This window comes from Colletes latitarsis, chromosome 13, assembly GCF_051014445.1.
Source record: "Colletes latitarsis isolate SP2378_abdomen chromosome 13, iyColLati1, whole genome shotgun sequence".
Lineage (NCBI taxonomy): Eukaryota > Metazoa > Arthropoda > Insecta > Hymenoptera > Colletidae > Colletes > Colletes latitarsis.
In genome coordinates, this window is record NC_135146.1 from 10,068,981 (window position 1) to 10,171,857 (window position 102,877).

The 102,877-nt window shown below is 32.5% G+C and overlaps 11 protein-coding genes and 1 long non-coding RNA gene across 20 annotated transcripts; 5 read left to right on the forward strand and 7 right to left on the reverse strand.

Annotated features, from left to right (window-relative positions):
* Positions 1 to 490: 490 nt before the first annotated feature.
* Positions 491 to 8,240, reverse strand: LOC143349508 (breast cancer type 2 susceptibility protein). Of its 2 annotated transcripts, XM_076780827.1 has the most exons (13): positions 7,920 to 8,240; positions 6,294 to 7,793; positions 6,055 to 6,201; positions 5,891 to 5,979; positions 5,583 to 5,816; positions 4,742 to 4,892; positions 4,467 to 4,670; positions 4,190 to 4,400; positions 2,957 to 3,150; positions 1,927 to 2,186; positions 1,636 to 1,819; positions 1,290 to 1,565; positions 491 to 980 (listed from the first exon to the last, which is right to left on the reverse strand). In XM_076780827.1, exons 2-13 carry the CDS (start codon positions 7,764 to 7,766, stop codon positions 597 to 599), a joined length of 3,807 nt encoding a protein of 1,268 aa, XP_076636942.1. In that variant the 5' UTR covers positions 7,767 to 7,793; positions 7,920 to 8,240; the 3' UTR covers positions 491 to 596. The 2 variants fall into 2 exon arrangements, with proteins under 2 accessions (XP_076636942.1, XP_076636941.1); XM_076780826.1 differs by having other exon boundaries at positions 6,294 to 8,240.
* A 439-nt stretch (positions 8,241 to 8,679) lies between these two features.
* LOC143349506 (general transcription factor 3C polypeptide 1) lies at positions 8,680 to 18,259 on the forward strand. Its single transcript, XM_076780823.1, has 11 exons — positions 8,680 to 8,871; positions 9,178 to 9,371; positions 10,124 to 10,753; positions 10,850 to 11,018; positions 11,575 to 12,461; positions 12,606 to 12,977; positions 13,049 to 13,289; positions 13,363 to 17,176; positions 17,254 to 17,446; positions 17,819 to 17,906; positions 18,001 to 18,259. Exons 1-11 carry the CDS (start codon positions 8,787 to 8,789, stop codon positions 18,120 to 18,122), a joined length of 6,795 nt encoding a protein of 2,264 aa, XP_076636938.1. The 5' UTR covers positions 8,680 to 8,786; the 3' UTR covers positions 18,123 to 18,259.
* On the reverse strand, positions 14,155 to 55,450 carry Fatp1 (Fatty acid transport protein 1). 2 transcript variants are annotated; one of them, XR_013080931.1, is made up of 14 exons: positions 54,933 to 55,450; positions 38,340 to 38,508; positions 37,974 to 38,268; positions 26,322 to 26,472; positions 24,679 to 24,916; positions 23,245 to 23,479; positions 22,790 to 22,991; positions 22,354 to 22,546; positions 22,116 to 22,256; positions 21,830 to 21,967; positions 21,523 to 21,680; positions 21,290 to 21,443; positions 20,738 to 20,963; positions 14,155 to 14,171 (listed from the first exon to the last, which is right to left on the reverse strand). XR_013080931.1 is itself a non-coding variant. In XM_076780829.1 (13 exons), the coding sequence occupies exons 1-13, from the start codon at positions 54,999 to 55,001 to the stop codon at positions 20,809 to 20,811; spliced, it is 2,298 nt and encodes a 765-aa protein (XP_076636944.1). In that variant the 5' UTR covers positions 55,002 to 55,450; the 3' UTR covers positions 20,356 to 20,808. The 2 variants fall into 2 exon arrangements, 1 of the variants encoding a protein (XP_076636944.1); XM_076780829.1 differs by lacking the exon at positions 14,155 to 14,171 and having other exon boundaries at positions 20,356 to 20,963.
* A 3,915-nt stretch (positions 55,451 to 59,365) lies between these two features.
* On the reverse strand, positions 59,366 to 61,213 carry Emc4 (ER membrane protein complex subunit 4). Its single transcript, XM_076780412.1, has 3 exons — positions 61,028 to 61,213; positions 60,359 to 60,627; positions 59,366 to 59,785 (listed from the first exon to the last, which is right to left on the reverse strand). Exons 1-3 carry the CDS (start codon positions 61,090 to 61,092, stop codon positions 59,589 to 59,591), a joined length of 531 nt encoding a protein of 176 aa, XP_076636527.1. The 5' UTR covers positions 61,093 to 61,213; the 3' UTR covers positions 59,366 to 59,588.
* Positions 61,214 to 62,091: 878 nt separating this feature from the next.
* On the forward strand, positions 62,092 to 65,682 carry LOC143349484 (EF-hand domain-containing family member B). The gene is made up of 10 exons (XM_076780780.1): positions 62,092 to 62,259; positions 62,539 to 62,703; positions 62,799 to 62,979; positions 63,528 to 63,651; positions 63,720 to 63,893; positions 64,063 to 64,291; positions 64,620 to 64,812; positions 64,901 to 64,978; positions 65,168 to 65,283; positions 65,390 to 65,682. The coding sequence occupies exons 1-10, from the start codon at positions 62,170 to 62,172 to the stop codon at positions 65,567 to 65,569; spliced, it is 1,530 nt and encodes a 509-aa protein (XP_076636895.1). The 5' UTR covers positions 62,092 to 62,169; the 3' UTR covers positions 65,570 to 65,682.
* Positions 65,569 to 67,338, reverse strand: Mpp6 (M-phase phosphoprotein 6). Its single transcript, XM_076780779.1, has 3 exons — positions 67,126 to 67,338; positions 66,931 to 67,031; positions 65,569 to 66,744 (listed from the first exon to the last, which is right to left on the reverse strand). The coding sequence occupies exons 1-3, from the start codon at positions 67,171 to 67,173 to the stop codon at positions 66,450 to 66,452; spliced, it is 444 nt and encodes a 147-aa protein (XP_076636894.1). The 5' UTR covers positions 67,174 to 67,338; the 3' UTR covers positions 65,569 to 66,449.
* Positions 67,339 to 67,980: 642 nt separating this feature from the next.
* Positions 67,981 to 76,661, reverse strand: Garnet (adaptor-related protein complex 3, delta 1 subunit-like garnet). 2 transcript variants are annotated; one of them, XM_076780578.1, is made up of 14 exons: positions 76,368 to 76,661; positions 76,142 to 76,237; positions 75,936 to 76,064; positions 75,449 to 75,859; positions 75,232 to 75,305; positions 74,278 to 74,721; positions 73,973 to 74,200; positions 73,734 to 73,896; positions 72,608 to 72,790; positions 71,990 to 72,374; positions 71,641 to 71,909; positions 70,989 to 71,558; positions 70,429 to 70,854; positions 67,981 to 70,368 (listed from the first exon to the last, which is right to left on the reverse strand). In XM_076780578.1, exons 1-14 carry the CDS (start codon positions 76,461 to 76,463, stop codon positions 70,267 to 70,269), a joined length of 3,576 nt encoding a protein of 1,191 aa, XP_076636693.1. In that variant the 5' UTR covers positions 76,464 to 76,661; the 3' UTR covers positions 67,981 to 70,266. The 2 variants fall into 2 exon arrangements, with proteins under 2 accessions (XP_076636693.1, XP_076636692.1); XM_076780577.1 differs by lacking the exon at positions 75,232 to 75,305 and adding an exon at positions 74,959 to 75,032 and having other exon boundaries at positions 67,982 to 70,368.
* Positions 76,662 to 78,294: 1,633 nt separating this feature from the next.
* LOC143349511 (uncharacterized) lies at positions 78,295 to 82,638 on the forward strand. 2 transcript variants are annotated; one of them, XM_076780831.1, is made up of 3 exons: positions 78,295 to 78,681; positions 79,330 to 79,638; positions 79,713 to 82,638. In XM_076780831.1, exons 2-3 carry the CDS (start codon positions 79,336 to 79,338, stop codon positions 81,663 to 81,665), a joined length of 2,256 nt encoding a protein of 751 aa, XP_076636946.1. In that variant the 5' UTR covers positions 78,295 to 78,681; positions 79,330 to 79,335; the 3' UTR covers positions 81,666 to 82,638. The 2 variants fall into 2 exon arrangements, with proteins under 2 accessions (XP_076636946.1, XP_076636945.1); XM_076780830.1 differs by having other exon boundaries at positions 78,295 to 78,829; positions 79,713 to 82,637.
* Positions 82,564 to 87,072, reverse strand: LOC143349527 (uncharacterized). Of its 2 annotated transcripts, XR_013080936.1 has the most exons (6): positions 86,949 to 87,072; positions 86,525 to 86,631; positions 86,225 to 86,416; positions 85,946 to 86,133; positions 85,500 to 85,729; positions 82,564 to 84,719 (listed from the first exon to the last, which is right to left on the reverse strand). XR_013080936.1 is itself a non-coding variant. In XM_076780864.1 (5 exons), the coding sequence occupies exons 2-5, from the start codon at positions 86,597 to 86,599 to the stop codon at positions 85,561 to 85,563; spliced, it is 624 nt and encodes a 207-aa protein (XP_076636979.1). In that variant the 5' UTR covers positions 86,600 to 86,631; positions 86,949 to 87,072; the 3' UTR covers positions 85,459 to 85,560. The 2 variants fall into 2 exon arrangements, 1 of the variants encoding a protein (XP_076636979.1); XM_076780864.1 differs by lacking the exon at positions 82,564 to 84,719 and having other exon boundaries at positions 85,459 to 85,729.
* A 196-nt stretch (positions 87,073 to 87,268) lies between these two features.
* Positions 87,269 to 89,113, forward strand: Bys (Bystin). The gene is made up of 3 exons (XM_076780670.1): positions 87,269 to 87,529; positions 87,620 to 88,542; positions 88,605 to 89,113. Exons 1-3 carry the CDS (start codon positions 87,386 to 87,388, stop codon positions 88,831 to 88,833), a joined length of 1,296 nt encoding a protein of 431 aa, XP_076636785.1. The 5' UTR covers positions 87,269 to 87,385; the 3' UTR covers positions 88,834 to 89,113.
* Positions 89,114 to 89,327: 214 nt separating this feature from the next.
* Positions 89,328 to 91,793, reverse strand: LOC143349424 (ribonuclease H2 subunit B). Of its 2 annotated transcripts, none has more exons than XM_076780672.1 (5): positions 91,431 to 91,793; positions 90,988 to 91,226; positions 90,596 to 90,881; positions 89,795 to 90,015; positions 89,328 to 89,720 (listed from the first exon to the last, which is right to left on the reverse strand). In XM_076780672.1, exons 1-5 carry the CDS (start codon positions 91,486 to 91,488, stop codon positions 89,628 to 89,630), a joined length of 897 nt encoding a protein of 298 aa, XP_076636787.1. In that variant the 5' UTR covers positions 91,489 to 91,793; the 3' UTR covers positions 89,328 to 89,627. The 2 variants fall into 2 exon arrangements, with proteins under 2 accessions (XP_076636787.1, XP_076636786.1); XM_076780671.1 differs by having other exon boundaries at positions 91,401 to 91,791.
* Positions 91,794 to 92,714: 921 nt separating this feature from the next.
* Positions 92,715 to 94,244, forward strand: LOC143349425 (uncharacterized). Of its 3 annotated transcripts, XR_013080912.1 has the most exons (3): positions 92,715 to 92,848; positions 93,009 to 93,174; positions 93,393 to 94,244. It is a non-coding gene; the product is annotated as an uncharacterized LOC143349425 (long non-coding RNA). The 3 variants fall into 3 exon arrangements; XR_013080911.1 differs by having other exon boundaries at positions 93,009 to 94,244; XR_013080910.1 differs by lacking the exon at positions 93,009 to 93,174 and having other exon boundaries at positions 92,727 to 92,848.
* The last annotated feature ends 8,633 nt before the right edge of the window (positions 94,245 to 102,877 follow it).

Below are 102,877 nucleotides of genomic sequence, written 5' to 3' on the forward strand. Positions count from 1 at the left end.
GGGATAAAGCAAACTTTTTGCGCGAAAAGTTTAGTCTGTTTTATCACCGCCAGAGGGCGCGATCAGAGAAATTCTGGAAAACTGTAATTCTATAATTCGACATCGAAATTTTAAATTCTTTGAGGGGGGCGAAAGAAAATACCGACTACTCGAATAAGTTATTAATTACAATGGAACGAAAATCTGATAAAAACGATCAAATACCGATGTTTCCTTTCGCCATCGTAAACGTGTTGAAGCTACTACTGGCTAATGGCTATTATACATTAAAAATATTTTATCGGGAATATTATTACCTTGTCGCTTGGAAGTTGTGTTAATCTGTATATTTTGTAAGCAAAGATTATCGATAGAGATTAATAAAGATATTATTACGACAGAAATCATTACTTCAATTATAACAAACCCAACTATAAATTTAAAATACGTATTCAAGAAACATTTTGTCTGCTTGAAACCATGATCGTGAAGCTCGATTAATGCATTCGACCAGAAAAAATGTTAACAAATAATTTATTATACAAAAATATATTATAAACAATTTTATACATTTAATCGGATATCAAGTTTGTAACAATTTCGAGACGTATCAAGTATCATCTGAGATTCTGGGAAAATTGTTTGTTCAACGATACCTGAGCTTTCCTTTCTTTTACATTCGACGATCGAACAGGCGACTGAAAATCTAACGATACTCGTTTCGAGCTATTATTCAGTACAATTGGAGACAAGCTTGATGGTTCTCCGTAATACTGGAGCCTTTCCAGACGTTTCTTAATAGCAACCGACTTAACAGTTTCATTGTTCGTTAAACTCATTCCTGAAAGTTCTCGTAACGTATTATTACCACTCTCGTTGGACGAGATCTTATCGAAACTATTTCTATTCGGCGTATACTGATCCGACGTTCTAGTTACCGATTTCTTTTCCACTTCCTCCGAAATTTCCGCTGCACACGCGGCAACGTACGCACCATTGTCCTTAAAAGCATTTACGGATTATTATACCACCAGTGAATGATTAATCAGCATTTGGATACAGAAAAATAGTAATGTTTTCTAAATATTAACACATTAACGACGGGGCATTTTTCTTAAAACTTTCCTATGATTTTAATGAAATTGAATTCCTTCAACGCGTGTATACTAAAAATGTGATGAGTATTTTTGTAATTAATATAGTTCATTAAAATTTTCAGAAGCTATATGTGGATAATAGAATTCTTTTCTTGCGTTGTCGGAGAAATTACTAAAAAAAGTCGGTAATGTGTTAACATTCTGTACGCGTACCATGATCGAACGCTTTAGATCTTCGAACGGCTGCTGGAAATGACTTTGGCGAGGATTTCGCGTAAAGGTGGTTCGTTCTGTGCAATACGCCATTGGTATACTCCACGATGTGGCTCGTCGCCATTCTAAATTGCTACAAGCAATGAAAGAACCGACCCTCAGAATTTCTGCGTATCCGTGAGAGGCTATTCCGTGCCAAAACAGCACTGAGAGATACCAAGACCGAGAATTCATCGACGGATATGCGAAATACACGGCTTCGAAGTTCTTCATACCCTGTGAAATATTACAGAAACATGGATTTGATTTTATCATGACTACGCAGATGGTTAAACTGTTAACGTACGTATGGCTCGTTTCCAACAGAAACAACGATTCCTACTGTGTCAAATTCTCCGTAGGCTGGAGCGAAACTTGCTTCCTTCACCTCACATAACGCTGTGTAAGCTCTCCGTGGATATACAATGTTCGAAACATTTATTTGGTCGAACATTGTACTTCGATTCGTAGTCAGTTGCACTTCGCCACATCTGTCAACGTTCAATAGAATATGAGTTAAAATTCTATGCTTTTTCTACACTAGCAATCACTTTTCTATCGTGATATATATCAAGGTAATCTTTAACAAAATAAATACCTTTTCGCCAAGGGCATAACATTGGAAATTGATACGTAATTTCCCTCTTTCAAAATGTCCGTTGTTTCTTCGTTGGAGGACCAAACAGAGAGGATTGCACTCCTCTCATCCTCGATTATACGAATTTTTAAAACGGGCGTGACTTGTCGCGGCGCTGGTAAACTTTCCTGCAACCGAGACTCCAACGTTTTTCTGAACTTTTCCGCTTTCAAACGACGTTCGTTCATTAGCTGTTCTTGCTCTTGCTTTGTTACGAATTCCTGCAACCAATGTGACGTGCCTTGTGATTTGTAAATAAAAGAAAACACTTAAATCTCACGCGACTGTCTACCATTCTTCCACGAGAAGAAGGCACAGCGAGTTTACAGCGTGTTTACATCCCCACTCCTGTTACTGTCTGCTGATTCACTATTGGTCGATAGCGGTGACGAATATCGGTGACAGCCAATCAGCGGACAGTAGCAAGAGTGGGGATGTAAACACGCTGTGCCTTCTTCCCGTGGAAGGACGGTACTTACGCCCTAACCTAATAGTGCAAGAGTTATAATACCTTAAAATTTACTAAATTATTTCACTTTAGACTGTTATAATTCTTGAACTATTAGTCCAAAACATTTTGTAGTATATAATGATACGTACTTATGCCCTAACCTAATAGTTCAAGAGTTATAATACCTTAAAATTTACTAAATTATTTCACTTTAGACTGTTATAATTCTTGAACTATTAGTCCAAAACATTTCGTAGTATCATCAGCGATTTTAAAGATATTCTCGAGGGAGTCAATTTAAATGATAAACGAGCAGTGCAAACAATTTTTTTAATAATTATAAACATTCGTGTATCGTCCTTCCACGAGAAGAAGGCACAGCATGTTTACATCCCCACTCCTGTTGCAGTCTGCTGACTCACTATTGGTCGATAGCGGTGACGAGGATCGGTGACAGCCAATCAGCGGACAGCAGCAAGAGTGGGGATGTAAACACTTGTAGTTAGCTGTGCCTTCTTCTCGTGGAAGGACGACACATACCTCTCTGGACAATTTTTCATAATCTTCGTCCCACTCGATCGATGCTAAATCGATGCCCTCCGGATTCTGATTACTTTTTCTTCCCCCGGTAGAATAATATTTCTCTGCTTTCGCGTAAAATGATTCTATCATCGATCGACATTCTTTCTCGTAAGCAATGTTGGCTTTCTCCTCGCACCTCGTATTACGGAATACTAAAATTGTTCAATATAAACACTTAACTATAATGTTCTTGGAAGAAATATACAGTTGCGGACAGAATTAAGTAAACAAGTAACGGAAATAAGTATAAATTAAATGTAATCAAAGTAGTATAACTATTATGCATTTTTATACAGGGTGCTCGATCATTCCTGGAAAAAATTGTAATAGGGGATTCTAGAGACCAAAATAAGACGAAAATCAAGAATACTAATTTGTTGATGGAGGCTTCGTTAAAAAGTTATTAACGTTTAAAGTTGCGCCTGTAGATAGGCAACCTGCGCACAGCTGTGTGCGCGTGATACTGATTCTCACTCACAAGACTCGCAACTTTAAACGTTAATAACTTTTTAACGAAGCCTCGATCAACAAATTAGTATTCTTCATTTTCGTCTTATTTTGATCCCCACAATCTCCCATTAAAATTTTTCCCACGGGTAACTGAACACCCTGTATGTACACCCATGGGAAAAGTTTTAATGGGGGATTCTAGAGGCCAAAATAAGACGAAAATCAAGAATACTAATTTGTTGATGGAGGCTTCGTTAAAAAGTTATTAACGTTGAAAGTTCCACCTGTACTGAATTTTTTTCTCGAAAATGCGCAAGATTTCGGGGGTATATTCATTCACCAAAAATGATTGTAATTGATCCCCGCAATCGAAAATAATTTTTCCAAAACGATTTGAATATTTATGGACGAAATAATATACCAAAATCTGAAATGTTACTAAAAATTAATCGCTGTACAAAGCCGACTACACGAACAAAAATTTTACGAATCGAAATAATAACGATATCACAAACATTAAATTTGTTTTGTAAAGCCAAAAGATTGTAGATAATACTATTTCGTTTCTTTTTTATTCTACATGAAAATATTGAATTATTTTTGTTAAAATGTCGTATATGTGTTCAGTTTTGCTCCTTACTGTATACTATTTTGATTAAATTTAATTCATACTTATTTTCCCTACCTGTCCACTCAATTTTGTCCGTAACTGTATATGTATATATATACATATTATCTCACTAGATTCGCCAACACCAGTTTTTTCGTAGTACAAAATTGGATACACTCTTGCGATTAAAACTTTAATTCTCCCAATTAAACCGCCATTTGGACAAATGCTTCTTAATTTAACACACATCGGCCCTGTGGGAACTGTGTAACCCAATCTTGCGTCCCATCTAGCTCTTCTCGTCGAATTTGTATGTATTTTTAAAGAAACGTTCTCCGGTACCTACCAATCAATTTCCAAATTAACTTTCGTCGACAGACTAAGTAACATCCGAGAAATTATATTTACTTCAAGGGGCGAATATCCTTGATCGCAATCTAATAATTCAGATCCATACATCACGAGTTTTGTCCCTTCTTTCACTTTCCCAGACGTTATATTTTTAATCATTGCCTGATCAATCAACGCCTGAACACTGTACCACCCATCCGTTACAATTAATTTCTTCGACGATAATTTCAACGGATTTAAATTTACAGCAGAGTCATTACACTATAAAGAAATACTATACACATGCAATAACACTGACTGATTTATAATTTATTATTAGAACAGAAAATTACCTCCGTGATAGACGACACGCATAAAATCATTCTCTTGGACGGAACATCGTCCTTTTCCAAAATTTTTCTCAAAGCAGATCTTTCGGATCTGTCGATTTCTCGATCGTAACGATATTTTAACTCCATCATTACTCTATCAGGAGTCAACGCTCTACAAAGCAATCGTAGATTTATGTTGAATCGTAATTGAACCATTCGTTTGCCAAATCGATTAACTCCAGAAAAAGAAAAATACATTCTTTCTTAGGTTTCCTTTTAAAAGTTTAAATTTCCTCACTAGGCATAATTAGTAGGAAAATTTATTTTAAATATAAAAATCTATCTATCAAGTGTTTTGGCACTAAAATTTTTAAAAGTTCGAAACTGTTCGAAATAAAGCGCCATTTATTTCTGCGCCATCTAGAGTTCTTCTGACGTACTACTATTGTACCATGTGTCTTTTGGCTGTAACGAAGCCTCGTGCTAATTAAATGTGTGTTACTGAGAGGAAGTCGAGTTTTGCTCATTTGAACCCCCAAATTTCCACAGGTTATGAGGTTCAAATGAACAAAACTCGACTTCCTCTCAGCAACATACTTTAAACGAGCACAAGGCTTCGTTACAGTCAAAAAACACACGGTACAATAGTAGTAAGTTAGAAGAACTGTAGGTGGTGCAGACAAGCAAATGGCGCTTTATTTCGAACAGTTTCGAATTTTTAAAAACTTTAGTATCAAAACACTTGATAGATAGATTTTTATATTTTACAAATGGCGCTTTATTTCTAACAGAAACCTGGTATTAATCACTCTGGCGTGTAAACGATTCGATTTGAAAATATTAACGCAATTAAAGTTTCTACCTCGGCAAAATCACGGAGCCTAACATTATTCTGTCCATCGACGCTAATTTCCATACGATCCACCTATAATGATTTTTCACCCACCCAGTGGGGACCAAATTAGGATCTACGCCTGGACTCGCTAAAAAAGCTCTCATGATCTCCGTTATTCCTGCATAGCCATTTTCATCCAGAATTAAATACGCTCCGTCCTCCAATTGTATACCTTCGATATTATTTTGTACCACATCCTGTCTAAATATGTATATCACAGTTTAATTTATCACTCGTTTGAAACGAAATTAATTATTGAGCGAAACTTTTCTTACTCATAAATATCTTTACATTGAAATTTGTATGATTCTGCATTATCAGCTGTAATATCCAAAATTTCAGGCGGCAATTTTCGCTCGATAAGCTGATAACAATTCAATTAATTATTACTAGTTGATTCATTTGCAATTTAATATTATCTTTGTCTTGTTCTAATTACCTCTTCGTATGTGCATGGGACAGGTGCATTTCCTTTACTAATTTCTCTCCAAGATCTACGATTATTATGATTAGCCTTTCGATGGGAATACAGCACACCGATCGTTGGCTTAGGCCTATTTCTCTCTTTCAAATTAATCTGCATTTCCTACAAGTACCACAACAAAACAAATTATAACACACGGTACAAACACAGCAAAGTCCATTTTGTCATTTTTTCAAGTGCGTGTTACAACTTACCTGTTTCGAAGCAGCTTCTAAACGTTTTTCTACTATGTTCGCAGACTCATCGATAAAGTCTATCATTAATTGCGTATATCCAAAGTTATTAACGACAGAAGTATCGTGTTGTTCTTCCTCAATAATCGACTTTTGTTTTTCTGTTAATAAATTACTGTCTTCTTCTAAATTCTGTACGTAAACAGATTTCTGCATTTTATTCTTCAAAGCGTTTAAACTTCTCCTGTGTCCACCTATACTCTTACGCTTTCTGGGAACAAACTGTCTCCCTAATACAGGACTGGATGATTCGTTCGCAGTATCTTTGTTTTCTACGTTCTCAACTGGTGAAATCCATCGTTCGAAGGAATCTGAACTCTTTTCATCCGCCAACAGTGCAGCTGCACTCTCTACAATTTCATGGGAAATCAAGTGATTATCTTCTACCTCCTCGTGCTCCTTATTCACTTCTGTTTCATAAATATCACTAATAAATTTATCAACATTGTTGTTCGAAGGTAAAATCTCGACTGCCCGATTCTCACTTTTATCATCATTCGTTGCATTCTTCTTAACTTCAAATTCGCTGCTGAATCGTAACTTTTTAAACTGATTGGACATTACTTGCTTATTCGCGATTGCATCGTCATTTAAATCTACAATTTTGCGTTTCTGCAGCAGTTTCTTTGACGAGGCACTGCTCTCAAAATCTTCCAAACTTTCTTCATTAAACAATGCTTTTGCTTTCGATAGAGCTTCCTCTGGAACGTTCACACACTGACCATTTGCTGTTTGAAACCCAACAGCTTTAACCGGTGTTTTATAATTACTAGATTGTTTATCAACCAAGCATGTTTCTTTAAATGTGTTTGTGTCTTCCAAATCATTTACAAATAGCTGCATCGCTTTCGTTACAGCCGTTTCGGAAACATTGATCGAACTGCCTCTGGCAGTACTGAAACCTATCGAAGACATTGCATCTTTTGTATCGTTTATGGTTCCTTTATGAAATAACGTTTCTATGCTTGGCACTGCTTGTTTCATTGACTCAAAACGTTGATCACCCATAGCTTGAAATCCATTATACGTTTCGTCATTCTCAAATTGTTGTATGGCTTTTGATAAATCTTCATCGGAGATGCAGAGTGAATTAGAGCTGGCAGAAACGACATTCCTTGTGTTAACTGATGTTTTCGCAGGACACGATGCTTGCCTTTTTAGTAATGCTCCACTTCTCGTATCAAGTTGTACATTCGTTTCAAGTAGAGCATTCGGTATTTTCACACGAGATTCATTCGTTCGTGTTTGAATCTTGAATGGTTCTTGATGGCTATTGTCAGTAACCTCTAAATCGTCTTTAAAAAATTGCTGTGCTTTCGACAAAGCTTTATCGGATACTTTGATAGAACTACCGCCAGCAGTGGTAAATCCGAACGAAAAGGCAGCATCTTTATTACGAACATTCATGTTTATCGAATCTATTTTGTGACCCATGCGAGTATTTTCAACGAGAATGCTTGCCTGATATCAGTTATGAAAATCATTTATTTTACTATACCGACACGCGATTTATAAACATTTTACGCGTTTATTGTACTCTAATGCGTTTAAATCAACGGCTTCGATGTGTATCTATTTACTACTTACTGCTTACGATTTTTAGGTTCGTGTTGAGGAGTCACTAATAACAATGGCAACGGTACATCGATGTTTCGAATTATTAAATATAGATTGCATACCTTCGATATTCTTTCTTATTATTAATTACTTCATTTTAATCTAATTCTCCTACAGTTAATTATTGCGAAAGTTACTTTGAATGTTGTAAATTGTAAAGTGTGGTTTACACAGTGACACTGACAGCGCCCTCAGTGGAAATTCAAAGAATTAGAATTACTTACAAACGCGCCAAATTTAAATTGTATAGTAATGTAGTCTAAGCAATGAAAAAGGCTAGGTTAGGTCTGAATTATCATTCAAAAATAACAACATGGATAATTTTGACAATATTCTTTTGACAATTCATCTAATATTTCCTACTTTGTACCTCTACTCTGCATACCTTCTTTAGTATTCTGTAATCCTGGCACGATTTTAGTACTTCGAATCTCTGATATTAGATGACAACATCGTATCTGTATTTGAAGGGATCGGAGGTGCCCGTGTAAGAAAGAAATTAGAGACTTTCACTTTTATAAAATTATTGTATATTGCGATGCGTGAACAAAGCGCGGAACCGACTTACGCGGACAACGGACAGGAGCGTAATCACCCTTCCACGCGCTCGCTAGAAGTTCTAGCCTACACCAACGCGACCGAAGCGCCAACGCGACGGTAGCGCCACCACGAACAACCCTAGGGGGAAATCCCCATATATTGAATAATACATTTGTCACGTGGGGAGCAATGTAAATTGCAAAAGTGCAGTTGTTGATTTAGCGCGTGAAAGCGCGAAAATAAATAAAGATGTGAGAAATTTTTATATTGCAAAGTGTATTTTAAAGTGTTATAACTATGGTGTCGTATCCATCAATTAATTTGGTAGATTTAACCATTGACGAGGTTGCATTAGAAGGTTTGGATGGTATCACTTTAGAAGGTTAGTCTACACATTAATTTGTGACTACGAACCAATAAATGTTTTATTAAATAGTATTGTGGTTTTTTGAGATATTTGTGTCAAGTGCTTATTATAAATATTTATATTCTCAATGTATTGTAGCTAAGAATAATTCAATTTCTTATATAGTGAATTTATATTACAGGAAAGAAAATTATTAAATATTTTATTTCGTATTGCACATCTAGTATTGCCCATAATTTCATCATTCTCCAATTTTTGTTGCATAATATTTTCTGTCGAGTATGCAAAGGTTATATTTCTAATGTTTAATTCCTTTTGTAGCACTATGGTCACGTTTGGCGCAACGACTTCACAATCCATTGCCATTTTCGAAACCATTTATGATTCAAATATGGTCGATATGTGTGCAAATCAGAGAATTTGGATTTTTTAAACTACAAACTGCAAGAGAGCCGCTCGTAATTTACGATCGTTATGAATTTGTGGATCCTGATTTAGGTATAATATTAGAACCAGTAAGTATTTCAGGAGAAATTTGGTGACGGTAGAACTCCATTTGTATGAACCTAATCAAGGACACGCAATTCATGTAACTGAGTATAATAGGAATTCATGAATTATCCCTGTTACTTTTAATTTGTTCTAGTTTTGTTTTTGGGACGAGGAATTCTACTACGAGAGTCGTCTGAAAAGATTTGAGTCTAACATAGAAACAAGTATTTTTGCAGTTAAATTTAGCTTTAGTTTTCAACATAGTCTCCTCTTAAATCAATACACTTTTCCCGGCGATGCTGTAACCCTTTTAATCCTTCCGAATAGTGGTTGGTGTCTTACCCTGCAAAGTAGGCATTTACTTCTCGTTCAATGGAAATCTCTGTCCTCCTATTTTAAGCTTAGGAAAGAGGAAAAAATCGCTGGGAGTCAGATCTAGTGAATATGGTGGGTGGTCAATCAATTGGAAACGTAGTTCGTGAATTGTGGTCATGGCCAAAGTGTGAGCTGGTCTATCTTTTCAAAAATACTGACATCGACTGACACAAACGACTGCCAAACGACAACTGAGCGTCCAAAATGGTTTTGACGAACAGCGCCACCTTCATGTCGAGGCTCAAAACTTTTCAAACGACCCTTGTATGAATATTTAGTAGATATTATGAAACAAAAAAAAAAAGTTTTAATTTGTAATACGAGTCCAGCAGAAGATCACAAATAGAGTTCTACTGTTCATTATTAGATTACACACAATATAAGATTACTATTTTTATAGGATAATGTACCACCAGACATTTATCCACATTGTCCTGTACATGACATTACCAAAGGCATTATAGGATCTTGCTCTGCATATTATACTCGTAAAGAGATCACAGAGATTGCAAGGAATCTCAGTTTAGACGAGATTACAGAAAAATATGGAAATAAATTAGTTATCGTTGCATCGCAATCTGCAAGAAACTACGCGTTAATGGGAGTTGAAGTATCACCGACGCTTGAATTAAATGTAATACAATATTGTTTTCTAGAGAGAGTGGGTAGATCACGCTATCACGGTGAAATTACTCAGGGAAAGCTCAGTCTGAATGCATTAAAAGAAGATCCTAAGAGTCTGTTCTATCATAGAAAGTTATTGTTACGGCATAAATTAATAACGAAACAGATACATCATCAGAAAAGTGGCAGTCATAGTTGTAACGGAAGTCTTTTACATCTTCCAAGGTTCTTCATTGAGAGGAAACCGAAGGCAATTTTCTTAGCCGAGGAAGTTATCAAAATTCTTAAATCGAAACCTAATTGTGTTGCAGAATATGATGAAATAAAACGCAAGTTACAAATTGAAAATGCAATAAGGAAATTGTTTAAAACATCGTTCTTTCAGAAAGTCGTAAAAACGGATATAGTAAGTAACAAATGTTGTATACTTCTCAAATTGATAGATTCGTTGGTATCGGTGTTATTTAGATCATTTGAGAAAAATGTCTGTATTTCTAAATAGAGGGTACCATATAGAACTTTGTATCCAAATGCTAAACCTACAGAATGGCAACAAAAGAATGATCCGACAAAGGAGAAGAAGATTAAAGTAGTGCAATTGCTGCATCCCAATATTGATATTATCGAAGCATGGACTAAAGATGACGCGCAAGAGGAGGACGAATTGCATGGTAAGTTTATTAATTTTTTGTTATTGGCTATGTCTCACATGGGAAAAATTTTAATGGAAGATTCTGGGGGCCAAAATAAGACGAAAATCAAGAATACCAATTTGTTGATCGAGGCTTCGTTAAAAAGTTATTAACGTTTAAAGTTCCGTCTGTAGAACGGCAATCTGCGAACAGCTGCGTGCGCATAACAATGGTTCTCATTCAGCATGAGAAACTCTACTCACTGGCGTATCGACAGTCTTACAGTTTTATGAATGAGAACCACTATCACGCATGCGCAGTCGTTCTCAGATCGCCGTTCTACAGACGGAACTTTAAACGTTAATAACTTTTTAACGAAGCCTCGAACAACAAATTGGTATTCTTGATTTTCGTCTTATTTTGATTCCTAGAATCTCCCATTAAAATTTTTCCCAGGGATGGCCGAACACCCTGTATAATTCTTAAAATGGTTCAGTAACGTTAGTCCTTGTTAGTTTTATCTTTATTGTTCTTATTATCTATTGCATAATTATATTATTTTAGTCTAATTCGTTTAATACATTATGATTTGTAGAATTGAATATTTCAAGCCATAAATACGGTATACCCTATTTAAAACAAGCAAATATAGTAATCGAAGCTAGTGGAAGCGAAGGTGTATGCCAGGGAAGTTTGGCAAAAGTGATGGGATTGACCAAGCTGCAGTCGCGAACGATTTTGCGAAACATAGTTAAAAGAGACATTGTTGCTACTTATATGAATGATATAGGTAGACAAAGACTTACAAAATATGTATCAAAAAGGCTCGAGGAAGACAGTAAGTTGAGCAAACAGTTTCAAGAAGAAATGCATAAAATCAAAGAGCTTACGAAACAAATTGTAACTGAAAACGATGGTTTGCAAAAAAGTATGACTGCAAAACAAGAAAAGGAAAGTACTGTTATTAAAGATCAGGAAAAGAATGTACAAGTAACTAAATCCAATGTAACTAGCGAAGGCACTGAGAACAATTGCGTAAGAATGGAAGAGGCATCAATTTCATCTACGACAGACATAGAAGCAACATTTTATGCTGTTAATCGAATATTATATAAGTATCATTTAACAAAATGCAGACATAAATATAAACGAACGTTCTCGAATTTTCAATCAATTAAAATTAACAAAGTACAAGCGAAAGAAGAAAATACAAATTCTAATATATTATTCAAAATTTCTGAGCTATCGAGAAATGAAAGGGCAGCAGCTGCGTATAAGAACATAAAAGTTAACTTAACAGTTTTAACACCAACAGATGAAGTTAAATCGGAGAACGAAGTATTTGGATTCATGGAAAATGTACAGAATAGTGAAAAGAAGAATATGTCAAATATTACGTACAGATTATTGCGAAGAGCTAATATGATTATAGAGTCGGTTAAAGAACATCAAGTTATCGATGATATGACAAAGTTGATGAAGGTAGGATAATAAGGAAATAAGAATTCTTCCTTAAATACGTAAGCAACTATTATCTGTGTAGTGCTATGTACTTAGTTAATTAATACAAATGTATATATTATTATTAAATACAATTTGTATTTCATCTCAAGTAATTTTTTGTAGATGATATGCGAAGAAGAAGACAAAGAAGGATATGATGTGAAAATTGATAAAAAGTCCTTGATAAGATTGTTACAAAAGCTTGCGAAAGACAACTTGGTAAAAAGTATAAAAATAACACTCAGTGGAAATGGAAAAGAGAAACATTTGACATTTATATGTAATCCAAACTTGGACATTGACAGTGCTGTCATTCAATCAGCCGTGGAGCAAGCGAAATTAAAGTTCTATGTATTATCGTCTCAGAAAACCAAATCATTTACAAAAAAGTGTTCAGAGAAGTCAGCGTCCAGTAAAAATAGCAATGCTGACGATGCAGCAAACAAGTCTTCATCGAAACAATTTAAAACAGTAGCATCTTGTAAATGTGGCCCTGTATGTATTTATTTTGTCTTCGATTAATGGAAAATTTACATAATGATACGAATCTCTTTCCTTTATTTCAGAGAGGATCGAAAAAGTATGGATATAGTCCAAAGTTTATACGCATGCAAGCGTTACATATTCTTTTGTTTTACTTAATTTATGATCATCCTGGCGAACAAACCCTTTCAAAGGAGGAACAAATACAAGCATTGCGAAATAACGATTTTACAATCACGGATGAATTGGCAAGTGAATTCAGTACAATTTACACAAAAGATATTAGTTGGAAAACGTTCATTCCACCTTTACCAAAGTATACTGGTAATTATAAATACTATATTACTCTTTTAAACATTTTACCCAGTTCTCGTGAATCTAAATTATTGCTTTTCAGGCTGGCCTCAAGGATGGGCGTTAATGTGCGATATTCTATTGCGTCTACCGTTGTCGATATTTTTAAAAATTCATTTTCTTTCTTTCGTCATACCCGAGTTAGAGAAATACGCAAACCATCCGATTCGTAAGCATTACTTGGTCAGAGATCTACCAAACGATACCCGGAATGCTTTGTTATATGCACGGAAGTACATATTTAACGTTCACGAGACGGTGACGAGATTATGTTACATCGGACTGGTACAATTTGGCCCTCAAAGATTGAAAGAGAAGGACCAAGTGTTCATTTATTTGAACCGACGTACGGAATTAATGGACACGACTTCGTCTGCGCCGAGTTATCACATAATCGAGGATAAATCCTATCCTGTAACCAAATATAATTTCAATGGAATACAGGTGGTCGAGAAATACTGGTACGATATGTGGAATATATGTATGAATACGTCGTTGGGTGGTCGGCTTGTTGTCCAAGGTAAAGACATAGTATTGGAGGATGTGAATAAAAAAAGTGACATGGTTGAAGCGGTGGTAGCTCGATCTCCGGACGAAGCTGTGAAATTGGATACTGGCAAAGTGCCTGGCGATCATAAAGGCGCTGCTGGAACAGATTCAGCCTGTTTCGCCCATCTCAAGCGTAACTGGAACTGGGGCATTGGCGGCAACACGAAGCAAACAAAGTGCCAACAGAATGTGCAGTACGAAAGGGATATGTATCTTTCCAAGATAAAAGCGAAACCTATAAAGTTCACGGAGTTCCCTGGCTTGAAGAGAGTATTTGGCCCTCCTTCTGTGACCGCGGCGGATCTGAAAAAGAAAGTACAGTTTAAAACCGACGAGGGATCGAGCCAGCAGAAGAAGTACGAAGCATTACCGTGTTATCGGAATTTGAAACAGAAATCCTTCGTGAGAAGAGTATTGCCGCGTAAATCTAGCAACAAGAAACGAACAAAGTACGATGAAATTGATTACCGAGCGTTGCAACGAATGCATAAATTGCGGGTAGATTGGGACCCGCAGGAGGATAAGATTTTGCTCGTTTGTAAGGTCGCTATGGTGTACCTCTGTCCGAATTCACGTAAACAAGTGATAACATTTTCTATGGTGAGAGACGTCTTGAGAACATACTCGATCATTTCGTATAACAAGACGTCGAGAGCTTGTCAACGACGACTTTTGTACATGCTTAGAAAGCAACAGACTCTTAACACTATCGCCCTAGGCGTCGAGGAGATCAAACAGAACTTTTTTATTCGAAAACGCTTCGATGGTATTATAGACAAGATCAAAGAGGAACATAAAAGTTATTATGAATTTGAGAAAGAAGTTGCAGAGACATTCAAATCACTTGTTGCTTACATTGCAAAGAAATACTTTGCTATTTCGGATGTTGAAGCGAACGAACCCCTCCCAGTGCCAACGTCGATGCAAGAATTTAATGTATTTTATAAAGTGGTGCATCCTACAAAACAGTTTGGTAATCGTGGATTCGTTAAAGACATACAAAACGTTAACGATATACATTCTGCGGTCATCAACTCTGTCATTCATAGTTCTATGTGTTGCGGGAAAGACAGAAGATCATGGGCGTACCAATTGTTCAAAGTATACCAACAGTATCCGGAGATGCTTCTACGAAACGCTATGGCAAAGATTCGAAGCGATCAAATGGTTACAGTTAAAAAGACCCAATTGCCTACAATAAGGAAGTATGGAACCTACATGCCGATGAGCAGCTCCCAGTATCAGTTGAGCAGTAATTACATATATAAATTTCACACTAAATGGCCATACGACGTGTTCAAAGAATCGTACGATGTTTTTTTTAAACTCAGCAATTGGTATTGTCAAAATCAAAGCAATATTCCAAATAATTCCAACGGCATAGAAGTGTTGCCGGTTACTGGTGGCTTGATAGCGACAATACATGATTTTGTTATACGAAATCAAATGGATTTTGATATTGAAATACCTCATCAAGTAATAATGCTTGATCTAAGGTTGAAAGAAAAAGATGAAACTCATTTTAGAATTGCTAAAAGGTATCAGGATGTTTTAGCTAGCTTGGACAACTTGAAATTTGTGAAAGAGGCTTCTTTTCAAAATGGCGGTGCTATTTCTGATCTTTTGCAGAGCAATGAACGTGAGAAACTTTCAAAGAATAACGATGGAAAATTGGATAAAGATGGCTTCTCAGATCTGGAAGCTGATAGAAGAAATTTCGAGGATGCGAAAAATTCTGTCGACTATAACGATTTGATGACTTTTGATAGTGACGAAGATAATGGTCGCAACGTAGTCGATGATGAACATAATATAATCAGGTTTCAAGATGGAACTAAAATCGTATTAAATAAAGATGATCTCGAACGTTCTAGATTTTGTGATGACGATACGACAATGGAAACGGAAGAAATTAAAACATTCGAAGTGGATTGCAATAACGCTAAACTTCATAGTCAAACACAAGTACAAAATAAACTTCAAGATAATAGTACATTGAATATAGAAAATTCAAATATGGATGCACAGAAACAATTAATTACATCTAAAAATAAAAGAGCGAGAGATAATGAAACATTTGACGAGCCTGTAACAAAGAAAGGAAAATTAGATAATGAAATTTCAGATGCTGTAAACAATGAGAAGAATGATGCCATGTCGACTGAAATATTGAATCAAGATGATGGTTTAAAAAAACAATCTATTAAAGAGAACGGTGCAACACAAAGCACTGATGGTACAAAGGCTAACAACGAAGAAACCATTCCAACCATTTCAGAAAGCAAAAGCACTTTGCTGTCGAAGAAAAATAATGAACAGGCTTTTACACGTGTCAGTGATATTCTGAAAAATACACAATCTGAACACAATTATTTGTATCAGTACTGTAAAAGTGACGATCCATCCGATGAAAAGAAAAGGTATACTCGTATAGCTTTGCTGAGAATGAGAGAAGAATTGAGCGAACTCACAGCAGCTGACAGCCATCATGCGCATGATTATTTTGCTGTAAACATGTTTAAAATATTTTATTCTCTGTACACATTGAATTCAGAAAATTCCAATGGAAATGAAATTTTTAGAGGTCTTTCGATGCCTCCAGAATTATTGCCTCTAAGATTGAACGCTGCATATAATCTCATTCAGGAAATAAACAAATTTATTGTTTTTCCTAAAGACACCATCTCTTATTCTGATTTTAAGAAAAGCTTGCCCAGCAACTTTTCATTAAGTTTTAATAATATGGACGCTGTTTATAAGTTTGTACGTGATAAAAAAGAACTTGGAGCCAGTATTCAGGAATTGATGAACGAATTTGAAAGTACTATGGGAGAAGATTTACCTCGCATTACATCACTTCTCACTGAACACCGGTTATTCTTGCGATCTGGTGTAACGACTGTTCGTTATATACACCATCGTCATGCCGATTCTTGGCTCATACGTTCATATAAAATTTATCGTCTTGAGAAGGAGTCGCTTATGCCGATGTCCAAGGAGACAATGTTTGTAACAGAACCCGAGGTAATAATAACTGAAGGCAATGACTTAAATCTGGTCGAGGAATCCAATGAGAATCCTAGTTTTGCAACAAAAAACGAATCATTAATGGTTACCAATGAACAATCCATTGAATCTGATATTCAGTTTGAAGTAAAAACTAACAAAAATGGAGATTGTGATAAGGATTCATCTAGTCATAGCGATGAAGACTCTAATATGCAAACAAAGAAAAGAATGCAAAGGAAGAGGACTCTTTTACTACCTCAAAGGGATATATCTAGAGCTGCAAAGCAGTTAGACTTTACGTGAGTTTCTTCTTGTACAAAATTTGCATTGAATAAATTTCATTGATATTCATTGCATGTTTCGTACTTTGTTACAGCACGAAAAAAGAAATAAGGGTCGTGATAAAACCGTGGATACGAATAGATGGTGCTTTAAATCGTAGAGTCCTTGATCGCATGTTAGGAGCAGTATTATTGTATTGCTTGACGCACCCGGGTATAGCATTAACTAAAGTACAAAATAGATTTGTTCCTGCTCTTCAACCGTGTCATACAAGGGAATTGGTTGAGGTAATTAATTATTATGTCTAGGTCTATTCTACGTAATTTTATCACATCTATCCACAGGACATGTATCGTCCTTCCACGTGAAGGAGGCACTGCGTGTTTACAGTCCCCACTCCTGTTGCAGTCTGCTGACTCACAGGTATTGGTCGAAAACGGTAACGAAGACAGCCAATCAGTGGACTGCAGCAGGAGTGGGGATGTAAACACGCAGTGTCTTCTTCTCGTGGAAGGACATTCATTCATGGCCCTGTCCGTGGCGATGTAACACGCGACTGCACTATATTGATTATTCTTCTGACAAAATTGTTATTTTCTTTTATTCTATAGTGAAATATTTAGAATTCTTATATAATTTAATAATATTTTTTGCAACAGATGCTGGAAAAATTGAAATGCCTGGAAAAAATAATATTAAAAAAATCCCATGTAAACTTATTTTCAAAGCCATCACCAGTCGAGCCAAGTAAGCGAGACACAATTATTTTATTAAAGACAATTCTTCAGTTTGTGCTTCCTACGGTAATGAAAATAATCATAAATTCTATATATTTTTTTAGAGATTACAAATAATGATTGGGTCGTTGAAGAAGAGATTTTCCTTGAACCTATGAATGGAGCAATGTTAAAATTCGGCGTGTTTTTGAGCACCAAGATGTATAAATCGGACTATATTACATAATTATAAGGCAATTAAATTCTGTAAGAATAGACCAAATTTGTATATTTAAATTTTATATACTATTATCGTCGAAAAATAATTTCGTGTATTAATTTTTTAAATAAAGTAATATTCTGTTGTTTTGAATTCTTATTATCTTTCAAGATATTTAAACACACTGTTAATAGAAAAATAATCTGTAAATACACGTAATACATAGTTAATGTTTGAAGTAAGATTAGAAATTAATCATAGAAAGTAAATTGTTGAGAATATTATGTTATATGATTTATCTAAGTAAATGTCCACGGAATTAAGTTCATATTTAAAGGAAAGCACACGTTTAATTATGCTTATATTGTTGGTATAAATTTCATAACAGTTTTTGTAAAAAATAGAAAACTTTTATTTAAAAAAAGTTTAACAAATAACAAGTTTTCTGCACTAGAATGATACAAACATACCATAAAAGACACCAAAATATTTATACAATGTTAACAATTTTTGTAAATTCTCATCGATGCATTATTGAGTCACCTGATATCTACTAATTACCTTAAATCAAGGTACCGTGCTTCCACGAGAAGAAGGCACAGCGTGTTTACATCCCCACTCCTGTTGCAGTACGCTGACTCATAGGGATTGGTCGAAAACGGTGATCGGTGACAGCCAATCAGAGGACAACAGCAAGAGTGGGGATGTAAACACGCTGTGCCTTCTTCCCGTGGAAGGACGATATATTAGGCTGTATTGTATCTTCATTAATGAAACAATAAATCGATTTAAATTGGAGTATAGTATAATTGTCACATCAAATATAACATAATGTAAATAAGATATTAAATAGATGAATACTGTTGAAGTATCTCTTACGAAATACGATACTATGTATTACGGTTTCAGAAACAATTTAATTATGTCCACAAATATTTGATGTGTACGAAGCAATAGTATAATGTATGGATATTTGGAATAAATCGATTTTAGGCAGAATAGGGGAATACGTTTTCATGTGAATCGATAAAATACAATTTACTTTTAAATTTAGAATTGATTGTTTCCAAAAGTATTCGTTTTTTTTCTTTGTTTAAAAACATAATTATTTTATAATTTCGTACACATACATTTAATAACTTTATGATGTGTATATGTATATATATACATTATAAAGTTTATGTATATTAAACTTTTTAAGGATGTTGTCTCAAATAAGGATGAAAAATTAATAAGTGGAAAATAATGTATCTATTTCTTACGATGTTATTAAATGTGACTATGGAAGTTCAGTATTTTTACAATTGCCCATACTTCCTTAATTAGGATAATACATTCCACATGGTTACAAATCTGCACATTACCATCCAGAAAGTTTACTACTTCACCTATTACAGATTAAGACAATAGCTAAGAGTGTAAGAATTACACTGTTTTTATATGATAAATGAAAATATTTATATAATTTACATTTTAACTAATTTCTGTCGAAAATTCATTTACATTCTAGTTTAATCATAAACGTAAACTGTAATGTTTTTCTTGAATTGATAAATTAACGTTGAATTTTAGATTTAACAATGATATTATTATTATTGAAATGAATAACATTATGAAACATAATGAATCTAACAAAGACACGAAATATTTATACAGCATCAATTTTAATAAATATTTCGTATGCATATTTAGAGTAGCAACGCTATTTTTATATTCTTATTTAATATATTTATTTTGTATTTAATGATTACTATTTAATATGACATAGTATTGATATATTAACTAAAATCGTTGGCACTGATTATGCGAGTAAATTATGATATGTCAAATATTTAATAACCAAAGTAGATAATATTAGATGGTAATGTGTTATAATGAAATATTTCATAAAAATAATAATGGAATGTTTCATTGAATCATAACGTCTATATTCGTTATTATAAATATATATTTTTATCATGGAAGTTTCTTAATGAAAATGTTAAATATCCTGTGTAATAACGCACATATTTGTATATACTTGATAACAAAGACGGTACACGAACAACAACATATAGTAAAATATAGATACAACAGTATAACGTGTATAACAGTGGCTAGATTTCAAATTAATAGTTATACCCAGTTTGTTACAAAATACATATTTTATTTACGTTTTGTGCTATGTATAATTCAATATATAGTAGTTTATATGGAATTGAAGATTCCCAAGGTACATACAATATGTACATTTTGTGCATCTTCTTTTCTAGAATACACATTTTTCTTTTTCTCAAAATATTTATCTTGGATTTTTAGAAATATAAATTAATTATTTCTTATATAATTTGTATTACAAAATGTGATGTAATTTCAAAATGAAATGATTGCAAAATTTATGCAGGATGTAGAATTAATAATAAAGAACATTATCAATTCTAATTGTGAAAATATGAAATTCGCCTTATTTTTAAGTCGGAGATCTTTTGTTCTATTTTTGATACAACGCATTTCATACGTTATTAAGATTCTATTTCCGAAAATATAAGCTCATAAAAGATAATGAAGCGAGAATTATAATAATTTAATTATTTTTGAAAAATACATCAACGTAAAATAAGCCTTTTGATTTAATATAGTGAAGATGAAAAACCTTTCCTCACCTTGATGATGCACTTGTAAAATTGTTAAAACAAAAATTGTTCCCATGGATTTTCTTTCGTAAAAACGTAACTTAAAATCGAATGTTTCTTTGTTGAATTTGATCGTAAATTTCAAGGGTTAATAACTGGTATCCCAATTTTTCACTCAAATAATACAACTTGTCTTGTATCCTTTTAGGATCATATCCCTCTTCTACAAGATCCTTCTTCTTTAATTTGAATGTACCTACAATTATTATTTATAAATGAGTTTCTTAAATATGTTTTATAATATTATGATAAAATACTTCGATTACAAAAGTAATAAATCGTATATATATATATAATTAATTTCTGTATAATTGCATAAGATATACGTATAAATAATTCCAACTAATGTGAAGAGAAATATTAAAATACTTTTTCCGATGTATCTGTATCATCGTTTAAAAAGGCAGTTAATATATAACTCTGTGTTGATAAAATATTAAAATATAAGTTGTTTATCTTTGTAAACACAAATTCTTCATTATCACTATTACCGAGTCTGATGAAGTTTACTAATAAAATTACCTGTGAGATCAATTTTGGTTAAAACCCTAATAAATCTAGGTATTGCATAAAATGCTAGGTGTTCTTTCAGGTCAACTGACAATTTACTAATGTCTAACGTAGCATTTGCGTCGTATATTGCTGCCATTCCAGCTTTACCTTCAATACCTGGGACCTAGCAAACAATTCAAAGATATAAAGAGTTAAATATATAAAAAGATAATAAGCTTTTGTGTATTTATTTAATTATTTACCTCAACTCCATATACAATGCAGTCTCTATAACTAACAACATTACTAATAATAGCTTCGACTTCAGATGTAGAAACATTTTCTCCCTTCCATCTAAACGTGTCGCCTGTTCTATCTTTAAAATATAAATAACCAAACTCATCTGCGATCAGAATGTCACCTATAAAGAGAAATGTAAAAATTATTTTTGACATTCATTTCTATATTTATTCTACAACGATGCATACTCATTTGTAACTAGATTCGTTTGTATACACAGTTTAAGAGTTAAAATTAATAATTCTGTAGAAAGTCTACAAAAATTTATACCGGATATAAATGCTGAATCGCCTTTCGTAAATACATCACGAACTATTTTCTTTTCGGATGCTTTCTCGTCTACATATCCTAAAAATGCTCTAGATGGATTGCTGGGTATAATTTTTCCAACAAATACACCTGGTTCGTCTGAAAATAACAATATAAATAAAAATATTTTACTAAATATTTAATCGTCTTGCGATATGTTGAACAAAAACTGAAATATTTTAATTAAACTACTGGCAAACCATTGTAAAACGTTAGAAAAATTAAAAAATTGAAATAGAATACTTACTCGGTTCACACACTTGACATAAACCTTTTGCATTTCTAATAGGTTCTCCATCAGCATTTGCTTTCAAAATAGAAATAGGATAAACTGATGGAATGATTCGAGACATAAAACCAATAGCTCCAACGGTATTATCAGTATTTACTAAAAGAAAACAATGTATTAATAAAATAGTAAAATCTTATCGTATTTACGCATAAAAACCATGTAGAATGTATGTAAAATACGGTAATTAATTTACCAATGTTAGCATTCCCTTCTGTTGCTCCATAAAACTCAGCAACTCGTGGAATATTAAATCGTTCTACAAATTCAGGCCATATCTGCGGCCTCAAGCCATTTCCAAACATCAGTCTAATATTATGTTTCTTGTCCTCTGGTTTTGGAGGTACAGCTAAGATGTACCTACACATTTCTCCAATATATTGGCCAACCTAAAAACAAATTACATCGATTTGCTCGTACTGAAATTATTTATGCATTATTTTCAAATATTTGAATTCTTTTTTATAGAAAATTGTATTTGCAAATTATATAATCGAAAGAAACTTGTTTTTTTTTGTAATATTAATATTTGATTAATTCTTTAGAAAGCTTAGTTTATTTTCCAAATAAAAGATCTTGCAATGAGTTTGAGATATTTTTGTTTAATAAAAATACAATTAGAGATAACTCACTGTACAATTATATTTGATGCAGTCAGTAAAGTAGGAGCTCGCTGAAAACTTCTTCCTAATTACTGTAGTCGCTCCATGAAGAAGAGTTGCACCTGTGGTCATTGCACCAGCTGCAGTATGATACAATGGCAATGGCGTATAAAACCTATCTGTACTTTTGAATTGCGCCATCATAAAAATACCAGTCGCTATAAACATATACCTGGAAAGGCAAAGAAACCAGATTTAAAACGATGCTATCAATAAAAAATAATTTTTGATAGAATAGATTCGAACAGTGTATAAGTGTATTTAAAATTTTAACTAATTTCAGTGATATACTACGTTGTGTTGTATATTTAAAGAATGATTTAGTAGATGAGAAAACTGTAAAAATTAGTTCTTTTCAATAATCGTTTTCCTAAAATAGAATCTGACGGTAGTTTAAATAAGTTTAAAAATTAGTTGTTTCTTACCTAGAGTTAGTTATAACTGCTGCTTTAGGAAGACCAGTTGTGCCGCTGGTGAAAATGTACAATAATTTATCATGGTGACAGCCTTTTTCTTGAAGAACCGGTGGAGCAGGAGAAATGTCAGCCAAAATGGCGTTTAAATCTTTCTCGTTAAGTTTTGACGTTTTGGAACTTGGCAAATTGCCAAATCTGTACAGTGTGAATTTTGGATCCAACGAGTCCATGATATCTGACACAGCTGGAACAAATATTTTATCATATTACAGAGACGTTTGAACAAATATCTTTGAAATAAAACAAATTAAGAACTAAGATATTTATACATATGTATCATTAATATGTGCTCCATCAAATGTGAGTTGAATTCTGAAGAAACGTGCACGTACCCCAAACAGTTTCAGAATAGAATATCTTGAAAACCAAGTCTCTCCCCAAAAAAATTTATACCACACTTTGAGGAACACCTTGTACCTTTAAACCTTTTATTAATTTTCATTAATCCGAGCAGTCTGATGTAAGAAAAGTATAGTGCAGCGAAGAAAACAGTCTATCGTTAATTATATTTTTAACTCTAAATATAAAGAATTGTATTTCATTGTAACTTTCGATAAAAGAAATTACTTTTTAGTAAAAAAATTTCAATAGAAATATTCCAGCTTAATTATGATTGATTGCTTGAAATTCTCATGAGCTAAATTTCACGTGCAATGCCTCCAATAAATAATTCCACGTGCACACTTCGTACTTAACTGATGTTGCGCAATCATTTATAAAATGGTCCTTGCATTGAATCGACGACAGCACGCAACCGAACACCTAATTTTCTTCCATTCCGAAGTAGTTAGTTCTATTTCCTATTATTGCATCAATCATTAGAGCAAGGACTATATACCTACAGTATAGTACTAGTAGGAAATTATGACTGTAAACATTTCGAGGAACGCGTTAAAATGGTATTCGTGTCTAGATAATGCGTATACATATTTGAGGCGTTTTTCTCTTTTTTTACAAATATTTCATTCGTGTATCCATTAACTGTGAATAAAATTTCAAGTAATTATATTACTTGAATGAGTAATTATAGACGTTCTTTTTTTTACAAAATTTCATTCGTGTATCCATTAACTGTGAATAAAATTTCAAGTATTTATATTGCTTGAATGAGTAATTATAGACGTTCTTTTTTTTACAAATATTTCATTCGTGTATCGATTAACTGTGAATAAAATTTCAAGTGATTATATTGCTTGAATGAGTAATTATAAATTATTTATGTTTAGTTAAAAAGACCCAGGTAACACACTTTATTTACAATGTTCGTTAGATTTAATAGTAGAAACTGATACAGATGATCAAGTTTTGAAAATTGTAAGAAACAAACAGTTGATGGTACAATAATTGAGAAATGGTCAATTATTATACGATTGTTATGCTTACCATCAGTGAAGTCTGATCCGTAAATGAGGGCTTGACATTTAGACACATTGATACTGTGGAGGAGTGCAGTTTTCCGAAGATTTGTGTTAATGAGGGGCGTTATAATTCCCAGCTTACTCAGACCAAGCCAAATTGCAATGAATTCCACTCGATTTTCCAAAAGCACGGCGACCACGTCTCCTTTACGATATCCATCGGTTTTGAACATCGTTGCAATTTTGTTACTATAATCCTCCACCTGGAAGCATGTTAAATTAAATTAGAAACTCTTTCGAGTCAAAAATCTAACGTTTTGAAACTATTAGATAATAATCTGTTTAACACGTTAAACGCAGAGCTAATTTCATTTCACTTTCCACTTTGTTGGACGACGTGTGAATAGAGAAAATGCGTTTATTTTAAAGAAAGCTGGATCTCTCACTTTGAACATTCATTTAAACATTTATCGATGTTTATCAATGTTTATTTACAGTGGGTATTGTCAAATAATGATAGATGCGTAATTTGAATAATAAGATAAGAGTACACACAATGAGAGTAACTATTTAAGGAAATGCAATTAATATTTTAGCAGTGGTTATGCAAAATCCTCGTGTTAGAGAGACAGCTTTAATGTAACAGTGACAAATATCCGGTAATCCAAGTGTTTTGCGAATGCTTTGTCATAAATTTCATCCTTTCTATTTGTCTCTTCATCTAGAATTACACAATGTCGATTAAGATCTAAGCCCTTTCAAACACATAAAACACCAGATACGTTAAAGTTTATATACAAAAACAAAATTCGTACGATAAATGTAAAATGTACCATGTGTATAAATTATACAGGGTGTTCCCCATTTTTCCATACACACTTCAGCAGTGTAAAAACTAAGAGTAAAATGTTATATAACAAAAAATTCATAAATGCTTTGTTAAAAAATTATAACAAAAATATGAACTGTGAAACTCGGTTGAGATTCAGAACATTAAAATAAGAAAGAAAATCTATTTAAGAGTTTCTTTGCAATTTACTGAACATAAACTTAAATAGTTCAAAATTTTATAACAACAAGAAATTATCATTAAAGAAAGAATACTTCAGCCCAAGCTAAATGATAGAAACTAAACTCTGATAAAGAAAATTATTTCTACGTTAAAAATATTTTGTTAGTTGCTCTCTTTAAACAAAAATTTCATTAAATGTCTTTGTTTAGCAAATAAAAGAACATCGCATTTCATATTTTTGTTATAACTTCTTAACGAAGCATTTATCAATTTTTTGTTATTTAATCTTATTTTTACTTGTAGAACACACTGATGAAGTGTGTATACAGTTATTTTATATCTAACAAGAAGCATCAACTGTTAATTTATGAATAAAAGAATGTATTAAACGGCAGAAGAGTAACAAATCCATCAGTATTAGAAACCCGTTGTGTTGCATTAAAATGAAGGTTTTTCTTTTAATTAGAGTATGCATTTATATTGTTATATCAATCAAAGTAATTTAAACTAGTATCTTGCATCAATTATGAATTCCATTAGAGTCGCTGCCAAGAAAATGAAAAGAAATGGGTAAGAACCATTGGTGTAGACAATTTCAAGTTCATTAAAGTTTTCCTAGAGGGAAAACTGTCTATAAATACTACGACGCGTCTTGCCTGTTGAAACGTCCATTCTTCATCTTCATAAATAAAACAAATTTTGTTGGGATGCCTGGCGACATGCTGTCGAAATACATCAGCGACGCTTCGATCCTTTTTCGCGTGACAACAAATTGTCCAAAGAATTTTCAAATACCCTGTGATGGCTCTGAAATTAACAAAAATATTTCTATTAATTATTAAAATTTAAATATTTTTATTAAGATGCACATATTTATAAATGTACGATGTATCGTAAAAATGATAGCATTTCTTTGTAAAAAATATTCGACACAAATACGACTACAAAGGTTATGTGTAATTTAAGAACTTAAATGCGCATGCGTCCTAAAGGAAACCCGTGTCGAGTACTTAGTTTATTCAATAGCCAGTTAAAGGAATGAGGGAAACCTGTATGCCACGCATATCATTTTAAACTATTCACGGCTCATTGACACTAAATTTTATAATATCGTACGCATACCGAACATGTGTACAATAGTTAACCATTCATATGTGCACTAAAAAATCAAGGTTTCAACTTCATCTATGTTTGCCTATTTCAATAGGAACGTGTCATTTGAGTAATACTTGAGATAGCAAATTAAACAACCTACTACGCCCAATAAATATTCATTTCCACGTCAAATATGAATGAAAGAGCATCGAACACGGACTTTTGAATATGCATCTCTATACTATCTTCTAAAACCATGTCTCTTTTTTTATATTATACAAATACAAATTACTTGAGATAAAAAAATAAACAACCTATTATGTCCAATAAATATTCATTTTCAGGTAAAATATGAATGAAATAGCATCGAACATGGACTTTTTAATATACATCTCTGTATACTTTCTATTAAAACGATGTTTCATTTTTTATTTCAAACAAAATGAAACGAAAATCAAGAATATCAATTTGTTAATGGAGGCTTCGTTAAGAAGTTATTAACGTTTAAAGTTCCGCCAGTAATGAATTTTTTTCTCGAAATTGGGTAGGATTTCGAGGGTATGTCTAATGACCAAAAATGATTGTAATGGACCCCTGCAATTGAAAATAATTTTTCCAGAATGATTTGAAACTTTTCAATTTCGCCCCCGTCGATTTTTCTTAAAACTTCGTTTTTAATTTTTAGTAATTTTGTTTGCCACTCTATAGAAAAGTTGTCTAATACTTTTCTGTGGGTACTCATGAGCTCTATTTCAGAAAAAAAGTTTCATTGAAATATATTCACTATTGCAGGAGTTATGGTGGTTTCAAAATTGTACCATTTTCAGGGGGGTTCTCTCATTTTGCGGAGTCAAGGAATAACTTTTTCAATATTGTTAGAATTTCTACATATTCTTCACCAAAATACGCGTTGTTTGCATTTTGAAACATTAAAATCGTCCAATCCGTTCAGGAGTTATGATGTTTCAAAGATTCACATGGAACCATTTCAGGCCTGAAATTACATTTCCGGTAAGGAATTTTTTTCTCGAAATTGGGTAGGATTTCGAGGGTATGTCTAATGACCAAAAATGATTGTAATGGACTCCTTCAATTGAAAATAATTTTTCCAGAATGATTTGAAACTTTTCAATTTCGCCCCCGTCGATTTTTCTTAAAACTTCGTTTTTAATTTTTAGTAATTTTGTTTGACGTTCTATAGAAAAGTTGTCTACTACTTTTCTGTAGGTACTCATGAGCTCTATTTCAGAAAAAAGTTTCATTGAAATATATTCACTATTGTAGGAGTTATGGTGGTTTCAAAATTGTACCATTTTCAGGGGGGTTCTCTCATTTTGCGGGGTCAAGGAATAACTTTTTCAATATTGTTAGAATTTCTACATATTCTTCACCAAAATACGCGTTGTTTGCCTTTTGAAACATTAAAATCGTCCAATCCGTTCAGGAGTTATGATGTTTCAAAGATTCGCATAGAACCATTTCAGGCCTGAAATTACATTTCCGATAAGGAATTTTTTTCTTGAAACTGGGTAGGATTTCGAGGGTATGACTAATGACCAAAAATTATTGTAATCGACCCCTGCAATTGAAAATAATTTTTCCAGAATGATTTGAAACTTTTCAATTTCGCCCCCTTGTCGATTTTTCTTAAAACTTCGTTTTTGATTTTTAGTAATTTTGTTTGACTCCGTATAGAAAAGTTGTCTACTACTTTTCTGTAGGTAGTCATGAGCTCTATTTCAGAAAAAAGTTTCATTGAAATATATTCACTATTGTAGGAGTTATGGTAGTTTCAAAATTGTCCCATTTTCAGGGGGGTTCTCTCATTTTGCGGAGTCAAGGAATAACTTTTTCAATATTGTTAGAATTTCTACATATTCTTCACCAAAATACGCGTTGTTTGCATTTTGAAACATTAAAATCGTCCAATCCGTTCAGGAGTTATGATGTTTCAAAGATCCGCATGGAACCATTTCAGGCCTGAAATTACATTTCCGATAAGGAATTTTTTTCTTGAAAGTGCGTAGGATTTCGGAGGTATGTGTAATGACCAAAAATGATTGTAATCGACCCCTGCAACTGGAAATAATTTTTTTAGAACGATTTGAAATTTTTTAATTTTATCGAAAAATTTTATACCTTCTCGAATTTTTTTCTAAATAGTGGGTAGGAATTCAGGGGTATGTCACTTGATAAAAAATAATTGTAATCGAACCCTGCAACTGAAAATAATTTTTTTAAAACGATTTGAAAAATTTTTTTTCGCCGAAAAATTTCTGCACTTATCCGAATTTTTTTCTCGAAAGTGGATAGGATTTCGAGGGTATGTCTATTCACCAAAAATGATTGTAATCGACCCCTGGAAATAAAAATAATTTTTAAGAAGAATTTGAAATTTTTTAATTTTGTCGAAAAATTTCATACCTTCACGAATTTTTTTCTAGAAAGTGGGTAGGATTTCGGGAGTATGTCACTTGATAAAAAATGATTGTAATCGAACCCTGCAACTGAAAATAATTTTTTTAAAACGATTTGAAAAATTTTTTTCACTGAAAAACTTCTGCACTTACTCGAATTTTTTTCTCAAAAATGGGTAGGATTTCGGGGGTATGTCTATTCACCATAAATGATTGTAATTGACCCTCACAACCGAAAATAATTTTTCCAGAATGATTTGAAATTTTTTAATTTAATTGTTAATAACTTTTTAACGAAGCCTCAATCAAGAAATTGATATTCTTCATTTTCGTCTTACTTTGGCCTCTAGAATCTCTCATTAAAATTTTCCCCAGGAGGTGCCGAACATCTTGTATAAATAGGCAAAATTCTAATTAATAATTAAAAATACAATAACGCGTATAAAAAGTATAAAAAACAAATAAAATACGATGTAAAATGTAGTAACAGGAAGCCACTGAAGCACCGCAGAAAGATATCCAAGTAACAGAAATCAATTTTATCACAGGTGACCGTAAATAATACCAATGTTACGCAATAAGATAAACCGCATTGCGCGATTCTCGATTCTCAGATTGTTAGCGACATTGCAATTAATATTTTCTCGATGCATGAGAACTGGTCGCGCGCATGAATTTAATTGAAACGTGCGACTATTTATTCTAAGTTTGGGGACTATTTATTCCTTCTATTAAAAATCCCATTAATCTACATGAATTCTAGTAACTTCAATAAAAACAGTATTCTTATAGAAATGCATCGTTGCATTTAAAAAAGAAAGCTATTTCATGGCATTTATCTTTTTCCTTGACATTCTTTCGTAAATGCATTGATAACGGAGTTGTGGCCTGAAACGATTACACGAACCAACTTGTAAATTTCAATGTTTTCAGATTAAAACAAACCATGGATAAAAGGTTATTACAGTGTTTGCAAAAGTATTACATATCTACTGTTCACAATAGAATGGAATAAGCTGTTATTTCGACAATGTAAATAAAAGTATAACGGGTGATACTGCTACGTCATAGTGGGAAACGAGAAAGTATATACACTGCCATTCAATGATAATTAGTATTTTTTATGAGCAAGCTAAAGCACCAGATAGTTACTCGTACGCGATTGCCACAATAACTACGTTCTATTACGTGTTCGTAATCTAAGAAGCATGCATTAACACGTCCATTATTGACAGTTTTCCTCGTTCACGTTTAAGGATTTAAAAGTGAGAAACGTCCACAAGCAAGAAACAAATGTTTACTCGACACACAGCATATCCCGAAACATTAACAAATAAAAAAAAACGAAACTGAAATTAACGAACGTTGCCTTGCGAAAGGTTAACAGTTTTGTGGCCTACCTAACCCTAATCCCGACAAAATTCTGTCATAGTGATGACAAGTAACTGGAATGTGACTATTTATAGGAGACGATGCGTAGGAATTTGTGATGAATTCCTTCAATGCAGTCTATTATGATTACTTTAACAATTTTCACCTGGACAGGAAATAAAAAATACTCGGCGGCCGCCATTAGAGTGTGGTGTCGCTTCCCATACTCGCCACCAGAGGGGTCGCGCTCTCACAAGCGCTCAACCAACCCCTCGGTTGCTATACAGGGTGTTCAGCTAACCATGGGAAAAATTTTAATGGGGGATTCTAGAAGCCAAAATAAGACGAAAATCAAGAATACCAATTTGTTCATGGAGGCTTCGTTAAGAAGTTATTAACGTTTAAAGTTTTGCCCATATTGAATTTTTTTCTTGAAAATGCACAAGATTTCGGGGGTATGTCTAATGACCAAAAATTATTGTAATGGACCCCTGCAAATGAAAATAATTTTTCCAAAATGATTTGAAACTTTTCAATTTCGCCGAATTTAGGCATCCCTACCCCCTTGTCGATTTTTCTTAAAACTTCGTTTTTGATTTTTAGTAATTTTGTTTGACTCCGTATAAAAAAGTTGTCTAATACTTTTTTGTAGAGGCCCATGAGCTCTACTTCAGAAAAAAGTTTCATTGAAATATATTCACTATTGTAGGAGTTATGGCTGTTTGAAAATTGGACCATTTTTATGGGTTTTTTTCTCATTTTGCGGGGTTAAGGACAAACTTTTCGAAAATTTTTGCGATTTGCACATATTCTCCACCAAAATACGCGTAGTTTGCTTTTTTAAACATTAAAATCGTCCAATCCGTTCAGGAGTTACGATGTTTTAAAGATTCACATGAAATTTCAGGGAACCATTTCAGATTATATTTTCGGTAATGAATTTTTTTCTAGAAAGTGCGTAGGATTTCGGGGGTATGTGTAAGGATCAAAAATGATTGCAATTTATCCCCGCAACCGAAAATAATTTTTCCAAAAAGATTTGAAATTTTTTTTTTCCGTCGAAAAATTTCACAACTTCTTAAATTTTTTTTTAGGAAGTGGGTAGGATTTCAGGGGTATGTGTAATGACCAAAAATGATTGCAATTGACCCCTGCAAATGAAAATAATTTTTCCAAAATGATTTAAAACTTTTCAATTTCGCCGAATTTAGGCATCCCTACCCCCTTGTCGATTTTTCTTAAAACTTCGTTTTTGATTTTTAGTAATTTTGTTTGACGCCATATAGAAAAGTTGTCTAATACTTTTTTGTAGGTACCCATGAGCTCTACTTCAGAAAAAAGTTTCATTGAAATATATTCACTATTGTAGGAGTTATGGCTGTTTGAAAATTGGACCATTTTTATGGGTTTTTTTTCTCATTTTGCGGGGTTAAGGACAAACTTTTCGAATATTTTTGCGATTTGTACATATTCTCCACCAAAATACGCGTAGTTTGCTTTTTTAAACATTAAAATCCTTCAATTTGTTCAGAAGTTATGACATTTTAAAGATTTGCATGAAATTTCAGGGAACCATTTCATATTATATTTTCGGTAATGAATTTTTTTCTAGAAAGTGCGTAGGATTTCGGGGGTATGTGTAAGGATCAAAAATGATTGCAATTGATCCCCGCAACCGAAAATAATTTTTCCAAAAAGATTTGAAATTTTTTTTTTCCGTCGAAAAATTTCACAACTTCTTGAATTTTTTTCTCGGAAGTGGGTAGGATTTCAGGGGTATGTCTAATGACCAAAAATTATTGTAATGGACCCCTGCAAATGAAAATAATTTTTCCAAAATGATTTGAAACTTTTCAATTTCGCCGAATTTAGGCATCCCTACCCTTGTCGATTTTTCTTAAAACTTCGTTTTTGATTTTTAGTAATTTTGTTTGACTCCGTATAGAAAACTTGTCTAATACTTTTTTGTAGGTACCCATGAGCTCTACTTCAGAAAAAAGTTTCATTGAAATATATTCACTATTGTAGGAGTTATGGCTGTTTGAAAATTGGACCATTTTTATGGGCTTTTTTCTCATTTTGCGGGGTTAAGGACAAACTTTTCGAAAATTTTTGCGATTTGCACATATTCTCCACCAAAATACGCGTAGTTTGCTTTTTTAAACATTAAAATCGTCCAATCCGTTCAGGAGTTACGATGTTTTAAAGATTCACATGAAATTTCAGGGAACCATTTCAGATTATATTTTCGGTAATGAATTTTTTTCTAGAAAGTGCGTAGGATTTCGGGGGTATGTGTAAGGATCAAAAATGATTGCAATTTATCCCCGCAACCGAAAATAATTTTTCCAAAAAGATTTGAAATTTTTTTTTTCCGTCGAAAAATTTCACAACTTCTTAAATTTTTTTTTAGGAAGTGGGTAGGATTTCAGGGGTATGTGTAATGACCAAAAATGATTGCAATTGACCCCTGCAAATGAAAATAATTTTTCCAAAATGATTTAAAACTTTTCAATTTCGCCGAATTTAGGCATCCCTACCCCCTTGTCGATTTTTCTTAAAACTTCGTTTTTGATTTTTAGTAATTTTGTTTGACGCCATATAGAAAAGTTGTCTAATACTTTTTTGTAGGGGCCCATGAGATCTACTTCAGAAAAAAGTTTCATTGAAATATATTCATTATTTTAGGAGTTATGGCTGTTTGAAAATTGTACAATTTTTATGGGGTTTTTCTCATTTTGCGGGGTTAAGGACAAACTTTTCGAATATTTTTGCGATTTGTACATATTCTCCACCAAAATACGCGTAGTTTGCTTTTTTAAACATTAAAATCCTTCAATGCGTTCAGAAGTTATGACATTTTAAAGATTTGCATGAAATTTCAGGGAACCATTTCAGATTATATTTTCGGTAATGAATTTTTTTCTAGAAAGTGGGTAGGATTTCAGGGGTATGTGTAATGACCAAAAATGATCGTAATTGACTCCCACAACCGAAAATAATTTTTCCAAAACGATTTGAAATTTTTTTTCCGTGGAAAAATTTCACAACTTCTCGAATTTTTTTCTAGAAAGTGGGTAGGATTTCAGGGGTATGTGTAATGACCAAAAATGATTGCAATTGACCCCTGCAAATGAAAATAATTTTTCCAAAATGATTTGAAACTTTTCAATTTCGCCGAATTTAGGCATCCCTACCCCTTTGTCGATTTTTCTTAAAACTTCGTTTTTGATTTTTAGTAATTTTGTTTGACTCCGTATAGAAAAGTTGTCTAATACTTTTTTGTAGAGGCCCATGAGCTCTACTTCAGAAAAAAGTTTCATTGAAATATATTCACTATTGTAGGAGTTATGGCTGTTTGAAAATTGTACAATTTTTATGGGGTTTTTCTCATTTTTCGGGGTCAAGGACCATCTTTTCGAAAATTTTTGCGATGTGTACATATTCTCCACCAAAATACGCGTAATTTGCTTTTTTAAACGTTAAAATCGTCCAATCCGTTCCGGAGTTATGATGTTTTAAAGATTCACATGAAATTTCAGGGATCCATTTCATATTATATTTTCGGTAATGAATTTTTTTCTAGAAAGTGCGTAGGATTTCGGGGGTACGTGTAATGACCAAAAATGATTGCAATTGACCCCCGCAACCGAAAATAATTTTTCCAAAAAGATTTGAAATATTTTTTTTCCGTCGAAAAATTTCACATTCATGAATTTTTTTCTAGAAAGTGGGTAGAATTTCAGGGGTACGTGTAATGACCAAAAGTGATTTTAATTGACCCCTGCAACCGAAAATAATTTTTATAGAACGATTCGAAATGTTTTAATTTTGTCGAAAAATTTCACATCTTCTCGAATTTTTTTCTAGAAAGTGGTTAAGATTTCGGCGGTATGTCTATTCATCAAAAATTATTGTAATTGACCCCTGCAACCGAAAATAATTTTTCCAAAACGATTTAAAATATTTTTTTTCCGTCGAAAAGTTTCACATTCACGAATTTTTTTCTAGAAAGTGGGTAGGATTTCAGGAGTACGTATAATGACCAAAAATGATTGTAATTGACCCCCGCAACCGAAAATAATTTTTCCAGAACGATTTGAAATTTTTGAATTTAATTGTTAATAACTTTTTAACGAAGCCTCCATCAACAAATTGATATTCTTTATTTTCGTCTTGTTTTGGACTCTAGAATCCCCCACACTATTTCAGTCGTCTAAAACAGGGCCTGCTGGAATGTCTTACTGACTAGCAGGCCCTGAAGAAAACGTGCCCCCTTCTTTTCTTCCTTTTCTGTCCTACGAATTCTCACGAGTACCTATCTCCAGAAAAGCAACGCCACAGTTCAAAGTCACTCCGTGCCACGCGATAGAATATTCAATGTTTGTTCTAAAACGAGACGCAGCCGGAATATTTTTCCACTTGCGTAAAAAATTTAAAAAAAACGCAAGCGGAAATGGAAATGTGTTCGATAGTAAATTCCACGTGACTGATACAGGGAAAGAAAGTAAGATTAATCGAAAATATAGTAACCATTCTTGACTAGCGAATTACGCTTGTACAATATATACATTGTCTCGAAACCTTTAATTTTTTATTCTTTTTCATTAATAAAAATAAAAGAATAACACAAAATTCAACTCTAACAGTAAATAATACACAGTATCATAAACAAATGATCCCTGCAGTATTTTAAAATACTTAACAAAACGAATAGCAGAAATATTTTGTTATCTTTCGTTAAAAGTTAAAACGTTCGATAAATAGCGTTCCATAGATCACTTAAAACAGAATAAAAAATATAAAGTTGCAAAAAAAAAAAAAAAAAAAATAGATATAATGTTAGAATAATTAGTTGAAGTGATAATGTTCACGAATACCTTAAAATCATTTATCGACTTATCAAAATCGTTAATGAGTGGACATTCTACCTTGTTTATCATGCTGCATCTATTATCGCGCGCGCATATTAAAAGATTCTTATTTGAATACGTTCTTCGCGATCATATAAAACGTCATTATTGTGTAACAACTATAATATCTAATAGTGCTACTTTAAAAATCAATTCTCCCACAGGGAAACGCAATGTTATGCTTTGATCGTCGATTTGCTAAATTGTAGGTACCCATATCATGTGATTCTACCCCTAATGCATCGCGATCAGCAAAAATGATTGGACGCGTTTCTTTTTTTTAACAAGGTGAACCATTTCAATATAATACGTGTCATATAAGCATATTTAAGATTCTATATCGCGACTGAACCATTTAATTTATTGTTTAAAAATTATAAAAATATTTATAATTATCAAAACATTCTTTTAACAAGGTGAACCATTTCAAGATAATACGTGTCATATAAGTATATTTAAGATTCTATATCGCGACTGAACCATTTAATTTATTGTTTAAAAATTATAAAAATATTTTTAATTAACAAAACATTCTTTTAACAAGGTGAACCATTTCAATATAATACGTGTCATATAAGCATATTTAATATTCTATATCGCGACTGAACCATTTAATTTATTGTTTAAAAATTATAAAAATATTATTAATTAACAAAACATTCTTTTAACAAGCTGAACCATTTCAAGATAATACGTGTCACATAAGCATATTTAAGATTCTACATCGCGACTGAACCATTTAATTTATTGTTTAAAAATTATAAAAATATTATTAATTAACAAAACATTCTTTTAACAAGGTGAACCATTTCAATATAATACGTGTCACATAAGCATATTTAAGATTCTATATCGCGACTGAACCATTTAATTTCTTGTTTAAAAATTATAAAAATATTTTTAATTATCAAAACATTCTTTTAACAAGCTGAACCATTTCAAGATAATACGTGTCATATAAGCATATTTAAGATTCTATATCGTGACTGAACCATTTAATTTATTGTTTAAAAATTATAAAAATATTTTTAATTAACAAAACATTCTTTTAACAAGGTGAACCATTTCAATATAATACGTGTCATATAAGCATATTTAATATTCTATATCGCGACTGAACCATTTAATTTATTGTTTAAAAAATTATAAAAATATTTTTAATTAACAAAACATTCTTTTAACAAGTTGTACCATTTCAAGATAATAAGTGTCATATAAGCATATTTAAGATTCTATATCGCGACTGAACCATTTAATTTATTGTTTAAAAATTATAAAAATATTTTTAATTAACAAAACATTCTTTTAACAAGGTGAACTATTTCAAGATAATACGTGTCATATAAGTATATTTAAGATTCTATATCGCGACTGAACCATTTAATTTATTGTTTAAAAATTATAAAAATATTATTAATTAACAAAACATTCTTTTAACAAGGTGAACCATTTCAAGATAATACGTGTCATATAAGCATATTTAAGATTCTATATCGTGACTGAACCATTTAATTTATTGTTTAAAAATCATAAAAATATTTTTAATCAAATACGAAAAATTAAAAATTAAAATAATTTTCGTCGCGGAATTTCGTTAAAGTACAAGTTTCGATTGTTAGTTCAATTTCCCCTGCAATCTTTTTTGTAAATGACATTTAAACCGTTGACGTAATAGCAACTGTAGAAATATTAGTAACAGCTTAACGTACTTTAAATATCATTAAGAATATTACCAGCAAAATTAATTATATCTTCGTAACATTCAAACGAATTATTCGAATGGATATTTATGTATACATAGATTTATTGTTCAAGTTTAATAAAATGTTATTTCTGATTTGTACGCGCTATCCGTTGTCCAGATAAAATTTTGATCGACTCTGATCAGTATCGAGGTGTAGATAAATTACGTATCACAAAGATAATGTATGTGGATGTTTTGCATAAGAGCAAAGTGCTGAAGAAACACTTTTATCGCGATAACAACCCTAAACATTGATCAAGATTTAAATTAGTACAGGAATGGTTGTACAATCGTTCGAAAATATTGAAAACTTCGTCTAAGTCCCCTTCAGTTGACGTCGAAATACCCAAACTAAGTTGTAAAACAATTTACAAGATAAATGATAAAAAATAAACGATTATTTGAAAACAGTAGTACAATCGGTGCCAAAAAGACTTGCCCAAGTTATAAAACAAAAATAATATCCCATTATACGTTAATTTTATTAAAATAATGGAGGTTTTTCTCTAATTTTTTATGTATTTAATACATCGGTAGATGAAAGATCTAGAAAACCGACGCACGGAACGACCCGGTTTCCGTTCAGTGAGGATGACAGAATAAAATTCCGATACATCGTGCTGCCATTGTCGTAGAGATCCATATCGATGGATCGTTTCGTGCACCACTATTAGTCGATATAAACAACGATAAATCGTTGAACTTCATCGAAGGCTTTGGCCAACGGATCGATATGCATCTGAAGACGTGAAAGAAGTTGTTACTCACATTACGTCCCTGGGCAAGGTTCTGAAGGCTACGTAAAACCATCTGAAACGTCCGCCGGAGACTAGGTACGCGACGAGAACAACCACAAGCAGCTGCACGAGGAAAATGGAGCCCGCGTATATGGCGATCAGCGCCAAACAGGCGACCAAGCTCGCCAGCAGCATCATGATGAGCGCCAAGCGGCGAAGCAGGCGGCCGACTGCTTTCCACCGGCTCGGTTCGCCCGTTTCCGTTTCTGTTCCCATTCGCGTCCTCGTCTTCGCCGTTGTCGTTGCCGTCGCCTCCGTCCCCGCTCCTGCACACAAGACAACGCGTTAGAACCGACCGTGTCCGCGACTCCCGTTCGTCCTCCGCGTTCGACGTTACCTATCATCGGTTCATTGTTCGAGGCGACTTCCACTTCCACCTCTACGCTCGCGACGTTCGGTCCATCTCTTGGTTCGTCCTCGAGCTCGACCCTGCTCTCGGCCGACGTCGACGTCCGCGACGATGAGAGGCCTACGGCGTCCGAATGGAGCTCCCCCTTTTCTACATCCTGCAACAACCATCGAACAAGGACCATGTGACATATTCGCGCGCAGTAACAGAGAATATCCACGGCGAGAGAGGGCCCCCGTCTAATTCTGGATACCAAGTGTTTCCCGATGTTTTTCTTGCTCCTCCGAGACGTGCCACTTTCGCATACCGCCGCCGCCTCCGAGCAAATCGGGTATCGCGTTTCTACACAATGCAGGAGATAAAAAGGACACGAACGAGGGAACGCGACGCGTGTCTACGTACGACGACGTTTGGAGACTGCGATCTGCAAAGCCAGTGTGTCTTGCGACGAGTGAAGCGATCTGTGTTTTTACATGGTGTTTGTACAAATATAAGCGAAATATGGAATACAATTTCGTTTATACGCAGTTTCCTTGTTGTGTTTATGGTTAATGGCACGGTTTTTAACGTGTACTTCACGCATGCGCACTTGTTTACGTACGCACGTGTGTAGTTGGTAAATATATATATAGATATACGGGTATTCAAATACACTACTCTAGTGGGGAGTAGAACACGAGTGGTTCTCAACCAGTGTCGGGCAAAAGTTATTTAAAACAAATACAATAGTATAAATCACGAATAACGAATAAATTAGAATTATTCATTGTTTTGTTCGAAATCTGCAAATAACAATTAATTTTATATATATATACACTACTCTAGTGGGGAGTAGAACACGAGTGGTTCTCAACCAGTGTCGGGCAAAAGTTATTTAAAACAAATACAATAGTATAAATCATGAATAACGAATAAATTAGAACTGTTCATTCTTTTGTTCAAAATCTGCAAATAAAAATTAATTTTATATATATATACACTACTCTAGTGGGGAGTAGAACACGAGTGATTCTCAACCAGTTTCGGGCAAAAGTTATTTAAAACAAATACAATAGTATAAATCACGAATAACGAATAAATTAGAATTATTCATTGTTTTGTTCGAAATCTGCAAATAACAATTAATTTTATATATATATACACTACTCTAGTGGGGAGTAGAACACGAGTGGTTCTCAACCAGTGTCGGGCAACAGTTATTTAAAACAACAAATACAATAGTATAAATCACGAATAACGAATAAATTAGAATTGTTCATTCTTTTGTTCGAAATCTGCAAATAAAAATTAATTTTATATATACATATATACACTACTTTAGTAGGGAGTAGAACACGAGTGGTTCTCAACCAGTGTCGGGTAAAAGTTATTTAAAACAAATACAATAGTATAAATCATGAATAACGAATAAATTAGAATTATTCATTTTTTTGTTCGAAATCTGCAAATAAAAGTGAATTGTTAAATAATACTCAATAAATTCTTTAAAAAAAATGAAGTCTTAATATTTCACCGCTCCTGGGAAAAATTTTAATGGGGGATTCTAGAGGCCAACATAAGACGAAAATCAAGAATACCAATTTGTTGTTCGACGCTTTGTTAAAAAGTTATTAACGTTTAAAGTTTTGCCCATACTGAATTTTTTTCTTGAAAATGCGCAGGATTTCGGGGGTAAGTCTATTCACCAGAAATTATTGTAATTGACCCCTGCAAACGAAAATAATTTTTCCAAAACGATTTGAAATTTTTTTTTTCGTCGAAAAATTTAGGCACCTACCCCTGTCGATTTTTCTTAAAACTTCGTTTTTGATATTTAAAAATTTTGTTTGACGACATATAGAAAAATTGTCTAATACTTTTTTGTAGGTACCCATGAGCTCTACTTCAGAAAAAAGTTTCACTGAAATATATTCACTATTGTAAGAGTTATGGCTGTTTGAAAATTGTACCATTTTTATGGGGTTTTTCTCATTTTGCGGGGTTAAGGATCAACTTTTCGAATATTTTTGCGATTTGTATATATTCTCCACCAAAATACGCGTAGTTTGCTTTTTTAAACGTTAAAATCGTCCAATCCGTTCAGAAGTTATGATGTTTTAAAGATTCACATGAAAGGGTATAGCCGAATAAGGGGGTCAAATGTGCCCCCAAACCGAATTGAACGAATGATAGGTCATTCGATAGCTTATCCAAAAAAAACCATGTGTGCAAATTTTTAACTTGAAATCTCGACCGTGGGGGTAGTAATGGGGTGAAAACGAAAATCATGTTTTTGAGCAATTTCTCTTAACCTACTGAGTAAAAAAATGTAAAAAAATTCAGAGACACTTCGGGTACTGGGACACATATTTTGGAAGATTTTCAGATTTTTTGATCGAAGAACCAGGTAGTAAAAAATAAAAAACCGCAAAAAATGCCGAAAAATGCCAATTACGTATCGAAGGAGGCCCGGAACTACTTTTATACTTTTACAGTAAACACGTATTGCTATTACTATTATTCTCAATTTTTTTCAGATTTTTCATTTTGGTGCGCCGCAGTGAAAAAAAATAAAAACCGATTTTTTCCTCATTTTCTGCGTATTAGAGTAACTTACACGTTGAATTTTTATGCATTCTTCAATATACGAGTGTTTTGTACACTGTTTAATGTTTCTACACTAAGCAGAATTACATAACAATTGAAAGAAATAAAATAAACCAACCGTTGAGCGCAACATATCCTAAAAAATCAACGATATTTTCAACAGGATCGTTGGCACAGCGTTAGAGTGTCCGACTGTGGAACCGCTGGAAGTTTTTTTACCGTAGGTTCGAGTCTCCCTTTGGGACTTAGAATTTTTTTTTATTCGTTATTTTTTTTTCCAAATGCTAACTATATAACAATGGTTTATATTTATTTATAAATATTCTAAAGGCATTTTACAAATATTTTAACCTGAAATATCTATAAATATAATTTTGGAGCGATTTTTGCATAGGATGATTTTCTTATCTCCACATCATTTAAAAATAATTTCAAAAAAATTAAGGATACATATTGTTAAACTATAGCAATATTTAATATACTGTTAAAATCCAAAGTGATTTGAGAATTCGGTTTATGACACAGTTTTCTGGTACATTGTAGTTATTAGGAATCGTTTTTTTCGTAAGATTATTTTTCGTTATTAGTCACTCTTTAGCAAGTTACTCTGTAGCAAACATTCATATTTATCAAAGAAAGAGAAAAAAAAGGAAAGATCTGCTTGATCGAAGGGGGAGAAGAAGTAATAGTAAGCCAGTATAGAATCTTCTGTTCTAATCCATTCACAATAGTCAAAGGTAAGAGATTTGATAACTAACATTTCACATTAAGTTCAGTTTAAGAGATGTTAAACAATAATCGTGGTTGACAAAAAAAATAAGGACGCAAAGACGCTCCAAAATTATATTTATACATATTTCAGGTTAAAATATTTGTAAAATACCTTTAGAATATTTATAAATAAATATAAATCATTGTTATATAGTTAGAATTTGAAAAAAAAATTCTAAGTCCCAAAGAGAGACTCGAACCTACGGTAAAAAAACTTCCAGCGGTTCCACAGTCGGACACTCTAACGCTGCGCCAACGATCCTATTCAAAACATCGTTGATTTTTTAGGATATGTTGCGCTCAACGGTTGGTTTATTTTATTTCTTTCAATTGTTATGTAATTCTGCTTAGTGTAGAAACATTAAACAGTATACAAAACACTCGTATATTGAAGAATGCATAAAAATTCAACGTGTAAGTTACTCTAATACGCAGAAAATGAAGAAAAAATCGGTTTTTATTTTTTTTCACTGCGGCGCACCAAAATGAAAAATCTGAAAAAAATTGAGAATAATAGTAATAGCAATACGTGTTTACTGTAAAAGTATAAAAGTAGTTCCGGGCCTCCTTCGATACGTAATTGGCATTTTTCGGCATTTTTTGCGGTTTTTTATTCTTTACTACCTGGTTCTTCGATCAAAAAATCTGAAAATCTCCCAAAATATGTATCCCAGTACCCGAAGTGTCTCTGAATTTTTTTACATTTTTTTACTCAATAGGTTAAGAGAAATTGTTCAAAAACATGATTTTCGTTTTCACCCCATTACTACCCCCACGGTCGAGATTTCAAGTTAAAAATTTGCACACATGGTTTTTTTTGGATAAGCTATCGAATGACCCATCGTTCGTTCAATTCGGTTTGGGGGCACATTATACCCTTTCGAGGAACCATTTCAGATTATATTTTCGGTAAGGAATTTTTTTCTCGAAACTGAGTAGGATTTCGGGGGTATGTCTGTTGACCAAAAATGCTTATAATTGCCCCCCACAACCGAAAATATTTTTTCCAAAACGATTTGAAATTTTTTAATTTTGACGAAAAATTTCACACCTTTTCGAATTTTTTTCTCGAAAGTGTGTAGGATTTCGAGGGTATGTCTAATGACCAAAAATTATTGTAATTGACCCCCGGAACCGAAAATAATTTTTTTAGAACGATTTGAAAAATTTTTTTCCCCAAAAATTTCAGCACCTGTTTGATTTTTTTTCTCAAATGTGGATAGGATTTCGAAGGTATGTGTAATGACCAAAAATTATTGTAATTGCCCCCCGCAACCGAAAATAATTTTTCCAGAACGATTTGAAATTTTTGAATTTAATTGTTAATAACTTTTTAACGAAGCCTCCATCAACAAATTGGTATTCTTCATTTTCGTCTTATTTTGGCCTCCAGAATCCCCCATTAAAATTTTTCCCACGGTTAGCCGAACACCCTGTATAAAGGGAAGGTGAAATTTGAGAAATACTGGTCCAGCTTACATAATACGTTAGAGCCCTTGAAATGCTGGATACTTTACGTATAGTAGTTCGTATTAATAACGTTACAGACTTAAACTATATTTATTTAAGTTGTATACATTACTAATACTACGGAGTAACTATTTCATTATTTTCAGTTATGTATATTAATATTACCAATTTAAGCGAAGGGTCTAATTTCTTCGAGCAATATATATATTAGTATCGTTTCACATACAAATAAGCGTGTCTCGAATCATCTTAGCATTATGAATACGTTATAGATTCGAGGATTATCAATTAAACTTATGCGTAGTATCTATAATTAAATATTACGAAACAATTATTATCTTCTTTAAATATTTTTCTGTTGTATACTATCTACAATTATCCGATACACACGTCAAACATAAACGACAGTTATACATTCTCCATTCAACGAATTTGAATACTAGATTATAATAACGTTAATAGCATTTTATAATTATTCATTACACGAACAAATTTCCAAACAATGTGTTATTCTGCCACAGCAAATTCTAATTTTTTTTATTGATTTACAAAATGGAAGAATTGCTGCAAATGTGTTTGTGTTCCTTTTTCTTAAATATTGCCTTTCATATCTGCTAGGATTTCTATACTTTCTACTTTCTCCTCGAGTTTCTCTCGTAAGATGCACCGTTCCAAAAATATCTCTTTGTTATTAATACAGATTTTAATAATAAGCTTTCTTTGTTTCTGAAATTTTACTAATAAAAAATTATTATTTCGTTATTTAATGTTTTTCGATCTCTTTTTAGCGCCCCCGGACAAACAATGCACTTTAAACATGTTTGTCTCCATTACAATTGTTTGAACATATTTACTTTATATTTATAAACACAATTTATTACTATGAATTATTAAAAATACTAATGTCATTATGCTCTGATGTTTCAAATTAAAACAAAGTTGTTTGTTAAGCCACTTTATCAATGTACAAATTTTCCAATATTTTAATATAATATTTACGAGAACCAGAAATTTGAAATTGAATTGGCTATAGGAATACCTTTTTAAACAAATATTTATTGAAATATCATACATTTTATTTTTGTAATATTCTATACAGAATTACAATTGATGTCTATATATATTTGTAATTTTTTATTGCACCCTTATTTATAGTACGATCGAAGCGGCGCAGTCATGCCATTCGAACAATTGTTAGTTGCAGAGTTACCGATAATCGGTAACAGAATCTCTGTAACAAAATTATAAACATACACATTTCACATATTCCTCTTGCATTGTTTCTTTCTATAACAAATTCGAAGTATACAGGGCTATTTCCTAAACACAAATTACTCTATTCCCTATCTAACGACTGTGCCAATAGAACAATTTATTAAGATCGAAAGGTACAAGTAAACCAACAGAAATATACCAAAAGCAAATGTAAACACACCGTTCATTTAACACTAGGTTTACTAGGTTTTATTCAGATTCTAAACTTAAGGTTATAGAACTCATAAATATTATCTGTTAGCAATTTATATTGAATTGATGTAACGATATGGACGTATCCTCTAATTAAAAGAAAAAACTGCATTTCAATGTCAACGCAGCAAATTGTGATAGAAATATGCGCAACAAGTGGCCGTAAACCTAGCATTAAACAGTTCAAAGATCAGAGAATTCTTCAACTTTTAAATTCCTGTATATGTATATAGCATCATTTTATTTCTGAACGTTTCAAAGGGGCAATAGATTATTACTACTTATCGTTCGCTGTAATTATAATTGTACTTCTATAAATTTACAGAAAAAGAGTCGATAAAACTGACCTCTGACAAGGCGTACTAAACGAATACGAGACGCTAAGCATGATAATAAAAATAGCTAATACGACAAGTGAGGTATTTTATCTTCCAGTTTAGAAATTATCTATTGCGAACAACGTAGCATTATCAATTACATTTATAGCTCGTTTTCATATATCAACTTGATATGATAATTTTTGCTTGTTTTTATTGTTTCCTATACGTTATAAAATATTGTTTGTTTCATTATTTACCTTTTTCTTTATCATTTCGTTTATATTTAAACTACATTTTTATATCATGCATTTTACAGGTTATGTATCATTTTTTTATTTAAATCCTTTCCAAGCAAATTTTTTTTAATTGTATTATTATTATGAGGTTTATATTTTTTTATTTAACTTTCGTACTATGCTATTGTTAACTTGATAAGCGTTATTTAGTAAATTTTATATTACATTGTTCCTAATTCGTAATTATAATTGAAAGTTTTTGCATTTTTTAGGCCTTCGTTATATATTTTTCGAAGAGAATATTTTATTTATTATCATTGATATGAGAACCAAAAATCACTGTTACTTTGTAATTTAAATATTCTTTGATAATTTGGTTGCAATAATGTCGAAATTTTGAAGTATTTCAACGTGAAAGAGGAATTCTTACTCACCCCAAAAAGATATTTATGACTTTGGTTAACCGTTTGATACAAGGCTAGGACACATTTTTGTAGGACTCGTTTCAGTCGCGTATTTGCAGTGTATAGTGAACATGCATTGAATATACTTCCTCGACTATGAAAGTGTACGATTTCCTCACTGAACCGATCAGAAACGATACTTGTTTCCTAAATAGAATTTATAAAAACACAGGGCTCGTAATATCTTGCAATCACCCCTCACGATGGGACTTAATCAATAACCTTACGTTACTGCTATCGCGAGGGAAAATTCGGAAGCTTCTTGTCACTACTCGACGAACGTTATCCCCACAAAATCAATTACAAACATAAGTTTTAAATATACAGTGTTCGGTTAACAGTGGGAAAAATTTTAATGGGGGATTCTAGAGGCCAAGATAAGACGAAAATGAAGAATACCAATTTGTTGATGGAGGCTTCGTTGAAAAGTTATTGACAATTAAATTTAAAGATTTCAAATCGTTCTGGAAAACTTATTTTTGGTTGCGGGGGTCAATTACAATCATTTTTGGTCATTATACATACCCCCGAAATCCTACGTACTTTCGAGAAAAAAATTCTTTACCGAAAATTTAATAATTAGACGCCCAAATTTTTCGACGAGAAAAAAAAAATTTCTCGACAATAGTCGATGGATTTCATTGAAATTTAGTTTGGAAGTAGAGTTCACCAATACCTACAAAAAAGCATTAGACAACATTTCCGTATAGCGTCAAACAAATTTATTAAAAATGAAAAACGAATTTCCAAGAAAAATCGACAGGGGGTAGTCCCCCTTTTCGACAAAATTAAAAAATTTCAAATCGTTCTGGAAAAATTATTTTCGGTTGCGGGGGTCAATTACCATCATTTTTGGCCATTACACGTACCCACGAAATCCTACTCATTTTCTAGAAAAAAATTCGAAAACGTGTGAAATTTTTCAACGAAAAAAAAAAATTTCAAATCGTTCTGGAAAAATTATTTTCGGTTGCGGGGGTCAATTGCAATCATTTTTGGTGAATACACATACCCCCGAAATTCTACGCATTTTCGAGAAAAAAATTGTTCACCGAAAATCAAATCTGAGGCCTGATATGGTTCCCCAAAATTTTATGCGAATCTTTGAAACGTCATAACTTCTGAACGGATGGGACGATTTTAATGTTTAAAAAAGCAAACTACGCGTATTTTGGTGGAGAATATGTATAAATTGCAAAAATATTCGAAAAGTTGGTCCTTGACCCCGCAATATGAGAAAAACCCCATAAAAATAGTTCAATTTTCAAACGACCATAACTCTTACAATAGTGAATATATTTCAATGAAACTTTTCCCTGAAGTAGAGCTCATGGGCCTCTACAAAAAAGTATTAGACAACTTTTCTATACGGCGTCAAACAAAATTACTAAAAATCAAAAACGAAGTTTTAAGAAAAATCGACGGGGGGTAGATGCCTAAATTTTTCGGCGAAATTGAAAAGTTTCAAATCATTTTGGAAAAATTATTTTCATTTGCAGGGGTCGATTACAATAATTTTGGGTGAATAGACCTATCCCCGAAATCCTACCCACTTTCTAGAAAAAAATTCGCGAAGGTGTGAAATTTTTCGACGAAATTAAAATATTTCAAATCGTTCTGAAAAAAATATTGTTAGCTGTGGGAGTCAATAACAATAATTTTTGGTGATTACACCTTCCGCCGAAATCTTACCCACTTTCGAGAAAAAAATTCGAGAAAGTGTAAAATTTTTCGTCAAAATTAAAACATTTCTAATCGTTCTAAAAAAATTATTTTCAGTTGCAGGGGTCGATTACAATAATTTTTGATGAATACACCTACCCCCGAAATCCTACCCACTTTCGAGAAAAAAATTCGAGAGAGTGTGAAATTTTTCGACGAAATTAAAATATTTCAAATCGTTCTGAAAAAAATATTGTTAGCTGTGGGGGTCAAGTACAATCATTTTTGGTGATTACACCTACCCCCGAAATCCTACCCACTTTCTAGAAAAAAATTCGTTACCGAAAATATAATCTGAAATGGTTCCCTGAAATTTCATGTGAATCTTTAAAACATCATAACTCCTGAACGGAATGGACGATTTTAACGTTTAAAAAAGCAAACTACGCGTATTTTGGTGGAGAATATGTAGAAATCTCAAAAATATTAAAAAAGTTAGTCCTTGACTTCGTAAAATGAGAAAAACCCCATAAAAATGGTCCAATTTTCAAGCAGCCATAACTCCTACAGTAGTGAATATATTTCAGTGAAACTTTTTTCTGAAGTAGAGCTCATGGGCCCCTACAAAAAAGTATTAGACAACTTTTCTGTAGGACGTCAAGCAAAATTACTAAAAATCAAAAACGAAGTTTTAAGAAAAATCGACGGGTGGTAGGGATGCCTAAATTCGACGAAATTGAAAAGTTTCAAAACATTTTGGAAAAATTGTTTTCATTTGCAGGGGTCGATTACAATCATTTTTGGTGAATAGACCTATCCCCGAAATCTTAACCACTTTCGAGAAAAAAATTCGAGAAAGTGTGAAATTTTTCTTCGAAATTAAAATATTTCAAATCGTTCTGAAAAAAATATTGTTAGCTGTGGGGGTCGATTACAATAATTTTTGGTGAATAGACCTACCCCCGAAATCCTACCCACTTTCGAGAAAAAAATTCATTACTGGCGGAAGTTTTAAACGTTAATAACTTTTTAACGAAGCCTCCATCAACAAATTGGTATTCTTAATTTTCGTCTTATTTTGGCCTCTAGAATCCCCCATTACAATTTTTCTCCAGAATTATGCATCTTATGAAAGATCGTATCAAACTAAAAATACTAAAAATATCAAAAAGGATAAGGCTACCCAGAGAGTAGTTTCCCTATGATGTTATTTATTGAATATGACACTACGAGTCTGGTAATAAAGTTGGTATTGCCACATAAAGATATAATGCGTTGTGTACGCCTTAATGTATCTTATATTGATTTGTGAATCAAAACTGTAAAACCGATAGTCATTGATTGCGTGACAGATCACGACCTCTATTAAGTATTCCTGTTTTAATGATTCTGTCGCTGAAGGAACATTACCTAACAATATAGCGCATGGAAAACTTTTACGAGATCAACGATCATTTGTTCTAAATACGATGACGAAAAATTCACTCTTAACTTTTAATAATTTTCATAAAAAAACACTACGAGTTTTTGGGGTAATTAGTTCCAAGTCTCTTCTTTTCCCATTAAGTGCTCTTAACTACCTATTTATGCATACGATTTGCAATGGTTCATAAAATTTAATTGAATTCATCCTCGTTAAACATGAGTATTGAAAAAAGGTATGTAACAATATAACGTTCAACGTTTATTAAGTTTTTCTGCGCTTTAAGAATATACAATTGTTATTGTTGGGCATTAACTTTTTACTCTAATGCGTTTTAACATTTATTATACATTTAATATTTAATATAATATTCAATATTTAATATAATATTCAATATTTAATATAATAATATTAATATTTAATATGTAACTTACGTACGTTTTACAAAACATATCAAACCGGAAGAGAGGGTAACCACCGCGTGGGGGCATCCTAAGTGGCGCCAACACAATATAACAAACCATTGCCAACCTAAACTATCACCAACAGTTCTAGAGTTTTCTTAATTTTAACGATGGAAGAAAGTTACCAAATTCTCTGATTGTTTAAAAAATGTAATAAAAAATCTTCGACTTGGAATAAAAGTAACGTGAAAAATGCAACATTTTTTTATAACGTCCTTCCAAGAAATTGCATCTGTTGCAGTAAAAATACCATCATAATTGCGGCCACCAAGATGTTTCGTAAGAAAAAGGAACTACAGCAAAACCAGTTAATATGCCCCAGTTGCCGCAAAGAAACGCATACCGTTATATGCGTTTCTTCTGTTTTTAACGCTAAATGTTTACGAGACATTTTTAGAATTTTACTTTGTCGAAATATTATGCATTAAAATGCGTCTAATGGCAACGATACAGGCACAAAATCGAGGTTTTAGTCTGGTATTTAATTAGAAGGATTATTTCTTCTAAAAGTATTTTATGTACTTTGTATGTGATCACTTTTTTGAGGTTAACAATGCATGGTTTCGTGCTTGGAAAATATTATCGTTGGGAATCTTATTCCAAGGCAAACGTGTGATTCTTGATCGTAAACTAACGGCCAGCGGAAAATGCTCAACAACCATCGTGATTACCTCAATATGGAAGTCTAGAACCACGCGGCGTAGCACGCTTTCTATTACGTCCGACGTAATCGCGCAGGAGTAACGCACTCTACATAATCGCACTAGCTAACATAATCGTCCTCCATTTTCCAACAAACATTCGACTTCCTCAAGTACACTATTCTCAGCCTTCTCTTAAATAAAAATCCAAATAACGAAAGAATAATACCACCTTCCATTTAAGATGAAAGAAAAAATAATAGATTAATATACAGGGTGTTCGACCAATACTGGGAAATAATTTAATGGGAGATTCTAGAGGCTAAAATAAGACGAAAATCAAGAATACCAATTTGTTGATAGAGGCTTTATTAAAAAGTTATTAACGTTTAAAGTTCCGCCAGTAATGAATTTTTTTCTCGAAAATGGGTAGGATTTCGGGGGTAGGTGTATTCACCATAAATGATTGCACTAGCTAACATAATCGTCCTCCATTTTCCAACGAACATTCGACTTCCTCAAGTACATTATTCTCAGCATTCTCTTAAATAAAAATCCAAATAACGAAAGAATAATACCACCTTCCATTTAAGATGAAAGAAAAAATAATAGATTAATGTACAGGGTGTTCGACCAATACTGGGAAATAATTTAATGGGAGATTCTAGAGGCTAAAATAAGACGAAAATCAAGAATACCAATTTGTTGATGGAGGCTTTATTAAAAAGTTAGTAACGTTTAAAGTTCCGCCAGTAATGAATTTTTTTCTCGAAAATGGGTAGGATTTCGGGGGTAGGTGTATTCACCATAAATGATTGCACTAGCTAACATAATCGTCCTCCATTTTCCAACGAACATTCGACTTCCTCAAGTACACTATTCTCAGCCTTCTCTTAAATAAAAATCCAAATAACGAAAGAATAATACCACCTTCCATTTAAGATGAAAGAAAAAATAATAGATTAATATACAGGGTGTTCGACCAGTACTGGGAAAAAATTTAATGGGAGATTCTAGAGGGTAAAATAAGACGAAAATCAAGAATACCAATTTGTTGATGGAGGCTTTATTAAAAAGTTAGTAACGTTTAAAGTACCGCCAGTAATGAATTTTTTTCTCGAAAATGGGTAGGATTTCGGGGGTAGGTGTATTCACCATAAATGATTGTAATTGACCCCCGCAACTGATAATAATTTTTCCAAAATGATTTGAAACTTTTCAATTTCGTCGAAAAATTTAGGCATCTACCCTCCGTCGATTTTTCTTAGAACTTCGTTTTTGATTTTTAGTAATTTTGCTTGACGTCCTACAGAAAAGTTGTCTAATACTTTTTTGTAGGGGCCCATGAGCTCTACTTCAGAAAAAAGTTTCATTGAAATATATTCACTATTGTAGGAGTTATGGCTGTTTGAAAATTGCACCATTTTTATGGGGTTTTTCTAACTTTGCGGGGTCAAGGACCAACTTTTCGAATATTTTTGCAATTTGTACATATTCTCCACCAAAATACGCCTAGTTTGCTTTTTTAAACGTTAAAATCCTTCAATCCGTTCAGGAGTTATGATGTTTCAAAGATTCACATGAAATATCAGGGAACCATTTCAGATTATATTTTCGGTAATGAATTTTTTTCTAGAAAGTGAGTAGGATTTCAGGGGTATGTGTAATGACCAAAAATGATCGTAATTGACCCTCACAACCGACAATAATTTTTTTAGAATGATTTGAAATTTTTTTTCCCCGTTGAAAAATTTCACACCTTCTCGAATTTTTTTCTAGAAAGTGGGTAGAATTTCGGGGATAGGTCTATTCACCAAAAATTATTATAATCGACCCCTGCAAATGAAAATAATTTTTTTAGAACGATTTGAAACTTTTTTTTTTCGTCGAAAAATTTAGGCATCTACCCCCCATCGATTTTTCTTAAAAATTCCTTTTTCATTTTTAGTAATTTTGTTTGACGCCGTATAGAAAAATTGTCTAATACTTTTTTGTAGGTACCCATGAGCTCTACTTCAGAAAAAAGTTTCATCGAAATATATTCGCTATTGTAGGAGTTATTGCCGTTTGAAAATTGGACCATTTTTATGGAGTTTTTCTGATTTTGCGGAGTCAAGGAATAACTTTTTCAATATTGTTAGAATTTCTACATATTCTTCACCAAAATACGCGTTGTTTGCCTTTTGAAACATTAAAATCGTCCAATCCGTTCAGGAGTTATGATGTTTTAAAGATTCACATGAAATCTCGGGGAACCATTTCAGATTATATTTTCGGAAAGGAATTTTTTTCTCGAAAATGCGCAGTATTTTGGGGGTATGTCTATTCACCAGAAATGATTGTAATTGACCCCCGCAACCGAAATTAATTTTTTTAGAATAATTTGAAATTTTTTAATTTTGTCGAAAAATTTCATACCTTCTAGAATTTTTATCTCGAAAGTGGGTAGGGTTTCGAGGGTATGTGTAATGACCAAAAATGATTGTAATCGACGCCTGCAACCGATAGTAATTTTTTCAGAAGGATTTGAAATATTTTTTTTTCGTCGAAAAATTTCACACCTTCTCGAATTTTTTTCTAGAAAGTGGATAGGATTTCGGGGGTATGTCTATTCACCAAAAATAATTGTAATTAACCCCCACGAAGGAAAATAATTTTTTCAAAATGATTTGAAATTTTTTAATTTCATTTTTTAATAACTTTTCAACGAAGCCTCAATCAACAAATTGATATTCTTGATTTTCGTCTTATTTTGGCCCCTAGAATCTCCCATTATAATTTTTCCTACGGTTGGCCAAACACCCTGTATATCTAATTCATAATAAACACGAGGGACTGTTTTATTTAAAAACAAAATAAATCTTCATTTTTCTTTACGAAAACGGCTTGTAACACGTCACAAAGGTCTTTTTTTACCGTTGATTAATTCAACAAGATGTTAATTACAACTCATAAAATCGTATATCTAATAGATGTGTTCAATATTCATATTGATTAATTATAACGTTAAAAAAATAAATTATTCGTTTAGGTCACGTTAGTATCGTTTCACATTGATACTTTTGGCAATTCATCAACTATGTTGACATGACTTTCTTTTTACTATACTTTGCCACTTGACTGACATCTCTTAGATCGATTATTTTTTTCGAAAATATTCATGCAATTTTATTTCGATAAATAATCCTCTAATTTCAACGAACAATGCCTAATAATCCACATAAAATCATAATAATAATAATAATTAAAAAATAAGGATAATTAGAATAATAATAAGAAGAAAATAATAATATTTAAAAATAAGAATAATAAGAAAATAAAGTATAAGAAAATAAGAAAATAGAGAATAAGAAAATAAAAAAATAAAGAAAATAAGAAAATAAAGAATAAGAAAATAAAAAAATAAAGAAAATAAAAAAATAAAGAAAATAAGAAAATAAAGAATAAGAAAATAAAAAAATAAAGAAAATAAAAAAATAAAGAAAATAAGAAAATAAGAAAATAAAGAATAAGAAAATAAAGAATAAGAAAATAAAAAAATAAAGAAAATAAGAAAATAAAGAATAAGAAAATAAGAAAATAAAGAATAAGAAAATAAAGAAATAAAGAAAATAAGAAAATAAAGAATAAGAAAATAAAAAAATACAGAAAATAAGAAAATAAAGAATAAGAAAATAAAAAAATAAAGAAAATAAGAAAATAAAGAATAATAATAAGAAGAAAAATAATAATAATAATAATAATAAAAAAATAAGAATAATACTCAAAAAGAAGAATCATCTAAGTACACTAAGTACACCTAGGAAAATCTGTATCTCCAAAATGATTTAAAATAGAAAAAATCTCATAAGGCAAAATTAAAATTAAAATTTCGAATTTACTACTTTCTCGATTTCTAACTGTTTTAGAGATGTACCTTTCCCCAGTTGGTTGGAACACCCTGTATGACGTGTATTTTCTATCATGAATTAATTCATATAGTCATAATCGTGTAATGCATAAACGAGAGCAAATAGTACGTATGCGTACTTGTTATTGCAACACGCATAATTGCACAAAAAAATGTTTGCAGACTGTGCATGCACAGTGATAATTACTGTCGCGGATTAATAGTATTTCTTCGAATTGTTTTGCAATTAAAATACCTATTTACACATATGATGCAATTAAGTATGCATATATTTTCAAAAAGACAATGATGAACAAAACTGAACACACTTTATAATATTTTTCAAATATAAATCGTTAAAAAAAATGTGTAGATTCGTTTAACAATGTATGAATAACATTAAAAAATATGATTTTTAAAAGGGTGATGTGTAAATCGTAATATCAAAGTAATGTTTTGAATATTAGGACTTCTTTGGGTCACAGTCCTTCCGCCATTTTTTTTTTTTACTTTCTCGTCGTAATGTGAGAGGTTTCAAAATGCTAGCGCGATTGAATTGAAAGAAAACCAGAGTTTATAGGGGCACTTGGTAGGGGGAAACTACCGTTCTCCTACCGCAGGAGTTTAGTATTCAGAGAATCATAATTTACAATCAAATAACGGAAATGACACAGTTAATATACTTAGTTGTGTTCATTTATATTTTCATCGAATGGCCAAGGACGTAAATCAAAACGAGAATAAACTCAAAGAAACGTTGCTAAAAAATTAAGTATCGTTGACAAGACATTAATTATTTATTTTATCTTACGATATAGATAAATTTTATTTATCGTTTATTACGAATAAATAAGATTGAAATGTCAGTCGAGCAAAAAACATAGTAATGAATAGTAATAGTACAATTTTTCACTTTCGATGAAGCGTTATATTTCATCGAATTTGTCGAAAATTGATTAAGAATTTTAAAAAAATTTTAATGAGAATTCTAATCGAGAGTTTCGAGTTTCGAGAATTGAAAAATTAAATTTCGATCGATTTCTACTTTATCGTGTAAGTCGATACACTTTTCGTGCGTTTAATAAGAGAAAGGCCTCGAATGTGGAACGTTACCGATCAAACGTTGCTATTAAATTGTTTTCCTCGTTAAAATAAATCGTGCACTGATTTAGCGTTCGTGATACTTACGCGATCCTTGTCAGGGATTGCATTGGTCCCGTTCCCCACGTTGCTTGTCTTCGAGATCGCAGGTGACATGTTCAGACTATTTTCCAATAATTTTAACACCGGTCATTAAGTCCAACGTGTATGTGCGATTGTGTCGACACACCGAAACTCGTCTCAAATCTCCGCTCGCCGAACAAAGTTTCACCTCGTACAGTATACATGCACTGCAATAGTTGTTTAACGGTTTGGTAAAGGTATAAAAAATCAACTGTCGATACACTATTGCGAATCTTTCGTAGAGAAACGCTTCTTAATCTTTTCTTTTCGTAATGTCGTACACCGCGAAAGGTCCAGTGTTTACTTTCCACCAATAACCTACAGCTCTCTCAAGGAGAGATTGCAATCGCGACCGTCTCGTTCGAGATGGAACAAAAACTTGTCGAACGAAGAGAACACGCGAATAGGTACGTGGAACATGGAAAGAAAAGAATCCCCTCGTGTGTACACTGACCACACGGTGATGTTAGTTAGCCCGCGTACTAAAGCGGAATACGTACCAGTACGAAGTTTGCTAGGTCGATCATACAAGCCGATCTCCCTCCATCGTTTCACAACCTGCTGTTGTAGATGCCGGTGCTGAGAGCCACTTTGTACGCATCTTGGACTGAATTTTTTAGGTCCATCTTCCTGCGGAAGAAAGCTGAAGGTAAATACGACCGTATTACACGGAAAAAGTAGGTGAATTGCATAAATGTTTCATAAAAGTCGCTGGATTTGTCCTTTAAAAATAACTTGACGATTTACGTCGTTTTTGAGAAATACAAATTTTTAATAAATTTAAATTCTTCTAATACGTTTCGAACAATATCGAATTATTTGTTCGTTATGAATTGTGATATTAGGTTTGATACTTATTATTAATGTTCCATATATTTGATATATAAAAAATTACAGTTAGAGAAAGTTAAAATTGTCTGATCATAGAACTTTCTATGGCTTGAATCCCAAAGTTGGAATATGAAATTGGAGGTTATAATTAAACGCAACAAGTCTAATGTTTAAATGTAAAATTATAAAGGATTTTTTGAAATCTAAACTATATCTTTTTAAGCGCAATACACGATTAATGAAATTTCAAAGAAGAAATACGAAATTGGAGGTTATAATTGAATGCAACAAGTCGAATGTTTAAATGTAGAGTTACAAAGGATTTTTTGAATTCTAAACTGCATCTTTTTAAGCGTAATACTTGTTTAATGAAATTTCAAAATTGAAATACGAAATTGGAGGTTATAATTAAACTCAACAAGTCGAATGTTTAAATGTAGAATTATAAAGGATTTTTTGAAATCTAAACTGTATCTTTGAAGCGTAATACAAGTTTAATGAAATTTCAAAGTTGAAAAACGAAATTGGAGGTTATAATTGAATGCAACAAGTCGAATGTTTAAATGTAGAGTTACAAAGGATTTTTTGAATTCTAAACTGCATCTTTTTAAGCGTAATACTTGTTTAATGAAATTTCAAAATTGAAATACGAAATTGGAGGTTATAATTAAACTCAACAAGTCGAATGTTTAAATGTAGAATTATAAAGGATTTTTTGAAATCTAAACTGTATCTTTGAAGCGTAATACTAGTTTAATGAAATTTCAAAGTTGAAAAACGAAATTGGAGGTTATAATTGAATGCAACAAGTCGAATGTTTAAATGTAGAGTTACAAAGGATTTTTTGAATTCTAAACTGCATCTTTTTAAGCGTAATACTTGTTTAATGAAATTTCAAAGTTGAAATACGAAATTGGAGGTTATAATTAAACTCAACAAGTCGAATATTTAAATGCAGAATTATAAAGGATTTTTTGAAATCTAAACTGTATCTTTGAAGCGTAATACTCGTTTAATGAAATTTCAAAGTTGAAATACGAAATTTGAGGTTATAATTAAACTCAACAAGTCGAATATTTAAATGCAAAATTATAAAGGATTTCTTGAAATCTAAACTGCATCTTTTTAAGAACAATACTCGATCTTTTAATGAAATTTCAAAGTTGAAATACGAAATTTGAGGTTATAATTAAACGTAACAAGTTGAATGTTTAAATGTAGAATTATAAAGGATTTTTTGAATTCTAAACTGCATCTTTTTAAGCGTAATACTTGTTTAATGAAATTTCAAAGTTGAAACACGAAATTGGAGGTTATAATTAAACGCAACAAGTCGAATGTTTAAATGTAGAATTATAAAGGATTTTTTGAAATCTAAACTGTATCTTTGAAGCGTAATACTCGTTTAATGAAATTTCAAAGTTGAAATACAAAATTAGAGGTTATAATTAAACACAACAAGTCGAATGTTTAAATGTAAAATTATAAAGGATTTCTTGAAATCTAAACTGCATCTTTTTAAGAACAATACTCGATCTTTTAATGAAATTTCAAAGTTGAAATACGAAATTTGAGGTTATAATTAAACTCAACAAGTCGAATATTTAAATGCAAAATTATAAAGGATTTCTTGAAATCTAAACTGCCTTTTTAAGCGTAATACACGTTTAATGAAATTTCAAAGTTGAAATATGAAATTGGAGGTTATAATTGAATGCAACAAGTCGAATATTTAAATGTAGAGTTATAAAAGATTTTTTGAAATTTAAACTGTATCTTTGAAGCGTAATACTAGTTTAATGAAATTTCAAAGTTGAAACACGAAATTGGAGGTTATAATGAAAAGGCAACAAGTCGAATGTTTAAATGTAGAATTATAAAGGATTTTTTGAAATCTAAACTGTATCTTTGAAGCGTAATACTCGTTTAATGAAATTTTAAAGTTGAAATACGAAATTGGAGGTTATAATGAAAAGGCAACAAGTCGAATGTTTAAATGTAGAATTATAAAGGATTTTTTGAAATCTAAACTGTATCTTTGAAGCGTAATACTCGTTTAATGAAATTTTAAAGTTGAAATACGAGATTGGAGGTTATAATTAAACGTAACAAGTTGAATGTTTAAATGTAGAGTTATAAAAGATTTTTTGAATTCTAAACTGCATCTTTTTAAGCGCAATACTCGTTCAATGAAATTTCAAAGTTGAAATACGAAATTGGAGGTTATAATTAAACTCAACAAGTCGAATATTTAAATGCAGAATTATAAAGGATTTCTTGAAATCTAAACTGCATCTTTTTAGGAACAATACTCGATCGTTTAATGAAATTTCAAAGTTGAAATACGAATTTAGAGGTTATAATTAAACCCAACAAGTCGAATGTTTAAATGTAGAGTTATAAAAGATTTCTTGTAATCTAAACTGCATCTTTTTGAGCACAATACTCTAATGAAATTTCAATGATACCGTTAAATCTAAAAGTGACCACAATAAATGGGACACCCTGTATGCTTAAAATCGTATTGTTAGATCTCTGTCCTGCTTTCTCTTGCAATTGTTTCCGGTACGTAAATGTGTAGTTACTTAAGCATTAATGGGGCGATATAAATAAAATAAGTGTTTTAAGGTCACTCTATACACATTTGATTAATGTAAATTTGTATTTTCTTTGTAATTATATATGTTAAGATTTTGGTTAGGAAGAAATTGCTTAATCTAAGAAATAAATTTTGCGAGGGATGACGTTCTTTAAATTAAAATCAATTTTTATGTAAAACTCAATTAAATGTCCCGCTTTAACACATGCGCACAAGTAGTATGAAATCAAGTTATCTACATATATATAGTAACAGGTGTATCGATGTATCTTTTCACTGAAAACGTTGGTACTTTCTACGTTGTACGTTCAATGCAGTTAAGAGTAATATTTTTGTCGATAAAACCAGAATTTAACCAGAATTTTCTAATAGTAGAGTAACAATTTTAACCTTTGTGTAATTTAGAAACATCAAGAAATACGGAAATAATCGTGACGTATCGTTTCGGAGTAAAGTACAAGATCAAATATTTGTCAAGAAATCATAGAAATTTCAATTTGGTTTAGTAAAAGTCTATTTAAATTTCAAAGAGATACACTTTAGTCATACGTAACTATAAGAGTAATAATAAATGATAAGAATGTTTAAGTTTTTGGTAAGTTTAACCAATTATTTTTATAATTTCGTACACGATAGAAATATTGAAAATATTCTTTGTTTTTCGTTCAGATAACCTTAAGCATTGGAGTTTATGCTGGTATGTACATAAGCCAAAATTACGAGGTAAGGCACTTTCAGTTCTCTGATATAACGTATTGAATTGGCTATATAAAGAGATGATTACTAAAATTGCAAAATAATTTTTGATCTATTTAAGGTACCTCGTGTGGATGACCCTTCTAAGATAATTGAACGAATAAAGGAATTTACAGATGAATATAAAAAAAAGTAATAACTAGGATACCTTGACACATACACGCACACACATATATGTATATACAAATGTGATGATATATATATATATGTATTATGTTGACAGAATATATTTAAATGTATTTTACACATATGTATATAACCATGTAACACACAGTCATAACGCATAGTCTTTTTGATTTTATTTTAATAAAACATTTTTATATAATGTGTGTAACTTTTTATAATTTATGCACAAAGTAAAATATACCTAAATTTACAACAGTTATCTTTCCTTAAGTATATATATAACACTTTCAATTTAATTATATCTTACGTCATACATATATAAATCCACCACCAGAATATTCCAATCGTGCCTGTGGTTCGACGAATGCCAACCAATCGGATGCATGCGTCGGAAGTAGTCCCATAGATTGACATTTATACAAAGCCAATGCAATGTTTACCAGCTGCCCCAGAAAGTACACAAATTTCTGGCCAAAAGCATGAGTTCCTTCGATTACTTTAAATGCTATAAAAAAGTACAATTTTCAAAATAATAGCACAAATATTTCTGTTCGCCCCTATTTAACTTCTACTGGCTTCCATACAATGGACAATCAATAACACGTAGAAAACTTAACCCTTAACGCTCCATTGCTCTCTCGTGCACAAATGTACTTTTGGATCGTTATCGGTAATTGTTTACAAATAAAAAGTGTCTTGTTTGTTCACCAAAAGGAAGTAACGCGGTGAAAAAACAGTTTTCTACTGTGAGATCTGTGAACGCAAACCCGGTTTGCATCCCAATGAATGTTTTAAAAAATTCCACACGTTGCTCAATTATAATTAATATAAATATTGTAATCAAAATTATATTGCTTCTGAGATGAACAAAAATTGTTTTGAATGATTTTAATATTGTTATTTACATGTTATTGTAGCATTTCAAATCTGACAGTTAAAAACTTGCGAGTCTAAGTATGACGAGAATAAGTTGGAGTTGCCGGTCGATATACATGATTAAAAGTCGGGCCGTTAAGGGTTAATACTACGTATTATGGAATGTTGTATATATAAAAATACATAGTAATATAATACTTACTTTGTTGAAGAGTAAATAGCGCTTTCACTGGCCTGATGATCAACATACCAACCATCATAATAGGAAATATTGCGATAGAGTTACCTGCCATATATATAATAAATAAATTCATTGGAACTTGTTTCAAAGGACCTAATGCTAGATCCCATGACTTTTTCATTATCAAATGATTAGAATCTGTTTCTCTGATAGAATCTGCTGCATGGAATGAAGCAACGGGTGTATAACCTGGTGGAAAGGGGACGTCCGCATTTTTGTCTTGTTTGCTTCTACAAAAGACATTATAAGTTTTGTATCCATAGCAACCAAATGTTAACAAAATGTACAAATAAGAATAATTACATTTTATTAACTCTCAGATGAAAAACTTAAGATTAACATTTTAATTATAAACGCTTTCAATTTTTAATTAGTTCACAATATGACGCGAGGCAACTACATAATTAATATCGTATTTCATAACCTATACACTTGTTAATTATGTATTGAAATCTACGATATAATTGAGAAACAATTTTCATTGATACATTTAGTTTCTATGAGTAATATCATACGCTACATAGAAATTTCAGACGATTTCATGCAATTCGATGTATTGCAAGAAATTGTAATTAGTAAACATAACGATTTTTACTTCAAAGACGTAAATTGAATAGGATGATTACTAACTTATGTGCAAAATCCAAAGCCCATTTCGACCGTTTTGTGTTTTGCTTAACTGCAGCCATTACCATTACATGTAATTTATATTTCTTATATTATTATTGCTGTCCCTTTACAATTGTATATCACTCTTCGATACACACATTTATACACGATAGACACAATATGGCTACGACTATATATATTAGTGTCTACTAAAGATGGCGTCAATTGCCACTTTTGAATCACTCGTGATTCGATCACGTTCATTCCCAATCGTGGTGATTTTTCACTTTTCACGAATTATATCTTTAGACTGTATATGTATTATATTATAATGTGATCTAAAAGCAATGTTAACATAATTTTCTTATTAGGAGAAAGAAAAAGAAAAATTAAAAGTAATAAATAGATGTAAGTGTAAGTTTTATTTCTCATTGTTTCAACATTCGTTTCATAAATGTTCGTAAAATTATTCGACAAAGTAATGTATATGCAAAACTAACCTGTTTGTAATTTTAAATTCTAATTCATTTTTTTATAATACAAATATATACAAAATGTCGTATTAAATGCATGATATGTATGTTTTCATAAAATGGACATGAGAATTTTCATTACTGATGGTTTTATACTTTTTCGTATTTCTAAAGCGAATGTTTTACAATGCTTCTTTTTCGTGGCAACAAACTTATCATTTATTTAAACAATCGACTGAAAGAATTTGACATTTGAAATGTACAAAATATGCAATTAAGCTGCCTTTTTCAGTGCTCAGACTACATTACTATTCAATTTAAATTTGGCGCGTTTGTAATTCTTTGAATTTCCACTGGGGGGAGTTAGTGTGATAAATCACTGTTAGTGATTTTGCACGCCATCTTTAATATCTACTATGACATGAACTAATTAGCTTACTAGAGAGATATGGATATTTAAAATGTTCACAAATCAGCTATAATCAATTGTCAATGGAAAAAAGAGGTAGTCCTGTATGAATCTAATCATAAAATGATTAGAACAAATTATGACGTCTTCAAAATAAAAACATAATCATACTATGTTTTGTCATTTTGTTGTAATATTGATTTCGATTAATTTCTAATATGCCAATACAGTTTAGTTAATAATTTCATATTTTACGCGTGGATTTATCTATTTAATTAATAATGGACAATTATTGTACAAATAAACAAAATGAAATTTTGAGTAGAACTGAAGAAAACGGAAACCTTTTTAACAAGAAATTCATAAGCAAAGTTCGTTAAAATTTATTACATTAGTGTCTTATATATAGACATAAACAATTTTTTATAAAAATTAATATAAAATGCAAGTAGAGTTAACATTCACGTTTATTGGAAACATTGTTAAAATGTTAATATTAATTCTTTAATTACATTACATTTTACTTTATTATTTAATGTATGGTTATAATATATTATAACCATATAGTATTATAGTATTTATATATTATTATCATTATGAGTCAATTATTACTACTTATTTTTAATAGGTTTATGATTTTTTATATGTAGACGAAAAATGATATTTCACTGTCCGGTGTTAAAGACTGTCTCACAGAATATTCGTTAGAAGACAAAGTTGAAGCTTTGAAAAATACCCTCGTCCATAATGAAAAACATAAGCACGAACTACTATCATGCAGGAATATAATGCACGATGCTAAAAACAAAACTGGGGTAAGAGTTTAGCGAACAATAATTAGTTTTATTCCAGATTGATCCATACAAAATCATCTCTCTTTAATCCATACGATTCTTTTCATTTATTCAAGGTAAAAGAATGTCTACAAGCAAACGAAGAAACACCATTTCAAACACTTATCTCCGAATTAAGAAACACTGTGATGAATAGCTACTGGAATAATGAAATTGGTAGAACACGTTACCAGGTTCCAAATCTACCAGTGGGTATGAACCCATTAGAAACAACTTTTGGGAAAAAAATTGAATCTGGTATAAATTTATTATTATTTGTATCATCGTGCATTACCTTATACTTGCTAGATATTTTTATAGAGTAAATAAGGAGTATAATATTAAATAATTTTAATGGGAGATTCTAGAGGGCGAAATAAGACGAAAATCAAGAATACCTATTTGTTGATTGAGGCTTCGTTAAAAAGTTATTAACGTTTAAAGTTCCGCCTGTAGAATTAGCGAACAGCTGCGTGCGCATGATAGTGGTTCTCACTCAGCATGAGAGACTCTCTCACTGACGTATCGAGAGCCTTACAATTTTATGAGTGAGAACCACTATCGCGCATGCGCAGCTGTTCTTAAGTTGCTGTTCTACAAGCGGAACTTTAAATGTTAATAACTTTTTAACGAAGCCTCGATCAACAAATTGGTATTCTTCATTTTCGTCCTATTTTGGTCTCTAGAATCTCCCAGGGGTGGCCAAACACCCTGTATTTATAAGAAAAAATTAATAACTATACTGTAGCATTTAAAGTAAATCTCAGAACATTTTTATTATTAATAAAATGTTCTTTATTAATTAGAAGCAACTATGGCTGAATTACTTCAAGCGAAAACAAGTCAAATTGATATTTTAAACAAAGATGTTCTTGCAATGTATAAAAAAAGTCATAACAGTTATCAGCCTGGAGAGCAAATTAAGAGACAGTATGAGATAAAATTATAAATTGGTGTTTATTATTTCGTACCATACAGAACATAAATTCTGTTTTCAGCTACAGAGAACCATTCGATCAAAGTCTTGTATTTGGGAAATCAAGAAATATTAATATCGATGGGTCACGAGTCAAAAAGCTACTAACATGGATCAATTCTGATCCTACCACAGTAGTTAATTCTATTTTAGCAGATTTTATGGAACGTTCACATTCTCGGGTTGGAGAAGTAAGGTATAATAAATACTAATGACAAATTAATTTTAACAAAGTTGCTAAAACGTTTTTTATATAATAATTCGTAATATTGATGTACATATAACAAAAATATTACTTTTATTTCGTAAATTAAATTAAAATAATATTTATGTTCTGTTTAAGTTATTAAAATTAATTTTGTCAGGAATATCAAAAATGCACATTTATATACGTCTATGATACATGGTAAAGCATATGAAAGAAAAGAAACAAATGAAATGGCAACTGTTTTAAATAACTGCTCTATAAACAATGATGTAACGTTGCAACAAAAATACTTGCAATATATAAACAGTTTACGCCAGAAACTTAAAAAACGTATTCCAGAAATTCCATTTTTAGATATTTACGAGGATTTGTTGTGTCTTGATAAAGTAATGCATTTTTTATTTTATACTCCTATATCAAATTCTAAACTTAAATACAAAATTTAACAATAAATTCAAAAATCAATTTTTTAACACAATATATTAATTATAAGAATTTTAGTACTCTTTGATATAATTATATTACTTTCATGAGAAGACTTTTTACTGAAAATACAACCAATCGAATTTAAATATTTTTTAATTTCGAGAAAGGTATTTAAAAAGAACCTAAGTGATTAATATAGAAAGTTGTTTTCATCCAATAAAAACAAAAATCTTCGGATTCTTATTGACGATTAATTTAAGTAATTAAAGAAAATTAATGTATGCATAGGATTATGTGGGAAACTTACCAGAAGACAATGTTATTTCTACATTAGCTAAATATAAAATATATATAAATAAAGTACTTTTAACACCACTATTGGATCTCCTTCAAATACGTAAAAAAAATAATGTGAATTACAAAGAATTACTAAATCTGTTAAATTGGAAATATGATTTTCCTACATTACCAAAAGTAGAAAGTAATATATTTTATTTCTAATAACATTTTAATCAAATATAATACATCAATACGCTCAGTCAAGGCTTTTAAAAATCAAAATTTTTCAGAGATACCTCTAGAATGTCAATACTATAGTACTACATATAAAGAGACAATAGGAAATATGGATGCAATAGACACTGCAAGTTAGTACATTTTTGATGTATACTTTATATATATCTTTTATTAAAACAAGCATCAATTTTAATGGAAATGACTTTGAAATGTGTTATCGAAGATGTTATTTTGAATAACTTTTATACATTTTGAATATTTTTTAGATGTATCTGAAGTAGAAAATTTAGTAATTTAAATTTAAATATTTACTTTTATAGATATTCCTACAGCAGGGATCTCGTCTGGAGATTTTGAAGAGAGGACTTCTGCTTACAGCCTTATATTTCCAAACATCTTTACAAGACATGGTCTAAGTCACACAGATCTCTTCAAAGTATGTATAACAAAAAGATTAATCCGCGTAATAATATTTCGAACTATAAACTTGGGAGTTCGAGGAATAATAATTAAATTCGACATTTATTAATAATATTCTATAGCTTAGAAGCAAAGAAGAAATAAGAAGTATATTTGAAAATATTGGAGTTGATTTTTCTGATAACAGTTTTGATTTGCTATGGGAAAAAGGATTAAAAAAGGATGGCACAGACTCTCTATCTGTTGAAACGTTTAGGTCCTTACTTGACGAACACGATTCAATGATTAACAAAATAAATTAATAATCTCTTATATTTGAAACGTAACGTTCATTTCAACTATATACATAAATATAAATTTTCTGTACTTTTGTACACTGCGTAGTGAGTTTTGAGATCATGTTAAACAAATATTATTAAATTTATTTCTACTGTATATCTTTCTCAAAGTCATACAATTCTTTTGTAAGCAGCATTTTTTCCCTATAATTTAAAATTATGAAGATATAAAGATGTGTATTTCTATTACAGTAGGGCACACCCTCGCTCTCTATGCGCGCGCGAGTGTACACAGAGTGTTCGACCATCCCTGGGAAAAACTTTAATGGCAGATTCTAGAGACCAAAATAAGACGAAAATCAAGAATACCAATTTGTTGATCGAGGCTTCGTTAAAAAGTTATTAACGTTTAAAGTTCCGTCTGTAGAACAGCAACTTGAAAACAGCTGCGCATGCGCAGTAGTGGTTCTCACTCATAAAATTGTAAGGCTGTCGATACGTCAGTGAGTAGAGTCTCTCATGCTGAGTGAGAACCATTATCATGCGCACGCAGCTGTTCGCAGATTCTACAGACGGAACTTTAAACGTTAATAACTTATTAACGAAGCCTCGATCAACAAATTGGTATTCTTCATTTTCGTCTTATTTTAGCCTCTAGAATCCCCCATTAAAATTTTTCCCACGAGTGACCGAACACTGTATATTTATATACCATTCTTCCGCGAGAAGGCACATTTACATCCCCACTCCTGTTGCAGTCTGCTGACTCACAGGTATTGGTCGAAAACGGTGACGAAGATCGGTGACAGCCAATCAGGGGACTGCAGCGAGAGTGGGGATGTAAACACGCTGTGCTTTCTTCTCGTGGAAGGACAATACAAATACTTATCATTCGTAAATATCGCTAATCTTGAGGTTTCAAAAATTTTGGTCTTTTCGGTAGCGGTTCATCACTATTTTCTTTCAATGGTTTTTCATACTTATATTCGTGTTTTACGTTTTTTCTAAAAGCTTTAAAATGTTCTGTCATTTGTTCATCCGATACGTCTGTTTCTTTTTTCGGTTCCACTAAGCTGTGTTCATTGTTCCACTCCGCTTCCATTAGTTTCTCTATTTCAGGATTCATACCTTGGAAACTTACTCTACCTTCCATTAATTTCTCACAGAAAACATAGCTAGGTTCAACGATGAATCTGTCTCTTGAATAAAAAATGAAACATATGTTTTATTTTTATTTTATATATAATTTTGTTACGTTTCGTGTCAAATCATGTTTTATTGTTTCCAATCGATTTTAGTTTAATTATAGTTATTAACTCCTTGCAGTTTATAGCGCAGCATATAGGGGCATAAGTATTTTCATTACAATGTAAAAAAGAACTTACGAGTCCGTCTTCATGAGCTTCGTCAGTTCACTTCCGAAATATTCTTCACCTTCTTCTTGAAATTGTTGTTTTTCTACTTTCTCTTTTGTTCGTTTCATAAACTATTTGTACAAATAATACATAGTTTAATACTATAATAATTGCGTACAAATTTGAATAATAGAAAAAACTGTAGTGTTAACCTCTTTAACTTACTTTCATCTCCAGAATACTTTTTGATAATTTTGCTTTACTCGATTCCATTGCTTTATTTTAAGATACAAATAGAAAAACTGAATTATTGCTATTATATCCTGAATTATATTCAAATGAAAGTATATGTAACAATTATTGTTTTCGCGTTACAAATACACATTATTAGTTTCACGCGAATACGAAATGTGGCCAAACAAAGCCACGTGACTGCAAGCTGCGCACTATACATGCGTAAATGAGCTCGTGAAGTTTCGGAGAGTCGAGAGACAGACTGACACTCGCCCTCTTTCTCGGTTCTCCGAAGTTCCCCGAAGTTCCCCGAAGTGAGCGCGGATTCACTTCGGGTAATCTCGAGGGAGTCGAGAGAGAAGACAAATGTGAACTTTTCTTCTCGCTCTCGAAACAATTGAAATTCGATTTCACGTCAAGGGCATAAGATTAACGATTGTTATTATGAAGAATTATAATAATACTGTAAAGTGTAAGGAAAGATTTTTGTTCTATTCATGGTTAGTATCTTGAGCGCGCGGTGGCGCCAATGTCGCTAACTCTTGTTCTATCCTACTCTATCTCGATACATTTCGTTCGTGTTCTTCGTCACGCGATGGAACTGTAGATACGAGCGGTCCAGCCAATCACGATATGTTGAGAATGGGCGTTACTATTACGCTACGGCCAATCAGCGCGCTTAGCCAACAAGTCATCTCTGAATAGTAGGTACGATGCCTACTTTGGGATTTGAAACACTCGAAATAGGTTCAAATTTATATAGATATATTACAAATGATGAAATGTGCAATACTTTCCTTAATAAAATAAAAAAAAAAGTATTTTAAAATATATTTTTAATAAATCAATTCTATTTTTATATTCCAAGTACAAAAAATACGAAAATTTTGTTATGAATAAATGTAACACATTATTATTCGTAAAAACGAATACTATAGACATCGTTACACATAAATTATAAAAAATATAAAACACATTCTTAGTTTTTATAAACTGATAATATGTTTAATATTATATATGAATGTAAAAGTAAAACAAAACATTATACGTTTTAAATATACTATTCATGTGTGAAGTTCGAAGGTCGAAGTTGTTACGGATTAATCGTTTTTGGTTCAAGTGTCGATATAACACAATAGAAAAATTTCGTTCTATAAAATTCATGTTCCCAAATATGATAACAAAAGAAAATAAAAATTCAAAAGTTTTCATGAAACATACGCATTTAAGGTAAAAAACTAAGCAAAATTGTTTATAAGTATCTAATACCGATATTTACGTTCTCCATTGTTTACAATAATTTTCTAACTTTTAAAAATCGTTTGCTGGTCTATTTGTTATCACTGAACTGAAACGATGATTCGAAATTGTAACTAAAGCATTCAAGAACAACTTTCAAACGTGCATGTAGAAAAACAGTTATATAGAGGAGCTCGTTAACTTGAATATTTCCATAATATTTAAAAGTATGGAAAAACTTTATTTACTAGAGTTGTGACTATGATGAGAGTCATACTAAACAACTTTTGTAAATAAGATTTTTCTATATTTTTAAAAATAATGAAGATATTAAAATCGGTTAAAATTATTGGGCCATCCAGTATATAACGAAATTAATTGCTTAATAGTTTATGTAAATGAAATTCATTCTTGGAAGATATTTAAAATGAAAATATTGTTTATCAGTATAGGATACAAGTATTAGCTATTTACATTTGGTGTTTCATGTGTTACTGTTTTACTTATTTATATGTGTATCATAGATCCTTATACGTAATAAATTATTGATATTACAAATTCATTACATGCAGGAAGTATACACTTCGCTGAGAAACATCGATGTACATTCACACAATTCGCGAGTATCCGTAGTGTACTTTACAATTTAATAAGTTCAACAATATAATTACGATATTAATCTTCTAATAACACGAAATTGAAGATATCAGTCTATAAAGTAGTCAATTTTTAATATACAGACATTTGTGTTTTTTTTTATCATAATATTTTACAATTTCACATACTTGTATGCTTTTTCTTCACTTGGCAAACATAGTTTAATTTAATATTATAAATTGTACAATTCGTATCTATATGAAATTTGATTCAACCAATTTTTAAGAAAAAATAATCTCTTAAAATTGTCACAAAATTTTTGAAATAATATTTACATACCCTGCTTGCGAAGGCAATTGAAACAAATATTTTATCTACTATTTTATTATTGCACTTTAATTAATGAATTGAAATTGTGTATAGAACAGTGGTTCTCAACCTGGGCCCCAAAAGGTTCGTAGATTTCTGGAGGTTCATGAACTTACACACAGAAAGATTAAATATTCATTTTTGTTGCAGACATTATACCTAAAAGTGAAACGAAATTCCACTCGAAAGGTCTCCAAGGATTTTGACATTCCTCAAAAGAAGTTTATCTTCGTCTTTGACATTAATTTTAATAATAATTAATGTTATTTTGAGAGAGGATCCACGAGCTCCTGTTAGCAGTGTTGTGTAGATGAAATGAACTACTTTCATACCGATATCTTCAATTCCTGGCAATAAATCTCTTTTCTTTCGTTAAAACAATATTTTACGCACACGTATATGCCTTCGTACATGTGTCTATTTATACAGATACACATATATGTTTATATGTAACAAATTGTATTACCTAAGCCTCGATGCGCGCGAGCGGCGCATCGTCGTTGCCTTTCTGTGTTTCTTGTTTTGTAATTAAAACAACAAAGCCAGACAAGGCCAGCGTTCCTACGTCTGGCCTGGTTGTTCTAACCTCTTAGGCACCTATTCTAACCTCCTGGCTGTTTTTTTATACAGCCCAGTGAGCAAACTATGAGTTTAGAGCCACTATAGTGGCGCATCGTGTCTAAGAGGTTAAGTTTCAAGAGACAACATAGAAACGCGATGGCGACGTACCGCTCGTATGCATCTAGCATAAATTAGACGCATAGTTTAGATAAGATTTTGTTCTGAAAATATCGAGTAAGTTTGTAGATAAATTTTCTATAGCCATTATTTTATATTTAACGAATGCTGTCAGATGTTCGTCTTACTGTAATGTAATGGACATGACTGCAATGAATGATAGGAATCGTAAAATACAGACACTTCACTTCATATCAAAATTGTCAGGAACCTTACAATTTCTTCCACAATTCCTGACAGTAATGTGTTATTGTCACCTTTGCCTTCGATTGCCAAATTGCGCGATGATCTCTGCAAAAAGCAATTTCATCAGAATCATTCGCTTGCAAGTTAATATCATTTTGCACTCACATCGTATTTCCATAAAAGGCACACATGATGTCCTTTCAGAGATTGTCCATACAGGGCCGCGGTATGGCCAATTCTTTCCACGACAATGAAATTGAACTTACAGCAGATGAAATTTAAAGTGACACGAAAATCTAGAGAAAGAACTACATCTTTTTTTACTTTGTATACCAGTTCGCTTTTAAGTATTAATTCCGTCGGTATATCCTTGTGTGAAAAAGGACGGAACATAAACGCACTACATGGCAGCGTCATAGTAAAGTCAATTTTCTCCTGCAAAGTACTTTCCTTGTTTTCTATCATGTATGTAAGCGTGCCTCTCAATTTCTGAGCAAATGTCACATCTGAAATTATAATAGTAAATTTCTTGTCGTTAGTAGTCTCCGGAGGCAGTTGGAATGGCACTTTTATACCAAATTCATCTCCAACCTGAAAAAGAAAAGAGAGAAAAAGAAATATGTTACAAAGTTCGATCGTCATACTTGGTAAATATTGTACATAATATAAGGATTAGTAAATTAGCATTATTTCTCTTTATTCAAAGCTGCCTTGTGCTAACTTACATTTCTCATTAATCTTAGCGAGGATGTATCTAGAACATCGAAAACTAATTCCTTTACAGGATTTTCACAGTGATTTATAATAATTACTGTCGCTAGTAACTTATTTGACTCGTGAGGAATATGTTCCAATCGATACATCATGGAAATCACTTTATTTTTAGCTAACTCTTCGTACGGATTCAAGAATTCCGTGAACGGTTTCTTCTCTTCGGAATTTGTGAAACTGTATCTCAAATCTGGTAATATTTCTTTTGACGGGGTCGAGATTCCTGCTGTTTCTTCGTAATCTGAAGATTTCTTGTCCCTTTTACTTTTAGACTTCTTTGACTTTCGATGTTTCGTGTCATCGTCAGTTTTCTTATGCTTCTTCTGGCTTTTTGATTTTTTATGTTTAACATCCTTCTGTTCCGATTCTTTATCACCGAATACCTGTGTATATTCATTGATAACAGAAGACTGAGTATTCTCCGAAGGAATATTATTTTCCAACCACATGTCAGTAAGTTCCAGCTGATTGTCATGTCGTTTCTCTTTGATTTCTTTAACTTTCTTCTTAGACTTCTTGTGTCCCTAGTAAACAAAATTTAAGGTAAATTACATCGCATTATATTCAACTGTTTAAAACATAAACAAGCAGAGAACAAAAAGTTACTTTTTCTTTTTTGTTTCCTTTGATTTCAGTACTTTCTTGAATCAAATTGTTTTCAAGAACTCTATGCTCCAGGACAGGCAACCTTTCATCTTCCCTCAAAGGCATATCTAGGTCGATATTTAGAGCTCTGTGAGGATCATTCGCATCCACTTTATCGTAATCATCGCTATCGCTTAGTTCTGCACCTGGTGGAAGTTCACCTATACCTGTATTCACCACTTGAATAGGATAATCATCGTCTTGCTCGTCTTCTGAGGCAGATTTTTTATCTATTCAAGATTAAATAATTAAAATTAACTCTCAAGTATCTTGAAACACGAATGGAGATTAATATAAAATTCAAACGTACTTTTCTTGGATTTCTTCTTCTTTTTACCGTGCACTTTATACCTCTTATGATTGTTCACGATCTTCAAAGAAACCGGAATATCCAACTCCGCGACAGGAATGTTTTCAAACTCTTCGTAAATGTTCGATGAATTATGATATGATCTGGAGTTCTTAAACGTGCCTTTTAAGTAATGTGGGTTGTTTTGTTGCTCCAATTTTCTAGCTTCGCGACGCTTTTCAAGTTCTTCCGCCGACGGTTCATTAAATTCTCGTTTACAATAAGCATCATTTGTTTTATCTGTTTTAATAAAAATATCATTCATATCTAAATCTTCTGAATCTGAACTTTCTGACGGTGGATCGTTAATCCATGAATCTAAGTCCAGATCCTCAGGAATTGGCACCTAAGGAAAAACAAGATAGTTTATATAATTTTATAACTCACCTTTATTATACAGGTTGCCCAATTTTAGTCTATAAATGCAAATTATTTGTAAATTATCCACTATATAAAAGAAATGGTTCACGCAAAAATTTAGTAGCTTCAAAGGGAACATAATTTTTGGTTCTTTTTTTTAGACACATTATTTTTACCATGCCAGACAATCTTTATATAACTATTTCAAGTAATCGTTACCTTTCGTTGTGCTTTGGGTGCAACAGGATTAAGTTCACCTTCGAACGCTTCCATAAGTTCTCGTGCCAAACCAGGATTTTCTTTCAAACATTCAAGTAAAACCAGTGCAGAACTAGATCTTTCTTGAACCTCTAAATCCCCACTGCACACAAAAGCTGCTATTTTATCTTTCAGTTCATAAATCTATAAAATACAAAACCATTTACGTACTCTCACGACGTGCTAATTCTTGACAAGTATTATATAACATATCGTAATTTACATTATAAGAGTGGTGGATTTTTGCAATGGAGAATTAACTATTGGAGGAAAATAAATTGAATATATATACAGGGTGTTCGGCCACTCCTGGGAAAAATTTTAATGGGGCATTCTAGAGGCCAAAATAAGATGAAAATCAAGAATACCAATTTGTTGATCGAGGCTTCGTTAAAAAGTTATTAACGTTTATAGTTGCGCCTGTAAATAGACAACCTGCGCACAGCTGTGTGCGCGTGATACTGATTCTCACTCACAAGACTCGCAACTTTAAACGTTAATAACTTTTTAACGAAGCCTCGATCAACAAATTGGTATTTTTCATTTTCGTCTTATTTTGGCCTCTAAAATCTCCCATTCAAATTTTTCCCACGGGTAATTGAACACCCTGTATGTACACCCATGGGAAAAATTTTAATGGGGGATTCTAGAGGCCAAAATAAGATGAAAATCAAGAATACCAATTTGTTGATCGAGGCTTCGTTAAAAAGTTATTAACGTTTATAGTTGCGCCTGTAAATAGGCAACCTGCGCACAGCTGTGTGCGCGTGATACTGATTCTCACTCACAAGACTCGCAACTTTAAACGTTAATAACTTTTTAACGAAGCCTCAATCGACAAATTGGTATTCTTCATTTTCGTCTTATTTTGGCCTCTAGAATCCCCTATTAAAATTTTTCCCAGGAGTGGTCTAACACCCCACTCTCACTCTCATCGTTCACTACATCCTTCACTCCTACACGAGTAAAGTAAAACGTTTTACGTAACACACCATTAAAACTTAAAATCGAAAGTAACGTTTACATAATTTTGTTGCATCAGTACACAAAGTGTACAAAGAAATGAAGAATTTACGGTTCATTTTACCTGGTTCATTTTGTCAATATCCTCATACATTTCAGCTGTACACAATGTCGCTGTAGTAAGTTTTAAAATGTTATGAACATAAACAGCTTGAATATGTCCTGGTAAGCTAGAAGCTTGCGATCGTAACATCGAATGTAATGTTGCTAGAGGATCTTCTAATTCGCTGTCAATTTAATGGGTTATTAATTATATTTCAATCAGAATATTTATTTGAAACAATATAGGGGACCGTATGATACCTGGAGAACTCTCCACAAATCCATGCAGCAGCATATAGAACTTCAGACATCGTTGCTCTTGGCTGACCTGTTAGAAGGTATGAATTCTCTAGCAGTAAGGCACATTGTTGAACTGCATATTTTCGTATAGCTTGTACACGAATCGCTACGTCAAGTAATTGAGTTGCTACTAATGGTCCATGTTTGGTACCTTCCATTCGTGTAAGTTCAACCAATACAGATATGTACCTATAAATGTAAATAGGTATTATACAAACCATATAGCCGAACAAAAATTAAGCATGTTCTATACATCATCGCTTTACCATTCAAAGTAAGTAACAAATTGATAATTATTTTGCGAACAGATCTGTATAATTTTCGAGAGCAGTTCGTCCCTGTAAGCAGTGCCCTCAGCTTTATCCATATGCACCATTAACTTCTTAACTATTTCCATTAAATTTTTCTTCGAGACCATCCCATATAGTAAATCCAAGGCACGCAATCTTATACTTTCATCTTTATCATCCAAACACTGCATTATAAGATCTTTGTGAGCTTGCACGCTCTTAGGATGAGTCTTCAGAATTTTCGACATTGCTAGCAGCCCCAAGTACTTCAGATTTTGATCAGAATCTTCTATCAGTATCCTTAACTTTTGAACGCACAGCTGTATTGAATCAGAGTGATTCGGCATGCCAGATGAAATCGAAATTAATACAGCTATTACTGTATTTATACATTCGTATAACAGAGACATTGCTGATGTACTAAAAACCAGTAATATCACGTAATTAGTACTAAATTGCATATTCTATATATATGTATTGCTATACTTACATAATTAACAGTTTAGAAAATTAAAATAAATCTCGCAACAAAATACTGAAAGATTACGAAAAAAAAAAAATATTCAAATAAAATTTAAAAGCCATTATACAAGCAGCAATCAAATCTGCCGGTGCATTGTATTTCGTTATAATTATCGATAAAAATACATTAAATACCTGTGTATCAAATTTGTAAGGGGTTCTATTAATTTTTTGCCAAGCCTAGGTTCTAGAGGTGTCAACGCGCCAAACTGTAAATATAATTACAATCTAAGAAATATAACGAGACTTAACGTACAAATATTTCTAAACATAATTTACACACAACATACAAAGTAAACGCTCACAGGTAAGTATGAAAAGTAAACACAGGCTACTAACGCATACTGCAACTAATGTCTAGAACTTTACTATATCATCGTGAGAAAAATAATCAACTAGTATGAAAACCTTGAAATCAGGTCAATTAGTGGTTGAGTGAGTCGCCGACCCATTTTTGGCTCAATCAGTGTTATAGTGGAGAACTGAGCACGTGAAACAAGACCAATATTACTTGGCTCATATATATATATATATTTAAATATTCATTAATTATAACAGTGAGCCTACATTTTCTTTAATCTGTTTCACCTTATTTTTATAAAATCGAGAAATAGCATCCACTCACCAGTTTAATAATTTTTATCAGCATCCAATTATTGGTAGACGTTGTCATAAGCTTGAAGAAGACCGGTGCTAGACTTAAATAGTTTTTTGGATTCTTTCTTGCCAATTCGCAAACTACATTAACTGCAGCGCTTTGCACACCACTGTCCGGATCTTCCAACTTTTCTTTCAATCTTGGAAACGCAGGCCGTAAAGCCTCTGGGAATCGCAAGAAAACTTTGTACATCATCAGTACAGCTTTCTTACGCAAGTACGGCTTCGTAGATGTCAACAATGTCATTATGTCATTAACTAGGTCGCGTGCAAGATCTGAGCTTATAAAGCAGGACAGACCGCTCAGAGCTAAACCAGCGTCGTACTGATTTTGGCTGTTCAGATCTTTACGAATCATGTTGGTGGTTAACATCAAAAGCTGTAATAAATTATCGTATCGATTATTACATCATAAAATCGATATTATATTATTTAATACTTAAATGATGTCATACTTCCGTATCTGCATGAAAACTCTGACTTCCTGCTAAATAACCGATTCGTTTATACGTGAATTTTGCTGATGACATCACTTCGATTATGTTGAAACCGGCCCAACTAATATCATACCCCAACATTTGAAGCTAAATAAGTTTAAATAAATTACGTTAGTAGTATGAAAAATTTAACCGATTGCAAATTATGTGCACGTTAAACTTACATATGTTAGCTTCGCTACAGCATTTGCTTTGACCGCAACATTGTCTTGTCGTAATTCTTGTTTGATCTCTTCTATACATTGTGCAATATATTTTGCCTATAATAACGTTGATATATTTATTAATAAAAACGAAAAGTAATTAAGACCCTTAATGCAAGTACGAATGAGGTTAGGTCGTCGTAATTGATACTCGAAACCAATCTACGATACGTAATTATCAACGTACCTCGTTTTCCTTGTTGTTCCTAATTCCACGTACTAAATCCGTCAGATTTTTGTCGAACATACGTTCGAAATTTCCTTTTACTTTACGAAGAGCCATAATGGCATTTAAAAAATAGATGATATATTTTCAATACCACTTAAAAGGTTTCTCTCTACATCCGTCCAATATTCCGACTTAATCGGATAATTTGCTTTGATTACATTACCGTATGTTAGAAACCTTAAACTTTAATCACAGTCTTACATTTACATTTTTTGACAGATCGGCGGATAAGAAAGTCTCTCGACGATCAAACCTAAGAATTATCGCAAATAGACAAACTACTCAACATTTCATTCATTAGAAGAAATTCGTGCGAACACAAAATTCCCAAGTTTTGCCAAATTATAGATTTGCTAGTTACAATTCATCTGTTTTGATTGGTTACCTAGCATGAACAGTGACACTATATTATAGTTGCATAGAGATGGCGTCAATTGTTACTTTTGAATCACTCGTGATTCGATCACGTTCATTCCCAATCATGGTGTTAAATTAAAAGTGATAAATAGATGTAAGTATAAGTTTTATTTCTCATTGTTTCAACATTCGTTTCATAAATGTTCGTAAAATTATTCGACAAAGTAATGTATACGCAAAACTAACCTATTTGTAATTTTGAATTCTAACTCATTTCTTTATAATACAAATATATACAAAATGTCGTATTAAATGTATGTTTTCATAAAATGGACATGAGAATTTTCATTACTGATGGTTTTATACTTTTTCTTATTTCTAAAGCGAATGTTTTACAATGCTTCTTTTTCGTGGCAACAAACTTATCATTTATTTAAACAATCGACTGAAGGAATTTGACATTTGAAATGTACAAAATATGCAATTGAGCTGCCTTTTTCAGTACTCAGACTATATTACTATACAATTTAAATTTGGCGCGTTTGTACTTCTTTGAATTTCCACTGAGGGGCGTTAGTGTGATAAATCACTGTTAGTGATTTTTGCACGCCATCTCTAATCGTTAGTGCTAATTCCCCTCAGTGGAAATTCAAAGAATTACAAACGCGCCAAATTTAAATTGTATTGTAATGTAGTCTAAGCAATGAAAAAGGCTGATAATTTTGATGGTTTTAAATTATCTATGTTGTTATTTTTAAATAATAACCCAGCCTTTTTCATTGCTTAGACTACATTACTATACAATTTAAATTTGGCGCGTTTGTAATTCTTTGAATTTCCGCCGAGGGGCGTTAGCGGAACACTAAAGGTCACAGTTAACGTGACCCGCTACTAAAACGCCATCTTTCGGATCACAATTCATTATTTAAAACTATTCAAATTATCTATGAAATATTTTTTTGTACAGTTACAATTAAAGGAAATATGTAATCAGGTGATTTGTTTCGAATAGAATATTTTATATATTGAAAAATATTCTATAAATTTGTTCTTATTCACAACCATATTATTACGTTTTATTATTAATTGCAACCAGAGATGGCGTGCAAAACCACTAACAGTGATCACAAGCTCGTGATTAAACTCCATTCACGACCGTGATCCGAAAGATGGCGTTTCAGTAGCGGTTCACGTTAACTATTGAAAGAACATCACAATCTATGTATCATTGGTATAGTAAACATCACCGTCAAGAGACATAATTTACACATAAATTAATTCTGGAGTTCTAGGTTGTTTTAGAGTCATATTATAATAACCGAATGCATACTAATGTCAAATATAACGTGCAATAGAAAACAATATACATTCAAATAAGACATTGAAGATCGATAGAAACTTTGCAAAAAAAAAAAATGATATTTGAAAGAAAACTTTTCCTGCGATATAATCGCTATTTAGAATCGTTAAAATCTTGTATGAAACATTTTTTCGTATCGTCGCGAATTAAAGAGATAATTATGCGAGCTGTTTCGAACGAGACACCCTGTATATCTTGTTACGCCTCTTATTATAGGCCGCATCTAACTTCTTATATCGCGCGGTTGTATTCTATTGCATACACGAAACAAAACCGTCGCGTGTAGCGCCAATTGTCAAAGTGTACGTCCATGTATTACACGGTTTTTCTTTGTATTGACCCATCCAATACTCTGTTTCGCAAGTCCTCTATACGCTTATTTGCGAGTTCGTTTCAGATTGCTCTCAACTTTCGTAGTAAGCTTAACGGATATTTAGAGAAGCCATCGGAACAATAGGGTAGAGAAGTGTTAAAATTTTTTCCGTAAAATGGTGTCACGAAAACAACAAGCGTACAACTAACGATGAAACGCGCGACGTTGTTCCATGGCATACGGTAAAAATTTCATGGAAACTGTGCGTCGTAATAAGTCGGGAAACATATAAACTGTTCGAAGAAGCTTCACGTTAATTCGTCTGGGCATCACTGCTAAGACATTGTCTCACATCGTGGCATGTTTTCGTGGTGCACAAAAGAGCCGAAGGTTGAGAACCTCCCATTTTTGTACATTAATGTTTTTTTTTATTTGCGTTAAAAAAATACGTATATTTAGAATAACATGATCGTGGCTCGTACGTGTATCTTCACGTTTCGTACACATTACTGACCGTACTGACGCATCTGAAAACGTACTTTGTCACAAACATGAATAGTTTTTTAAATATCTACCACAATCATAGAAGCATTTATGAGTTCTATTGTAATGCATTTCTGCTTTTTTACTAACAGTAATATGTTGTTATCGTACTAGATAAAATGTTTAAATATGTGCTGCTCACGCATAGGTTTGAATTTTATAGCAACTTAATGTTTGTACCGTAAAGTGTTTTCTTTTTTCTGATCGGAAAATAACGAACAATAAAGACTGTAAAAGTATAGAAAGTGAGAGGAAATATTTTATTAAAAATGTATACTTGTTAGCGAAACTGCTATGTAACATGTCGATCGCTTGTATACAACAGATAAATTATTTTTTACTTTCAGTAAGCAATGACAGGATACTTCGATTTGCCGTTTAATATGGACAGAATATGCAGAATTTGTCTTACAGAGGGTACTAATTTATCCCCTATTTTTTGTGGAGATCAAGAAGTAAGTGACTTTTCGGGTCTTCCACAAAAGATACAAATTTGCGGGTCGATAGAAATTCACGAACAAGACGGATTGCCTTCGTTAATTTGTGATATTTGCATTTACAAAGCAAGCGTTGCTCACGAATTTAGACAACAGTGTCAACATTCTGATGCCAAGTTGCGAATGTACTATAATAAACCATCGAAGACTACGAACATGGTAAATATGATGCGATTCGTTTGGAGTTTATGTGAAACGTAGCATGCGTACGTATATTTTCTTAAATATTTTAGGACACGCATATGCAAACAGACTCAAAGATAAGGACAGCAACACCAAAAAAACAAGTCACAGAGGGGGATTATTTTGTGAAAGAAGAAGTGCAAATAGCATCGAATTCTCAAGAGTACGTGCAAAGGAATTCGTACGAGTCAAGAGATGAATCTAGCTTAAACACGGAAGAGATTACTATACAAGATGAAAAACTGTTCATATGTTCTATCGGATTCGAAGGATCTAAGGAAACCGAAAAGGAACCTTGCATTCCGGAGAATAATATACACGAGACTTCTCTGACGCAAGGAAATAGCAATGATATTACAGAAACTATAGGTGCGCAAAGTAAATTAGAGGAGAATCAAGATATTAATCAGAATACAGACGAAACTGACAAGAAACAAGAAAATGAGTTTCTCAGTGAAAGTATATTAAACGATAACGTTACAGAAGAAGGAAGAATTCCACAAAAACGTACATCGACTCGGAAAATGAAATCAGTGTCTAATAAAACTTATAACAAAGATGAAATCGATGACAATTATTACGATCCAGGTAGCGATAGCCAGGATTCTGGAGAATCAAAATTTAAATGCAAAGTGTGCTCGAAACATTACAGCACACAAAAGGGCTTAAAAAAGCATTCCCTTGTTCACGAAAAAAAGTATAAATGCGACATCTGTTTGAAAATGTTTTACAAGCAGGAGAATATGGAGACCCATAAAAAGATACACGCAGCGAAACCACTTGCATGTAAATTATGTCACGCGTCTTTCTCTAAACCTCAGGGCTTTGCGCGCCATCTGAAGTCCCATACGGAGAAACTAAACAACATGATTAAACAAATCAACACGGACGAACAGAAAGATAACAAAGAGCCAAAAAAAGAAATGAAAGTTGAAGACGATACAGATGACGAGAGTGGTACCGTAAACGAAATCGATGAGTTCGAGAATGCACCTGAGTTGTACAAATGTGACGTTTGTAGTCAGTATTGTTCTTCTTTAAAAAATCTGAAAAGACATGCTCTCGTGCATGGGGACAAGAAGTATTCCTGTACCGTGTGTAAGAAATGGTTCTTCAGACCAGATACACTTAAGAAACACGCAGAGAAACATGGCCATGGATTATTAGACAATTTAGTAGACAATAATAAATTCTTCGATTCGGATGATGATCCCTTCCCAGATACTACGAGGAATGCTTTGCAAGAGAACGAAAGCGTTAAGAAGGAAGAAAGCGACGAGGATGGTTCTGGCGAATACAAATGTCAACACTGTGATAAAATCATGGCAACGAAGAAGGGTCTCAGACGTCATGTGTCGATGCATAAGCCAAAACCCGAACCAGTTACGTGTGAAATTTGTAGGAAAGTCTGTGCTAGTCAAGCCCGTCTTGTTCTTCATCAAAGGACACATAAGCCAAAAGAGAAGGTTCCCAGAGAGTACTTGTGCCACATCTGTAGTAAAGTATATCCCAGTAATTCTTCTCTCACGTATCATATGAGAACTCATACTGGTGTGAAACCACACGTATGTAAAACATGTAACAGTGGATTTACCACAACGACCAGTTTGGCGAATCATATTAGAATCCATACGGGTGACAAACCATTTGTTTGCCACGTCTGTAGCGCAGCGTTCGCTGTAAGTTCGGCTTTTAGGCGACATTTGACCAGACATACAGGCGAGGCAAACTATCTTTGTAAAACGTGTGGTAAAGCATTCAAAAGACTTAGTACGTTGAAGGAACATACTTACACGCATTCTGGTGAAAAACCATACGTATGCAAAACATGTGGCGCCGCCTATAGTCACAGTGGTAGTTTGTTTGCGCATCAGAAGCGTTGTCGAGCTCAATATGGTGAGATGGTTGTGGATGAGCATCACCACGCGGTTGCTCATCACATTCACGTGAATAATGTACAATCTGCAGTGCGGTCACTTGCTGTGATAGGACAGATGTTTTAGAAGACTAACGATTCATCGTATCAGAACTAATGATTTGAATTGTGCATCATAATGAATTATATATAGACTGTTAAAAGACTATAGAGCGTGCTACGATTTTCATAGTATATAATACAGCATTATTGTAGAGATCGTGCACTTGTGTAAATATATAAGCAGCTCCTTTTTTACAGAGAAAACAATTATTTAAATACTCATACGATAATTAATCAACCTATCCAGACTAGTGCTTTATCGCAAAAAAAAAAGAAGAATTTATCTATTTGCGTAGTAAGTAAATATTCAGTGTACGAACATTTTTCTTTTTAAATCTAGTTAGTATTGACTCCAATAATGATTGTATAACTTGAGTATGTAATACACGTAACTTAAATGCATTCCGTACATATTTTTTGCATTTCTTTTCTTTCTCTTTACGTCGAGAGATTCTTATCCGTGGTAAACTTTATATCACGTATATCTGCATTACTGGACGCTTTACTTTTCATGTTATACATCATTACTGCATTCATAACATCAAAGCACTAGTTTAGGCATGTGATTAAGATGTGAAGATTTAATACAAAAAAAAAAGTGAATGTACAAGGTAAATAATCAAAATTAAACCTACGTATTAGCCTCGCAAATATATTTTATTTTGAGTTATACTTAAAATTACAATTCATATTTAATATATAAATAAATTTGTACACACGTAATGAGAAATGTACAAAAATCTACAAATATTAGTTGCTATTAATAGATTGAGAAAAAAAAAAAGAGACTGATTCTCATTTATATAAATGCATTAATGATGAGAGAACATTTTATAACTCTTGTATCGAAAGTAATTAAACTAAAATCATTAGATGATCATTCCCAAAAATTGTTATATCTTTTTATTTTATATAAGTATTAGTATTACTTAGTCTTCAGTCTTTAATGCAGTCTGTGTTATATTTAATTCATTAAAAGACATTAGCTTTATGTTTACTTCGAATATTAGTTCTACGTTAATTTAAAACAAATTTATTCGAAGTACTACTACTATTACATTCGTTGAATGTAAGTATAAATCTATCATTGCTAATATGTATCATCCGTCAACTATGCAAATTTTTTATGTACGTTCTAATATTTTCGTATGTCAATTTCTCAAGTACAAAGTTCTATAATTTTTATTATAAATGTACAAAAATATCTTACACTTTAATGCATCATTTTATATGCTTAATTATTCACATATAATCAACACATACATACCATAAATAGTAATTCATTGTGCCATCCAGATAACATAAATGACGTGAACTTAAAAAATATCGTTTGAGTTATTATTTTATTTTTTATTATATTTTGTATTTATGTACAAGATATTCTTTACTTTATATTAAATTTCAATATATGCACATTCACCTTAATTAAGATATCAGTAAACTTAAAGTTTCGACAAATGGATGCTAATATTTAGATAAGTAAATAAATATATATCTTAAACAATAACATCTTTCACTGGGCAATGCGTAATCAAAACTTATTTAATATTGAAGTAATTTATATTAATTACGGCACATTCATTTACAGATACAATTTATGTGTATGTATAGAACAGTAATACTACAAAATAAAACGGAAAGCATTATCATGAAATATTACCATAAATCAATAAAGTGTAACGAATTGCTTAGGCATTTTTAAATGTACATAACTAAACCATTACTATTTTCATTTATTAAAATAGTAGATAACAATCTATAGATTTATCATATTATAGTAGACAAAGTAAAACATAATAATTATACAGGGTGTCACGTTTAAGTGCTAAAGATGGAATATCTCACCAGGTATTAAAATGATCAAAAATGTGTTCTGATGAAAGTTGTTTTATTTAAAAGGGCACATTATGTAATATAAATAATTTTTGTGTGAGGTGGAGTGGTGGGGGAGATTTCAAGGTCAAACTACTTTTTTTTAAATGGAATCATATATTTTTTTGTTAATAATATGATAGCGTTTGTTGAGATTCAACGATCTACCACAATTGTGAGTTTGTTAAAATGAATCCTGCGTAATTATACTATTTGCTTGTGCCGGATCCAGTTTTTAATCAGTTTTTTCTAAGATCGTAGAGATGCCAATCCTACAATTAATATGAGAAATTATGAATTATTTCAAATATTATAAATGATTGTTTTTAATTTTTACTTGTTATACTAGTTTGTAATAACAAGAATTAATTAATGACGTTGTATGTATCGTCTTCTCACGAGAAGAAGGCACAGCGTGTTTACATCCCCACTCCTGCTGCTGTCCACTGATTGGTCGAAAACGGTGACAGCCAATCAGCGGATTGCAGCAAGAGTGGGGATGTAAACACATTGTGCCTTCTTCCCGTGGAAGGACCTTATCCTTCAACATGTCCATCATTGTTGAGTATGTTAAGTATAACTAAAAACACTAAAAAATAATATAAAAATGCTACTATTATAAATTAAAACGTTCTTTCTTCGACTTAACTCTTTGTGGCACAGGATTTCAGATAATAAAATAGACCCATGTTGCATAGGAATTTTATTGCGTTTTAAATTAAACAAAATTGGTATATTATTAATAAAGGTATCATATAATGTAAAAACATAAAGAAAATAGTAATAGTTTAATTAAACTATGAACCTGTATTGGCATGTTGAATGTTGCCAACACAAGTAACATTTGATGAAGATATTACCAACTGCTTTACGTAAATAAGACGAAATATAAACCTATGCGCGCGCATGCAGCTATTGCAATATAAAAATGTCCCGCCATGCATTATGGTGCGTTTTTAATCCCAGCGTGCCTCCAAAGAGTTGAAGTGACTATTCAAAGTCGAAAGTATCAACTTAGAGGCCTAAGTGGAGACAAAGATCTCGATTTTTATTATTAGAGTACGACTAATAATTGATCTGACTCGTAATATCATGTAGTAGGTCGTTGAATTTGTCTTAACAAATGCTACCATGTTATGAACAAAGTAATATATGGTTCCATTTAAAAAAATTAGCTTGACCTTGAAATCTCCCCCCACCACACCACCTATAAAAAAATCATTTATATCGCATAATGTGCTCCTTTAAATAAAACAATTTTTGTAAGAATTCTTTTGATATCTTCAATACATGAGATATTCCACCTTTCGCACTTAAACGTGACACACTGTATACAGGGTGTTCGGCTACCCTTGGGAAAAATTTTAATGGGAGATTCTAGAGACCAAAATAAGTCAAAAATCAAGAATACCAATTTGTTGATTGAGGCTTCGTTAAAAAGTTATTAACGTTTAAAGTTCTGCGTACGCAGCGCGGACGGTTGTCGTCTCACAGGCGGAGCTTCAAACGTTAATAACTTTTTAATGAAGCCTCGATCAACAAATTGGTATTCTTGATTTTCGTCTTGTTTTGGTCTTTAGAATCCCCCATTAAAATTTTTCCCATGGGTGTACATATAGGGTGTTCAGTTAACCGTGGGAAAAATTTTAATGGGAAATTCTAGAGACCAAAATAAGTCAAAAATCAAGAATACCAATTTGTCGATTGAGGCTTCGTTAAAAAGTTATTAACGTTTAAAGTTCTGCGCACGCAGCGCGCACGGTTGCCGTCTCACAGGCGGAACTTTAAACGTTAATAACTTTTTAACGAAGCCTCGATCAACAAATTGGTATTCTTCATTTTCGTCTTGTTTTGGCCTCTAGAATCTCCTATTAAAATTTTGCCCAAGGATGGTCAAATACCCTGTACACAACAGCATTGAAAGGTAAGGTAACATGTGAAAAATTAAAGATTGATACGAAGATTTCAAGGATTTAAAGACACTCACATTAAAGAAAGCAACACAAAAGCTAATACATGTTGATGTACGAGTCTCTTATTGTCACTTTTTATTCCTTGCTGCGCTGCCGTTTTTTCTTGAGTATCTTGTAGCGACGCCAAATAGAAGCTCGCGTTCGTTTTAGAACTTTTGCCAAATCTGAATATTTCCGTTTCTCATCAAGTTTTGTATTGTGTTCCAGGTGATCTAGAATCATTCTGTCTTCGTCTGGAAGGAACCTTAAAAATTGAAATAAAATATTCTTATATAATAGACAGAAATTATAATTAGGATAATTCTAAGCTCGATGTTGTTTACCAACGATTATTTTGATTTTTAAAAGAATTTTGAAAATTGTGTACATAAAACAAGTAACTACTGTCGTGTGTTCCTAGATTAAAATATATATAATATTTCTACAATGCTCCTTTATTTTTAAGAATTAAATGCTTTACCTTCTTTGCACGTGGTTTGCATATAAAACTCTAAATCTATGATATACACTGTACAAAGTTCGATTGGGTAAGCCGTCTGCTAAAAATTGAACAAATTTTCTTCTTTCTCTCTTGCTACGAATATACGTTTTATTTTGTTCTCTTAAAAGCAAAAATGGCTGAACTTTTTCGTACTTCCAATTATGCAACTATATAAAAGAGTAGAAATATGTTTAAATTAATGAAAAACACAATTTTATTGTACAGAAACCATAGAAAATACAAATATTATTAACAAACCTTACAAAACGATTGCCAGTTGCTAGTGATTATTTCATCTTCTGATGGATCATAGCATCCCCTTCTAAGTGGACTTATTTCTTCAAACCTTTTTATTTCATAATGTGTCGGAGGACGAGATCCAGCTCGTGATTCAATTTCATGCTGTGGCAATACAGGGTTTCTTAACTGTATTTGTAAATATCGTAGAACCTATAATAATGAAATAACATTGTAAAATAACATACATAGTGTATACAAGAGAAAAGTATATTCCCAATTTATAAAATATTAATGTCAAAGAATTGTTAAACATATTACCTCCGCATCTGTGTTAGAAAGCTTATTTTCTTCTCTGATTTCTTGTGCAAGTATATTAACATCATCGAGTTCCATCTTACAAGCTTCTTACTTTAACCACGACTAGTCTAAATGTTTGAAAAAGTAAAAACGTAAATACAATTATATCTAGAAGGTCCTACACCAACTGAAGTCTAACCAAATTAATAGAACAAATTTTTCATTTTTACCATGATATTATACATTTAAAACCGAAAATATAATTATGGATGTATTTATATTGTGTTAAAAACGGATATTGTATGATTCTCTGATTGATTTAAAAAATTACTCCAAAACGAACACAGGAACAAAACGAGAGATAAATGGTGAAATAATGGTTAATTAAACATTTTACATGGTATAAATTATACAGAATCATATGTTTACTGTTAAAATAACTTACCACTTATTTAATTAGAAAACAAAAATACAACTGAATACAATCGACAGTAGTGTGGCCAGATCGACCATAATAGAACGCACAAAAAACGATTGGAGTAACGATGAATTTGTTATAACCCCTAACGAACGTGTTTACATCCCCACTCCTGTTGCAGTCCGCTGATTGGTCGAATACGATGACGAAATCGGTGACAGCCAATCAGCGGACTGCAACAGGAGTGGGGATGTAAACACGTTATGCCTGCTATCCCCACCACTCCGTCAGACGCTAAGGAAGTTCGTCATTACTAATGTCATCGTCGATGCATTCAGTCATGCCACATTTGGTCACCCTGTACGAGCTGTGATGCGTGAGCTCGACACTTCGCGCAACATTCGAAAGAAGATACGCGTCACGTGTGTTTTAGTTAATTATAAGAATAATATTGATAGAAGAAAATGGGAAAAGCAAAGAAATTAAAAGTTTCCAAACGTGAAACGAAACAATCAAAAGTGGCCTTGTTGGATCAAATAGAAGAAGAGAAAGTAGTGAAATCGAAAAATAGAAACAAGACCAGAATTCGCAACGATGGAGACGAAGAGGTTAATTTATATTTGACAATTTTATATCGTTAATTTAAAATCTTACACTGTATCAATCTTAAATATATTGTTTCATTTTATGATTTGTAGTTTGTGGATTCTTCTCTTTCAAAGAAGATTTTGTCGCAAGCTAGACAACAGCAAATAGAAATCGAGGAAGAAATTGGAATGGTGCAGTCATCGGTTACAAAAAGTCCAGTAGTAAAGCTTTCCACCGAATTCAGCGATACAGAGGACCACTCGAGCGAAGATGAATACGATGGTTCACATTATTATGAAAATATTGAAATAAACGAGGAGGATGAGCGAGCTATAGAAATGTTCATGTCTAAAGATGCTACGCCTACGAAAACATTAGCTGACATAATACTGGAGAAGTTAACAGAAAAGAAAACAGAAATTGAAACTCAATTCTCGGACGTAGGTTCTATTCAAATGCAAGAATTGGATCCAAGAGTGAAAGCAATGTACGAAGGTGTTAGAAATGTTTTGGCAAAGTATCGCAGCGGAAAGTTACCGAAAGCATTTAAAATTGTTCCCACTTTGAGAAACTGGGAACAAATATTGTACATCACAGATCCACCGAAATGGTCGGCTGCAGCTATGTATCAAGCTACTCGAATATTTGCTTCTAATCTTAAAGAGAAAATGGCACAGAGATTTTATAACTTAGTGCTGTTGCCCCGTATCAGAGACGACTTGGTAGAATATAAAAGACTTAACTTTCATTTGTATCAAGCGTTACGAAAAGCATTGTATAAGCCTGCTGGTTTCATGAAAGGATTTTTACTTCCCCTGTTAGAATCTGGAACTTGTACGTTAAGAGAAGCCGTTATCATTGGATCTGTGATCGCCAAGAATTCAATACCAATTTTACATTCTTCGGCAGCAATATTGAAGATCGCAGAAATGGATTACACCGGTGCAAATAGTATTTTTCTTAGGATATTTTTAGATAAAAAATACGCACTTCCGTACAGGGTCATAGATGGCGTTGTGTTTCACTTTCTTAGGTAAAATCATATTTAATTTAAATCACATGTTATCGTATTTAAAAATTAATATTTGCTTGCAGGTTTGAAAGTGATCCTAGGGAATTACCAGTTCTATGGCATCAGGCATTATTAACTTTTGCACAACGTTACAAAAGCGATATTAGTTCTGAACAAAAGGAGGCTTTATTAGGATTATTAAAGAAGAAATTTCATCGTACGATTACACCTGAAATACGAAGAGAATTGCAGCATGCAAAATGTAGGGATTTAGAAATCACAGAACCTAAACCAGAACCAATGGTATGTTGAAGGTTCCGTATAAAAATTGTAAGTTGCATTTCTTTGGAAAGAAAAAAATTCGTTGATCTTTTACGAACCAAATTGAATATTTTACATCACATTGGTATACGAAATATACACAAAAAAATGGTTGTACTATTAAATTTATTTTAAAAATCGCAATATAGAAGTACTCAATTACAGGTATTAATGAATATCGCATAATATTATATAAACTTTTCAATCATACATAATTATTGTTTGCAGTTCGTTTAAAAATAAAAATAAAAATTCTGGTATCCTTTATAACGAATATGTAATACTTGATGAACGTTTAAGGTCACATTCGTGATCCTCGATTGCTATAAATTATAAAGTTAAAATCACATTAAAAACTCTATTAAAAATAATAAAAATAACTTTCGTATTTAAATCTAACAAAATGTAAAAAACAATAGAAGTATATTTTTAATATTAGGGTATTTATATCTAAATTGACGTATTTTGTTTAAGTATTTGTATACCTTCTCGCAATATATTTTATATATATACAGAATTTAAATACAATAATTATTTAAATAAACGCTGTTTGCATTTAAGTTTAGAGACATTGCAATATAAAAATACCTACCAATAAAGTATAAAAGAAAATTACCTCTCTATCGTTTAAACAACTATTTGACAAGTAGTTTTACATACTTTTGCATCTATTTCTACAATGACAACGGTAAAAATCATACTAACACAAATCATATATATATATATTACAATATTCGAAATTTTAAACGTTTGCGGTGCTTTAACTTTCTACAACCGTTTAAAGTTTATTTCTTTTTGAAAAATGTGGTAATATTTTTGGATCCAGCAGCTGCCTTTTGCCTGGCTAACTCCTTTTTACCGACAGTAGTTTTCTGAGGCTGCGTAATACAAATATCGTAAGAATACACACGGATCAGAATATTATTTATACATATAGAAAAGAAAATATTACCTTTTCTGATTTGGGCAAATCAGGAACTTTTGGTTTTAATATTGACTCATTTTCAGTTAAATCTTTCTTAGATCTCTTCTCACTCGTGGCGTCTTTAGGACTACTTAATTTTCGTTTCTTAGTTTCAGTTTCATCCGGTATATTTAAATGTTGTGCTAACTTTTTGGACAAATCTTCTGAAAGATATTCCGATACTATACCATGTGCGTATTTTAAATACTCTGTAGAAAAAGATAAATGTATATTGTTATTTACACTTTCAATTATAAATATACTTTTTCATTGTATTAGCTATTATGGATGAATAGAATTCACATTTGTTAAGAGGATATAGCCGAATAAGGGGGTCAAATGTGTACTTGAATTAAATTTGACATACGATGGATCCATCGATAGATCATCAGGAAAAAACATTCCAAATTTCAGCCCTCTATCTTGTTCGGAAGGGTAGTTATTGAGAAAATCCGGATTAGCGAATTAGTGCCTATTTCCTCTATTTAATCGAGTAGGAAAATTATGACAAAAATCTGGTGCATTGTGGTTATCGAGATACGTGTTTGAGAATTTTTTCCGATTTTTCGTTTCCAAATTCTAGGTGTGAAAAATTAAAAACGCAGGAAAATACCAATTTCGTATTGAAGCTTTCGAGACACTGGATTTATATAATTACTGTAAATGCGTATTGTCATTGATTATGTCCCTGAATTTTTTCTGGGCTGAGGGCTGAAATTGGAATGTTTTTTTGATACCCTTTGATACCTTTTCAATAGAAGTTTAATATAGACTAATTTTAATTCTTACCCACTTCCGAAGCATTCTCAAGCTTAACACTTTTAACATAAGTAGCACTAATAGCACCCTGGGACACATGAATACCCTTTTGTTTTAACACATCCGCTACTCTTTCTACTTTCTTTTGTAACCAGATTAAAGTCTTTTCTTCGTTAAATTTGTAAGCCTGCAACGACTCGTCTCCCTTACGGTCGGCCACTAACGTCAACTTTAAACTCTGACATTGAGCGAGACGAGACGTTTCTGGGAAATCCTCGTCCCAAAGACATTGATCTAATGGTTGTGCTTGTTGCGACTATGAATGTAACATTTAAGATTATTAATCCTAGATCAGCAAATTGAAGCATCATAGTAGGTTAAAATAATATCCTCATAACATGGTTAACAGATTGAAACGTTACCTTTCTTAAATAAGGTAGTACTAAGAATATTGGATCGATAGGAGTAGATAAATGCATCTTTCCATCTGACTTCACATTGTCGTCTATAAACCACGATCTCTTATTCTCATCGAACGTTAAAACTTCTTGTACCGTTAAGTTTCCAGGACTGAAGACGAACATAGCAGGTTGATTCGAAGCTGGGTGTCTTAATTTAATTACATCAGGTATTCCTCCGTGTGTATTATCTAAACCATCACCTAAAACATTTAAAACATGCCTTAAAAAGGATAATCTAAAAAACGACGTGAAAATGTAAAATATTCGCAAGTGTCAAAGAAACCATAGAGAAAATACCGGCAAATATCTAACTGCGATACGAATGGTTAAGGCATGAAGTTAGAATGAGAAATTATTTTCACCCATTTATTCACCTTTCATAAGAAAAACCCACGTATTTGTACCTGGATACGAATTGGTTGTTTTGACGCACTTTTTTGGCGATGCTTTGGTACGCGGCATATTTACGCGCGTTTTACACGATCGATATCACGTTAGGTTATTTACACCTCACGCACAATTTCCACCGTGCATTAATCCATACACGTAAAACAAATTTAGCGATCAGCCATTTTTGGTAAAAGGACCGACTCTTAATTTCGTGTTACTCGTTAATCGTTCTATGCTACACAGCGTGTCTATTTCGGTAAACGAGTACGTTAGACGCGACATGCCGCTGGCGTTACACGGGATAACATTTGAAATCTCGATGCGTGGTCGAACGTCAGCGAATGGTCGATGATCGGAGAACCGGGCCGAGAAGAGGCGTTGCCGCGCTACGAGCCATCTTTTGAAAAAGAGAAGTGCATCGGAATCGTGCTCTAGCGTGAAAGATTTAAACTAAAACGCATAAAATTTCTATCGATAAAAGCATATTGAGTTTTTTTTTTTTTTTATTAACCACAGCTAAGCCTCTCTCAGGCTTATGTGTCCCTTTGGTTGGTACATTGATTATACATTGTTTTTATTATTTTAATAATTGCACTTATGAATGTATGTACATACCTTGAGGTATTAGCCTACTTAGCCTAGTCAGTCTTAGATTATTTGTACTTATTTTACTACTTATGTCTAGGTTATAATAACAGTCTATGGTGGAGTAGGAACGCATCAATGATAAGGAGCGCCTTAATGTTGGGTTGTTGTAGATATGTCAGGTGTTATATTCTAGGTCTCTTGTCATGCTTTCCCTCTGCTCTTTCGTCAGGGGGCAGTCCCACAGAATATGATTTAGGGTCTGCTCACTGTACCCGCAGGTGCAAGCCGAGCTTGCAGCGATGTGGCACCTTGCAAGAGAAGCAGCAAGATTGTAGCGACCAGCCCGAGCTCTGTTTACCTAGACTGTGGTCCGTCTTGGAAGTTTCGTGTTGTAAAGGGGTGTCTTGATCTGTGGTAGAACTCCCTAAAAATCCCTTTATAGATTCCCTGCGCTTTCCACTCCTCCTCTGAAACACGGTCAATTTTCTCTTTTCAAGTGAGTCAGCAAGCTCGTTGCCTTCAATTCCGCTGTGCGAGGGAACCCACACGAGTGTGATCTCCCCCTTTTTTGTTTTTTCACTGAATGTTTTAAGTCCTTGTTTGATTTCTGCTATATATTTGTTGGATCGAGGTGTAAGCGGAACTTTTTGCAGACTTTGTACCAAACTGAGCGAGTCAGTGCATATTAAATATCCACTGCCATCTTCATGGCTGCGCATTCTGCCGTGAAGACAGAGGCAGACTTTGGAAGTGTCGTTGTGGTACAACGCAGGCTGCGCCAATGGCGGGACTATCCTCCGATTTGGACCCATCAGTGAACATCGCTGTGTGGTTTCCGAAGAAGGTATTTATAACATCCAAAAAGACTTCTGCTGCTCTTGCAGTGGCTTGAAGAGATCTGGAAAGGGAAGTGGCTATTTCTGGCTGAAATACAAGTGTGGAGTAGTCTGTAGAAAATCAAGTAGAATATCTATGAGAGGTATAAAGTCTTCTATTGCTTTTAGGCTTCTTACTAGAGGTCTGTCCTTACGTGAGTGCGGGTTACTTCTACGCTGCTGCATTCTGTAGACCTCGCAGAACTGCAATGCAATGCTGAGAAATATTGAGTTTCTATGGACTCATACGCAAGTGGCCCTTTCTAACGAGCACTTGCAACGAAAGAAGTTCCACGTATAATTAAAAAACACTTTTACATGAACAATGCTTACCCATCTTAATGAAGATACAAATTTTTAACATGTTTTTTTTTATTCGTAATAATTATATTAATTTTAAAGATTTCTAGTTATTTCATGGAACATTTATTTTAACTTTACGACAAAATTAGAAATATTGAAATTTTGTTGGGGTAAATTGTGGATCTGAAGAATGATGTATATGTATTTTAGGGTTTGGATTTCGGTTGGAAGGGGAAACTTTCAAAATATCAGCCATTTTCCTGTATTTGGGGTCGTCAACTCCTCAACGTCTCAACGTTAGAAGCAGTGTGGACAGATTTGGCATAATTGATGCATCGACGACACTGGAAACGACAGACTTTGTCAGCGTTTAAAGAATGCTGGGGAAAGCAAACATATCCTATAATATGATACGTGAGCCTGATATTTTGGGCAATTTTAGGAAATGGAGAAAAAAATGTGACTGTGAAATTTAACCTCACAATTGGCATATGATTTTTGACTAGAGACCATCGAAACGACGTGCATTTCTATGTTCTTCCTTGTCTTGCAATTGAAGACTCTTCTCATGTTTGTCTTTATTATTTTCAAACGTAAGACGAGGAAAAATATAAAAATGAACGTTGTTTCTATTGGATTATTACATTTGCATTGTGTGCTGACATCTGGCGGATGATGTGTCGGATCCTTTGTTTAAATTCTCTGACAGAGATGCCAGATTCAGCACCCGGTGCATTACTCACACGTGCCAGACCACGCGTGCGTGAGCTCGTGGAGTTTCGGACAGTCGACAAAGGCAACTTTTCGATTCTCCGAAACTACCCGAAGTGATTTCGGACCGCCTCGTGGGAGTTAAGAGCCGGCCAAGTTTGCGTGGAATAGTTCGTTATTTTCAACGATAGATGGCGCTTATTTATCGACCTCTATGGCAGACTTTGTGCCAAATTAAATAGTCATTAATTAAACGTTAAACATTGAACATTTTATTAACAACGAATGTAAATGTGTTTGTACATCAAGAGCTTGTGACAGACTGCATTCAAACTATTATTTAAATTAATAAAAAAGAATAAATACCAAACAAGTGAAATAAATATATAAATCTTCTTTACCAACAGTAACTCGTAAAACCCAATTTGTATAGATGCCTCCAGAATCATTATTCTAATAGGCACCACAACCTCGAACCCTCTGGTGCTAAAACGCCCAAGTTCGTCGTGGAATAGTCCATTACCTTCAACGATAGATGGCGTTTATTTATCGACTTTGAACCCTCTGGTGCTAAAACGCCGAAGTTTGTCGTGGAATAGTTCGTATCGCACGCGCTAGATGGATTTCTCGACAAGCTTGGGCGTTTTAGCACCAGGGGGTTTGAGGGCGGGAAATAAGCGCCATCTAGCGTTGAAGGTAACGAATTATTCCACGACAAACTTGGGCGTTTTAGCACCAGGGGGTTTGAGGTCGGGAAATAAACGCCATCTAGCGTTGAAAGTGACGAACTATTGCACGACAAATTGGGCGTTTTAGCAGCAGGGTGTTTGAGATTGTGGTGCCTGCTAAAATAATGATCAGGGAGGCATCTATGGAATCTAGCAGGGATTAAGAATTTGCAAGTTACTGTTGGTTGAGAAGATTCAAATATATATTTCACTTGTTTTTATTCGATATTTATTTATTTATTAATTAAAACAAGAAGTATTCATGCAGTCTGTCACAAGCTCTCAATGTACAAATTTATATACATTTGTTGTTAATAAAATATTTAATTAACATACCTATTTGATATAAAGTCTGGCATAAGGTCGATAAATAAGCGCCATCTAGCGTTGAAGGTAACGAATTATTCCACAACAAACTTGGGCGTTTTAGCACCAGGGGGTTCGAGGTCAGAAAATGAGCGCCATCTGGCGTTGAAGGTAACGAAATATTCCACGACAAACTTGGGCGTTTTAGCACCAGGGGGTTTGAGGTCAGAAAATGAGCGCCATCTAGCGTTGAAAATAACGAACTATTCCACGATAAACTTGCGCGTTTTGCTATCCGGATATCCAAAATGCCCGGAATATTTCCAAAATACTGACGGCTTTGCGAAGAGGTGGCATGTATCTTATAGCTAAGGTAAGGTATAAGAGGCCCGTAGGAAAATTCAAAAGTATTTAAAGTATTTTGATTTTGGAAAATCGTATTAATAATATCCATATGTATCCTTATATATAGGAATAATACAAAAGAATTTCTTTTTTTTTTAACGTTTTAAAGATACACATGAAATTTCTGGGAAATCTAACCTCACATTATACTTTCAGTAATGAATTTTTTTCTCGAAACTGGGTAGGATTTCGGGAGTATGTCTGTTCACCAAAAATGATAGTAATCGACCTTCTCAACCAAAAATAATTTTTTCAGAACGATTTGAAATTTTTTCATTCTTGATTTTCGTCTTATTTTGGCCTCTAGAATCCCCCATTACAATTTTTCCCAAGGATTAGGTCGAACACTCTATATAACGATGATTTACACCTTTTGCATTTAACAATGCAGTTTTACTTAACGGGAAGGTGATTATAAATTAAAAATTGTCCGTGTTTGTTAGTGAAAACGTTTCATTAAACTCTGAAAGTTACAATAGCAGTAGAGTTTGTCTGTTATTCACGATTATTTCTTTACTATAGAATCACATATAAGGTTACAGTACTTGAGGCCCCCACCATGCGTTATAATTGCGACCTACTTCTCTGCGAACCTTAAATTTCGTCGTAATTCCGTGTTCACGATCTCGTTTAAAAAAACCAAGAAACAATTCAGTCTTTCGAAATCATTTTCCCAATGCTTTTGGACGAACATCGCTAGCAAATTACAATACATGAAATCAAACCGTTCCAATACGATCGACGATAAAAGATTTCATGATTTTTCCAGTTTAAGATACAGATTTCTTGCTGGATCGTGCGCCGTAAAATAATGAAAACTAGATTTCTTTCGAAGAAAGGAAGATTTACGTACAAAATTCTTGTTAGACACGTGTGGTATTATAGTACAAAGTTAAATAATATTCACTCGTTAATTATCGTATTAAAATCGCACTGGACTCGTGCACATTAATTTTTAAAAAAGTAAATTAATGAAATGGTGGGTGAATTATTAATATTAAAATTTTAATCTTAAATTTTTATGGGAGATTCTGGAGACCAAAATAAGATAAAAATCAAGAATACCAATTTGTTGTTTGAAGCTTCGTTAAAAAGTTATTAATATTTAAAGTTCCGTGCACGCTGCGTGCACGGTTGCCGTCTCACAGGCGCAACTTTAAATGTTAATAACTTTTTAACGAAGCCTCAATCAACAAATTGCTATTCTTCATTTTCGTCTTATTTTGGCCTCTAGAATCTCCCATTAAAATTTTTCCCACGGGTAACTGAACACCTTGTATGTACACCCATGGGAAAAATTTTAATGGGGGATTCTAGAGGCCAAAATAAGATGAAAATCAAGAATACCAATTTGTTGATTGAGGCTTCGTTAAAAAGTTATTAACGTTTATAGTTGCGCCTGTAGATAGGCAACCTGCGCACAGCTGAGTGCGCGTGATACTGATTCTCACTCACAAGACTCGCAACTTTAAACGTTAATAACTTTTCAACGAAGCCTCAATCGACAAATTGCTATTCTTCATTTTCGACTTATTTTGGCCTCCAGAATCTCCCATTAAAATTTTTCCCACGGGTAACTGAACACCTTGTATGTACACCCATGGGAAAAATTTTAATGGGGAGTTCTAGAGGCCAAAATAAGACGAAAATCAAGAATACCAATTTGTTGATTGAGGCTTCGTTAAAAAGTTATTAACGTTTATAGTTCCGCCTGTAGATAGGCAACCTGCGCACAGCTGTGTGCGCGTGATACTGATTCTCACTCACAAGACTCGCAACTTTAAACGTTAATAACTTTTTAACGAAGCCTCAATCAACAAATTGCTATTCTTCATTTTCGTCTTATTTTGGCCTCCAGAATCTCCCATTAAAATTTTTCCCACGGGTAACTGAACACCTTGTATGTACACCCATGGGAAAAATTTTAATGGGGGATTCTAGAGGCCAAAATTAGACGAAAATCAAGAATACCAATTTGTTGATTGAGGCTTCATTAAAAAGTTATTAACGTTTATAGTTGCGCCTGTAGATAGGCAACCTGCGCACAGCTGAGTGCGCGTGACACTGATTCTCACTCACAAGACTCGCAACTTTAAACGTTAATAACTTTTTAACGAAGCCTCAATCAACAAATTGCTATTCTTCATTTTCGTCTTATTTTGGCCTCTAGAATCTCCCATTAAAATTCTTAATTCCAGAAACATTCACTGGTGTATTTTACCAAAAATCAAAATGGACGTAAATCTTCCATATTTCTTAGTATCTGCTCGATAAAAGGCACGAATTTACGACGATCTCGTATACGAGAAGAAAACGAACGATTATGCCATTCGTTGATGCGTGCGAACGCCAGATAATTTCGCGGACAAACGTAACCACGCGTGTTTTATGGCTCTGTGCGTGGGCGTGTGTGTAAACATTGAGGGATCTCCCTTTTTCTCGGTGTTTCCCCTCCGATTTCATTCTCTCAGCCACGCACTCGGATGAAAAGTCTGTTGCAGTTGGTCGTGAAACGAAAATTTTGGGGGATTCGTGCGCGATTACTTTGATCTTGTACAATACTAATTATTCTGCTACGGTTTCAGCGTTCCTGACAGAACACGCGGAGCGTTACACGACAGAGGCGAGTATATATAAAATATAACATACTTTTTAGAAGCTAGAAGATCACATAATCTCGCGAGAAATAGAGTTTCTGTTACGTTGTGCACGGCGAACGTTTTCTCCATCTTTTCGTCGACGCTTATTTTCTTATAATGTATAGTGTGTACAGAGACGAGGATTCGGAGTACCTCGGACGATGATCAAAAAAGGAGATTACAACAGGTTTTTGCATATCAACATTCCATCTTTAGCAAATTGAATTCACCTTTTTTTAAAATTTTCTAGCAGAGATCACATTGAATGCTTTGTTCTTAAAATAGACAGTGGACGAAATTTGCATGGAGACATCGTGATTTACTAATATACATTGATTACAATTACAAATTTTTGTTAGCTAGAAGTTGTAAAAAAGTTGAAGATTTCAAATGGTTTTGGAAAAATTATTTTTGGTTGCGTGGCTCTATTACAATCATTTTTGGTGAATACATATACCCCTGAAATCCTACCCAGTTTTGAGAAAAAAATTCGAGAAGGTATTGAAATTTTTGGACAAAATTAAAAAATTTCAAATCATACTAAAAAAATTATATTTAATTACAGGGGTTAATTACAATCATTTTTGGTTATTAGATATACCCTCGAAATTCTAGCCAGTTTCGAGAAAAAAATTCGAGAAGGTACTGAAATTTTTGGACGAAATTAAAAAATTTCAAATCCTACTAAAAAAATTATAGTTAGTTACAGGGGTTAATTACAATAATTTGTGGTCATTAGATATACCCTCGAAATCCTATGCATTTTCGAGAAAAAAATTCTTTACCGAAAATCTAATTTGAGGCCAAGAAATGCTTCCCTGAAATGCGAAATGCGAATCTTTAAAGTGTCATAACTCCTGAACGGATTGAACGATTTTAATGTTTAAAAAGGCAAATAACGCGTATTTTAGTGGAGAATATGTAGAAATTCTAACAATATCGAAAAAGTTGTTCCTTGACATCGTAAAGTGAGGAAAATCCCATAAAAGAGTTCCAATTTTCAAACGACCATAACTCCTACAATAGTCGATGGATTCCATTGAAATTTAGTTTGGAAGTAGAGTTCATCAATACCTACAAAAAAGCATTAGACAATATTTCCGTCCAGCGCTAACCAAATTTATTAAAAATGAAAAACGAATTTCTAGGAAAAATCGACAGAGGGTAGTCCCCTTTTTCGACAAAATTAAAAAATTTCAAATCCTTCTGGAAAAATTAGTTTCGTTTGCAGGGGGCAATTACAATAACTTTTGGTCATTAGACATACCTTCGAAATCCTAACCATTTTCGAGAAAAAAATTCATTACTGAAAATATAATCTGTGGTCAGAAATGTCACTCTACAAGCATATCTTTAAAACGTCATAACTTCTGAACGGATTGAACGATTTTAATGTTTAAAAAAGCAATCAACGCGTATTTTAGTAAAGAATATATAAAAATTCTAACAATATTGAAAATGTTATTGCTTGACCCCGTAAAGTAAGAAAAACCACATAAAAATGGTCCAATATTCAAATGACCATAACTCCTACAATAGTGAATATATTGTAATGAAACTTTTTTCTGAAGTAGAGCTCATGGGTACCTACAAAAAAGTATTAGACAACTTTTCTATAGGGCGTCAAACAAAATTATTAAAAATGAAAAACGAAGTTTCAAGAATAATCAACAGCGGGTAGTCCCCTTTTTCGACAAAATTAAAAAATTTCAAATCCTTCTGGAAAAATTATTTTCGGTTGCAAGGGTCAATTACAATAACTTTTGGTCATTAGACATACCCTCGAAATCCTAACCATTTTCGAGAAAAAAATTCATTACTGAAAATATAATCTGTGGTCAGAAATGTCACTCTACAAGCATATCTTTAAAACGTCATAACTTTTGAACGGATTGACGGATTTTAATGTTCAAAAAAGCAATCAACGCGTATTTTAGTAAAGAATATATAAAAATTCTAACAATATTGAAAATGTTATTGCTTGACCCCGAAAAGTAAGAAAAACCACATAAAAATGGTCCAATATTCAAATGACCATAACTCCTACAATAGTGAATATATTTTAATGAAACTTTTTTCTCAAGTAGAGCTCATGGGTACCTACAAAAAAGTATTAGACAACTTTTCTATAGGGCGTCAAACAAAATTATTAAAAATGAAAAACGAAGTTTCAAGAATAATCAACAGCGGGTAGTCCCCTTTTTCGACAAAATTAAAAAATTTCAAATCCTTCTGGAAAAATTATTTTCGTTTGCAGGGTTCAATTACAATAACTTTTGGTCATTAGACCTACCCTCGAAATCCTACCCACTTTCGAGAAAAAAATTCATTACTGACGGAACTTTAAATATTAATAACTTTTTATCGAAGCCTCCATCAACAAATTGATATTCTTGATTTTCGTCTTATTTTAACCTCTAGAATCTCCCATTAAAATTTTTCCCAGGAATTAGGTCGAACAACCTATATAATCATCCATTTAATTATTAACTATTGTTTATAAACAAAACCAAAGGAGGTTTTTTGTTTGTTAAAATGTCATTCTATTTCTTATCATTCCCTCATATATCTGACTTTGAATTTTATTAATACTTAATTTCATTTATTAAAAAATCCCTATATATCCCTATATATCCCTACATATCCCTATATATCCCTATATCCCTATACAAATTTCGTCCACTATATTTACAATTTTACTATACATTTAATCGATCAAACGAAGAACATAAGATCGATTGAAATGCATTATTTACGAAACAGCAATTAACCAACTTGAAACAATTATTTTTTAAATTGTTCTTCGATCAATATATAATATATCGAATGTACGATAAATCATCGTTCGAAACGATGAATTCGATCTGCAAAAAATGTAAATTCGCCATGCTGAACCTGCACCTTTGTTAAAATCAGATATCCAAAGGGCAATTGTTACTATTTTTATCGCTCACGCGTTAAATTAATTAGTCGAAACTCGTCCATCCAAGGTATCCCGTCCATAGGCTCGTTTACAACTCTCGCGTTACGCTACAATTTCTTTTTTCTTTTCTTTTTTTTTTTAATACTACCTAAGAGAAACGTTAACGCTGTGTGTGTGTGTTTACCCTTACAGATTACGAATTTACCGACTAGCGATTCTATAATAAATTCTATTCTAGCTTATAAATGAAATTCTTTAAATATAAAAATCAATCATTCCCTTAACAACAATTTGATTTATAAATATTTTCAACGCAGAACTCAAATACAATCGATTATGGAAAATTTATAAGCTATACTTGATAGAATTTATTATTAAACAATAACTATTACATATATTTTCATGTAATGAAATCGAATATTTTTTATTAAACAATGTTAATATCACCTATGTTTATAAGGATATCATGGTAGTAAAAATAAACAATGGCGTCCATATGCTGCGTAAGATATCGACATAACTTTAATATCGAACTTTAGTATCGAAACATCGTCTATTTACTGTTTTAAATTGTTTATGAACTGAGCCAATTATCTGTTAATAAATACAAATAAATACACGTTATTTTGATATCTATTTCTTTGTTGAAAATGGCGCGAAATATTTAAAATAAAGAAAATGTGAAACAGTTTCGCGTAATTTCTTTCTCCCTTCAGATATACAATTAATTAATAATACAATACAAATATAGAGGCCAAAATAAGACGAAAATCAAGAATGCCAATTTGTTGATGGAGGCTTCGTTAAACAGTTATTAACGTTTAAAGTTCTACCCTTAATGAATTTTTTTCTCGAAAACGTGTAGGAATTCGGGGGTATGTCTAATCACCAAAAATTATTGTAATTGACCCCCACAGCTAACAGTATTTTTTTCAAAACGATTTGAAATTTTTCAATTTTTCCAAAAAATTTCTGCACCTTCTCGAATTTTTTTCTAGAAAGTGGGTAGGATTTCGAGGGTAGGTCTATTGACCAAAAATGATTGTAATTGACCCCCACAGCTAACAGTATTTTTTTCAAAACGATTTGAAATTTTTCAATTTTTCCAAAAAATTTCTGCACCTTCTCGAATTTTTTTCTAGAAAGTGGGTAAGATTTCGGGGGTATGTCTAATCACCAAAAATGATTGTAATTGACCCCCACAGGTAACAGTATTTTTTTCAAAATGATTTGAAATTTTTCAATTTGTCCAAAAAATTTCTGCACCTTCTCGAATTTTTTTCTAGAAAGTGGGTAGGATTTCGAGGGTAGGTCTATTGACCAAAAATGATTGTAATTGACCCCCACAGCTAACAATATTTTTTTCAAAACGATTTGAAATTTTTCAATTTTGCCAAAAAATTTCTGCACCTTCTCGAATTTTTTTCTCGAAAACGCGTAGGATTTCGGGGGTATGTCTAATCACCAAAAATGATTGTAATTGACCCCCACAGCTAACAATATTTTTTTCAAAACGATTTGAAACTTTTCAATTTCGCCAAAAAATTTCTGTACCTTCTCGAATTTTTTTCTCGAAAACGCGTAGGATTTCGGGGGTATGTGCAATGACCAAAAATGATTGTAATTGACCCCCTCAACCAAAAATAATTTTTTTAAAACGATTTAAAATCTTAAATTTAATTGTTAATAACTTTTTAACGAAGCCTCCAACAACAAATTGATATTCCTGATTTTCGTCTTATTTTGGTCTCTAGAATCCTCCATTAAAATTTTTCCCGGGGGTGGGAAAAATTTCAAGCACCCTATATTTGAAAAAGAAACCATAACTGTTTTTTTTATTTATTATGTGTGTTTAATTTAGTCGAAAGGTCCATATCTTACGAAGCATCCCGTGAATACCATGATTCTGTTATGATTACACTGTAACATCGCATGTAATTAGATCATATTATGATTAGAACAAGGCAATAAATTCCAAAGACA

Bases quoted from the DNA above. Each gene is read 5' to 3' on its own strand.
- LOC143349508 (XM_076780827.1), bottom strand. From the start codon at position 7,766: ATGGGTCACAAAATAGATTCGATAAACATGAATGTTCGTAATAAAGAT. The intron at 6,202-6,293 runs GTAAGTTGTAAC...TGGTACTTGTAG, and splicing joins TAGAAGCTGCTTCGAAACAG to GAAATGCAGATTAATTTGAA. The intron at 4,401-4,466 runs GTAAATATAATT...ATTGATTGGTAG, and splicing joins AAGGATATTCGCCCCTTGAA to GTACCGGAGAACGTTTCTTT.
- LOC143349506 (XM_076780823.1), top strand. From the start codon at position 8,787: ATGGTGTCGTATCCATCAATTAATTTGGTAGATTTAACCATTGACGAG. The intron at 11,019-11,574 runs GTAAGTTTATTA...TATGATTTGTAG, and splicing joins AGAGGAGGACGAATTGCATG to AATTGAATATTTCAAGCCAT. The intron at 12,462-12,605 runs GTAGGATAATAA...AATTTTTTGTAG, and splicing joins ATATGACAAAGTTGATGAAG to ATGATATGCGAAGAAGAAGA.
- Fatp1 (XM_076780829.1), bottom strand. From the start codon at position 55,001: ATGTCACCTGCGATCTCGAAGACAAGCAACGTGGGGAACGGGACCAAT. The intron at 38,509-54,932 runs GTAAGTATCACG...TGGTTGTTGCAG, and splicing joins CAATCCCTGACAAGGATCGC to GATGTAGAAAAGGGGGAGCT. The intron at 20,964-21,289 runs GTAATTTTATTA...TAATAATTGTAG, and splicing joins AACCAAAATTGATCTCACAG to GTACATTCAAATTAAAGAAG.
- Emc4 (XM_076780412.1), bottom strand. From the start codon at position 61,092: ATGGTAATGGCTGCAGTTAAGCAAAACACAAAACGGTCGAAATGGGCT. The intron at 60,628-61,027 runs GTTAGTAATCAT...TGTCTTTTGTAG, and splicing joins GCTTTGGATTTTGCACATAA to AAGCAAACAAGACAAAAATG. The intron at 59,786-60,358 runs GTAAGTATTATA...ACTTTTTTATAG, and splicing joins GCTATTTACTCTTCAACAAA to CATTTAAAGTAATCGAAGGA.
- LOC143349484 (XM_076780780.1), top strand. From the start codon at position 62,170: ATGGACAATTATTGTACAAATAAACAAAATGAAATTTTGAGTAGAACT. The intron at 64,292-64,619 runs GTAATGCATTTT...ATGTATGCATAG, and splicing joins ATTTGTTGTGTCTTGATAAA to GATTATGTGGGAAACTTACC. The intron at 64,813-64,900 runs GTAATATATTTT...AAAATTTTTCAG, and splicing joins TACATTACCAAAAGTAGAAA to AGATACCTCTAGAATGTCAA.
- Mpp6 (XM_076780779.1), bottom strand. From the start codon at position 67,173: ATGGAATCGAGTAAAGCAAAATTATCAAAAAGTATTCTGGAGATGAAA. The intron at 67,032-67,125 runs GTAAGTTAAAGA...TTGTACAAATAG, and splicing joins AAAGTATTCTGGAGATGAAA to TTTATGAAACGAACAAAAGA. The intron at 66,745-66,930 runs GTAAGTTCTTTT...TTTTTATTCAAG, and splicing joins AAGCTCATGAAGACGGACTC to AGACAGATTCATCGTTGAAC.
- Garnet (XM_076780578.1), bottom strand. From the start codon at position 76,463: ATGGCTCTTCGTAAAGTAAAAGGAAATTTCGAACGTATGTTCGACAAA. The intron at 75,860-75,935 runs GTATGACATCAT...AATTTATTACAG, and splicing joins GTTTTCATGCAGATACGGAA to CTTTTGATGTTAACCACCAA. The intron at 70,855-70,988 runs GTAAGTTAGCAC...TTTCTTTTTCAG, and splicing joins CGCTAAGATTAATGAGAAAT to GTTGGAGATGAATTTGGTAT.
- LOC143349511 (XM_076780831.1), top strand. From the start codon at position 79,336: ATGACAGGATACTTCGATTTGCCGTTTAATATGGACAGAATATGCAGA. The intron at 79,639-79,712 runs GTAAATATGATG...TAAATATTTTAG, and splicing joins CATCGAAGACTACGAACATG to GACACGCATATGCAAACAGA.
- LOC143349527 (XM_076780864.1), bottom strand. From the start codon at position 86,599: ATGGAACTCGATGATGTTAATATACTTGCACAAGAAATCAGAGAAGAA. The intron at 86,134-86,224 runs GTTTGTTAATAA...TCTTTTATATAG, and splicing joins ACTGGCAATCGTTTTGTAAG to TTGCATAATTGGAAGTACGA. The intron at 85,730-85,945 runs GTAAAGCATTTA...TCAATTTTTAAG, and splicing joins GCAAACCACGTGCAAAGAAG to GTTCCTTCCAGACGAAGACA.
- Bys (XM_076780670.1), top strand. From the start codon at position 87,386: ATGGGAAAAGCAAAGAAATTAAAAGTTTCCAAACGTGAAACGAAACAA. The intron at 87,530-87,619 runs GTTAATTTATAT...TATGATTTGTAG, and splicing joins GCAACGATGGAGACGAAGAG to TTTGTGGATTCTTCTCTTTC. The intron at 88,543-88,604 runs GTAAAATCATAT...ATTTGCTTGCAG, and splicing joins GTTGTGTTTCACTTTCTTAG to GTTTGAAAGTGATCCTAGGG.
- LOC143349424 (XM_076780671.1), bottom strand. From the start codon at position 91,488: ATGCCGCGTACCAAAGCATCGCCAAAAAAGTGCGTCAAAACAACCAAT. The intron at 90,016-90,595 runs GTAAGAATTAAA...CTTTTTCTACAG, and splicing joins TGAGAATGCTTCGGAAGTGG to AGTATTTAAAATACGCACAT. The intron at 89,721-89,794 runs GTAATATTTTCT...TGTATTACGCAG, and splicing joins ATTTGCCCAAATCAGAAAAG to CCTCAGAAAACTACTGTCGG.